The sequence below is a fragment of the Pelophylax lessonae genome (genome assembly GCF_965119305.1).
Source record: "Pelophylax lessonae genome assembly, chromosome: 4".
NCBI classification, from domain to species: domain Eukaryota; kingdom Metazoa; phylum Chordata; class Amphibia; order Anura; family Ranidae; genus Pelophylax; species Pelophylax lessonae.
This window is the reverse complement of record NC_138771.1, coordinates 152,255,688-152,377,583: the sequence shown is the minus strand read 5'-3', so window position 1 is coordinate 152,377,583 and position 121,896 is coordinate 152,255,688. Positions and strand designations below refer to the sequence as shown.

General features: G+C 44.8%; 1 protein-coding gene across 1 annotated transcript; it reads right to left on the bottom strand.

Moving 5' to 3' along the window:
* Positions 1-24,489: 24,489 nt before the first annotated feature.
* Positions 24,490-106,132, bottom strand: PRRT4 (proline rich transmembrane protein 4). Its single transcript, XM_082253195.1, has 3 exons — positions 106,039-106,132; positions 77,422-78,389; positions 24,490-26,685 (listed from the first exon to the last, which is right to left on the bottom strand). The coding sequence occupies exons 2-3, from the start codon at positions 78,311-78,313 to the stop codon at positions 24,767-24,769; spliced, it is 2,811 nt and encodes a 936-aa protein (XP_082109321.1). The 5' UTR covers positions 78,314-78,389; positions 106,039-106,132; the 3' UTR covers positions 24,490-24,766.
* Between the last annotated feature and the right edge of the window lie 15,764 nt (positions 106,133-121,896).

The window sequence follows — 121,896 nt, the reverse complement described above, 5'->3', positions numbered from 1 at the left end:
TGACATACAAGAAGACAAAGGCCGAGCTGTTGCCAGAAAGACTGATTGCTACTAACACACAGTCTGTTTTTTCTTTTTTTTTTTTTTTTTTTGACGGAATCATTGCATGGACACTTACAGTGTCTTAAAGTATTCATACCCCCTTGAAATTTTCCACATTTTGTCATGTTTCAACCAAAACCGTAAATGTATTTTAATGGGATTTTATGTGATATAGACCAACACAAAGAGGCACATCATTTTGAAATGGAAGGAAAATGATAAACGGGTTTCAACATTTTTTTTTACAAATATGTGAAGTGTGGAATACATTTGTGTTCAGCCTCCCTGAGTCAATACCTTGTAGAACCATCTTTCACTGCAATTACAGCTGAAAGTCTTTTTGGGTATGTCTCTACTAGCTTTGCACACCTAGAGAGAGAAATTTTTGCCCATTCTTTGCAAAATAGCTCAAGCTCTGTCACATTGGATGGAGAGCATCTGTGAACAGCAATTTTCAATTTTTGCCAAAGATTCTCAATTGGATTTAGGTCTGGAATTTGACTGGGCTATTCTAATACATGAATATGCTTTGATCTAAACCATTCCATTGTAGCTCTGGCTGTATGTTTAACAAACAGAATGGTAGTTTATTAAATAAAGCAGCATGATACAAGTACACAAATGACAGAGTGTGAGATGATAACCATAAACATACTGATACGGGTATGGTGCAACCAAGGACACATTAAGTGCGTAGAGATAGGAGCATCATACATAAAGAATAAAAAAGTGCAGGTGCCAGTACAATCCCATATAAGAACCCACTTCGATCTGGTAGTTCAGGTCAACAAGACAAATGGAGCAATCCACCCCTCACCTCGTCCAGGCAGCCAAACTATCAAATTTCTTCGGGCATTTCCTATTTATATAGGTTTAACTTGAGTACATCGGCAGTACAGCATTGATTGAGTTTTCCCAGGAAACCAACAATGGGGGGGGGGGGGGGTGGTAGCATTCCACTTACATAAGATTGCTTTCTTAGCACAGTAGAGCAGGTACGATAGTAAGAGTTTGGTGCAGTGAGTCCTCTAATCATCCTGTATACACAAAAGCACCAGTTCAGGAGAGACGGTTGTAGACAGGCATTCATTTCCTTTAAAGACCTTCGTCCAGAACTATGTCACCCGAGGACATTTATGGCAAACCTTGGCACCCCAGCTGTTTTGGAACTACATTTCCCATTATGCTCAACTACACAGCAGAGTGCATGAGCATCATGGGAAATGTAGTTCCAACACATCTGGGGTGCCAAGGTTCGCCCTCACTGCCCTAGGACAACTCCAGAACATGGAAGTAGGTCCCAGTATTAATGCACACAGACAGGGTCCTGTTGTGGATTAAGTCTGTACAATCTCTGGGGGGTGTAATACACCCTCTGAAGGAACCAAGTTTAAATGAGCTTGTCTCTGGAGGAAATGACCAATTTAGAACTATTCTCAAAGCAATCTTTCCTATTCAAGGATTACCTTCCATGCCTCCCATAACCTCCACATTTTCGGGGAATCATGACTTAGCAGTGCAAGGTAGAGTGAGGAAAGGGGCTTGGACAGAGATTCCTGCTCTAAAAGCTCCTCAATGGAATCAATGGCCAGCATGGGGGGTTGTGAGAATGGGGCGCGGGCCATATGAAACAGCTGAAGGTAGTGAAACTACATCCACCTGGGCAGCCAAAATTTACTGGAGAGGTTCCTGAAAAACAGCAACCTGCCTGTGGGCATAATATCCCATAGCATTTAATGTCAAATCTCACCCATAATTGTGGGTCAGGGATTTATGTGAAATGTACAAGGTTAGGATTGCCCCACAACGGTTGATAAGGGAACCATTGCCCTGGTTTCTGAAAACACTCCCTAGCAGACATCCACACCCTGAGTGTTTTCCTGGTCGGATGCGGAAGGTCAGTATACGCTTTAAGGCCGCTATACACCGCAAGTAAGCAGCCTCCAGGCACACCGCTGCATCGGTTCGAGACTGGCTGTATGTTCTACTGCGGGAAAGTGAACCCACATTCTCCCCACATTCTCAAGTCTTCTCAAGACTCTAACTGGTTTTCTTCTAAGATTGCCCTGTATTTGGCTCCATCTGTCTTCCCTTCATCACTGACCAGCTTCCCTCTCCCCGCTGAAGAAAATCATTCCCACAACATGATGCTGCCACCACCATGTTTCATGGTGGGGATGGTTTGTTCAGGGTGATGTGCAGTGTTAGTGTTCTGCTACACATAGCGTTTTGCTTTAAAGCCCCGTACACACACGCAGATCGTCGTCATACAAATGTTCGTCTTTTCTCCACAAGAATTTTGTCTGCAGACTTCAGCTGACTGCAGAAGTGATGTCATGTAATGGTTAACTTTCCCTGTGTTTTTTATTTTCTGAGCATGCCCAGTCTTGCAAATCTGCGGTCTGTCGGCCGAATTCTGTACTGACAGGCGAACAATCGTCCGTTCTGATGTCCGCAGACAAAAATTTTCATGTTTGCAAGAAAGACTTTTGTCCGCGGATTGTGCGCAGACAGCTGTCGGAGGCACCATACTAACACGCGTACAATCGGCAGATCTTTCGTCCGCCGACGTTTGTATGCCGACGATCGGTACGTGTGTACGGGCCTTTAGAACAAAAAGTTACATTTTGGTCTCATCTGACCAGAGCACCTTCTTCCACATGTTTGCGGTGTTCCCCACGTGGCTTCTCGCAAACAGCAAACGGGACTTCTTATGGCTTTCTTTCAACAATGGCTTTGTTCTTGCCACTCTTCCATAGAGAGCAGATTTGTGGAGTGCACAACTAATAGTTGTCCTGTGAACAAATTCTCCCACCTGAGCTGTGGATCTCTGCAGCTCCTCCAGAGTTACCATGGGCCTCTTGGCTTCTTCTCTAATAATACTCTCCTTGCCTGGCCTGTCAGTTTAGGTGGACAGCCATGTCCTGGTAGGTTTGCAGTTGTGCCATAGTCTTTCCATTTTCAGATGATGGATTGTTCAGTGCTCCGTGAGATGTATTCCTGACCTGTCTGGGGTGTTCCTTGGCCTTCATTATGCCGTTTGTTCACTTAAGGCCCGTACACACACGCAGATCGTCGTCATACAAACGTCGGCGGACGAAAGATCTGCCGATTGTATGCGTGTTAGTATGGTGCCTCCGACAGATGTCTGCACACAATCTGCGGACAAGAGTCTTTCTTGCAAACATGAAAATTTTTGTCTGCAGACACCAGAACGGACAATTGTTTGCCTGTCAGTACAGAAATCAGCCGACAGACCGCAGATTTGCAAGACTGGGCATGCTCAGAAAATAAAAAACACAGGGAAAGTTAACCATTACATGACATCACTTCTGCAGTCAGCTGAAGTCTGCGGACAAAATTCTTGTGCTGTCCTTGTGCTGTCTTTGCACTTTTCAACAGACACCGACATCCCGGGGAGAAAAGACGAACATTTGTATGACGACGATCTGCGTGTGTGTATGGGGCTTAAGGGTCTCTAACAAACCTCTGAGGGCTTCACAGAACGGCTGTTTTTTTATACTAAGATTTAATTACACTCTATTTATTAATAAGGTGACTTCTGAAGGCAGTTGGTTCCACTAGAGGGAGCGCGCAGGGAGCCTGTCACTGTGAGGCCGTTTAAAGACGGCCTCCCAGAAATTAGAGCCCGCGCTGTAGTCGTCTTTCCGCTATAGCGCGGGCGGGAGGTGGTTAAGGAATACACAGCTGACCGAGACCAAGAAAGTTTACAAGTGGCCAAGCTTTTGAAACAGACCATGAAAGATTCTCTTTCTGAACTGGCTGCCATGATGCCTGCTCAGGCAATACCTCAGGACCCGCAGGCAATGGATATTGATCCATAGGTGCCAGGCCCCTCTATGGCCAGCATGCTAATTGCCCCTTCAGGGCACATGGCCAGAACCCCTTCTCAGGAAAAAGAGGAGATTGAGGAGGAGTGGAAGAAGACGGAAAATACGTTTTCACTCGCAAAGTTTGGGAAACGTTACCCTCTAATTCCAGCTGATTCAGAGCCCCTGGATTCGATGCCAGTGGTGGATGCAGCAGTGACCCCACTAGTAAAGAATGTTACTCTTCCTATGGAAGATTCAGCATCCTTTAAAGATCCTTTAGAGAGGTGTATGGATCTGGATCTCAAAAGGAGCTATCTAGCTTCAGGTGCAGCATCAGTGTCCACAGCAATAAAAGCCTGGACAGAAAACATAAGAGTCGGCTATCAGATGAGATGTGCCAAAGCAAGACATCATAAAGGCACTGGACGAGCTGAATATGTCGGCCGATTTAGTCGGAGAAGCAGCAATTAACACCATTCGCTGCTCAGCCAGAGCAATTCAGTCATGGCCAAAAGGGCCTTATGGCTAAAGCCGCGGGCAGCGGATATTGCTTCAAAACAGAACTGGTGCAGGATTCCCTTTGATGAGAAGGCACTGTTTGAAGATTGCTTTGTCCAATCACTCCCCAGAGTGACTGGTGGCAAGTCAGGCTCACTTCCACAAGAAAGACGGGCCAGGAGATCCAGAAACTTCTCTTCTAGATTTCAACAATCCAGGTCAAGAAATTTCAGAAAGTCTCGCCAAAATAGAGATGGCCGGAAAACCTGGAGGGGATACCCAGTCTTCCTTTCTGGGGAAAAGAAATGTAAACCTTTCTCCGCCCCCCAGGATAAAACAAAATCCTTTTGACATAGGGCAGGCCCAAACACTCCTGGTGGGAGCCAGGCTCAAACATTTTGTGCCAGTTTGGGCAAACAGATGCCAGAACCCTTGGGTCCTATCTACAATAAAACACGGACACTACTAGACTTTCTCTCCTCAGCCTCCTCAAGATTACTTCAAGAGGACAGAGATCCCAACATCACTACAAAAAGCGGAAGTTCTTCTGCAGTTTATAACGTCTCTCCAAGTACAGAGCGCAGTGGTTCCAGTGCCCCCTTCGGAGCAATAAACAGATTTTTTCTCCACTTCTATTCCTCGTTCAAAAGAAAACTGGGGGATGGAGACCAGTAATAGACCCGAGAAAGCTGAATCGACATATCGATCTAAAAAGTTGCAAAATGAAATCTCTGCAGATGATAATCCAAGCAGTACAACCAAAGGATTGGTTACTCTCAATAGATCTTCAGGATGCCTATCTGCACATTCCAATTCTTCTGTCCTTTCAGAGATAAATGAGGTTTGCAGTGGGGCATCTACATCTTCAGTTTCAGTGCCTTCCATTCGGCCTATGCACTTCTCCTCTGGTCTTCACGAAGGTCCTGGTCTCTACCATAGCCCTTCTCAGGGAAAAGGGCCTACGTGTATATCATTACCTGGACGATATCCTCTTGCTCGCGGACAGTCAGAGTCACCTTCTTGCACAGAGGGACATCTTGTTACAGTCTTTGACCCAGGCAGGGTGGTTATTAAACTATCAGAAGAGCCATCTCATGCCTACCCAGCAGATGATCTATCTTGGAGCATTATTCAACACCAGTCAAGGTACAGTGTCATTACCCATACAGAAGGCGAAGATCATCATTCAGAGAGTTTCCAAGATTTTGCGCAACCCCCGCCTGGCAGCTTCTCTCTGTTTGAGCCTCATGGGTTCAATGTCAGCATGCATTCTGATGGTGCCATGGTCACGTTGGCATCTGAGGTACTTTCAGACCGGCTTCCTAAAACAGTGGAAGAAACAACGTCTCTCACAGCCCATCCTCTTAACACCATGCATGCGCAGAAGTCTTCATTGGTGGATGAAGCTTCAGAACCTCTCCAAACGGCGATAGTTGGGTTCCCTCTCCTGGACCACAATTACTTCAGATGCCAGCGGAAAAGGGTGGGGAGCCCATTGTGAGGAAATCGAGCTCCAGGGAAGATGGTCCTTTCAAGCCGAGAGCCTAGTCTCGAACATCCTGGAGTTGATAGGAGCATTCCTAGCCTTAAGCTCTCTAGCTCCCCCTATCAGAGGTAAGAGAGTCCTTCTACGACTGAACAGGGCAGCAGTCTCCTATATTCAAAAACAGGGCGGGACTCGCAGCAAGTCGCTTCTGTCAGAAGTAGAACCGATCATGCTCTGGGCAGAGAGGAATCTCCTAGACCTAAGAGCAGTGTATCTCCCGGACACGCTAAACAATCAAGCGGACATTCTCTCCAGATCTTGTCTGGACAAAAACGAATGGGCCCTGCATACACACGTATTTCACCAGATCTCCAATCACTGTAAATATCCTCAGGTGGATCTGTTCGCTACACCACGGAACACCAAGCTTCCCAGATTTATCTCCCGTTTCCACACCCCCAGGTGGAAACAGTGGACGCTCTGACATGCACCTGGGACTTCGACACAGGGTATGCCTTCCCACCTCGCCCTCTTATTCTAAAATTCTTCCTGAGGCTCCTGAAGGAACTCATCCTGGCAATTCTCCCTTATTGGCCCAAGAGACCTTGGTTTCCACTAGCCATGCGGCTGTCTGTGAGCACACCTCTGACACTTCCCCTGTTCCCTCAACTTCTACAGCAGGGCAGAGTCTCTCATCCAAACCCACACAGACTGGATCTACGGGTGTGGAAATTGAGTGTTGGAGATTTGAAGCTTAGGCTGTTCCCCGGAAGTCATTTTGACTTTCCTTCAAACAAGGAAACCATCCACAAACTCCGTCTACTCAAGAGTCTGGGAAAAGTTCCAAACCTTTGCGGCTGGAAAAAATTTTTGATCAATTCTCACCTTCAGTCTTCAATATTTTGAGGTTCCTACAGACCGGACTTGGCCTAGATCTCAGTTCATTAAAGGTCCAGGTGGCCGCATTATCAGCGGAAACAAATTCAAGATGGGTGGTCAACCCTCTTGTAACTACATTCCTTAGAGGGGTGTTAAAGTCACGCCCTTCCGGTCAGACCCACCTTTCCAAAATGGGACCTAACTCTAATCCTGGAAGCCTTGGCGGAACATCCTTTTGCTCCTATGGAACAAATATAAATTTGGAACTTATCCTTAAAAATGGCCTTTCTTCTAACCATTCCATCTGGCAGGAGGATATCGGACTTGCAAGCCCTGGGAATCAGAGAGGATCACGTTTCTTTCCAGACAGTGGAGTGGAACTGCGACCTATTCAAGGTTTCACCCCTAAAGTCGCTACCGCAAGTCACCTCAGGGACCCATGGGCCTTGCCAGTTTTTTCCCCAGTCAGAAATAGACCCAAGCTTGGACATAGCAAAAGTCCTCAAGAAGTATCTCAAGGCTACAGAAACATTTAGAACATCTAACAGGCTGTTCTTTATCCCATGGGGAAAAAACAGAGGGAATGAAGCCTCTAGCAGGACTCTCACATCCTGGATTGTCAAACTAATATGCAAAATGTACAGGGCTAAAGACTTGGTTCCTCCGGAGCAGGTGAAGGTTCATTCAACGAGAAGGTTCATTCAACGAGATCAATTTCTGCCTCATGGGCAGCCAGAGCGAACGTCTCCCTGGATACCATCTGCAGGGCTGCCACATGGTCGTCTCAGCACACATTTATAAAACATTATACCATGGCCATACATCCTCAACTACTGATATTGTCAGAATCCTGCTATATGCCTAAGTTGCCTGTTGGTGGCATTGTGCTTCCATGGCTGGTGATGACCTGTATTTCCTATATTCACCACTGGGTGTCTCTGAGCAGTCAGCAGAATTGTGCTGTTGGTTTGCTGCTTTTTTACACTTGTTTATTATAATACACAGTATTTCACCACCATTTCTTTCACTTTTTCACAACACACCCTAATGCGTGCTGGTGTACATGGTGTAAGGACAGAGAGGTGCAATGTTAACAAAATAACACTCAGCTCTATGCATTGCAGTGCATTGCTTAAAAACTGCAGCATATCTGCATTGTTATGTAACCTGCTGTAACCCACCTCAACTCTGCGTCATGGGGTTGGGGTGAACAGGCTACACAGAAAGCAACATTTTTTGCATTGATCTTCATAGATCAACACAGTGCAACTAACGTGGTATGAATGAACCTTTCTCTGGGCTCCAGAGTTCCTCTGTGCAGATTACTGGTCTGAATAAGAAGCCCCCCCAACTGCCCACCTAAAACAGATCAATGGGACTGTACACATGCGGCATCCATAATGCTTTGCGTTGTGGCCTCAGCAAATTGAATGCAGCTTGTTGAGTTGACAGGTGGCACAGCCACTTTCAAACTCACTCATTTAAGTCAGTTGTACTGTGCCGCAATTGCAAGTCTAATGTTTGGCTCGTTAGTTGCATTCAAAACTGCCGTTTGCCAAAGAGGAAAAAAAAAAGGAATTCAGGAGGAAGCAGGATTGCCTAGGAGCTGGCCTCTGAAAAGCGATCCACCACAAATCACTTTTCATAGACATCTCTAGTGTGAACTTAGCCTTAATTCCCCATGCAAAGGGGAAAAAAAGCGATAGAGCACCACCCCAGGCTATGGTCAAGTCTTATTTATCATATTGTATGAAGAAAAACGTTTTGGCTTACAACAATCAGTACTACACTAGAAGACAGAGCATAATCAATTAAGTTTTTTTTCTTTTGCCTAATTACTAAACATGGCCTATGCTGCTGTGAAGTCTGGAAAAAATATTTAAATTCATAACCACCTTTGCAAACAAGTGCAAAAACAGCAACTAAAGCCCCGTACACACGTAGCGATCGTCTGCCGAACGATCGGCCGTCTTTTGTCCAGGGCTGTCGTGTCTGTTGAAAACTGCAAAAGACTGCACACGAATTTTGTCAGCCAACAACAGCCGACTGCAGAAGTGATGTCATGTGATGGTTAACTTTCCTTGTCTTTTTTCTTTTCTGAGCATGCCCAGTCTTGCTATTCTGCTGTCTGTCGGCCGAAATCTGTACTGACTGGCGAACAATCGGCCATTCTGGTGACGGCCAACAAATATTTTAAAGTCTGCATGACAGATTCTGTTCGGCCGAAAATGCGCTGTCGGCTGTCGGAAGCATCATACTAAAGCCCCGTACACATGTACCGATTGTCGGCCGTAAATTTTCGGCCGCCGACCGATCGGCCGATTGTAGGCTTGTTAGTATGATGCTGCCGACAGCGCATTTTCGGCCGAACAGAATCGGGTGTGCAGGCATTAAAATTTTTGTTGGCCAACACCAGAACGGCCGATTGTTCGCCAGTCAGTACAGATTTCGGCCGACAGCAAATTAGCAAGACTGGGCATGCTCAGAAAAGAAAAAAGACAAGGAAAGTTAACCATCACATGACATCACTTCTGCAGTCGGCTGTTGTTGGCCGACAAAATTCGTGTGCAGTCTTTTGCAGTTTTCAACAGACACGACAGCCCTGGACAAAAGACGGCCGAACGTTCGGCCGACGATCAGTAGTGTACGGGGCTTAACAAGCCTACAATCGGCCGAATATTTACGGCCGACAATCGGTACGTGTGTACGGGGCTTTAGTTAAAAGCTAAGTCCATGGTTATATATATCTTTAGGGTGTAACATGGTTGTTTACAACATACCCAAAACTGCCCCCCCCCCCCCCATCCTTACCTGAATCTTGGGGAGCTTCCTGCTGCAGCATTTTGTCTTTACCTGAATTTAGTGTTGCTGGGTGGACTCTGCCTGAATAGCCATGGCATCCAGTTCTGGCACATTCAAATTCCTACAACATCACACCTATTTGTAATCTGTGCATTTTGTAAAAACACAATGATCGTTAGATCAATGTTGCTGCATTTACTACTTTTTTGCAAAAAGTGGGGTAAGCCTTCCCCATCACACCAGCAGATCGATCGAGTCCACCTGTCCGTTATTCAGGTGCACCTGATCAGACCACCTATTGCTCTCTATGGAGCGGCGGATGTCAGCAGACGTGTCCGCTAACACCCACCGGCATCTAATCCGACTAAAAACAGATGGATGGGGATCGTCTGGACCAGAGCGGAGAAGACCTGATGAAGATTTTTAATAAACTTTTCAAAACGTCTGCTGTCATTATTTACATACACTGCCTTTTACGGGGTGAATGGGTAGGGGTACAATGTACCCCTACCCATTCACATAGGGAGGGGATCCGGGATCTGGGGGGGCTCCCTTGTTAAAGGGGGCTTCCAGATTCTGATAAGCCCCCTGCCCGCAGACCCCCACAACCACCGGGCAGGGTTGTTGGGAAGAGGCCCTTGTCCTCATCAACATGGGGGCAAGGTGCTTTGGGGTGGGGGGGTGCAGAGCCCCCCCTGCCCCTAAGCACCCAACCCCCCCATGTTTAGGGCGTGTGGCCTGGTATGGCCCGGGGGGGGGGCGCTCGCTCGTCCCCTCCCCTTTCCTGGCCTGCCAGGCTGCATGCTCGGATAAGGGTCTCGTATGGATCTTGGGGGGGCCCCACACTGTTTTTTCGGCGTGGGGCTACCCTCAAAATTCATACCAGACCCGAAGTGTTGGTCTGCTGATCAGACTTCAAAGAAGGCCTTGACTGATCTACCTTTTCAAGGAGATCGCCTGTTTGGGGCTACCATGGATGACATTATCAAAGGTCTCAAATGGGGTAAGAGTACCTCTCTCCCGCAGGCTAACAACGGTAAGGATCCACGTCCCAGACTGGGTCCCTCCTTTTCAGCTCACAAAGTTTTTTTTCTCCCTCAGGGTCAGTCGATAAGGCAAAGCCCTTCAAGACTCCCTCGGGTGGGTCTAAGCGGCCCTGGTCTGGCAAACACAAATCTAGTTTCTCCAGACCTGAGGACAAGGCCCCTTCAGCCTGAAGGTGCGCCCTCACCCGTATCTGAGGTGGGGGGACGTCTTTGCCTGTTTCCAGACCTGTGGCTCTCCTGGATACCAGACAAATGGGTTCAAGAGGTCATACGGTCTGGTTACAAGATCGAGTTTCAATCCATCCTGCCCGCGAGGTCTTTCCTTTCAACGTGCGACTGTCCCCGGATTGCTTGCAGGCTTTCTTTGGGTCCAGGACCTGGTACAACAGGGAGTAATAGTTTTGGTTCCGTGTGCGGAAAGTTTTCAGGGCTTTTATTCAAACCTGTTTACGGTGCCCAGGAACGAGGGCAAGGGGCGTCCAATCCTGGACCTGAAGGCACTGAATTGCTTTGTGCGAGTTCAAAAATTCAAGATGGAATCAGTTCGCACAGTGGTGGCTTCCCTACAGCAGGGGGATTTCCTTGCCTCCATAGACATCAAAGATGCCTACCTTCACGTCCCAATATGTGCAGGTCACCAACGTTTTCTCAGTTTTGCCGTGGGAGAGGATCACTATCAGTTTGTGGCGTTACCCTTTGGTGTCGCCTCTGCTCCTCGGGACTTCACAAAAGGTGTTGGCTCGAGTCCTGGCGCTGTTGTGACAGTGGGGGATATCAGTCCTGGGTTACCTGAACTATCTGCTTTTCCATGCGGAGTCTCCCTCGGTGCTGGTGACAAATTTGGAGTTCACCATGAGGACTTTGGAGGAGTTTTGGTGGATTCTGAACCATCAGAAGTCGTCCCTGGTTCCTTCAATGAGACTGGACTATCTGGGCCTGATGCTGGACTCGTCCTCTGCCAGGGTATTTCTTCCTCCGGAAAAACTCCAGCCTGCGGTTCAGCTTTTGCTGTCCAGCAAATGGTTGTCCCTTCGGACCTGTTTGAGAGTTCTGGGACTGATAGTGTCGTCCTACGAGGCAGTCCCCTTCGCTCAATTCCACACGAGGATCCTCCGGAAGGAAATCCTTCTCAAATGGAACAAGAATCCAACTTCCCTGGACAATCAGATCCAGCTGAGCCAGGTGACCAGGGGGTCCCTGATTTGGTGGCTTTGGTCCCTAATGCTCAAGCAAGGGAAATCCTTCCTCCCTGTATATTGGACAATTGTCACCACGGATGTCAGTCTGTCCGGATGGGGAGGGGTTCTCGGCGTGTTTTCTGCTCAAGGAGCCTGGTCTATGGAAGAATTTAGGTTACCGATCAAAGTTCTGGAGCGGAGAGCGTCAGGCTTTGCCTAGTCCACTGAACCGAGCACCTGCAGGGTTTTCCAGGTTGCATTCAATCAGACAATGCTACGGCCATGGCTTATGTAAATCACCAAGGGGGCACCAAAAGTGTCCTTGTGGCCTTGGAGGTGGCAGGCATCCTTCGATGGGTGGAGCGCTTTGTTCCAGCTCTCTCTGCTGTTCACATTCTAGGAGTGGAAAATTGGCAGGCGGATTACCTCAGTCGACAGACCTTGGATGCAGGGGACTGGTCTCTCCATCTGTAGGTGTTCCAGCAGTTGTGCATTCGTTGTGGCATTCCAAATGTAGATCTGTTGGCGTATCGGATCAACAGGAAAATGCAGAGGTTTGTGGCCCGCTCCCGGGACCCTCTTGCGGACGCCGCAGATGCGCTGGTGGCCCCGTGGGGGTCAGTATCAGCTGATGTATGCCTTTTCTCCTCTCAAGTTGCTGCCAAGACTTCTTCACAGGGTTGAGGTGGAAGGGACTGGCCACTTCACAGGGTCATTCTTGTGGCTCCGGACTGGCCACGCCAAGCTTGGTACGCTGACCTGGTCAGGCTAGTCACGGACGCTCCTTGGAGACTTCTTCTCAGGGAGAATCTACTGTCTCAGGGGCCAATCTTCCATCCTGCTTTACGGTCGCTGGCTTTGACGGCTTGGCTGTTGAAAGCCAGGTGCTGAAGGACAGGGGGTTGTCTGCTTCAGTGATTTCCACTTTGCTAAAAGAGAGGAAAGCAACTTCTAGGAAGATCTATCATTGTAGGTGGAAAGCGTATATATTGCCTGGTGTGAGTCTCTTGGGGCTCCCCCTCGCTCTTACTCTGTGGCTCGGATCTTGGCCTTCCTGCAACGGGGAGTTGATCAAAGGTTGGCCTTGAGTACTATTAAGGGTCAGGTCTCCGCCTTGGCAATTTTCTTCCAAAGGCCATTGGCTACCCATTCCTTGGTGCGTAACTTTATCCAGGGGGTCCGACACTTCGTACCTCCGGTGCGACCTCCGTTGCCACCTTGGGACTTTAATTTGGTGATGTCGGTTCTCCAGAAGCCTCGTTTTGAAAGTATTAGGGAGATTCCCCCGCTTACCTTATCCCAGAAGGTGGCCTTCCTGGTGTCTATTACTTCTGCGTGCAGGGTGTCAGAAATGGCAGCATTGTCCTGTCGTTCTCCCTATCTTGGTGGTTCACAGGGATAAAGTGGTACTTCGTCCGGATCCATCCTTCCTTCCGAAGGTGGTTTTTTCATTTGAATGAGGACATCGCGTTACCCTCTTTGTGTCCTAAGCCGAAACATCCTAAGGAATTTGCACTGCATACTCTGGATGTGGTTCGGGTAATCAGGGTGTACTTGGCGACTACTGAGTCTTTTCGGAAGTCAGATTCGCTCTTTGTACTCACGGATGGCCCTAAGAAAGGGCTGCCTGCGTCTGCTGTGACTATTTCCAGATGGATCAGACAGACGGTGGTGCAGGATTATTCAATTAAGGATCAGGCTCCACCTTTCCCTGTTACTAAAAGAGAAACGAGAAGTTGGGACTTTAAATGGAGCACAGAAAAATGTGCCCCTATCCCTTATAACTTGAATATAGGAAAGGATTGGGACTTTAAATGAGGTGGAAACCAGAACGCTGGGAAATATGAGCAATGGAAACATTTTATTGCTAGACACCAACAATTAATAAAGTACAACATATGAAATGTCAATTCATGTATAGTCAACACAATTAAAACACTTGGGTCAGTCTGATATATTTGCAGGTACACCAATTATATGTATCAGGGACTGATGCCACACAGTCCATAATTATTCCATTGTTGCCATATTTTAGATAGTTTGCAGGGTACAACATGACAATGAATGCTGAATCATCAACTTGCTGCAGCAGTCATGGACCTAGTTTGTATAGTGTATATAAAAATACACAAGAATACAGTAAACGTACAAAAGGTAAGTAAGCATTAAAAAATGATTGGGTAATGATGGAGTACTGTATGGTTGAAAAATGTATGACATCCTTGTAGCTTGACGCGTTTCGTGATTTAATACCACTCTTCAGGAGCAGATGCCAAAAACTCTGTAAAAAAGTATAAATGTTCCAATAATCTATTGGTTGACTAAAATCGCATATATTTAAGTTAAAGGGAGGAAATTGTTGTCCAACCCTATTGTTACTTACAAAATGACTGTCATTGACAATGTGCGGTCCTGTGGACACAGGGCATCGCATGTGCCTCCCCGGGAGCTGTGGTGGTAATCCCTGCAGTCTTGCAAAATGCACCACACATATCCCCATATAAGAACGAATTGCGATGATGAAAGAAAGTAAGTGGTCACTGTTGCTGTGAAAAAGCAAAAAACTGTTCTGAGTGTCTGAAAAATAATTGGTGTGCCTGCACATATATCAAACTGACCCAAATGTTTTGATTGTGTTGACTATACATGAATTGACATTTCATATGTTGTACTATGTTAATTGTTGGTGTCTAGCAATAAAATGTTTCCATTGCTCACATTTCCCAGCGTTCTGGTTTCCACCTCATTTAAAGTCCCAATCCTTTCCTGTATTCAACTCCTTTCCCTGTTAAGGCGCATTCTACTCGGGCGCTTAGCGCTTCCTGGGCTTTTTGCCATCAGGCATCTCTGCTTCAGGTTTGCAAGGCGGCTACCTGGTCGTCTGTTCATACCTTCACAAAATTTTATAAGGTGGATGTGCTGGCATCTCTGCAGATGCCTATTTTGGCTGCAAAGTTTTGCAGGCTGCTGTTTTAAGGGGGTTTCTTAGTCTCCCTTGAGGGTGTTTAATGTTTTTTTCAGGTGGGTCTCATCTTGTTGTTCTGATGAGTCCTATGTTGCCTGGTTGGTTATGTTGAGCCTTGGGGACTTATTTTTCTGCTGTTCCCATCCCTCATTTTATGGCCCTGCTTTGGGATGTCCCTACTGATATGAAGATCAGAGACTGCGTCCGTCAATGAACGATAGAGAAAATTGGATTTTTGTCTTACCGTAAAATCCTTTTCTCTGGAGATCATTGACAGACGCAGTATCCGCCCCTCTATTTTGAGTTGGGTTGGTATTATTTTCTCTAACACTGCTTTGATACAAAACTGACATCCTATAGCAGGAAAAGATAGGATATACCCCCTGGGACTGCCCATAGGTGTAGCCAGAACTTTTTTCTGCCTATTGTCCCACTCCTGTAGGGGGCAGCATAACCCTACTGATCTGAAGATCAGAGACTGCGTCCGTCAATGAACTCCAGAGAAAAGGATTTTACAGTAAGACGAAAATCCAATTTTTCGGAACTCTCAGACAAATATAGGACAACATAGGACTCATCAGAACAACAAGATGAGACCCACCTGAAAAAAACATTAAACACCCTCAAGGGAGACTAAGAAGCCCCCTTAAAACAGCAGCCTGCAAAACTTTGCAGCCAAAATAGGCATCTGCAGAGATGCCAGCACATCCACCTTATAAAATTTTGTGAAGGTGTGAACAGACGATCAGGTAGCCGCCTTGCAAACCTGAAGCACAGATGCCTGATGGCGAAAAGACCAGGAAGCACTAAGCCTGTAAATTCAATTGAATAGAAGCAGAGAGGAGAATACTGCAGATAAACAGGTACAACATATGTAGGAGAATTTGTTTCAACTCTGTGTATCACCTGGGGATAGTCCCTTCACTTGGTATATGTAATGGTTTTACAACCACTTTAAATCGATGGGTTTAGTTCTGCTTTAAGAAGGGTCTTGAAGTAGATGTCAGTATTTGTAGATGTGTGTTGATGTTGACTGAAGTAGAAGTGTTCCATCCATCAGAAAATGTGAAATTAAAATAAGAATTACCTGTATTTAAACCAACCTTTTTCTTACATTCTCCAACTGTCATTTTCCAGAAAAGGAAAAGTGAATCTGGCAGTTATAGTATAGGGCAGTTATTTTAAAAGCTTTAATAATTTTTAGCGCAAATGTTTTATTTATGAAAGTTGAACTTTAGTCAAAAAATTAAGTCCTGCTGGATCACTTCAGAGTAGCCCCTTTTGCAGGTATAGCTACAGTATGTAAAACATTATAAATAAGCGCCTATACTGTTTAAAACCCAGTAAGACACTATCTCACCCTGCTCTGCACATGCTCAGTTGTTCACCATTTTTAGGCACTGCTGAGTTTGTAGAGGTCGATACCCTTAAAACTGAATTAAACCCTACTATCCCTTACAGCCAAGGAAGCTACTTCTGTTTGATCTGCAACTGCCATGGTGTTGCACTTGTGATTGACACCAGCCATTTAATGGTTTGAGAGTTTGGTTGAGGAAACAAGCAAATGTGACAGTTAGCATTCCCAGCATTCCAGGAATGTAACAGTTTTTTGAAACTGTTAAATCGATGGGTTTAGTTCTGCTTTATGATTTACTGCTGTTCAGGGGGTCTGGGCTTCAGCAAAATGGCAGCCTCCAGCAAAAAGGAACAGGAGCAATTCACAGCACACTAATTTTGATAGCATAATTATTAATGTGAGATGTATGTTCCTAGCTAAAGAACATTCTTTTTTTTTTAATCAAGTAATGCGTAAAGTTCCGCTTTAATGTTTAAAAACCATCCACAGCCACCAATAAAATTCAGGATTTTAAAATTTAACTGAAACAGAATGATCTGATTAAAGCGGAACAAATTCTGGACTTTGAATGGCTGTAGAGAAGAGAAAACAAACAGGTACAACATATGTATGAGGCTTTGTTTTATCTCTGTGTGTCACCTGAGGCCAGTCACTTCACTGGATAGCTTCATTTTAAATTAAGAACCTGAAAGTGGTTGTAAATGCAAAAAGGTTTTCTACTTTAATGCATTCTCTGCATTAAAGTAAAAAACTTTATAATAGCAACTCCCCCTCCCTAAACACTTACCTGAGTCCATTTTTGATCCAACACTGCCCCGTATACAGAAGCTCTTCTCCCCTCTCTCACAGGCTTGGCTGAGGGCAGCAGAAGTCATTGGCTCCTGCTGCTGTCTATCAAATGCTGTAAGCAGGGGGTGGGGCTGAGCTGCGCTATGTGTGTCTATGGACACACAGCCTGGCTTAGGATCAAGCCCGCACGTGTGCCCCTATAGGAGGGGGCACACTTATAGGAGGTTCAGGGCCGTTTTGTGCAAAACCAGAGCGGCCATATGCAATAACCATATGCACACTGTTGATATGAACAGTGAGAGGGACACCCAGCCCCCGCCAACCCTGACCAGCTGTGTTGTTTGCAGACTCAAACTATAGTTGCTTTTTCTCTATGTGTGCATATAGTTATTGATACTGTGAATCAGAGAGTTATCGCTTGGAGTACCTGGAAGGAGTTACGATGGAGGGTTTTTTTGTTATGCCAGTCAGGACCGCTGTGTAATCGGGAGGTCATAACCTTCTCTTTTATAGCCTTTTTCTTTTTAGAAATTGGACCATGGCTCACTGGGAGATATGAAGATCTTGATCATCTTCTGGCCTTTTAGAGATCTCCACTGGGATGTGGACTTCATTTTGGCACTCTTATAATAAATGCACGGTTGGGATTTTTCTTAGTCACCTTTTGATGTATTCACGTCTTTGCACATTTAATGATTTGTGGTATTCTTATCCACTTTTTATGGTTTACACAAGCATTGACTGTTGCATTAAGATTATACATGCGTTATGACATACTGTACATATGATGGAACGTTTGACTGTTTATATATCACATTTAGATTTTATATGTTTTTATTTATTTTAATGTTTGATTCACATACAAGATATATATTAAGAGACTTAGTGCTGCGCTTTTGTTTTATAAAGTCCTACAATCCCTTTAAACTTGCTCATTAAATCCCTATCGTCTTCATAAAATGCATGCCACCCTTTCCTCGGAGTGCTGGAGGTGTGACCAGGACCTAGGTGACTTCCTTCACATTTTCAGGACTTGCTTGGATCTTGCCACATACTGGTTGCAGGTAATTTCAGTGATTAATATTTTACAGATCTCCATTGACCCATCTCCCAGACTTTGCCTTTTGGGTCTGGTGGATGACTTGGTGCCTGACTTGGTGCCTAGGGTGGCTGAACGCACTCTCTTGGGTCTGCTATTGTTTTTCGCTAGGAAAAATATTACGCTACACTGGAAGCAGCGGGCTCCTCCCACGCTCTCCCAGTGGAAGAAACTGGCAAATTCTGTGATACCTCTTTACAGGGATACTTATCTTCACAGAGGTTGCCCCAAGAAACATGATAGCGTTTGGGCCGGGTGGCTGGCAGACTCCTCTAAAGCTGCGATTGATTAGAACCTGGCCCCTCCCCCTGCCCTGGATCCACAGTTCCGGGAACATGCAGTAATTTGGTCTTGATGCCTTTTGCCTTACAGCTACTTTTTTGGCGCTTTTCCACTGCATGGAACCGAACGGTTCGGCTCGCTTTTGTGCATTTCCACTGCTGGTACCGCATGGTACTGTGTAGGAACGGTTCGGTTCGGTACGGTACGGCAGCGCTTTTCCACTGCATGGAACCGAACGGTACGGCTCTCAAAAACAGTACCACCTCGATTGTGGTTCCAAGAGGTACCATACCCGGTACCATATCCCACAATCCTTTGCATGCAGTCACTACTAGCCACTGATTGGTCAGAGAATCCCACCCACCCCGTTTTTATCCCACCCACTTAAACTTTAGTACTACTTTAGTGGAAAAGCAAACCATACCGTACTGAACCATTCCAACACCGTACCATGCGGTACCAGCAGTGGAAAAGCAAACCGGGCCAAGCAGGGCCAAGTAGAGCCAAGTAGAGCCGAGCCCGTACTTGCAGTGGAAAAGTGACATTTTTGCAGTCCTAGATCTTTTATGCCTTGTTTTGTTGGCAGTTTGCCGTATGATGGTTTCCTTGACCCCTGTGTGGGGTTGTATGGGTTTTGTTGTATGGGTTTAAAACAAATAAAAAGATTTTGAAAAAAAAAAAAAACTTGCTCATTCAAGTTAATGTGGCTGCATCGCAACTGCAAGCCAAATGCTTGGCTCATGGTTGTGGTGCATTAATCCCCCAAAAAAACAGACAGATATTCAGGAGGTGGTAGGCTGGCCTCCAAAATTGCTTGACAGAGGGTACTTAGCCACACTCTGAAAAGCCATCTACTGCACATTGCTTTTAGAGAATGGGCTATTGTGAACATAGCCTAAGGCCAGCCATAAATTGTTCGACTCTCGGCCCGGTTAAGCAGGAACTGCCGGAGATTCAAACCATGTACAGTATGGGCAGGCTGAATGTACCAAGTTAATCAATTGATCAACTTGGGTACAACCAGCCTGTTGGATTTTGCATGCAATTATCGCTAGCAGCTAGTATAGCTGCTAGCAATAATCACTGACTTCTCTTGGCGGGGGGGGGGTGGCTTCTCCTGACAGGAGAAAACAAGGGCTCATGGGAGGGATTCCTCTGTCAACACTGTCTGTTGCAGGAAAGAAATTCCCTCTGTGCATGGCCTGCTTAAGAAGGCTATTTAAAATGGACAGTGGATATCTCGGTTTACTCCACATTGTACCATTTTACAAGTTATAAATAAAATGCAGGCCATGAAACAGAGCCAGCGTCCTATGGAGTGGTTCTCTGCTTGAGTTGGGCTTCACTTGCTTGGGGTCCCGAAGTACTAAGTACCTCATGCACATTGGGTGTCTGTCCCCTGTGCCCCAGATTCCAACATTTTCATGCAGGTGGAAGACACAGGTGCACCATCCAGCCTTGCTGCCATCAGCCTGTAAAAGTCTGAGAAAGCTGTTAGATGCTGTACAGAGTAGTACCAGCATTTAGGGCCATTTGCGTCCAAGGATGAATGCTCCAAATTCAAACTTCTTGTGTTTCAGGCATTCACCTCTGGGTGCATTCAACCTTAAACATTAAAAAGGGACTTTACCCTAAAATGAAAGTTCCCATTTAACACTTCCTTCCACCTTCCTCTTCCAATTTTGGAGGTTTATTTTTTAAGGGCTGGAGCAGGTACCTAGTTTTAGCAGGTACCCACTCGGCCGCCTAGGCAATCTAAGTGGAAGTTCTCCACCCCTAAACACAACCTTCATGTCCCAGGAGGCTGCAAGACCATTCATACACAGTAGGAAGCCAGCTGTAAAGCCACAGATGTCACAGCCATCTTCCCTTAGTAAACATGCTGGTGCCAGGGACCCGAAGACTAGCAAAGAACCAGTCCAGGTGAGGACAGCACCGGATCCCTGGACAGGTAAGGTTTACAAGTGTGTCATAATTTTTTATTTTTCTTAAAGCAGCAGTATGGCTGTGGTAGTCATACTGCTGCTTTAAAAAAAAATGGGCCTCTTATTGTTTTGGGGGTCCAAAAGCCCCTAAGAAACAGAAAAATGCAAGCATGCTATATGTCATACAAAGAAAAGATGACATTTGGCTTTCCTTACTTCTGTTCAGGCAGTAAATGGTAGTATGTGATCGGAAAGACCACGAGGGATTATTCTACAGACGCTGATGTTCACATTAATATCCCCATACACGACTTGAATTTTGGCAGGCTCCTTCCTAAAAAGCTAAAATATAAACCGGCCATGTGTGGCCTGCAAGCACCACCTGGCTCAACGAAAGTAAATTTAAAAATTGACTGAACTGTGTAGAAAATTATCGGCTAAATCAGATGCCTCAATACAATGGCTGGACTATAATTTAGATGGTTGAATACAATAGCTGGCAGTGGAGATCCTTTCATCTGCACTTTTGGCATGGATGGGGGAATCAATTGATTTTCTCTTGTTGAGCCTTTGAACCAAACCTCAGAAAATCAAACCATGGTGGCTTAACTCATTTGACTGTGCCATGGCTTGTATGACTACAACTAATTATTCTGTCTGTCAGATGTCCTGAGGATCTCCCTTGTATATTAATCAAATTTTTGCGAAATATCATGCAAAGTGTTTTTTTCCCTTTGTATTCTGTGAATCTAGAATTCTTTTTAAACTCCACATGGCCCGTGACTCTAACAAGGTCCCTTCGGTGATCTACAGCCAGATCACGATCTATGGGTTGGCTACCAGCTTTAAAATGTATCTAAACTCAAAAACAAAAATGTGAAGCCTATTAACCACTTAAGCCCCGGAGGATTTTCCTGCTAAAAGACCAGGGGGTATTTTGCGATTCGGCACTGCGTGACTTTAACGGACAATTGCGCGGTCGTGCGACGCTGTACCTAAACGAATTTGGCGTCCTTTTTTTCCCACAAACAGGGCTTTCTTTTGGTGGTATTTGATCACCTGTGCGATTTTTTGATCACGCGCTATAAACAAAAAAAGCGACAATTTTGCAAAAATAGCAATATTTTTCACATTTTTTTATATGAAATTCCCCCCAAAAAAAATTTAAAAATCAAAATTTTTTAACATTTTCGGCCAATTTGTTTTATCCTACCTATGTTTGGTAAAAAAAAATCGTAAAAAGCGTATTTTTATTGGTTTGCGCAAAAGTTATCGCGTTTACTAACAAAGGGAAAGATTTTAGTTTTTTTTTTTTAACGCGTAATGGCGGCGATCTGCGGTTTTTTTTTGCGGTACTGCGACATTGTGGCGGACAGATCGGACCCTTGACTGACATTTTTGGGGTTACCAGTGACATTTCTACAGTAATCAGTGCTATACATATGCACTGTTACTGTAAAAATACACTGGTAGTGAAGGGATTAACTTTATTTGGGAGGGAGGGGCTGTGTGTGTCCCTAGGGGCGTGCTTTCTACTGTGATTGGCTGTGGCTTGAGCTGTAAGGACACTGATCAACGGATCTACATAGTAGATCCGTGTGATCAGTGTCTTTACAGCGAGGAGAATGACAGGTGGCTTGTTTACACAAGCTGCCTGACATTCTCCCTCTCCCCCGACGATCGCCAAATGACCGGCGGACATCGGGTCCGCTGGTCACACGCGCGGGGGGGGGGGTCCGTGACCGCGCGGGCACGCGCTCGCTCCCCAGACCCTCCCAGGCTAGTGACGTTATTTACGTCACTCTGCCTGGCAGGGGCTGACCGCCGCAGTAAATCTACTTGTGGCGGTCGGCAGGCGGTTAAAACCCCAACACACTAATTTTATATTTTGCAGCTTAGAGGGGTTGATTTACTGCACTTTTGCAAGTTCTGTTACACTCTGCCAGTGCAGTTGTTCCAGAGCTTTGTAAATAAGCTAAAGTTTCACTTTACAAAGAATACCCAATTATATGCGAGGAAAATAAAAAAAAAAAACATTTTTGCTTGCACTTGATTGGATGATGGAAATCAGCAGAGCTCCCCCTCAAAAGTACACAGTCTATTCAACCCCATAGGTCCTTAGATGTGGTGGCTGCATTCGTTTTACATTTTTAGTCTTTTTTCCTTTTTTTCACCTAGTAATCTTGCAAATACCATGCTTCCTGGTTCTTCATGTCTATACTTTTTGCCCATTGTATCGAATAGCAAAGTCATAGTTGTTACACAGGCTGAACTCTAACCACTAAAAAATATTTCCATTATATTGTGGATTGATGGTACCTGTAGTTTACAGAAAAAAATATTTTCTAGTGGTTATAAAGGCAAAAGTTTTTTTTTTCACCTTAAAACGGTTGTATCCCCCCCAAAAAAAAACAAAAGAAGAAAAAAAAAAACCATGCCGGACAATGGCATAATGTGCTAGTATGCATCGCATACTAGCACATTATGAAATACTTCCCTTAGAACAAAGCCCCCATAAGATCACCCAGACACCGCTGAGGGAGCTGACATGTTCCCTCTGCGTCTCTTCTGGGTTCGGCGGATCTGGCACTGTGAGTGGCCGGAGCCGCGATAACGTCACTCCCGCGCATGCTCACAGAAGTTCACTTTCTGGCAAGGAGCCGGCAAGGAGCTCTGAAGGTCCGGCAAGACACTCTGGACCTTCAGAGCACATGCGCCGCTTGTGTCAGCGGCTGCATGCAGGGTGAGATATTAATGTTACCTTTAGGTAAGCCTTATTATAGTATACTACCGCTTTAGCGTATTCTCTGCATTAAGGTAAAAAAAAAAAACACTTTCAAAAGTTGCTCCTCCCGCCGCCCCTTAAACCCTTCTTGATCCATTGCTGTGCCCGTCTGCAGCATCTCTTCTCTTCTCTCCATGGAGACTCAGAAGCAGTGGAAGCAACTGGCTTTTGCTGCTGTCAGTCAAATCCTGCGAGGAAGAAGGTGGGGATGGGGGGGGGGGGGGCAAACTGTGCTACGTGTGTCTATGGATGCACAAAGCCCAGTTTGGGATTGAGCCTGCATGAGTGCCCACGTTGCAAGTGGCTTGCTATGGGGGAACTCGGAGAAAAGGAGGAGCCAAGATCACCGGCAGGGGACACCAAAAGAGGAGGTTCGGGGTTTCTCTGTGCAAAGCCATTGCACAGAACAGGTATGCAGAACATATTTAAGAAAAAAAGAAGAAGCTTTACAACTACTTTCAGGATGTTTCTGCTTTCTTTCAAGCTCACAGAAAGCAACAAAATGCATTTCTGACTTAGTGCTGTATCACATTTGTGCGATGCGGGAACGCTGCGAATATGCAGCGTGATCCCGCATCGCATCTGCACCTCTGGCAGTTCACACTGCCATATGCGATACGCAGGGGGTGTCAATTAAAAGTTAACGACACCCCCAGTTGCGATCGCATATCGCAGTGCGATCTGCAAGTTCGCACAGAATCGGATCGCACTAGTGGGAACCGCTATGCAATCTGATTCTGCTGCGGACCAAAAAAAAGCCTCATGTGCGAGTTTATTGCGGATGCGGTGCGAATTCAGCTATACAAAGTGTATGGCTGAAATTCGCACCGCATATGAGATCGTATGTAATTTAGGAGCAGTGCGCTCCGAATTACATGCGATCTCCGCAATCGCACAAATGTGAATCGGGGCTAAATCAACAGGTATTTTCTGTATTTGCTTAAAAAAAAAAGTTTCTTAGCCAAAAAAAAAAAAAAGAAAGAAAAATAATGCAATCACCACAGCTAAGGACAGGTTAGCTGCAAAATAAGGTATATCATTTTTATATTTAGATTTAGATAGACTTTAAGGGTATACAGCCACATGTTTTCAGTGAAAGACAAACATATTAAAAAGGTTTGTGAATGTGACTTTATCCTGGAACTGACACCAGGCAGTATGCTGTAAGAGCTTCACTCCAATTCCCAATTTCCCTAGGCCAAAGAGAACTGGAAGTGAAATAAACAGATGCTCTGCATAACACCTGTGTACACTTGGCCATAAGACGGCAAGCTGTTGCTATATTTATCAGCAGAGGGATGGAGGACTGCTACATAAAAAAAAAAATCTAAATCTTTAACTGGCACTTGTTTTCTACCTGCATGCTGATCCCCAAAGGTTCCCTTTAGTAACCACATGCATGCCAGCCAGATATGTGTCAAACATTCACAAAATTCACCAGATTGCAAGAATATTGCTTTGCTTTTATCCAGTTTCAGATTTCATACCTAGGTAATAAAGAAGTTACTTAAGGTTTACTACTATTATAAAGGAAAGATGGTAGATTTTAATGATAGAATATATATATATATATATATAAAATATGCAGAGTTCAATCTAAATACATTTTCATATTTAATCACTAGCATCAATAATACTCTGTATTTTAATTCAATGATAACCACGTCTGCCCAATATATGTGCGTCATATGTGAGATGTCCAAATGGAGAGTCCCAGCAAGCACCCATGGGGCACTTTAAAGTCTAATTTTTGTAGCTCTCATCTCTAATAATAATAATAAACTTTTTTTAAAATGTAATTTACAAATCAATAGTTTCACTGCAAACGCTCAGAGCATCTATTGGTCCAAAAACGTCTATTAAGTCATCTCTCAAAGTACTTCCGTGTTGAGAAGCAACTTCCAGCGACTCCTGTGAAGGGGGAGTCAGTGTATGATATTCGGCTTTTGACTGCCAGCCGGTTTCTTGCTTTTCTTTATAGCAAGAAGTGGAGAACACAGCAGCTTCTGGACTGGAACAAAGCACTAAAGATGATCCATCCATTGACATTTTACAAAGAGAACTAGCAGTGCTCTGCTCTCCCCTCCATACACCTGGTGAAGATGAAGTTGGAGTGTCTTGTCTGGTGGCGGTGGGAATGGCCTGAATAATAGGCAGACCTGTCTCTATTTCCACACAGGACGAAGTTCGATAGAGACCTCTGTCAGCGGCCTTCTCTTTAAATACACAGTCTTCCATTTGTGTGGCACTTTTGACAGTAAGAGACAAGCTACTAGACAGTGCAGTACCATGGAAGAGACTTTTGGGTATCAGAGATTCGCTGAAGAGTGCTTCATCAATGCTGCGTCGTAGATTTATTGGAGATGGAGGCCGAAAATCAACAGTAGAGTCACTGTCTACTTGTACACTGATAAATGAAGGGGTTTTGGAACCCTGAAGACTTATACCTTGAACCTCAAGGCTTTTGCTGCTGTGGTAAATTAAGCTCAGGTCTTCTCCGTTACTTAAGCGTTTCTCCACCAGTGTGTAGAGTGGAAAGAATTCAGACTCGCTCCTAACAATGGTGTCACATATCAGCAATTTTTCATGTTGGGAAGATGCCCATTTGGAGTTCTGTAATATAGGTGCCTTCATTGTCACATGGCCAGGGGAAAGATGAAATAGCTGTGTCCAACAGTTTGTCCTCCCTATTTCATTGGCACAAAAAATTGGGTATCCACCTATAAGTGCAAGGGGTAAACAGATGCCCACTTCACAGAGACTTGAGCTTAACTGAAATGCCCACCAAGGCCAAGGGCCAAAAACAATACCTCCACCATAACCCATGGCATAAAGTATTGCGTACAGCTGAAGACCAGCATTCAAAATACCAAAACAGGCAGAGAAGAGAACAATATAAGTTGCTCGGCTCCAGTCTTTCAAATTTGCGAAAGGACATCCACTAGAATACTCTGCAGGAGGTGCAGAACTCTTGAGGTCATAGATTTGGGTGTTTTGGGTTCTTGCAATGCAACTAAAGATAAAGAAAGATAAGGACAGAAGTACTGTTAAGACTACATAGACTCCTCGAGAAACCAAAAAAAGAAATTGGTATTGCTGGAACACATCAACTACTACAACTGCTCCTCCAGCAGTGATAAAGTGGAGAAAAGCTGCTGAGGCAAAAATACAGAGTCGGGGAAAGACTGGCGAGGAGTGTTGGAGGCGACATCTTGAACACAGCAACAAGAAGACTATACTAAAACTTGACGTCATGCAGGGAAAAGCCAGTTCATGTAAAAGCAACGCAGTGAATGTTGGAAGACGATCTTGGTGGCCATAAGCATCATAAAAGAGAGAAAATGCACGGCTGGTGCCTAAGGATATCAACAATAGGTGCAACACTGCAAAATAAAAGCCACCAGACGGACATCTAAACACAAGACAAATGATGGAGAGCAGAGCAAGCAGTGCCACTGTCCCGTAGAGTCCAACAGACCCATATACCAAGGCTTCCCAAGCAATGCCCCATTCAGTTACAGATGTATTCCAATCAGCATGCAAGGTAATAAAAATTGGAGGTGAAGAAAGAAGCAAATATCCATGGAAAGTAGGGTCTGGCTCATGAGCGCTTGGTCTCTGTGTCATGCCAAAATCACATTTTTCAGAACTAGAATGGTAACAGTCCCAAGAGGAGGTGTCTGCTTGTGATGTTGGGCCAAGTGAAATCGAGTTCAAATCTGAAAAACAAAAAACAAAGAAGTTAAGTCAGAAATTCCAAAGGGAAGATATTTACATGTCATGTACATTTTTGATTTTCATTCCTGTGTGCATAACCTCTTCTAGACATAATTAAAGTGACATTAAAAACTCTGCTTTTAAAAAAATCTGTTTAGTATATATTCTTGACTCAAAAAAGAACCTTCTGTTGCTCTCAGCCTGCTCCAAATTCTTTTTTTTTTTGCTGTTGCGATCAGATTTCCCATCAGGAGTGGCTACACTACATTCATTCCCCATGGTCCCACTGTATGTAGGAACATAGCCATCCTCTCTTTGCTCTCTCCCAAGATGGACCAGGGACCATTGACTTTGGGGTGTGTAGTGTGTGTGAACATGACCGTAACTAATGTGCACTACTTGTTCCAAACGAATGAAAGTGAAGGGAAAAGGGGAGGTTCAGATGCTCACAGGGGATGTTACAAAGAGGCAGAAAAACAGTAAAAAACAATTTCATGATAAATAGAAAAAAAGGAAAAACTTATGGGAAAAAAAAAAAAAAAAAGAAAAGAAAAAAGGGCCATTATTATAGTGGATGTTTATTGATTATGTTTGGAGAATAAGGATATTGTTTAGTTATCGTTTACTGAGAGACGCATAGGCTGCCATTGCTGACCTCCCCTGCCAATGCTAGTACTGTAGTCGGCATTCAGATCCAATGTCATTGGTACTTTATGACTTAAAAGTGTGAGTTCCCCTTTTCAAAATAAATGAAAAGATGAACTAAGACCACTCTCTCCCAGTCCCTGCTGTACCAACCTCTATGTGCGAAGAGCTGTCAGTGCCCATGCAGCCAATGTAGCAGTCTGGGGATATGAAATCCCTGCTCTTTTTCCCCTTTTTCCTGTAGGGCTTCAGGGGTGGATCAGAGCGATTTTGATTCATCACTGCTGGCACGTGACCTTTTTGATTAATTGGAATTGCTCTGATCGGTCTTAGAAGCCCTACAGCAGGGGTGTCCAAACTATGGCCCTCCAGCTGTTCAGAAACTACAATTCCCATCATGCCTAGTTATGTCTGTGAATGTCAGAGATTTACAATGCCTCATGGGAATTGTAGTTCCTGAACAGCTGGAGGGCCATAGTTTGGACACCCCTGCCCTACAGCAATGAGAAAAAAAGAGAAAGGTTTTTGAATACCCAGACCACCACGCTGGCTACATGGACACTGACAGCTCATCACCCACGGAAATCAGTACAGTGGAGATGGAGGTCGTGTACGTTTACCTTTACATTTTTTTTTATAAAAAAAAGGTGAACTAACCCTTAAATGACCAAGAATTAGTAGGAGATAAAAGAGCTTTGCTTTTACTCTGACTTCCCTCATCTGCATGGTGGCGTCAATGCCTGGTACACACGAGCCAAATATTGGCCTGTATCAGCCAGTTCAACAGAAACCGGCCAACATTTGGCCTGTGTGTACACCAGCCAGTCCGACAGAAGCCAGCTGAATGGACATGCTGCAAAACCAACATCCGATTGCCATCTGATCAGCACTGGCAGCCAATGGCTGTGAGTGCTGACCGGTGTGTTCTGGTAGGGGGGCCTTCAACCTGTCAGAACACAATAGCTCAGTGGGGGGATTGCTGTGCTACCATTGGATAGTTAGTACACCGAGCTCCTCTCAAGCTCCTCCAAAACAAATGGATAGTGTGTACCAGGCTTAAATTAGTGACCAGCAACAGCCAAGCAAACAGCATTTTAAGAAGAGGGTCAGCAATGGCAGCCTCCACATTTCTCTCAGCAAAGGTTTCCTTTATCTTTGCTAATATATCAAGCTCTGTAAAGGTAAAGGCTTTCTATGCAGGCGGCTTGGGACCTGGGATTTGTTCTGTACTCAGTTTTATTGCAAGGTAACATCAATTGTCTTTGAACTGAGGATCAGTTGACTTTTGGTGCACAGTACAAAGCTTTGATGGGATCACCAAAGTCTGAAACAAAACCCAATAAATGTCAAACAGTTGTACTTCCAAGTACATGATGCCTACTAATATTTTTCCTTTTAATTCCTACTAGAATGACTGAAATATTCATTAACGATTGGGTCTTATTGTGGCTATAGTTCTCATAAGGTTAAAAGAGTGGGATGCTTGGCTCTAGAGATAAATCCACATTTTTCCTGAGCAAACACTCTGACTAATGAAGACTTAAGGGAAAGCCTCCTGGTTTTCGAGCAGTTTGTACCAAACATTAAAAAGATCCCAGAGGGTCTTTACTGACAATCCTCCCCCATTCTGCCACGTTTTATATTAAAACTGCTGTTTACGTTCTAAGATACTGCTGAATTGTCTGGATTTCCCACACAAAGACTGCTCTTCTTACTAAATGCTCCTACCACCTAGTAATTCTAATTTTATATGTCAGGCAAAGCAAAATGTTCCAGTTCCAAACAGACAAAAAATCAGATTGAAAAACTGACATCTGCAGTTAAAATGTATTTCACGTCTGTGCACGGGAGTCGAAGAAAAGGTGTAAGTACATAGGCAGCCCAGGTGGTAGCAGATGGAGATCTGTCATTCAAGCCTCAAGTGACAACTCTGACAGATCTCACCTCCCCCACCTCTTCAAACCAAAACCACGAAGACATGAATACACCCTGTACTACTTTTACCAGTCACCAGGTATTCCATCATGTACAATGCATCAGCGAAAGACAGGACAGTACTAATTCAATTTTCTTCCAGTGAGAGTAGGAAAATCTTATTATCAAATAAGACAATGTCCAATTTCCGGGCACAGATAAAATCGGTAAATGTTATGAATGTGCCTGGTTATGCTCTAATTAACTCACTGTGTTTTACTAGTAGCAAATGTTCATATGATGCTGTTAAATATAAGCTACAATAGTTTGGGCAAATTTGTTTACATGTTTTTAATACTGTATTCTATTAAACCAATGTATTCAATTTCTTTTTTACTATTTATATACAATCTGTGTTTTATAAATAAACATTTAATGCATGACAAAGGATTCACAGAGTACCATAGGCTAACTAAAGAAACAGCAAGAAGCCGTATGGAGGGAGGAGGAGAAGTGGGATGTAATTTTTCTGACTCCTTCACTTGTCTTTCAACATTAACTACCAGTCTGTAAGAAGAAACTGTAGAAGACACATGAAAAGGTTCCTAAAGCTCCATTTTCTAGCTGTGTATAACATCACATAATAATCATACGCAAAATGTTATAGTTTTTTTAACATATTAACAGATGAACATAGCATAAACATTTTGGCCCTGACTAGGAAGACATAAGATGTAAAAAATGACTATACATTCCCTTTAAATTCCTGGGAAAAGTGAAGTGGTTCTGAAAGGCAATTTTTTTTTTTCTTAAAATAAAAGGATGTTATACTTATTCGGTCTGTATTACACAGAGCAGCCCCTTACCTCCTCTTCTGGTGATCCTTGGCAGTGCTCTTCGCTCTTTCTCTTCTCTGAGTACCTTCTCAGCAAACTGTGTGCTGAGGGGGCACCCATGCAGACGCACTCCTGAGCCACACCACAGCTCCCTCCGCACAGGATTTGACTGACAGCAGCAGGAGCCTATGGCTCCCAGTGCTTTCAGTGTGTCCTGTGAGACAAGGAAGAAGGTGGAGTGGGGCTACAGATGAGACATCGCTGGATTGAGAGGGGACTCACGGAAGTATCTGGGGGGGCAAGCAATGGGGTATTTTTTACCCTAACGCAGGGAATGCATAGAAACCTGGGTGGGACCCATTGTGAGGGGCCCATAGTTCTAGTCTTGCATATTTATTAACTGTCAACCAGTAGAAGGCTTGAAAACCATTGCAGTGCATGTCAAATTACTGACAGACATAACTTATACATAAATATTCGCCAACACACCAAGGATCTTGCACAGCAGTCCGAAGAAAGGTTTTAATGCAAAAGGGTCACATCAGGATAGGTGCAATGTTTCGGAGTCACGCAGGACCCCTTCGTCAGGCATGTGACATAACTTAGTCACATACTGTATATGGATTGGAAATCAAGGACTAATAAGTACTACCACACAGTGGCAATGTGAGGGCTTGGGAGAAAGGGGAATTTAATGGTACCCAATAATTGGTTTAGACCACCAAGTAAAAGCTAAATACAAACTTTATTCTATATTATTACATTAATCAATTGTACACAAAGCCTTTGTTTGTGACATCTCTATGTTTTTTTACTGTTTCTCAAATTGACCTCAAGTGATCAGCCAAAATGGCTAGATACAACAGATAATACCCGACATGTTTCACTGTCGCTTCTTCAGGGGCACATAGCTGTAATGAGATGATCTCTAACATACTGTATATGTTAGAATATAATCTGTGGCTGCACACTAGAACATCCGGAGTTTGTTTGATCTCTAAAGCTGATCTCCAGCTTTAGATTTAGTTTAGTTTGCTTGGACCAAGCTGGCCCAAACAAACTATTTCCCTCACTAACATGTACTGTTGTTGGATGTGCTGTACAGGTGAGGTTACTTACAGTATACAGCACAGGTGCGAGAGGAGACCTTCCTGTCACTGTAACAAAGCAGTGTCAGTCTGAGCGGCGCTCAGCCATTCACAGAAAGCTTTGTATTCCATCAATGAGTCGGAGATTGTGACATCGTCAGCTCACCTCTCGGACAATCAGAGGAAGCTTTGTATTTATTGATAGAATACAAGGCTTTCTATGAGCGGCTGAGTGTCGCTCAGTCCGACGCTATTTTGTTGTAGGAGTGAGACGGAAAAGTCTGGTCTCACACCCAGAACACAGCGCTGTGTATACTGTTTATACAGCACATCCAGCGGCTTCACATGTTAAAAATCAGGAAAACAGTTTGGACCAACTTGGCCCAAACAAACTATTTAAACTGAAATTAAAGCTGGAGATCAGCTTTTAACCACTTCCAGCTCCGGAAGGTTTTACCCCCTTAAAGAACAGCCCATTTTTTCCGATATGGCATCAGTGACACCAATACAGTGAACAATGCTAAATAAAATGCACTGTTACTGTATAAATGACACTGGCAGGGAAGAGGTTAACACTAGGGGCAATCAAGGGGTTAAGTGTGCTCCTAGGGAGTGCTTTCTAATTGTGGAGGGAGTGGATGCACTAGAGGAAAAACAAGATCTGTGTTGCAGCTTAGCATAAACACAAGATCTCTCTTTTCTTCCCTGAGCCCCCGTTCACACTGGGGCGACCTGGTCGCCTGACAGGTCGCCGTAGGTCGCCTTCCATAGAGAAGCTGCGGACCTGTTCTAATAGGAGCGACACAAGTCGCTCCGACTTAGAAAAAGGGTCCGGAGCTTCTTTGGGGCGACCCGGAGCGACCTGCATAGACTTCAATGTTATGAAGTCCGTGCCGGCCGCTCCGAGGTCGTGGTGCGAGCAGCGCGCCGCGACCTATGAGGTCGCCCCAGCAAGTAGCGTCGCCCCAGTGTGAACGGGGCCTGACAGAACTTGTTTACATAGGCAGACCGCCGTTCTATCATTTCGCCAAACGATCGGTGGGTCCCAGCGGCAATCGCGGACGCTGGACCCGCCGATCAGCTCCCGCTGTGTTCAATCACAGCAGGAGCGGTGCTCCGGCGGCACACGCGTGTCCCCAAAAACCCCTGCACAAAAATCACGTACATAGACTGCGGCAGGCGGTCCGGAAGCAGCTAAGATGTGCACATGAAACAAAATGCACCAATCAACCGAAAAAAGAGAAAAAAAAAAAACACATGCTAATCAGTTAAAGCACAGAGCAGTGTGCACTTCATTAGCACCAGGCTGAAGAAAATATTCTCAAATATCACACTTCTGTGTGGACCATCAAAAGCACAAAAAAGGCTCAGCTGAATATTTAGCTAGGTTTGCCCTGGGTAAAAAAAAAAAAAAAAAAAAAAGAAGAAAATGAGCTCAAGTGTATCCCTAATCAAAATGTAAACTTATATATACATTTCCACCGTGTATTTTAGCTATTGTAGTCTACTCCTAATAATCTCATCAATCTTAAAGTTTGTTACTTACTTTGTGGAGCTCACCACACATTTACTTTCTTGAATTCTGTGATAAATATTCACTATGCCCTGTGAGAAGGCACTGCTGTCAAACATTTCACAGAGCCTGCCTTCTAAACTACAGAGGTGCTGGAAGGAGGAGTTTCAGGAGGCGGAGTCAGTACAGGAAACAATGCATGCAGGCAGCAAGGTACCATGGGATATGTAGTCCTTAGAAATTGATATTAAATAGCAGAGGAAAAGCTGCAAAGCATGTAGGGAATCCAGGAAGATGTGGAAAGAGATGGCCAGAAGACAGGCAGCACTCACAACATGAGAGGAGATTTTTCAAGTGAGCTTTTATTGAGTTGTAAAATATAACTATTCATTCATTGTATTGATATTATAATGCTGAGGTTATGAAATGAAAGTGACCACAAAACTCCTTTAATGTGAAGTACATGGGAATCACTTGATCAATTTAGAAATAAACCCAAGCAGCAGTCAAGACCTAAACTTTAAAAAGCCCTATAATTATGCTGTGTATTTGCTACTGGGGAAAGCGGTCCACAATTCTATCACAAAAAGCAGGTAAGTTACATAGTTAGCCTGGCTGAAAAAAGACACAAGTCAATCCAGTTTAAAGGGGTTGTAAAGGCAGAAGGTTTTTTATCCCAATGCATTCTATGCATTGGGATAAAAAGCCTTCTGTGTGCAGCAGCCCCCTAAAACCTACTGGAGCCCCATCTCTATCCAGTGATGTCCATGAGTGCCTTAGCCATCCGATCCGGGACTCTCTCTCCTGATTGGCTAACTGTGTTTGACAGCAGCGTGTCAGCCAATCAGGAGAGAGGGCGGAGCCGAACAGCAGCTCTGTATCTGACTAGATACACAGAGCTGCAGTTCGGCTCGGGTGCCCCCTTAGCAAGCTGCTTGCTGTGGGGGCACTCAATTGGAGGGAGGGGCCAGGAGCTCCAGCCAGGGACCAGAGAAAAGGAGGATCCGGGCTGCTCTGTGCAAAACCAACTGCACAGAGGAGGTAAGTATAACATGTTTGGTATTTTAATGGAAAAAAAAAAAAGGACTTTACAATCACTTTAATCAACTGTGTCTACAGTTGATAATTTCTTTATTTATTTTAGGATTATTCCTTTGACCAGCCATTTGCTAAGAAGTCCTTTCTCCTATTGAATAGATTACCTGCATAGAATCCCCAGTAGACATAGTCTGAAGTCTTATTACTTGCGCTCTAATGAAGCAGATTCTACAAGCAAACATTGAAGTGGAACTAAACTTTCCCAATCAACATTACCTAATTTATTCCTTAAGCTGTTAGCACTAGTAAATAGTTAGAAAGGTATATTATATTATATTTACTTGTTTTAATCTTTGTTTTTTTTACACTTCTTCAGTTGCTTTGTGGTTCCTGGCCTAGGCCAAAATGATTCATAGATCCCAGGGGTCTTTATAGGCATTTTCTTTTGTCTGGCAGAGGAGCTTTATCAGCTAAGCACGCCCTCCTGTGTGCATGCCTGAGACCAGGGCTGATGGATTCCAGGAAGTAAATGCCACATGAATCACCTGCATTCACTCAGGATGGCCACAGCTAGAAATGTTAGGGGCAGTGTTTTTCAAAGTTATTTCTCAACCAAATAAAAGCATGGAGACGTAGCTGGATTGGGGGGTTTGCTTTGAATTTTAAAAATAAATAAACTGTATTTTTAGTTTGTGGTGATCGGAGACAGTTTAGTTCTGCTTTGACCAGCTATACAGCCATCCTCCCTCATTGCTTTTTTCATTTCCTGTGGATTTTCTTTTCATCTTGTAGTCTTATAGGTAGAACAATGAACGTACAAAGCTGCTTCTCCCACAATGAGCCAGTGACTAGCACCCCACCCTAAAATCTACAATATAGTTTTTCCTTATATTGTTACCTCTTTTGACTCTGAATATTGGCTTAATTCACCATAGTAACTGATAGGATAAGTAGGTGCAGGGGATGTTGAAAGGAGTCAGAAAGTTCATTACAGTTTAATAATTATGAAACCATCTCTCCTGATTGTACAACTGAAATGTAGGTCTACATATAATGCAAACTCTGTGCTGCTTCCAGTTGCTCATACTACCAATTTTACTTAAACTTAAAGCGGTTGTATCCTCACAAAAAAAAAAAAACCCTGCAGGACAAAGGCATAATGAGCTAGTATGCATCGCATACTAGCACATTATGAAATACTTAAATTAGAACGAAGCCCCGACACGGTCGCCCGGACACTGCTGAGGGAGCTGTCATGTTCCCTTGGCGTCTCTTCCGGGTTTGGTGGCTGAGTGGCCGGAGCCACGATGATGTCACTCCCGCACATGCGCGTGGGAGGTCACTTTCCGGCAAGGAGCTCTGAAGGTCCGCCGGACCTTCAGAGCGCATGCGCCGCTGGTGTCAGCGGCTGCATGCCGAGCGAATATCTCCTAAACCGTGCAGGTTTAGGAGCTATTCATTTTACTTACAGGTAAGCCTTATTATAGGCTACCTGTAGGTAACAGTTAAGTATACTCCGATACTACCGCTTTAAAGAGGAGTTCCAGCCTGTCAAAAATAAAAATGAAAAGTCAGCAGCTACAAATACTGTAGCTGCTGGCTTTTAATACAAGGACACTTACCTATCTAGGGATCCTATGAAGTCGGCACCCCTAGATGATTCGTCCATCGGCTGTGGATGCAGGCACTGGCACCTTCACTAAGGAAAATAGGAAGTAAAGCCTTGTGGGACCTGTGTGTCTCCCAGAAGGCAGCGGGAGGGGGGGGAGGAACCAAAAATTTTGTAGGTGGCCACAATCGTTGTGTGGCAACCCTACCCAGAAGTGGGTACCTGGTTTTGACAGGTATCCGCTCTCCCCCAAAAAGTGCCAAATGTGGCAGTAGAGGGGGGGGGGGGGGTGTGCAAACAAGTGGAGCTTCCCCTTTTGGGTGGAGCTCCACTTCAAAGTGTTACTAAACCCACAACAGTAAAATCAGTCTGTATATGCAGTAAAGCATGCTTGTTCTACTCACTGTGGAACCTAAGGGGTTAATCCTCTGCATTGTGTAAAAAAAAAATGTTTGATTCTGTCTTCTCTGATCCATCTCCTGATACAGAGCCTTGGAGGCACTCTGCACATGCTCAGTTTAGTGTGCATTGCTAGAGAGCCGTTTTGCATGTGAGCAGCACAGGGCCAATCAGCACTGTCCAGACAGAAAGTCAGGGGTCATGCAGCTTCATAGGACAGTCGAGGAGAATGAAAACTACTCCTACAAGCTTTAACCAGACACTGATCAAAGTCACAAGAGAAAAGGTATTTAGCAGTTTATATTTACTAAAATAATGACTTTTCCATGTTCTGTGTACTGTGGGAGACCAGATATAGTGAATGCAGGGCCCTGGGTTTAGTAACACTTTAACCGCTTGCCGACCGCCGCACGACTATTTAGTCGTGCGGCGGTCAGCCCCTCACTAGAGATGTCCCGAACTGTTCGCCGGCGAACTTCGCATGTTCGCGTTCGCCGCTGCGGGCGAACATATGCGATGTTCGGTCCGCCTCCTATACATCATCATTGAGGCAAACTTTGACCCTGAATCTCACAGTCAGCAGACACATTCCAGGCCAATCAGCATACCCTCCCTCCCACACCCTCCCACCTCCTATAAATAAGCAAGGGCAGCATCCATCTTAGATCATTTCTGTGTTACTGAGAGCAGGGAAAGTGCTGCTGCTGCTGCTGTTATAGCTAGGGACAGTTAGTCAGTGTTCCCGGTCTTGTTGTTAGCCAGTGTTCTTGGTACACTCCTGCTGTTAGGACAGCACCCCAAAATGCCCTTCCTAGGGCTGGTATTTGAGGTTTTTTTTGTGTATATATATATATATATATATATCTATCTATTGTCCCCAAAAGCCCTTTTGAGGGCTGGTATTTGAGTATTTTTTATATATATATATCTATTGTGCACTGCAGTTACCTGCCCGCTGTGTGTGAGAGGCCACAGACCCACCACAGACTGTACTGTGTGCACACCACACTCATTTCGGGTGGCACAGGCACAGTACCTTGCATTTTAAAAAATATTTTTTCTTTTCCTCTGTCATAATTGCAGTGAGTGCTGTGTCAGGTCCACAGAGTGTACTGTACCCACTGCAGTGCACTGCCCACCACTGATATATATACGGTGGCACAGCATCTTGTTGCAAATTGAAAAAAAATAATATTTTTTATTATTGCAGTTGCCTGGGATGCCAGTGACTGTCAGGTCCACAGAGTGTACTGTGCCCAGTGCAGTGCCACTGCCCACCCACCACTGATATATACGGTGGCAGGCATGACTTTTTTTGGATTAGTGTCTGGGGGGGGGGGGGTCTAAAAAGCGTACCTGTGAATTTTCAGCTCTGTAGCATGTCCAGAACCAGAAAAAAAGATCATATAGGTGTAAAAGGGGTTCCCACCATCCCTGCTCTACTGAAAAATTATCTTTTTTTCTGGTTCTGGACATGCTACAGAGCTGAAACTTCACAGGTACACTTTTTAGACCCCCTAGACACTAAATCACAAAAAAAGTTCTTAGAAATTGTCATTTTTGATAGAGAGCCAATTATTGGAAAACTTAAAAAAAAAAATGTCTTTGGATTTATTGTCTGGGGGGTCTAAAAAGTGTACCTGTGAAGTTTCAGCTCTGTAGCATGTCCAGAACCAGAAAAAAAAAATAGAATTAGGGTTAGGGTTAGGCTCAGGGCTAAGGTTAGGGTTATTTTTAGTGCTTAGGGTTAGAGGGTTAGGGCTAGAGGGGTAGGGGTAGGGCTACTAACTCTAACCCTAAGTATCTCACCGTAACCCTAACCCTAGCCCCTAACACTAAACCTAACCCTAACCCTCTAACCATAACCCTAACCCTCTAAGCCTAGCCATATAAATAACCCTAACCCTAACCCTAGCCCTAACCCTAATTCGTAATTTTTTCTGGTTCCGGACATGCTACAGAGCTGAAACTTCACAGGTACACTTTTTAGACCCCCCAGACGCTAAATCCAAAGACATTTTTGTTTTTTTAAATTTTTCCAATAATTGGCTCTCTATCAAAAAATTACAATTTTTAAGAACTTTTTTTTGTGTGATTCAGTGTCTGGGGGTCTAAAAAGTGTACCTGTGAAGTTTCAGCTCTGTAGCATGTCCAGAACCAGAAAAAAAATTAGAATTAGGGTTAGGGTTATTTTTAGTGCTTAGGGTTAGACGGTTAGGGTTAGAGGCATAGGGGTAGGGTTACTAACTCTAACCCTAAGTATCTCACCGTAACCCTAACCCTAGCCCCTAACACTAAACCTAACCCTAACCCTAACCCTTAAAGCCCAGTTCCTGTCCCATTTTGGTCGGTTCTGGTCTGTTTGCGGATGTTTGCGGTGCGTTAAACGGGGAGTTTGGTCTGTCAGAGTTTGGTCTGTCACTGTGAAGCGGGCGTAACCCTTACACTACCTGATCGATACAACATCATACCTGATTGTATACACACACTGGATGTTTTAAAGCACGTTATTCCAAACAATTTAGGAATGTTAGGTGATTTATGCCCTTTATGGAATAAAACCCGACTCTGCGTCAACTACGTAATTTTCCATGGGAGTTTTGCCATGGATCCCCCTCCGCCATGCCACAGTCCAGGTGTTTGTCCCCTTGAAACAACTTTTCCATTACTATTGTGGCCAGAAAGAGTCGCTGTGGGTTTTAAAATTCGCCTGCCTATTAAAGTCTATGGCGGTTCGCAATGTTCGCGAACATTCGCAGATGTTCGCGTTCGCCGTTCGCGAACGGTGAATTTTATGTTCGCGACATCACTACCCCTCACAGGCAGAGCGGCGTAGTACTACGTCTCTAGCCTGTGAGGGTCTAGGGAGCGAGCGCGCGCCGCAGGCGCGGTCACGGACCCCCCCCCCCCCCCGCGCGTGTGCCCGGCGGACCCGATGTCTGCCGGTCACTCGGCGATCGTCGGTGCAGAGGGAGAAAGGCAGGCGGCTGATGTAAACAAGCCGCCTGTCATTCTCCCCTGTGTAGGAATAGTAATCATACGGTTCTACTATGTAGGACCGTTGATCACTGTTCCTACACCTCAAGCCACAGCCAATCACAGTTAGAATCACGCCCCTAGGGACACACATAACCCCTCCCTCTCAAAAAAAGTTAACCCCTTCACTGCCAGTGTAATTTTACAGTAGCAGTGCATACGTATAGCACTGATTACTGTAGAAATGTCACTGGTAACCCCAAAAGTGTCAAAAATGTCAGTCAAGGGTCCGATCTGTCCGCCGCAATGTCGCAGTACCGAAAAAAAAAAAAATTGCAGATCGCCGCCATTACGCGTTAAAAAAAAAAAAAACAACAAAAATGACAAAAATCTTTCCCTTTGTTAGTAAACGCGATAACTTTTGCGCAAACCAATCAAAATACACTTTTTGCGATTTTTTTTACCAAACATATGTAGCATAAAACAAATTGGCCGAAAATGTTAAAAAATTTTGATTTTACATTTTTTTGGGGGGGGAATTTCATATAAAAAATTTTTGAAAAATATTGTAATTTTTGCAAAATTTACGCTCTTTTTTTGTTTATAGCGCATGATCAAAAAATCGCACAGGTGATGAAATACCACCAAAAGAAAGCTCTGTTTGTGGGGAAAAAAAGGACGTCAAATTTGTTTAGGTACAGCGTCGCACGACCGCGCAATTGTCCGTTAAAGTCACGCAGTGCCGAATCGCAAAATACCCCCTGGCCGGAATGGGGGCAAAATCTTCCGGAGCTTAAGTGGTTAAGAAAAGAGGCAGAGCTGCAAAAGAAGTCATTGTTTAGGTGTACCTAGTGCAATGTGAGGTCCGAATACAGCCCTGGGTATAGTGGAAGAAGAGCGATCTGTGACTTAAAATCTAAATATTTAGTATATTACATATACATTATTATGTGTTATAGTTCTAGTATTTATGGTGTAAGGAGTGGTTGAACTAATCTTAAACCCAATAATGACATTGATTGAGCCAGTGTATGTGATTTTCTTTGTGTCTGTAAGGTTGTGGAATAATGAATACATAAATCCAGTGTAGCCTAGCATGCTGCTGTTATTGCGCAGTAAGCTGGATGCATGAAGAATAAAACAATCTTGATTTAAACAGACAGCCTGTTTTATTTCCAGGCCACCCAGACAGCTGACAGCATCCCATAATACATGACAGTAACAGTTCATCTCATCTCTCACAGAGTGCTGTGATAAGCCAGACACAAAAAGTTCACCAAGGAGACCAACGGCTCGGCTCCTTCCTTCTTCCGATCAAGCAGCTTCATATAAATGAGCTGAATTTCAGATTGTCTTATTAAAATTCTGCTAAATCTTTGCGTATTAGTACTGCTGGGACCTTAGTGAAGGGGTTCATGCTGAAAGCTGGATGTTGGTACAACTAAACAAATATCACAGAGAGTACTCCATTGTTTAAGTGACATGTAAAGCACTCGCCGAACATACAAGGCAAAGGGCCCTCAGCAAGAATAGAAAATGTCATTTCTTACATAAAAGATAAAGGAGAGCAATATTGGCCTCATTACATTAAATAACTACTGAATCCTAAAAGCAGCTTCTGTTTATAGTGAACAATAGCAGGGTGAATCACCAGATGGCTTTTTAAGGGCTTGTTTAAATGTGTGGCCAAGGGGCGCCCAGAACAAGGACATACAGCAGCCACGGGCAGTACCACTGCCAAACGCAACTCATTCCAGTTAATGTAGTTATGCACTGATCCCATGGATTAACAAGAGTATCTACTGCAAAGGCTAGAGCACATGTGTCAAACACAAGGCCCGCATCCGAATCCAGCCCGCCAGTCCATTCGCACCAAGGTGCCCGCGAAAGAGCCAATGCCTGCACACTGTGCATAGCACACCCCTAAACGCTGCACTCTGTATGTATCCCACTCTGCAATACTGCACTCTGTGCACAGCACACCTCTGAACTCTGCACTATGTATGTAGCGCATCCCTAAACTCTGCGCACAGGACACCCCTAACTCTGCACTCTGTATGTAGCGCACTCTGCAATACTGCACACTGTGCACAGCACACCTCTGAACTCTGCACTATGTAGGTAGCGCATCCCTAAACTCTGCGCACAGGACACCCCTAAACTCTGCACTCTGTATGTAGCGCACTCTGCAATAATGCACTCTGTGCACAGCACACCTCTGAACTCTGCACTATGTATGTATGTAGCGCACCCCTAAACTCTGCGCACAGGACACCCCTGAACTCTGCATGTAGCGCACTCTGCAATACTGCACTCTGTGCACAGCACATCTCTGAACTCTGCACTATGTATGTAGCGCATCCCTAAACTCTGCGCACAGGACACCCCTGAACTCTGCACTCTGTATGTAGCGCACTCTGCAATACTGCACTCTGTGCACAGCACACCTCTGAACTCTGCACTATGTATGTATGTAGCGCACCCCTAAACTCTGCGCACAGGTCACCCCTGAACTCTGCACTCTGTATGTACAGTAGCGCACTCTGCAATACTGCACTCTGTGCACAGCACATCTCTGAACTCTGCACTATGTATGTAGCGCATCCCTAAACTCTGCGCACAGGACACCCCTGAACTCTGCACTCTGTGCATTTTATTCCGAAACTGCCGCTCGCCGTAGCCAATCTTAGTATGGATTTATACATGTGAAAGTCAATGCCGCTCCTGGGCTATGCCCCCTGATGGGGGTTTCCTGTTAAAATGTTCATTGCTCACTGGATGATTTTCTCTTAGGTTGGCATCCCTACTATCCTGAGTGCCAATGGGGCTCTATACCTTAGCCTTAAGCTGCACCAACTACTTACTGCACTCTGTACATAGCACATTAGTGAATTCTGCACATACTGCACTCCTGGTATTTATTGCTCCTTTAAGATCATCCCACTGTGCAATTTGGTCACACCCACCCTTTGATGCTGAGGGGGGGGGGGGGCTACGTGGATGAGTTCTTCCACCTATTCTCTGAAAAAAAAGCTCTGGATACATTTTTATAGTCTTACAGATGAGACCAGCCATTTGAGGAGAACCATAATGCTGATGTGGCCCGCGATTATATTGAGTTTGACACCCCTCAGCTAGAGGATCCCTGGTGTCCAACCTGCTTAGTTAGTTGTCGAACCTAGGAGACAGAAGGTCCCATTTAAGTGTACATTAAATGCAACATGAAACATTTTGATGTTCTGAAACACCTTAAGGGTGAAAATTTATCAAAGCTGGATCAGACAGAATCTAAAGCAGCTGTGGATGCCAGCCAATCAGCTTCTATGTTCAGCTTAATCAGTTAAGCTTTAAAAATGAAAGATAGAATGTGAAAGGGACAGGTGACCACACAGGATCACTAGGTATTATTTTTAAAGCTGACTTCCAGAAATTCAGCTCCTTTGTAAAAATTTAATGCACACGATGAGTGAAGTCCAATGAGGTGCATAAGAACTCCAGGGTTTAGCTCTTTTATTTATATTTGACAGCTTTATAGTACTCCCGGAAGCCAGGCACTGTATCTTCTGAGCTGTGCATCTTCAACAGGAGAGTTGCTGCAGCTGCTGTGTCCACTCCTCCTCTCCCCCTGCCCATTCACAGAAGCCTTGGTATTTTGTGAACATATTCAAAAAATACCTAGGCTTTTGTGAATGGGCAGCAGAGAGGAGAGGCAGGCATACCTGTTAAATGTAAATAGATGAGATTAGGAGAGTTTCTTGGATTTAACTCACAGTGTGCCTCACCATTATACAATGTGGCTGAATTCTTGGAATTCAGCTTTAAGAAAGCTGCAACTTTAAAAATACTTAAATGTTACTTTTGAAATTACATTAACAGGTTAAAGCTTATATGAGAATTTAGTGATTGGGCTTACATATATGTAAATTACTTCATTACTGTGCTATAGCCGAAATAGGCTACAGCGCGACTCTCTCACTCTGGGGGGGGCATCCATGGATGTCCGCATTCGCCATGCACTGTGATCACGCTAAAGGGCCAATCACAGCAGTCATTTACCATGTGATCAGCTGTGTCAAATTACAGCCGATCACATGTAAGCAAACTTGATGGTTATTGGCATTTCTTTCCTCACGCACGTCGAGACACAGTAACCGGCAAGTGTGACGAGGGACATTTAGAAAGATAATCAGGGCACTGATCATCAGTTCCCTGATTATCAGTGCATTCCCATCAGTGCTGCCTATCAGCGCCTCCTCATAAATGCCGCTTATCAATGCCCATTAATGCTGCCTATCAGTGCTGCATATCAGTGCAGCCTCATCAAAGCCTCCTCATCAGTGCCCATCAATGCAGCCTCATCAGTGCACATCAGTGAAGGAGAAAAATTATTTATATGCAACTTTTTAACAGAAACTAAGAAAAACTTTTTTTTTTCAAAATTTTCTGTCTTTTTTGTTTGTTTAGCAAAAATAAAAACGCAATGGTGATTAAATACTATGGATGACTGCACAATTGTCATTCAAAGTGAAACAGTGTGGGAGACGAGCGGCCTCCTTACCTTAGGAGGCAGATGCCCTGCCCGGGATGACTCCGATCTCCCCTCCTCCTCCGTCCCTTGTCCGAATTGGGGAGTGCTGGATGGCTGAGCCGCTGTGGGTGAGCCATCCCTGGAGACAGTGGCGACTGGGGAGTCGGTCTGACGGGCTTCTCCACTGGCTGTGCGTCTCCTCCTTGGCCAATTAGGATCTCTTCTCCTGTCGTTCAATCAGCAAACGGGTCTCACGACCTGCTTCCTGATAAGCTGGGAGAAGAATCAGTGTGACAATAGCGAATATTCAATATTCATGCAACTGGGTGGGCTCAGGGCGCAGTGCTCTGCACCCAGATCCCACCCTTTTTTCAGCCTATTAGAACCTCTGGCTCTAATCACGTGCTTCAGAAAAAAAAAATCCCCCTTTGGAACCCATGCTTCCGGCGCCCTGCATGTAGATTAGGGGTTCGGATACATAGAGGGGGGGGGGGGTGGCGCCCCTAATGGAGGGGCCGCCACTGGTTAATATCAGACAATATGTATCATGGAAGAAATGGGAGAAATTCAGGATAATTCCCTACAAGGAGAGATTGCCAGAAACTGCGCAGCTCCCACTTGTGTTGTCTGCTTAACATACTCGCTATTTGAGGGTGTGGAAAAGAAGTCTAATTGAATGTTTTCAAACTCAAGAAAACCACTATGTGTTCAAAGCATCATATATACTGCTATTGCTTAACTGTTGGATAATGTACAATTTGTAAATGTGCTCCTTTACTTGGCTCTTGCAGTGGAATCTATTAAATAACTTGGCATAGACATAAGGACGGAGTGCATAAGGGTGGAAGCAGAACAGCTGAACAGAAGGAAAGCAGACACAAAAGAAAGGGAAAAGCAGGGAATGAGACACTGCAGAGCAGGAAGAGAGGAGATATTTTTCAGATCTGCTATAGAGAAGGGAAATGAGACCCATATCCCTGTCTGATTCAGTAGGCTATAGTAAATACTAGATGCTTGAAGCACATCCCTTATCTTCCTAATGAGAGATCCACATTTCTCCAGGCGTAACTCACGTCACCACAGCCACAGCTGTGCGCTCCCGATTTCCATATTGATTTTCCACTGGTAATACCCAGGCCAATCCTGATTAAAGTTGCTGTTTGAATATCAATTCCACATAGGAAAAGAAACGTTTGCTAATAACTGCACATTACATTTAATAGGTGTTAATATGTTAAACATATGGACGTGCACGGTTTTTATATTTTGTTTTACTTTGAAATTTATTGGTTACTATAGTCCCTTTATATTTTCTCAAATAGCTCAACCAAATGGTATTATTCTGTCTAAACTGACCACATGACACAATCCTAGTGTCACGTAAAGCTGAATTCTGGGAAAATAAAAAACAATTTTCAGACATTTGCTGTGTAAAAATCAATGACCTCTAATGATGGGTGTTCCGAGTCTGCAGGGCCATGTTATTGCATGGGCGTCCAGGGGCCCCAGGTGCATGGGGGCCTCATGATAATCTTGCATAACATCATACTTGCCAACTGTCCTGGATTCGCTGGGAGAGTCTCACTTTTTACTAAGCTGTCCCAGGATGGCCGTGTCCAGGGCAGCACCCTGGAACCTGTATTATGCCCTCCTAATCCCAGTATTGTGCCCTCCTGACCCCCCGTACTGTGCCTTCCTGACCCCCCCGTACTTTGCCCTCCTGATCCCCCCGTGCCCTCCTGACCCCCCCCTGTACTGTGCCCTTTTGATCCGCCCTATACCGTGCCCTGCTGACCCCCCGTGCTGTGCCCTCCTGACCCCCGTACTGTGCCCACCAGACCTCCCCCCCCCTGTACTGTGCCCTTCTGATCCCCCCCATACTGTGCCCTCCTGACCCCCCTATACCGTGCCCTCCTGACCCCCCATACCCTGCCCTTCTGCTTCCCCCCTGTACTGTGCTCTTTGTGTTGATTAGTCTTTGATTTATGGCTCGTTTTCTTATTGTTTAAAATCGATTTTATTGAAAGTACTAATAAATATTTGTTTGTTTCTATTATTATTATTATAATACAGGATTTATATAGCGCCAACAGTTTGCGCAGCGTTTTACAATGTGAGGCAAGACAATACAGTTACAACACAATTAAAAACAGGAGGAACTAGAGGGCCCTGCTCGTTAGAGCTTACAATCTAGAAGGGAGGGTCAAGTGAAACAAAAAGGCAATAAACATGGGGGATGGGCTGAGGGAGAAAATGGAGGTATATTTGTTACGTGTGGGTAGGATAGGCTTCTCTGAAAAGGAGGGTTTTCAGAGATCGCCTAAAAGCTAATAAAGTAGGAGATAATCGGACAGATAAGGGTAAGGAGTTCCATAAGATTGGAGAGGCTCTGGAAAAGTCTTGGAGGCGAGCATAGGAGGAGGTGATGAGGGAGCTAGAGAGCAGGTGGTTTTGAGAGGAACGAAGAGAGCGATTAGGTTGGTATTTTGAGACTAGGCTAGTGATGTAGCTGGGGGCTAAGCTGTGGATTGCTTTGTAAGATGTTGTAAGTATTTTGAATTTAATTCGTTGGGTGAGCGGAAGCCTGTGGAGGGCTTGACAGAGAGGAGCAGCGGACACTGAGCGATTGGTAAGGTGGATGAGTCTGGTGGCAGCATTCATGATGGATTGAAGGGGGGATAGCCTGTGTAGAGGTATGCCAATGAGAAGGGAATTGAAGTAGTCGAGGCGCGAGATGACCAAGCAGTTAACTAAGAGCTTTGTTGTGTCTTTGGTTAGAAAGGGGCGTATTTTGGAGATGTTGCGGAGGCTGAGGCGGCAAGATTTGGACAGCGATTGGATGTGGGGTTTGAAGGAGAGTTCAGAGTCCAGGACAACACCTAAGACCTTGGAATGCGGGGATGGGCTGATAGTAATGCCATCGATATTGACAGAGAAGTCAGGGGAAGGGCCACGTGGTGGAGGAAAAATTATAAGCTCGGTTTTGGATGGATTGAGTTTGAGGAAGTGGTGTGACACCCAGACCGATATATCTGATAGTAAATTAGTGATACGTGAGGAGACTGAAGGAGAGAGCTGAGGGGTGGATAAATAGATTTGGGTATCATCAAGGTAGAGATGGTATTGGAAGCCGTGGGAGGCTATCAACTGACCCAGAGAGGAGGTGTAGATTGAAAATAGGAGGGGTCCAAGAACAGAGCCTTGGGGGACCCCAACAGAGAAGGGAAGAGGAGAGGAGGAAGTAGAATTGTACATAACGCTAAAGGTGCGGTTGGATAAGTAGGAAGATAACCAGTGAAGAGTACAGTCATGGAGACCAAAGGCATGGAGTTTTTTGAGGAGGAGGGGATGGTCAACCGTATCAATGGCAGCAGAAAGGTCCAGAAGTAGGAGTACAGAATAGTGTCCATTGGTTTTGGCTGTTAGTAGATCGTTTGTCAGTTTTAGGAGAGCAGTTTCAGTGGAGTGTTGAGGCCGAAATCCAGACTGAAGGGGATCAAGGAGGCTATTCTCGGCAAGGTGGTCGCACAGTCGGTTGTAGACTAGACGTTCGAGGAGTTTGGATGAATCAACTATTTATACTTTAATTCTTCAGAGTAGGTGTAAAAATTGGGGCAGGCTGCTAATGGCCCCAGAGTATTACTTTGCCTAGGGGCCCATGATAATATTAAGATGGCCCTGCATGTGTGTCTGCTCCTGCATTGGTTGAAGCCCATCTCAGGGCTAGGAAAATATCCTCCCTTGCAGTGGCACTGCCCCTACAATGCGAGGGTTAAATTCTTGTTACAGCTCATGGAACTGGGAACAGCAGTTTTACTTTCCTGAGTCTATATTCTCCTGGCAGCTGGAGGTCTTCTCTTCTCCCCTACACATGGCAGTGTAATGTTCCATGGCATCCTTACATCCAATGCATGGCTCTGCATTGCTCTTTATGATGTCAGAGGATTTGCAAGTGCGGAAAGATAAGGAAGAAGAGGCTGTAGGGTCTAGTTCAGGGAGCCTGTGGGTGCACAGACTTGGGTAAGTAAAAGGTTTTTTTCGCCCCTGTTCACATAGGCACGATTTGGCATGCCAAATCGCAGCCTATTGCCGGCAACGGCATTGTCCCAACAGGTGCAACACCGACTTTGTGGTGCAGCACCGATTTCCAGAAGTAGTTCCTGCAATACTCTTGGTGACGATTTAAATAGACATCTGTGCATGAACCCGCACAGATGTCTTTCAAATCGCCCCAGAACTTGCACTAAAATGCAGGTTTGAAATTGTGTTAGTCCTGCGTTCAATGTGAACGAAAGCTTCAACCCACTTATATCCACTTCAACCTAAATGAGCATTTAACCCTTGCAGTGCAGAGGCAGCCCCAACGCAGGACAGCATTTTTACCTTCCTTAGAGTTCAGCTTAGTTTCTTTTATATAGTGCACTACTTTTATGTGCAGTGTAATGCATTGCATTTGCATGCGTTTACATGCATTTTTGCACAATTGTGGTGCAGAATATTGCAGCTTGCTGTACGTTTTTTGTTACTGCACTGTAATAGTGTGAACTATGCCCATTGGATGACCAGGATTTTGGACTGTCTATGCAGTGGGAATGCAGTAAAAAATGCACCCAACTGCATCTGGTGTGACTGCGGCTTGTAACTTTTACATAAAAATGAGTGGCTATGCTCAAGAACTCAGCAGCTTGATGAAGAGCCATTTAGTGGGCGTTGTGATCATTGTTTCGTTTTTGCAAAACTCCAGCGTATACAAAAGGGCAGGAAATGATCACGATCACATGAAAGTCCTGGGATTTCAAGTAAAAGTAAACAAATTAAATCATTTTAAGGATGCGGATCAGTAGCAGAGTGCAGGAACACCCACATAACTTCACCGGCTTTCACATCTATGTACATTATAATTAGCACACACCCTTAATCCCACCACATTCACAGGTCTGCTTCTCCCTCTTCCTCCTGTTTATTTATTCTTCTGCTAGTAAATTCTTTTGTATTTGTTCTCAGGTAATGGAGTTTCATTCTTTGAACTGCCATCAGGAAACCATTCAGACAATTCCTAGCTGGCCCTACAGGGCAGAATTCCACCTAGGCATTGAGGACATCCCTGAGCCCTTCACCCCAGACTGCAAACTATTGAAGTCCTTTCATCTCAGCTTACATATTACCTATGTGCAGAGAACTTAGTCCACATTACCTGTGGGAACATTTCCAAAGCATGCAATGAGGTCCCTTGTGCCTGTGTCATGACCCTTCGATTTGCCAGCTGACAATAGGTCTTTATGGGGTGTGTCATGGTGTCACACTGTGGTGACAGTGACAGATGAACAAAGATTTGGTCCATTCTGTTACTAAATCACTGAATCAAGCTCTGCTAAAGATCTGAAAATCTAATTAAAAAAATTATATTTGGGTTTCCAACCATCTAATTTAATGGTAAGACTATATTAAAGGTACTATAAATAGCCGACAATAACTTTAATTCAATCTGCCATATTAAGCAAACAGTGCTGCATTACCTGGACCCTTTCCCAGCAATCATTGTCAGAGTGGGCCAGGTGTATGCGGTTTTCAATGGAAATCTCACTGTTTACCATGGGCAACACTTCAAGTTTACCTTCTTCCACCTTTTAGAAGTCAGCTCTGATAGGAGAACAATATTCATTGTTCATTGTATGTGTTGCACTGCCCCCGTAGGAACTGCTGAATATTCACTCTAAGTCCCCCCTGGTTACCAGCACCCCACCATAAGCAGGGCCGGACTGGGAATAAAATTCAGCCCTGGAAAAAATTTCATACCAGCCCCATAGCTTTATTATACCGGCGTAACAGCATAACGTCATTATTTTCTTGTTCATAAAAGGGAAAACCATGCATTTTAAAGCAAATTTGAAGAGTGTACTATCATAGATAATATAGATATGAAAGCATATAGGGCTTTATATATAAAAGAGCAAATTCTAGTTAAAAGTGGTAAAAGTGCGGACATGGTACAGGAGATGTCGGGCTGTGCGGACATGGTACAGGAGATGTCAGAGGCTGTGCGGACATGGTACAGGAGATGTCAGAGGCTGTGCGGACATGGCGCAGGAGATGTCAGAGGCTGTGCGGACATGGTACAGGAGATGTCAGGGGCTGTGTGGACATGGTACAGGAGATGTCGGGCTGTGCGGACATGGTACAGGAGATGTCAGAGGCTGTGTGGACATGGCGCAGGAGATGTCAGAGGCTGTGGGGACATGGTAAAGGAGATGTCAGAGGCTGTGCGGACATGGTAAAGGAGATGTCAGAGGCTGTGCGGTCATGGTACAGGAGATGTCAGAGGCTGTGCGGTCATGGTACAGGAGATGTCAGGGGCTGTGCGGACATTATACAGGACATGTCACAGGCTGTGCGGACATGGTACAGGAGATGTCAGGGGCTGTGCGGACATGGTACAGGAGATGTCACAGGCTGTGCGGACATGGTACAGGAGATGTCAGAGGATGTGCGGACATGGTACAGGAGATGTCAGAGGATGTGCGGACATGGTACAGGAGATGTCAGAGGCTGTGCGGACATGGTACAGGAGATGTCAGAGGCTGTGCGGACATGGTACAGGAGATGTCAGAGGATGTGCGGACATGGTACAGGAGATGTCAGAGGCTGTGCGGACATGGCGCAGGAGATGTCAGAGGCTGTGCGGACATGGCGCAGGAGATGTCAGAGGCTGTGGGGACATGGCGCAGGAGATGTCAGAGGCTGTGGGGACATGGTAAAGGAGATGTCAGAGGCTGTGCGGACATGGTAAAGGAGACGTCAGGGGCTGTGCGGTCATGGTACAGGAGATGTCAGGGGCTGTGCGGACATTATACAGGACATGTCACAGGCTGTGCGGACATGGTACAGGAGATGTCAGGGGCTGTGCGGACATGGTACAGGAGATGTCACAGGCTGTGCGGACATGGTACAGGAGATGTCAGAGGATGTGCGGACATGGTACAGGAGATGTCAGAGGATGTGCGGACATGGTACAGGAGATGTCAGAGGCTGTGTGGACATGGTACAGGAGATGTCAGAGGATGTGCGGACATGGTACAGGAGATGTCAGAGGATGTGCGGACATGGTACAGGAGATGTCAGGGGCTGTGCAGACATGGTACAGGACATGTCACAGGCTGTGCGGACATGGTACAGGACATGTCACAGGCTGTGCGGACATGGTACAGGACATGTCACAGGCTGTGCGGACATGGTACAGGACATGTCACAGGCTGTGCGGACATGGTACAGGAGATGTCAGGGGCTATGCGGACATGGTACAGGAGATATCAGAGGCTGTGCGGACATGGTACAGGAGATATCAGAGGCTGGGGACATGGTACAGGAGATGTCAGGGGCTATGCGGACATGGTACAGGAGATATCAGAGGCTGTGCGGACATGGTACAGGAGATATCAGAGGCTGTGCGGACATGGTACAGGAAATGTCAGAGGCTGGGGACATGGTACAGGAGATGTCAGGGGCTGTGCGGACATGGTACAGGAGATGGTCATATAGGAGGTCTGTCACATTATATGTTCAGATTGTACAATCTTCTTTAGATTTCCCATAAATGTAACAGGAGACCCCCCCCCACCTAAGCAATTGATCGCATTTGTACCCAATCAAGCAATCCCTTGTAGTGCGAAGAGATTGTACAATCAGATTGTACAGTGCATGGCCACCATTGTCAGAATGTAATGTGTATGGCGATCTTTAAATGATGACAAATAGCAACCAACCAATCTGCAATCTTATACAGAATATCATTATTCTGTCAGCTGTAAGTGGCAGGTATCTGACATGTGATTGGCTGTGTGGGCTGCCCTGTACAATGGAGCGGGTACACCTTGCAGGTACCGAGTCCTCCTGGATCTGTCATTGGCAATGCAGTCAAAACAAACAATAGTAGAGGAGGCAGCATGAGGATCCTTAACAAGCATGGGACACTCTAAACTCGAGTCGACTCTGCCAGCATGAAACTGGACTGCACACTCAGACACTCTCAGTCATGAGACTCTAACTGACCTCGGCTCAGGCTAACCTGCGATCACATCATTCACATGTCGTCTGTGTGGCAGACTGGGAGGGGGAGGGATCATCGGCGCCGTGACAGAGACAGAGACCCGCCAGCCAGTTCGCCTCAGTTGAAATGAGATGCACCAGCCAGCACTGCCGTGACGTCATGCCGCTCACAGCGGCTGACATAGAAAGAGACGGACGCCGGTCGGTCACGGACCGTTCCGTCACTCTGAGTCTGGAGCGCAGCGGGGGCCGGGGGCGGGGCAGTGCACGCAGCCTGCACAGCGGCCAATCAGCGGCAAACGCGAGCGGCCGCAATCAATGCAGCGGCCGGTGTACTGTGGCAATACAGCGCGAGTGGCCCCATTAAAGCGGCCCCAGGGCCGGCGGCCCACCGGGCAATCTCCCGGTATCCCGATAGGCCAGTCCGGCCCTGACCATAAGTAAAGACTAGTCCTTGATTTTCCTTGGCTCACGCTCCAATAATCAATCCAGGGGTATTTGGTTGTTTATTTTAGAATGAGGTTAGGAGAAGAAAATAGTGGGATACTCCAACTAACTATTCACAGTGATTGAGGACTCCTATCTTCTCTGCTTCTCTATAGGTGTGAAACAGCCAGGCTGTTGAATCATTCTGCTACTTGGATGAATGTAGATTAAGTCTCTTATTCTCAAGACTACTTGACGAACACCAATTCTCCTCAAGATACTCTCCCCAGTATGCTCTCTCTCTTCCTCTGCTGACACCCGTCCACTGACTGTCCTACTAGCAGGGGTGGCCCCCCTCAGGTCAGGCCCCTTGACACGAGTCCCTGTACTCACGATACTGCAGTCCCAGGGTCTCCAGTGTTTCCCCTCTCAGTCAGCTTCCCTGGAACTCTGCGTTCAGCTCCTCTTCTCTGCTCCTCTGGCCCTCAGGATGACCTCCTGCGACCACGTCACCTCTACAGAGGAGGAGGCAGCCGTCCCCTCCCTCCGGGACTCCGCTCTCCAGCCAAAGACCCCGCAGGACATGGGCTCCTGGCTTTTATACAGTATCCCAGCATGCACCGAGGTGACCTGACCTCTCCCAATTATCAGGACTGTATCAAAAGCCTATGCACCCATTCGTCAGGTTTCCTCCCACTGTCCAACATGCCTCCCTATTGGACCAGCTTGAAACACTCAGACTGAATGAATCGCATACTGAGCAAAATGAGCAGACCTCACTAACAGATCCTGCTCCCTGGTAGGCAGAAAGCAATATAGATTTACCTGCAGCCCCTCTGGTAAGCAGACAGAGCTCAAAACTTATACTTCTCTCACTAGCACCTACATAGGAGGGTGCTACATATGCATATTACTTTTTCTTTTTTTTTTTGCTTCCTATGAAAATTATAATATACACAAGAAAATGGGAGATTTTTACTATATTTCCCATTTTCTTTAATTTTGAACTTTGTCCCAAGGTGGCAGAAATGACAACTCCTAGACAATGGGGTGCTGTTGTAATAGGAGATGAGTGGGTTATCTGAATGACAGTTTTTCTGGAGGTTGAATCAGTTGGAAACATCCAGTTGAAAAATTCCACACACGCACAATTTAGTAAGGTTAAAAGAAAAAAAAGGTTTTGTTTTTTTTTTAAATCCTACTTACCTAGATGGATGCAGGATCGATCCGAGGCTCTAAGACTGAGAACCGTACGATCAAACACCCCTGACCACTTGGTTCTCAGAGCTCCGTGAGCAGAGAGCTGCTTGACTGTTAGTCACCGGCTCTCGGCCTCCACCCCCCTCCTTCCATGCTCACTGGAGCGCTGGGCTGTGAAGGAGGCAGGAGAGGCTGGTTCAGAATCTCAGCGGCTCGTTAAGAGGCTGAGCCGGGTGCTGGTCCAGGGTTGTGGGCAGGACCTGACTTTATTGTCATGATCTTGCCCCAGCCTGGACTGGCTCTGTGACATCAGCCGATGGGGGGATTCAGCCTGCGGTCATGGGACGACAGGAGTGCAGAACGAACTGCACTCCTGTGATGCACGGGAGAGGTACAGCCAAACGAGCTTTGGCTGTACTTCTCCTTTAATACTACTTAAAGCGAATCTTCGTGCATTCTAATGACTTGACTGACCTCCCTCTGCTGCACATTTATCAGGTCTTTTTTAATTTTTTACTGTTTTATTTATTTTCAGCCCCACATTCTGTGTCATTTACCTAGGCAAATGAGATCAGTGCCCCTGGAGCCCCATCGGATATGTAATGTTCATACCCCAGGAGGCACTGGGAGCTCTGCACCTCACCCCATTTACCAACAGAGGAGGGGGGCAGGCCTAACGGTACATCATCAGTAGGCTCGTTCTGGAAGAGCCAGCGCATCCTCCCAATGACGTCACAGATGAACATAGTGCCGGCGGCTGCAAAGAAGAGATCAAAAGGACAATGCTGGATCCTCTGTGCGGGTGAGTTTTTAAAGTGTAACCAGCTCAGCATCAGGTAAGCAGGAGAAAAAAAAAAGGAGGGGGGTAGAAATTCCCCTTTGGGGCTTGGTTCACACCTAGGCGTCTGGCTGCGGGTGTGTGAATCACAGCTATACCCTGACCCACACACGAAAATGAAAGTGAAAATGTGCTAGTGTGTGAAAATGTGCGGGGCTACGCATGTAAAAATCACAGTGAGTGTGCAGGAACCGCTGGGAAATCGCATGGTCAAAATGACCATGTAATATCCCTGCGGGCCCCATTTTGAAAAAAGTACATGCACCTTTTTCTGCGGGAAACTCAGGCACAGCAGCCCAACGTGGTCTGCAAAAACTCTATAATGTGAACCTAGGCTAAATACACATATACTCAATGGGCCATTTAGAGTTCCTGCACACAAGGCTTAAAAAATGCTGCTTCGACAGGAGTGTTGCGTTTTTTCTCCTGCCTGTAGAAGCCGATTGATATTATCCTACAGGTCAATGAACAATTGGGCATTTAGAGGCATATTTCAAGAGGAGAGTTTAGAGACAGAAAAAAAAAACATCACAAGTGCAGTTTTAGAGAGGAGTTTTCAGGCAGGAAAACGCTTAATCTTCATAAAACGCCCCCAAATGTGGCGTTTAGGAGCATTTAGCATTTTCAAGTGTACATTGATTATAGTGAAAAATGTGCAGAGGAGAATGTTTTGAAAAAAAAAGCTTAGAAAAAGTGCATGCCAATAAACTCTCCTAAACTCTTGTTCAATAGGAGCTACCATGAGCATTTTTTATTGTCGCTTTTTCTGCCAGAGGTTCTGGCATTTTTTTCTGCTCCTAGTGTGCATGGACCCTCAGAGTGATGCAGTTAGTTCCATTCTCTCTAGCTCCTTTACTGATGTTTAAAAAGAAAGAAGATGCACTAAAGCAAGCTAGAAGAAAAAAAAATGGAGTCATGTACAGTGACTGCATTCACCATACTGCAGCTGGAACTTACAATCGTTCCTGAATGGCTCCTTCATGTGTCTACACGGGGCCACAAGAATAAACCTAGAATTGCAGACAGACACAAGGGCTGATTTACTAAAGGCTGTACTTTGCAAGGGAATTTCCCCCGGAACTTAGTAAATGAGGTGAAACTTCACTTCTCAAAGAATGTAAGGAAAATGGGCATAAATATGCCCCCATTTTCCTCATGGGGCTGTGACAGGGCAAGGTAGTGTAGATAGGTATAGTTATTAGTTGAGGTAAGGTATAGGTTATGAAAGGTCAATTGAACTTTTGACCCAGCTCTCCAGGGCCTTCTCTTTCCCGCTCAAAAAAGGCTTGTATCTGGGGAGATTTTGAAATTCCCTGGTCTTCCCGCCCAAACTTTCCCCTGTATCTGGGGAGATTTTGGTCCTCTACCCGCTTCCCGCTCAAATTTGCCGCCCAAAAGCTAGGAGCCGGTCGGTTCTGGTTCCTAGTGAGGGCTACTTAACCACTTAAGCCCCGGAGGATTTGGCTGCTTAAAGACCAGGGGTTTTTTTGCGATTTTTTACTGCGTGACTTTAACAGACAATTGCGCGGTCGTGCGACGCTGTACCTAAACAAATTTGACGTCCTTTTTTTCCCACAAACAGAGCTTTCTTTTGGTGGTATTTGATCACCTGTGCGATTTTTACTTTTTGCGCTATAAACAAAAAAAAAAGAGCGTAAATTTTGCAAAAATAACAATATTTTTCACATTTTTTTATATGAAATTCCCCCCCAAAAAAAATGTAAAAATCAAAATTTTTTAACATTTTTGGCCAATTTGTTTTCTGCTACCTATGTTTGGTAAAAAAAAAATCGTAAAAAGCTTATTTTGATTGGTTTGCGCAAAAGTTATTGCGTTTACTAACTAAGGGAAAGATTTATGTCATTTTTGGTGTTTTTTTTTTAACGCGTAATGGTGGCGATCTGCGATTTTTTTTGCGATACTGCGACATTGTTGCGGACAGATCGGACCCTTGACTGACATTTTTGACACTTTTGGGGTTACCAGTGACATTACTACAGTAATCAGTGCTATACATATGCAATGTTACTGCAAAATGACACTGGCGGGGAAGGGGTTAACTTTATTGGGGAGGGAGGGGTTAGGTGTGTCCCTAGGGGCGTGCTTTCTACTGTGATTGGCTGTGGCTACTAGTGTAGAAACAGTGATCAACGGTCCTACATAGTAGAACCGTCTGAACACTGTTTCTACACAGGGGAGAATGACAGGCGGCTTGTTTACATCAGCCGCCTGACTTTCTCCCTCTGTACCGACGATCGGCGAGTGACCGGCGGACATCGGGTCCGCCGGTCACACGCACCAACTTCCCTGCGAACGAGCCGCGGTGGGCGGGCCCGCCCGCTATTGGCTCACAAGGAAGTGACAGGCAAGTGACGTACCGATACGTCACTCTGCCTGGCCGGGGCTGACCGCCGCAGTATATAGTCGTGCGGCGGTCGGCAACCGGTTAAGGGGCTCCTTGCCGCCCGTTCCCTCAGTCATCTCAGGAAGACAAGAAGATTTCAGCTTTCCCATCCCCCCCTCCCCTGGCTGTCGCGGCCAAATTTATTATTGGAGGGTCACCTTTGGCTTGATGCAAAGGGGGACAATATGTGTGTGAATGTTTAAATTTTGTACGGATAAATAATTTATGATGTTGTTATTTATTTACCGCCTGGATCGTGGTGATCGGGTGGGTTACAGTGTTGAACATATTGTTGTATTTTAATTATTTATATTTTAATACAAATAATAAACGGCCGCGGCCTATAAATTTTTATTCCAACAGATGGTGTGGTGTCAATTATTTAAGGTATTTTATTAATTTATAAGTAAGGGTGATCCTGGATGCTGCCCCATACCCATTTACATGCAATTAAAAAAAACATTGTTGCTTGCAAATTATTGGATTCACTAAGCTTTCTGGTAAATTCCCATTTGCAAAGTGAATATTATATTTCCTTTAGTAGATCAACCCCAATGACTTGAGATGGTAATGGCTTTGAAGGACCATTTCAATGATCTTTCTTTAAAATAATGGAATCTGTCACATTTACATGCACGCTCCAAATGCTCAAGCATGCATGTTAATGTATTTGGAAGAGCACAGTAGGGAAGCAGACAGACACTGCACAACCTGACCCTATTATGTGGAAATAATATCATCCAAATAGAAAAAAAAAACCCATCCCGTCCAATTGATTGTTCTACCAGAATGAGGAGCTGGAGATGTCTGTTGCAGGGGCAGACTGGAAACTTTCGGCCCACGGGGCAAGTACAAACCAGAGGCCCATGGTGCAGCGATTCGGTCCCCCCCCCACTCTCCCTCTTCCCCTCCTCCTCCTGACCCCCATTCCAAGATGAAGCCCTGCTCCATGTACTCTCTACTTACTGGTTGAATCCTGGTTCCCAACCTGGCCAGCAGGGTTTGGGGGAGATGGGACAGGCCAGGGGAGGAGAGTCTCCAGTGGGGCATGGAACTGGCCTCTTCTCAGACACAGTTTACACCATCCATGCTGGGGAGGGAGGCCTGTCTTCAACCCGCACTCAGTAGGTCAGTGGCAGGGACTATTTACTTCTCTTCACCAGGAATCCTTTAGGTATGTCTGTGGCAGAAGCAGTGCAGCCTTTTTAACCAATTAAGCCCCGGAGGATTTGGCTGCTAAACGACCAGGGGGTATTTTGCGATTCGGCACTGCGTGACTTTAACGGACAATTGCGCGGTCGTGCGACGCTGTACCTAAACGAATTTGGCGTCCTTTTTTTCCCACAAACAGAGCTTTCTTTTGGCGGTATTTGATCACCTGTGCGATTTTTTGATCACGCGCTATAAACAAAAAAAGAGCGTCAATTTTGCAAAAATAGCAATATTTTTCACATTTTTTTATATGAAATTCCCCCAAAAAAAAATGTAAAAATCAAAATTTTTTAACATTTTCGGCCAATTTGTTTTATGCTACCTATGTTTGGTAAAAAAAAAAAAAAAAAAAAAAAAAAAAAAAAAAATCGCAAAAAGCGTATTTTGATTGGTTTGCGCAAAAGTTATTGCGTTTACTGACTAAGGGAAAGATTTTTGTCATTTTTGTTGTTTTTTTTTTTAACGCGTAATGGCGGCGATCTGCGATTTTTTTGCGGTACTGCGACATTGCGGCGGACAGATCGGACCCTTGACTGACATTTTTGACACTTTTGGGGTTACCAGTGACATTTCTACTGTAATCAGTGCTATACATATGCACTGTTACTGTAAAAATACACTGGTAGTGAAGGGGTTAACTTTATTTGAGAGGGAGGGGCTGTGTGTGTCCCTAGGAGCGTGATTCTTACTGTGATTGGCTGTGGCTTCAGCTGTATGCAGAGTGATCAACGGATCTACATAGTAGATCCATATGATCAGCTCTCATACAGAGGGGAGAATGACAGGCAGCTTGTTTACACAAGCTGCCTGACTTTCTCCCTCTCCCCCGCCGATCGCAGAGTGGCCGGCGGACATCGGGTCCGCCGGTCACACGTGCGGGGGGGTCCGTGACCACGCGGGAGCGCGCCTCCGGCGGCGCGCGCTCGCTCCCTAGACCCTCACAAGCTAGTGACGTAGCCCTACGTCACTTTGCCTGTGAGGGGCTGACCGCCGACGTAGATCGGCGTGCGGCGGTCGGCAAGTGGTTAAAGGATTTCAGAGCGGCCAAGGGGGCAATTGCCCCCCTGCCACCAAGCCCAGTCCTCCCCTGGTCTTTTGCTACCCTTAGCAGCCTTCGGTACCTCAAGTTGTTTTCTCTCTAGGCAGCACAGAAAGTGAGCTATAAATGAGCTCTTATTGTGGACTACATGGCACCGGAATCGCGTTCAAAACGCATGTAAACTCTAAGGCAGTGTTTCTCAACTCCGGTCCTCAAGGCACACTAACAGGCCAGGCTGAAATACATCACAGGTGATATCCTTTGCTGCTCAGTGATTGCAGTATTCTAGTCTGCATCTCCCCAAGGTAATACTTAAAATCTGGCCTGTTAGTGTGCCCTGAGGACCGGAGTTGAGAAACACTACCCTGAGGAGTACAAGGCCTTGCTGAGCTGAATTGTCGGAATTGGAGGTCGTCCTGGTTGGTCTCCTGGTCCTGGAGGGATGGCAGAGTGATTGAAACCCCTCTCTTTACTCCTTCCTCCCTACTTTTTTTTCATTTTTCTTCTCTCTCTTTCCTCTTTTTAATCTTCTTCCCTTTGTGCTACCTTCTTTGTTTGCTTCTTTAGACTTTGTATACCGTGTAAAATGCCACATGGGGTACAAAGGCTTCCTAGTGCCTGGTTTTCCGGGACACCTTCTCATATGTCTACCCGTTATTAAAGGAGTTGTAAAGTCAGGAAGGTTTTTTTATCTTAATGCATTCTATGCATTAAAATATAAAGCCTTCTGTGTGTAGCAGGCCCCCCAGCACCCCCTAATACTTACGTGAGCCCCCTCTCTGTCGAGTTATGTCCACGAGTCCCTTATGGCGCTTTTCCACTGCATGGAACCGAACGGTTCGGCTCGCTTTTGAGCTTTCCCCCTGCATGGTACGGTGTTGGAACGGTTCGGTACAGTACGGTACGGTGGCGCTTTTCCACTACATGGAACCGAACGGTACGGCTCGCTTAAACAGTACCACCTCAGTTGTGGTTCCAAGAGGGCCGTACCGGTACCATATCACACAATCCTTTGCATGCAGCCTTGACTGTTTGTCACTACTAGCCACTGATTGGTCAGAGAATCGTTGTTATCCCACCCACTTTACTTTAGTGGAAAAGCAAACCGTACCATGCAGTATCATGCAGTGGAAAACCAAACAGAGCCAAGCAGGGCTGAGTGGAGCCGAGCCGGTACTTGCAGTGGAAAAGTGCCATTAGGCCGTCCTGGGACTCTCCCTCCTGATTGACTAAGATACAGCTGTGGCCATTGGCTCTCGCGTCTCTCAGTCAAAGTCAGTGAGCCAATCAGGAGAGAGAGAGGGGGTGGGGGTGAACGGCAGCTCTGTGTCAGAATGGACACACGGAGCTGCAGCTCGGCTTGGGTGCCCCCATAGCAAGCTGCTTGCTATGGGGACACTTGATAGGAGGAAGGAGCAGGAGCAGCAACAAGGGACCAGAGTAGAGGAGGATCTGGGCTGCTCTGTGCAAAACCAAATGCACAGGGCAGGTAAGTATAACATGTTTGTTACTTTAAAAAAAAAAAAAAAAAAACACCAAAAGACTTTACAAATCACTTTAATGCCTGCAATTGATTTCCATGTGAGATGTGGGTTTGCTCTGAGTCCATGTTGGCATGTGAGCCTTTCAAGAGTCTCTTTATGAACATATTATTTTTGACATGTGTGTTTTACAGTTTCTGTACTTGTCGTGTGGTGATTAAAAATAAAAGTATTGAAAAAAAAAAGTCACACCACAATTGTGTTGCATTGATGTGAACAGGCACTACTGAAATTAATGCAACTTCCATTGTCATGCCATTCTGTGTGAGCCAATCAAACCAGTGTGAACGAGGCCTTAGTGCCAAACCACTTATGCCTCGTACACACGCATCGATAGTTGGCCGTGAATTTTCGGCCAACGTCCGATCGGCCGATTTTCGGCTTGTTAGTATGATGCTTTCGACAACCGACTCCGACTTTTCGGCCGAATAAACTCTGGTGTGCAGGCTATAAAATTTTTGTTGGCCGTCACCAGAACAGCCGATTTTCCATCAGTCAGTACAGATTTCGGCAGACAAAAATCTCATGAGCAAGACTGGGCATGCTCGGAGATGAAAAAAAACACACGGAAAGTAAACCAGCACATGACATCACTTCTGAAGTAGATTTTTGTTGGCCGAGAAAATTCGTGTGCAGTCTAGGCACATTCCAACCAACACAACAACACTGGACAAAAGTCGGCCGATCGGTCGGCCGATAATCGTTGCGTGTGTACGAGGCTTTAGGCTCCAGTCACACCTGAGCGTATTATTTTCAGGTGTTTAGAGGCAGGCATTGATATCTAACAAAAACACTTGTAATCTGCCAAAAAAAAGCTCATGTACTTTTTGAGCTTCAGGCGATAAAATGCTCAGATGTGAACAGGGGCCCATGAAATAAATAGGATTTTGCTTGTTGGGTGTTTTGAGACTTCAGAGATGAGCGTTTTATGAGCTGAAAAATGCTCAGGTGTGAACGGGGCCTTAGTGAGTTCTCAATTCAACACATAAAAACACCAGTAAAAGAAAAAGTGTAAATATTGCTGTCACAACATATAAATGTATAAATACCTAGTTCTAGCTCACACATATGTGATGTCAGACATGTGATTCGGAGTGCACTGCTCTACAAATCACATGTGATGTCTGTGCATTGCGAATTCAGCCATACAGACTGTATGGCTGAATTTGCATCGCATTCGGTTGAAAGTTGCACAGGACCCTTTTTTTGGTCTGCACCACAATCGGATTAATTCGTGTTCACACCTATGCAATCCGATTGATGTCCGAACTGACAGTTCACACTGCAATATGCAAACTGATCTGGGGGTGTCGTTAACTTTGTATTGACACCCCAAGCGATTTGCATATGGCAGTGTGAACTGCCTGCGAGTAGGGTGCGATGCGGGAACTCGCAGTGGATTTGCAGGGTTCCCGCATCGCATATGTGTGAACCGACACTCAAACACAGAAATATGGTTTTAAACTCAATAAATCAAAAGCTAAAATATACACTACACTAAAATATCTAAATGGAGCAAAACCAAAAGGCTGTGAAATATATAAAAAATCCTAAAATATCCAAAACTGTGTATTAGAGCACTCCAGGTAAATAGCCGACACCGTCTCCTCGAGGATAAGGACCATTTCACACAGGACAGACTCCCTTGAGATCAACAGGGATCTGTCCGCCAATCCCCTGCAGATCAGAGCAGAGCGGGCGGATGAGAGGTCCTTGTCTGCTCAGTTTTTGCAGAGTGGACAAGGACCAAGCCTGTTCTGCTCTATGGAACGGCGGGTATAAACGGACAGCAGAGACTCCGATCTAATCCGATCTGCCTATACCGAAGGAGACAGATCCTCTTCTGTTTGTTTTTAGTGGACATGATAAGATTGGAGGTAGGATGTAAATGGACACAAGTCGGTTTACACACACAGGTCTAGGGGTGAATGGAGGGTCGGATCAGGTCCCTGAAAAACTGACAGGCAGAACTGATCAAACCCTTTGTTTGAAAGAGGCCTTGCAAAGGTCAAAACACACACCTTTATTGTAATACTAGCCTAACTATGCCAGACAGCCTGTGTCATCAAAAGGTGCCACATCTCTAAGGCTCCGTTCACATCTAGGCGTTTTGGGGCGTTTTTGGGGCGTTTTTCTGCTCTAGGATCAGCTCTCAAAACGCCCAACAAGACAAATCCTATTCATTTCAATGGCCCCTGTTCACATCTGAGCGTTTTGACGCTGTATACAAAACGCCCAACGCTCAAAAAAGTACATGAGCTTCTTTTTGGGCAGATTACAGGCGTTTTCCATTGATCTCTATTCAATCTAAAAACGCCTGCACAAAAATCGCGGTAAAAATCGTGGTAAAAAACGCCGCAAAAATTGCGGTAAAATCGCGGTAAAAAACGCGCGAAAAACGCTACGCTCAGGTGTGAATGTAGCCTAATACTACTGTAGCATAAAGATCTATTATGGATAGGACTTTAACCACTTTAAGAGGTTGTAAACTCGTTTTAAAAAAATTTTTTTTTTTAAAACCTGCAAGAGAAAGACATAATGAGCTAGTATGCATCGCATACTAGCTCATTATGCAATACTTACCTTAGAACGAGCCCCCGCCGTGCCGCTCTCTTACCTGTATGACGGGCGACATAACATGTCGCCCGTCTTCCGGGATCGCGGCATCCGGCCATCTGATTGGCCGGAGCCGCGGTGACGTCACTCCCGCGCACGCGCGCGGGAGCCGACGGTCACGGCACGGGGCTCTGAAGGAACGGCACGATCAGCCGTTCCTTCAGAGCGCATGCGCCAGTGACGTCACTGGCTCCATTAAAGGTAAATATCTCCTAAACGGTGCAAGTTTAGGAGATATTTACAGTACCTATAGGTAAGCCTTATCATAGGCTTACCTATAGGTACAACTTCCTGAGGAGGGTTTACTTCCTCTTTACCCCCAGCCCTATTTCGGACACTTTTTGTTTACAAGTTAAAACCAGTATTTTTTCCTAGAAAACTACTTAGAACCCCCAATCATTATATATATTTTTTTAGCAAAGACTCTGGAGAATAAAATGTCGGTCATTGCAAAATTTTTTGTCACGCGGTATTTGCACAGCGGTCTTTAAAACGCCATTTTTTTGGAAAAAAATTGAAAAATCACATTTCCCTGCATTTAAAAAATACTAAACAGTAAAGTTAGCCCATTTTTTTTGTATATTGTGAAAGATGATGTCACGCCGAGTAAATAAATACCCAACATGTTACGGTTTAAAATTGCGCCCCCCCCCGTGGGATGGCGACAAACTACGGTCAATAGAGATCTCAATCTGCAACGCTTTAAATTTATTTAACGGTTACCAGTTTAGAGTTAGAGTGTAGCTCTTTTTTTTAAATGATTGCCCACGCTCTGGCGATCGCGGCAATACCTCACATGTGTGGTTTGAACAGCGATTTAATTCGCGGCTTGACTTGCGTATACATTTTTATTTGTGCGCGAGCTAACGGTGACGGGGGGGGCTAAATTTTTTTTTTTCCTATTTATTTTTTCTTTTTTTTTAACTTTATTACAGGTTTTTTTAAAAAAAAAAAAAAAAATTGATCACTTTTATTGCTGTCACAAGCAATGTAAACATCCCTTGTGACACCAATATGTAGTGACAGGTACACTTTATGGAGGGATCGAGGGTCTAAAAGACCCTAGACCCCTCCACTACACTTCCCTGTATGCATACAGCCGTTTTTTAAATCTGCCGCCTTTTGCAGCACAGTAACCCGGAAGTGACGTCATGGACGCCACCTCCGGGTTACGTCATCGGAGACCCGATCGATGCCATTTCCGGCATTCATCGGGACTCCATCCAGCCGGCGGACGGGTCGGCTGGGTGCTCGGGGCTCCCGGTGGGACGGGAGCCCCGAGCAAAGCCACGGAAGGCGGCGGGAGGGGGGGGGGGGGACGTCCCCTCCCGCCCCCCCCGGGTAACGATCGAGCGGCTCCCGAGCCGCATCGGTCATTACCGACGGAAAGCCAACCGTCGGCTTCAAACAACGGTACCGGGATGATGCCTCTAGCTAGAGGCATCATCCCGGTATAACCACTCAAAGTCAGCCGACGTAGATCTACGGCTGGTCGTTAAGTGGTTAAAGGCACCATGAAAAAAATAACCACACGTAAAATGTACAAAGTTTATTATATAAAAGGTTAAAAACAACAATAGACAATAGGATTACAATTTAGAGACCCCATAACAAACAACAATAACATATGGATATCCTTCAAACTACTAAAAAGGCGACCCATGAGGTCACTAATATATAGGGATAGAGCACCCACGTGTTTCAACTTATGTTTTCTTCTTAAGGGGGTTAATGCGATTAGGGTTGAGTGAACACGGACTGTATTGTTCGGGATCGTACCGGACTTTTGGGTATTCGGTACCCGGACACGAACATTTTACTGTATGTTCGGGATACAGTTAGTTGTTCGGTTATTTATTTCATGTTTTGGCACGGTTTTAATGGCGTGGTTTCAACAGCTGCAGGGCAGCCAATCAACAAGCGTTTAACTAGTGTGCCCTTAGAAGCCATCACAGCCATGCCTACTAATGGCATGGCTGTGATTGGCCAGTGCAGCATGTTCTCCCGAAGAGAGACCCCATGAGAGAGGGCGAACCAAGCCAGAAGGCCATATCCACCCCCTCCCAAGACTTTTAGTGACAGGCCCAAGGACCTACACCCTACTAATCACGCTGTGCAAAATAAAGTGTACCGCCACAATAAAAAACACAAAAACGTGAGACATACAACACCTAAAAGTGGGAAAAGGGATAGTGGAGAAGTGCAAGGTTAGTGACATGTTGCAATACTATGGCAGGCCCTTCAGCCAGGAATAAAAAATTCCTCTGGTCCTGACTCCTGACCAAAAGGCCCGGCCCTAGAAGCAGGTGTGAAAAACGTGTAGGAAGTGCAGTGTCCTTGGTACCATACTCAGTGTTGCCATCCATCGTGAATCATGGCACCCCTGGACTGCCACTCCAGGGGCACATACACCACAGGCTTTTCAGAATCCCAGTCCCTGGCAAGACCAGTGCAGCCCCGTCCCTACCAGAAGGCCTCAGAACTTAGACAGCTATGGGAGAGCCCGGCCCACAACCAGGGACACATACCTTTTCCAAGGCCAGACTCAACCCAGAGGGGGGAAAAAAACCCCTTGCCGCCATCAACGTTCCTTGCCATATACCATATACAGTTCCTTACCGTTCCTTACGTACTATACACGTACTGAATGACGGGTCTGCCCCCTTCAACTTCTGGGTCTCCAAATTGGGCACATGGCCTGAGCTTGCCCTTTACACCTTGGAGGTGCTGGCCTGCCCTGCAGCCAGTGTATTATCTGAATGTGTATTTAGCACGGCTGGGGCGTTATCACAGACAAGCGCAGCAGTCTGTCCAGAGTCAATGTGGACAAGCTCACGTTCATTAAAATGAACCAGGCATGGATCCCACAGGACTTGTCCGTACCTTGTGCAGAATAGACATGTATACCGGCCTTACCCAGCCATTGTTGTATTTTTGATCTTTCTCACTCTTTTGGGGTGTACCCTAATTTAAAAAGAAATGTAAAACTAAAAACAAAAACCAGTGTTGGCTACCTCGTCCTCCTCCACCGCCGCTTCCACCTACACATCCACCGCCACCTCAACCTCCTATTTTTATGTTATTTTAAGTTATTTCCCTATCCACATTTGTTTGCAAAGCACTTGCCATGCTCTTAAGAAGATTCTGCTGCCATTTGCAGCCCTCTAGCCCTTTCCATGTTTTTTTTAGAGCCATTTTAGTGCTCAAAGTACAGGTCACCATTTACTTCAATGGGGTTCGGGATCGGGGTAAAGTTTGGGTCACGAACCCGGACTTTTTTTCAAGTTTGGCCGAACCCGCCGAACCCGGACATCCAGGTGTTCGCTCAACTCTAAATACGATGGTTAATCTCTACACAAAAACAATACAGTAACCAAAAAAAAAAAAAAAAGGTACAAAAAAATACCCATTAGTACAAAAAAGTTTACAATATTCTAACATGACATATTACATACTATGGTAAAACACACTCGCAATGTTGGTGATAGGGACAAAGCCAAACAGCCAACCCACATCGGTCACCCAGGTGGACAGGAGAGGACACATTGTGTTCACATAGGCAGTACGCCTCATCTTGGGAGCTCGGCTGTTGTTCCTGCATTAGTAAGTTTTTTTTTTTTTTTTTATTCTACTACATAATCAGGAATATAATGTAGTCTCTTCTATACTCCAGTATATTATTATTAAAATTGTATTCTTTGTGTAGCAGTTTACTGTCCCTTGTGTCCTCTTGTCTGCCTGGGTGCCTGGTTTGGGTTGAAGGCATTTTTGTTTGGCTTTGTTCCTGTCACCAACATTGTGAGTTTGTTTTACTATAGTATCCGAATGCCATGTTCTATTAATTTGAAGTTTTGTGTACTATTTAGACAATGGTGTATACACTAGGTCGGTGATGGTGAACGTTGGCACCCCAGATGTTTTGGAACTACATTTGTCACGATGCTCATGCACTCTGCAGTGTAGTTGAGCATCATGGGAAATGTAGTTCCAAAACATCTGGGGTGCCAAGGTTCACCATCACTGCACTAGGTGATGAAGCGTGAAGCTACACCATAAATGACACACTAGCAGCGCTACTATATATCATTACATACAACGTGTCACACTTGATATATGCATATAACGAAGCTGAATATAAAATCTGTCTTAGGTAGAATAATCAATAAAGTTCATGCAATAAGTCCCAACATCCTCCAAAAGGTGACAGTCCAAGAAATGTGTGTATGGACCCTCAATCGTTCTCCACACCTGGAAAGAAGGAATCTTCACCACACCGCTGTCCACACCCCTTGGTTATAAACTCACCAGAAATGGCGATAATACAAGCCAAGATAATGCCATCATACATAGGAAGACTCCAGACCCTCCGATCTCCTCCAGATCCTGGATAGAGTGCTAGTAACCTGATGTATTTCAAGAGCCCAGCGACCATTGGATACAGTATTCACCTTGCATTGAGCCAATCAGTATGCCGTAGAGCATGAAAGAAATGATGAGATTACATAGCGTGATACTGCTTAATTAAAACTTTATTGCCCCAAGCCGCTAAAGTTCAGTTGAAGTCATTTGCTGACGTAACGCGTCAGCCGTGGTTACGCGATCACGAAGGTCACCTACGTCATACGCCAGACCCGGAAGTTCGGCCAGCTGGGTACCAAGCGGCGAGCTACAGGAACGGGGGACGGCTAAAAGACGCAGGTTTTACCTTCTATGCTACGCTATTATTGTACTTGATTTTTGTAAGTGCAACGGTTGAGGGGTTTTAGCTGCTTGGGGCAGCATTGGAGCTTAATCCATATATTAGTTACCTTATGGTTCTGGTTTTTAGTGGTTTGATTCTGTTTGTGTTTAGCAGATCGGATGTTTTTAATGAACCAGATAAGGATAAGGAGGTAGGGTTATTGTTATCTTTTTTTTTTATGGGGTCTCCACTTTGTAACCCTATTTTCTTTTGTTGTTTTTTACCTTTTTGTATAAATAATATATCATTTTTTGTCCGATATTTCGTCCGATTTTCGTCAAGTGTGTACGAGCCTTAAGCTTCTATTGAACCGGTTGATACTGCCCAACATTTGGCCTGTGTGCACTAGGCTTACCAGGGAGTTCACCATGCAGTCTTTCATCAGTCTTGGGATACAACACAAGGAAATGGTAAGGCACAAATTGGGACCGGGGACAAGAAGTTGCCTGTATCTTTAGTAAATAGGGACAAGCTAGGCAAATGAATACCTGAACATAGGGGACGTGATCAGCCATGACACTACAAATTGCAGCCACAACATGTGAGCCCATCATTGCAAAGCTAACAAACGACACAGGGTTATATAACTACAGTAATACTTAGTTAAAACAACAAAAACATTTAAAATAGAGATGCACCAAAATTTCAGCGGCCGAAAAACATATTAGCCAAAAATGGTGTTATCACCATTTTGCCGATAAGAAAAAAAGGTGCCGAAAATGGTGCTGAAAATTTTACCACGATTTTATTGTGCTTATGGTTTGTCCTTCATAGGTCATTTAACTCAAAGACCTGCATCTAAAGGATACATTTTTCTTAAGCTTTTCTTGTGCTAAATGTGTCAATAATGGCCGACAACTTCATATTCATTTAAATTGATGATATTAATTAAAAAGTCCAATATATTACAATTATATATAAAAATATGAATATTTTTTAAGAACTGTCATTTTTCGGTTTTCAGGTCAAGTGCATCCTGCATTTTCGGTTTTGACACCTACATTTCCATTTGGCGCACCTCTAATTTCAAAGTGAACAATGCCTTTAACCACTTGCCGACTGCCCACCGCAGATATACTGCGGCAGGCTGGCTCGGCTGAGCGAATCGCCCTACCCATTCGTCGCTCCTCGAGAATGAGCATGGGGGGGGGGGGGGGCGAACGCGGCGAATCACGAGAGGGGAAGCTGAACTGCGGGGCCAACGGCCGCAATTGCCGCTGGGCACCCGGGATCACTCCCGGGGAAGACAGAACAGCGGTCAGCCGTTGTAAACACGGCAGACCGTTGTTCTATCAGTTATCACAGGGCTCTTGTGTTCCTCCTATTTAAGAACACAGGTCCCTGTATTGATCCAATAAGCTCATCACCTTCACAGTTAGAAAACAGCCCCTAGGCTCACATTTAACCCTTTGATCGCCCCTGTGTTAACCCCTTCCCTGCCAGTGTCATTAATACAGTAACAGTGCATATTTTTTAGCACTGATTACTGTAGTAATGTCATGGTTCCCCCCAAAAATATCAAAAATGTCAGTTAGGGGTCCGATCTGTCCGTCACAATGTCGCAGTCCCGCTAAAAATCGCTGATCGCCGCCATTACTAGTAAAAATAAAATAAATAAAATAAATCTTTTCCCTAGTTTTTAGATGCGATAACTTTTGCGCAAACCAATCAACATACGCTTATTGGGAATTTCTTTACCAAAAATATGTAGCAGAATACAAATTGGCCTAAAACGATTAAGACTCGATTCACACTAGCGCGACTTGTCAGCCTGACAAGTCGCGCTCGCGCTCCCTTGCGGTCCATTGACTGCTACAGGACCCGTTCTAATAGGAGCGACACAAGTCGCTCCGACTTAGAAAAAGGGTCCTGTACTACTTCGGGGCGACCTCGGAGCGACTTGCATAGACTTCCATTATGTGAAGTCCCTGCAAGTCGCTCCAAAGTCGTGGTGCATGGGAATGCACAAGTCGCCCCCGAAGTAGTAAGGAGTCGTGCCGACCCAGTGTGAACCGAGCCTTAAAAACTTGATTTTTAAATATTGTTTTTTGGAATGTCAAAGCAGAAAGTGAAAAATATTGTTTGTTTTTTTTCATAACTGTCGTTCTTTTTGTTTACAGCGCAAAAAATAAATAAATAAAATTCGCACAGATGATCAAATACCACCAAAAAAAAAAAGCTCTATTTGTGGGGAAACAAAAAGGACATCAATTTTATTTGAGTACAGCGTCGCAATTGTCCGTTAAAGAAACGCAGTGCCAAATTGCAAAAAAAATGGCCTGGTCATTAAGGGGGGTAATGTGAATGGAAAGCAAGGTGCGCTAACCTGTGCAAATAAGTGTAAAAGCAGCACTGTGATGAATGTGAATTTTTTTTTTCTATTAAGGGGGGTAAAAACCTTCCGGTTCAGAAGTGGTCAAGAATTCTGATTTGGGTTGCAAATCCGGAGCTGCTAGCATTAAACAGAATAAAACAAGTAAATACAGGTCTCTATTGTGACGTAGGAGTAAAATGAAGGATCATTGTGACAGATCAGTTCACATGGCATCTCATTAATTTATTAGCATCTTGCATGCAGCTGATGATCGGATACTATTATGTGGCCCTGTATCAAATAGACCACATTTTTTCCAGCTAGTATAATGTCCGGATGTCTCTGCAATAAATTCTGAAGCCATCAAACCCCTAATATGCCTGCCGCATAAAAAACGAGGTTTAATATATAGATAGACTTGTGTCCTTTTTCAACCCATGTATCATTCATCCATTAAAGATATATCCCTGATCATTAGAAAAATAATGCAATAATCTACGATGCAGGTTACAGAGGTAAACAAGCATCTGCAGAATTCTCAGTGACGCAAGCGCTGTCAGCATGAGGGATTGTGGGTAATATGTCACTACCTGAGCAGAATAGCAATAAGAGAGCTTTTGCGTGTTTATGTTGTTTAACCACTACAAGGTAAGAGAACAGCAAACCTGGCATTGGGAGATCTTTTAATATCCCCACTGCGATAAACGTTCTGAACGAACAGATTTCTTTTTTTTTTTGCAATGTATGGACAAGTAACTATAATTAGTTACAGAAGAGCTATTTTTCCAGAGGTCATGCAAGGTTGACCCATCATCGAAAAAAAAATAAAAAAGGAAAGCCCTAGGAGTATGGTTGACTTTGCTCTCAGATAAACATCCCTCCTACAGTGAGCATGCATGGTGCAAAGGCACAAGTCCTATTGTATGAACGTGTATAGTCTATGTAATGCATAGCCATACATAAGGCAGAAGCCCTTTCCACATACATCAGTCTAGACTTGTGTTCTGCAGAGGTGAAGGGCCAGCATCCCCCACCGACAGAGCCTCTGTATACACCTGCAGAGGCTGTGTTTATATAAAATCCACATTTTGTAGCCTCCCCCACTCCTACATCGAAATCCACAGCCTCCCCCACTGAAACCCAGCAGCGTTAACCACCTCCATTCACACACTGCGCACAAAACCATCTGTGTGTGTAAAGCAAGCAGGTTGTGTAAATACAGCAAGGATTTCCTAGTAGGCACGTTGCCCAGGGGGACCCTGGAGTTATTGGGTCAACTAACCATCATTTGACGTGGCCAAAAAAAAAAAAAAAAACACTTTATTTAGGTTTTATCCTTTGGCTGGGAGTTTGTCATGTGACATGCTTGTGAAATGGTCTACAGTCTATATAAAAAGTTGGTTTACTGCCAAATCTGAACAGCAAGCTAGTGACATTTTTTTTAATCTGAAACAGAACCATAGTAAAAAAAGAAAAAAAAAAAAAAAAAAAACACAAAAAAAAGGTAGCAGAAGACATTAAAGTGGTTGTAAACCTCAGAGATGAAATATGAACAAAGCACATCCCTCTATAGTGTGTCTCAATCCAGAGCGCTAATGCTGGCAATACACAGAGCGAATTTCTTTGACCTCGTGGTTGCAGGGAAAAAAATTGCCCCATCAACACAGACATTGTGGATGTGGGAATCTGTCCTGCTGGGCCATGGTCTTTTCTCAGTGGGGTGAGCAGAGGAAGCTGTCCCGCTGGGAGAAGAGTGATTATTGCTAGTGGCTACAGCAGCCTGATAATCGCAAGTAAAACCCGGTGTAACATTAAAAAACCATACCTCGTGAAAATTCCCTACCTTCGTCACTTCCTGTCACCTACGTCATTGAACAGCTGAGCAGCTTAGCAGTGCGCATGCTCAGAGCTCCGGAGGGTAGGGAATTTTCAAGGTAGTGTGTTGTAACATTACACCGCATCAGCTGTTGCCGCGGTTACATTAAAACATCTCGGCTGCAACATGAAATCATCTCCGCTCCTACCCCTGGGACTTCCCTGATCTCCGCTACTAAACGTAAAATCGGTGGGTGTATGAAAATATAAATCACAGACATCTCGGCTCCATGATTTATATTTTCATAGACCCGCCGCTTTTACATTTAGTAGCGGAGATCAGGGAAGTGTCAGGGGTAGGAGCGGAGATGATTTCATGTTGCAGCCGAGATGTTTTAATGTAACCGCGGCAACAGCTGATGCGGTGTAATGTTACAACACACTACCTTGAAAATTCCCTACCCTCCGGACCTCTGAGCATGCGCAATGCTAAGCTCCTCAGCTGTTCAATGACGTAGGTGCATTGGAAGTGACGAGGGTAGGGAATTTTCACGGGTATGGTTTTTTCAAGGAACACCGGCATGCTGGTTGGACCCAAGTTGATCGATCAACTTGGTACATTCAGCCTGACTATACACGGTTCAACAAGTTTTTCTGACACCAAGAGAAAAATTGTGACAGGGGAGGGACCTCCAACTGATTAATAGTCTCAGCTCTGTTCCTGTGCGCTGTGTGAAGAGAATTGTGTCTCTTCTCTCCAATCAGCTCTCAGAGCTCTCCTAACTGAGGTTTGCAGTGTCAAAGTTTAGCTTTCCACCCCTTTTTCTGACAGCTCAGACAAGCTTTATAAATTCTGGACTTTGAATGGATGTAAAGAGAATAATCCAGATAAACAGATACAACTTATGTAGGAGGAATTGTTTAATCGCTGTGTATCACCCGAAACCAGTCAATTCACTGGGTATGTGTAAGGGTATACAAACACTTAAATGCCCCTTTCATCACATGACGGTTCTGATAAGGTCCGCCTGGCAGTTTTTCAGACAGACATAATTGGACAGTCCATTCACCCCTATGGACTGTCACTTGTGTCCGTTTATACCCACCTATCTCCGATCCGGTCTGGACAAGAAGCCTCCCATTAGTGTGCGTAGAACTTTATAGGATGTAAAATGTCAAAGAGGCCACAAAGTAAAGTTCATATGTTAAACTCAAGTAAAGCTTTCTTACCAATGAATAAAAACAAGCATCAAGCCAAAATGACCACACAAGCTTTAAAAAATGTAACAATGTGCATATAAAGCAGTTGATGGTATGATTGATATACGTTGAGTAGAGAATTCTGGATATTAATTCCAGAGTTGATCTGCTTCCTCAGGGAATTTTGATATCCATCTAAACAGTCATCATTTCATGACATAGTAATTAGTATTTTACTCTAACAATGATACTCTCATTTACAAAAAATCTGAATGAGACAACACAAAAATCGAAAGAACAAAGAAAAATAGAATATGATCACCAACTGTATAAATACACTGAAAGTGATCAATTGCTGCAGCTCCAAAAGGAACATCACTGTCACGGATCTGCTATACCCCAGGCTGCTGGGGGTGGTCTGCCAGGCACTGGACCATTCAGGAAAGGTGGTCAGCCTTACACTTTTGTATCACGATCACAAAACTGATAATCAAATAAAATATGTATAATAATATAATAATGTGTTCTGTACCCAGAAACCAACCCACAATAATAGATGACATATAGGGGGCCGATGGCACTGGAACTAGATGTCCCATACCCACATACAATCGAACACACAACATGCAACGCACCAACCAACCAACCACCACGTCGACAAACCACAAGCACCCCATGCCACATTCACCCCCTACAAATAACCACCAGGTTCTCAACATCAGACATGAAAGACAGGCCAAAAACCCACAAAATGACCCCAAGCAGGCACAGGGGCACATAGCCCACCAACATGAGAGACCCAACCCCCCACCATTTCTCCCACCCACATACAACAGAATAGCACCCCCAAACACAGCAAGGACCATCCCCTGGAAGATGCCATGGCACTAAAGGGGGTGCTTTGGTGTGTGGAGATTGTGTGAGGCATCATTGGTATTTGTGAGATGCAAGTGTCTCTATGGTGGGATATTGTACGGATGTGGTGTGGGTTGTGACTTTATTCTGTTGTATGTGGGTGGGAGATATGATGGGGGGGTTGGGTCCCTCATGTTGGTGGGCTATGTACCACCGTGCCTGCTTGCAGTCCTTTGTAGGTTTTTGGCATGCTTTTCATGTCTGGTGTTGAGAGTCTGGTGGGGGGTTGTCGGTGGGAGTTTGTAGGAAGTGGATGTGGTATGGGGTGCTTGTGGTTTGTCTGTGTGGTTGTTGTTTGGTTGGTTTGTTGTGTGTTTGATTGTATGTGGGTATGGGACAATTTGTTTCAGTGCCATCGGCAGCCTGGGGTGTAGCAGATCCATGACCGTGATGTTCCTTTTGGAGCTGCAGCAATTGATCACTTTCAATGTAATTATACAGTTGGTGAGCATAAATGTTCTATTTTTCTTTGTTCTTTCAATTTTGTGTTGTCTCATTCTGATTTTTTGTGAATTATAGTATCATTGTAAGAGTGAAATACTAATCCCTATGTCATGAAATGATGACTCTTTAGATGGATATCAAAATTCCCTGAGGAAGCAGAATTCTCAACTTATCGTATTTTATACTATCAACTGTGTCGTGCTTTATATGCACATTGTTACATTTTATAAAGCTTGTATGGTCATTTTGGCCTGATGCTTGTTTTTATTCACTTGATTTGATTTTAATAAATGGACTTTACTTTGTTGCGTCTGACATTTTACATCCTATAAAGTTCTACACACACTAACGAGAGGCTTCTTGTCCCCCCATATGTCTCTTTTTTTTCCCTTTTCCGTAAACTATATTTGAATGTGGATGTAAACTGTCGCTTCCTCAGCTGGTATCATGTAATTTTTAAACAGAAGGAAATCTGTCCTCTTCCGTCTAGGTGGATCGGATCAGAGGGTAGTCCACTGTAAACGGAGAGTAGAGTCCGTTTACACCTGGCCACCCATAGAGAAGAATGGATCGGTCTGTGTCCACTCTGCAGAAACTGAGCAGACACAGACTTGTTATCTGCCCGGGGACAGATCCCCTGCTGGATTATTTTATTGCATCGGAGCCTGCAAAGCATTGCAACTGTGATCGGTGGGCTGCGAGTGCAATGCTCTGGCTCCTGCAGACTTTTTTCCCAGGTCAGGTCCATACCGAGGTACAGACTTTCAGCTATGGAGCTGGAGGAAGGATCAATAGACTACAGATGTGAAGTCAAAGTCATTTTTTTTTTTCACAGTTTCCTGTGAATGAATGATGCGACTTTGTGGATGGAGCCACGCACAGTCATACCAATTCCAGATTTCACAGAAGCCAGCAAGCGATAAGTACCCCCAGATTCTGAATGTGTGGGGCTTGTATGAGGGTGGAGAGCTGTGGACTCTGATCATGTTCCATGAATGTGGGTGTAAAAATGGAGCTGGCTTTTAAACCCACAGCAGCCAGTAAAGCCCCATACACACGATCAGATTATCGAACGATCTGTCGTCCGTTTTTTGTGGCATGCTAGTCTGATGTGGAAAGTGAAGAGGTTATTTTCATACGAATTTTCCCATACGACAGAATTCTACTTCAGAAGTGATGTCATGTGTTGGATTGCTTTGTATGCTTTCGTCTCTGAGCATGCCTAGTCTTGCTTTTAAGATTTTTTTCGTCAAAATCTGTACTAATGAGACGAAAATCGGACGTTGTATTACGGACAACAAACATTTCATAGCCTGCACATCAGGATTTTGTCAGCCGAAAAGTCGGAGTTGGCTGTCGAAAGCACCATACTAACAATCCGAAAATCGGCAGATCGGTCGTCCGACGAATTTTCCCTTCAGATTTTCTTATCTTGTGTACGGGCCTTAACACAACATCATACGGGGACACTGGTCACATGACATCTAACGAAGGGAAAGCCTAAACAAGAGACAGAGATCCTAACTGGCTGATTCCCATATCAGTAATGACTTGGGATTTGGTCATGTGACTGGCCACCATGGCATCCTAGAGCAGTGTTTTCTATGCTAAGTTAGTTTTATGCCTTCTGCTACCTTTTACAGTGAGTCAGTTGGGTAGGGTAGGGTAGTGGGAAGGTCTTATTGTGACCACAGGTCCACTTTAGGTCTATGTAGTGCTTTCTAGAATGATATTTTAGAGGATTTCAACAGGTCTTCTCCTTTAGTATAAAACAGACTGAACTTCAGACCCCTTGATGTAGCAATGTGGAGCAATCATTTCTACATCGTTCTGCATTGATATTGGCTGGTCAGGTGAAGTTTGGTGCATGTCACCCTACTGGAAGTCAGACAGGGAGGTGCAGCGTGGTGCAGCAGCAGAAAACACTCAGAGTCCAAATGCAGTAACAGAACTGCATTGTAATTGTAGTTCAAACAAGCTCAACTACCCAGAGGGAAGTCAACCTGACCGGGTGCACTCACAGAATGTTGCAGTGATCAATGTAGTAGCAGGTCTCGGATGCACCGACAGCATCTGTCTCGAGGAATTGACTGCCGCCTCTGGCTGGTCTGTGCCCAAACATAGAGGTTTCCAGGACAGTTGGAGTATCCCTGCTCTTTCCTTACTCATCTTGAACCTCTCCCTACTGCTAATACTGTCCCTGACAGACGGGAGACTTGTTCCTACATTACCCACATGCAAAATGCACACCAAGCCTGTGAGCCAGGATCTTAAATAGACTCTGCCTGACCTAAGATGGCCACCAGAGTCACATGGGGTGGCAGTATCCAATCAGATAGATCCCCCCGTGACCCAGGAACCAATAGAGGAACAATGTTTCTCCTGATATCCTCTCCCTATGCAATGCCGCCGTGGTCGAGCGCCACCTGCAGTGAAGAAAGTAGACTGCACCTGCCTACAGTCACCTCATATCTATGGGAAAAGTGGGAGAAAACCTGACATCTTTCAGTGTAGCAACAAAGATGTACCGCCTCTTCATTAGTGGACAACAATAACCTTTTCTGTAGTAATGATGCATACAGTATCTGATTTATTTTTGTAGATAAATGGGACTCTATCAGAGATATTACATCAGCATGAAAAATCAATCAAATATAAACAACCATGGGTAATGATTATATGCAGTTTACAGTTATATGATAGTGGGAAATGTGGGAATCAGCTAGATCAGGGGTCTCCAAACCTTCTAAACAAAAGGGCCAGTTTACTGTCCTTCAAAGTTTAAGGGGGCTGGACTGTGGCCATTGGAAGTTGAAATTGTCCTGGCCTCACTGAGGGTAAATAGTGCATTGTTGGCATTAGGAGGAGGAAAAGTGCCCCACCACTGGTGCTAGTGGGAAGAATAGTGCCCCATCATTGGTGTCAGTGGAAGAATAGTGCCCCATCATTGGTGTCAGTGAAAGAATAGTGCCCCATCATTGGTGTCAGTGAAAGAATAGTGCCCCATCATTGGTGTCAGTGAAAGAATAGTGCCCCATCATTGGTGTCAGTGGAAGAATAGTGCCCCATCATTGGTGTCAGTGGAAGAATAGTGCCCCATCATTGTTGTCAGTGGAAGAATAGTGCCCCATCATTGGTGTCAGTGGAAGAATAGTGCCCCATCATTGGTGTCAGTGGAAGAATAGTGCCCCATCATTGGTGTCAGTGGAAGAATTACCAAATTAAAACAAAGGATAAAAAGTATTAAAAAAAAAAAAAAAAAAAAAAAACACGAATGTAGCCTCCCCATCTAAGGACGGTAATCCAATAAATTTTAGTTCTTGGGTTTAGGTACACTTTGAGTTTTGAATTATTACACATTATACCTATTTATCCATCTTCTTCTAAATCACCCCTTTTTTCCTACTTGGTTATACGGTTTATATGTTCTACAGGTGCTCTTACCTGTGATGTTTTCAGCCATGGCTAAACCAAATATTTCTTCTTCATCTGTCTCTTTTCTGTGTTGTATTGTGGAATCTTCAATGATTTTCCTAGGAAAATCAGAGGTTACAAGTGGGGCATCTTCAGTGGCTGGAAATTCATCTTCGTCATCCTTTTTGTGCGTCACAAAATATTGTGTTTCTGTGGTCTTCTCCTCTTCATGTGTCTGTAGATCAATGTCAGTTTTTTCTGATATGTCCCAGATATATGGCTGTACAGGGACATCAGATATGACATCTGGAAAAGAGGAACTGCTTAAAGCTATTGTGGACAGAACATCCGATTCTTTTAGTAGATAGTGGGAACTTTCATCCAAGCTGGATTCTGGCTCATAAATAGGATCAAGGGGAAAGATAGAGGCCGTAGAAATGTCTGATGTAGAGAACGCAGAAGAGATTTCAGGCCAATGAGATGTTGATAATTGAGAGTCAATGACAAGTGGCACAGTTGGAGGTTCTTCAATTGCTACCTCTGTCAGACGCTCGTCTGTTAGATTATAAGTCGGAGTGATTGACTGTACGGTTTCATTTTCTATCCAAGTCTTGTTAAGTAATGAAATATCAGTGTATAGTTGCTCTGATCCTAAAATGGACTGCTCATGGTTTAGATCAGATGATAGATTCCTTTTAGCTTGACTTTGATCCAAAACTTGTACCTCATTATCTGGAAGCCACGCTGGTGTCTGAGTTGAAACATCCTCTTCCTCTGGCAAATGACCGATGGAGGATGCAGACTGTGGTACAAAAAACTCTTCAGTAAACCATGGGAGGATTTCAGTTGGTGTGGTCTCCTGGAGGCTCAAGCGTAAACATGCCAAAAAGATAATTATCGAAGTCCAATATGTTAAAACCATGATGGGTCTTGTTTTAATAACCTCTACCCGAAAAACAGCATGTCACCGAGCGCTCATTCTTTTCTGCCAATAAAAGCTGTAAGACACAATGGGAAAACATTATGATCCTCAGCAATATAGTGAAACTGAGGGTACGCCTTTCCATTTCTTAGTCATGTACACATAGTGGTACCAACATAATCTGCTAAACCAACTAAAAAATACTTCAAAATAATGTGCAAGTTCAGACTACCTGGTAAAAAAGTCAGTAGACAAGATCTACAACCACTCCCCTTAAGCTGGCCATACACAGATCGAAATTCAGCCAGTTCAACAAGGGCCGACCAAGATTCAAGCAATGTATGGGCAGGCTGACTGGATCGACTTGGGTACAACCAGCCTGTCGGAATTTTTACATGTGAATACTCCCGGCTTCTACAGCCACTAGCACACTAAGCACTGTGTTCTGCCGGCAGGGAAGGCTCCCCATACCTCCCGCTGGCAGAACACAATAGCTCAGCGGGAAGGATTCCCCCATTAACACAGTTTGTTCTGATGGAAAAATCGAGCAATCTTCTTTCCTTCCACCCGCGGTGGAAGAAAAAAAAAATTTAATCATCTATGGGTTGCATTAGGCTTCGTTTACATATATGCGGTCGTGGTTTCAGCGTAGGAGACTGATGCGGTTCTGTTCATGAGTTTAGGTGTGATTCAGGTGTGAATATTTATGCCCCGGTTCACACTTGTGCGTGTGCGGGGTTCGCATGTAATGTCAGAGCGCACTGCTCCGACATTACATGCGATCGGCTGTGCGGTGCGAGTTTAGCCATACAGTTTGTATGGCTAAATTCGCACCGCAGCCGCACCAAAAACGCACAGGGACCCTTTTTGGCAGCCGCATCAGATCGCACAGCAGTTCACACTTGTGCGATCCGATCCTGTGCGAACTGCACGATCGCACTGCGATATGCGATCAAACTGGGGGTGTCGTTAAGATTACATTGATACCCCCAGCGTATCGCATATGGCAGTGTGAACTGCCGGGGGTGCGTGTGCGATGCGGGAACAGGCTGCAGATTCGCAGCCTTCCCGCATCGCATTAATGTGAACCGAAGCGAAATCGCATCTGAGCAGGACTGAAAAACACACAGGACTCTTTTTAAAACTGCACCATGGCCACCCCACACGTGTGATACGGCTGCCTTGAGAAGGCTGCTGGTTCATATATTATGCAAATCGGATGCGGTTCAAAATCCATTCAATTCGCATATATGTGAACTGAGCCTTAGGCGCGGATGTATACAGCGAGCATGGACATAGGACTTTTACTGAGCTGGGCTGAGGTGTTTTTAAAGCGTGGGGCGTGAATAACAGTTAACTTTGGCTTTATCTTATGCTTAGAGGCAAGATGGTGACACCCAATGGATTCCCAACTGGGTCTCCGGAGACAGACTGGACCAGAGTTTTTGTTTGCCCGTTGTGCATCAGTAAATTGTTGTAAGCTGAAAAGTTCCTATTAGCCAACAATTGCTTTAGAAGTCCATATAAACATGGAGAATTAGATATTTACTGCTTATTTGCACTTGAAAACAGTAAGAAACTGGTTTTTGGAAGAGTATGCATGAAGAAAAAGTGTGCTCATTGGACGGTATAGCCCTCCAATAGTGCACCAAGTGGTTAACTACAGACAAGAAAAATAGGTAGGTAATATTGGGGTGCAATTTATCAATGCAAAATATTAAAAACACATTGTTAGTCGATAAAGCATGATAATCACAGCGTACCAAAGTAATTTTTCTTGTCTGTAGTGCTCCTATCGGAGGGCTATACCGTCCAATGAGCACACTTTTTCTTTATACATATGCTTTTTTGGTTACAAGGAATTAACTTACATTTGTGAGATGGTAGGATAATAATTCTTCGGACTAACTCCTCATAGGCTTCCAGGCAGTCATTGCCCTTTTATGGTTATTAGAAGACGTCTGCCACTGACTGGATGGGAAAATAATGTAAAGCCCTGGTGCCCAACCTGTGGCCCAAAGGCTGCCTGCACCACCTTGGCACCTATTGCATTGCCCTTGGGATCCTTTTAGTGTTTTGCTCCTAAATATACTTTAGTCTTGGTTCTAGTAGTAAAAATGTTTGGTATTTTTTTTATACTTACTAATTTGTGCCCTGTATCCCACTTTTTTCCCCCTCTGATGATTTAAAATGTTTTTTGCTGGGAGACATGTCAGATTGGGCACAAGTAATTTTAAAGTAGGGCATCGGAGTCACAAATATGGTAGAACTGGTTTGCAAAGAAGAAGTAACAGCTGTGATCATTAGCGATGTGTCCCCACTACAGTATATTACTGCTTTCTGAAGTCTCCAACAACTCTATACGTTCGCAGTCTCTGACCATCTCTTTTAGCATGCCTGCAGTCTCTGACCATCTCCTTATGCATATCTGCCATTTCTTACAGCTTTATGTAGCATTACATTCAGTGAATATTATGTGAAGCCCATTGGTTTGGTCAAGGGCCAGACCCGAGCCTCCCTTTATGAATAAATTCCAACTTCAGTAAAAGAAAAAGCCCTCCTTGAAGTAAGACTCGTTGTTTGTACAATTCATGCTTAATTGGTGGGGGTTAGCTATAAAGCTAGGAAAAGTCACTCCTTAGTAACAAAGTAATATGGCAGAGAGGGATTAGAAACCCTGTCAGGTTTTTATTGCTGTTTGTCCCCTGTTAGGGAGATCCCACATTTTGGGTTGTCCCCAGAAACATAATAGTGGGGGAATCTTCCAATGGGAACATTAGTTCTGGTGACCTGGGGGTCCCAAGAGGTTCCATTAATTTGCAGGGATTACCTCTCACTTTCTGTTTTGGGTAAGGGACAGGAAGTGAAGGTAAATCTCCACAATGGGACACCACAAAAATCTGACAGGGGTTATGACCCTTCCATACTATATCCAAAATGTAAAAAAAGGTTTGCCTATAGTTCTATAGTTCATTTTAACACAAGGAAAACTCATGAGTAGGGCTCTTAATCAATACCCTAAATCAGAGCCTGGATATCAGACATCAAATACCAGCATCATACTATGCAGTAAATATTGTACATTTCATATCTGAAGGGTCATTGTTCTCGATTAGGCTTAAACCCCATAATTGTTTGAGACATCTTTGGACCTAAAGTGCCATGCTAAGCAGTAAAGGTCCCAATGCCTAACAGCTACGTGAAGTTGGCCATAGACGGAGTGAATTTTGCTCTCATAATTATAAAAGGAATGTGTGCTTAAAAAGCTTCCCTGGTCAAGAAGCTCCATGTGCACTGGTCCTCACTGACCTGGATCATTTACTAGACCCTGGGACGCCATATCCTCGACAGTGAAGCTGAACAGATGATTCACTGCCACAGAGCCAATAGGCAGTTGCAGAATGGCAGCTTTCTAGAAGGCTTCTCTGACAGGTAAGTATTAGAAGGACAGATTATAATCCAAAAATTGCAGTGCTAAAAACTGAAACAGCAATGTATACCCAAAATACCACGTACGAACAAAATTCAGAGCACAACAGTGTCACATGGGCTGTCAGCTAACTTTGGAGGAGTGCATCTTGACTTGGTAGCTTGGGATCGTTCCCACAAGCGCATATGACCACTCGTTAGTTGAGGGTCAGAGTAGTCTGGTAAGCAGTATATGTGATCTGTTTGTGTCCTGATTGTTATCTAAAGGACTTATGGATCCCTGCATCTGACTACCAGGGTTGATAACACCTAATTTTCAACGTGTTCATACACTTAATTTCAGATTCTCCTGGGTGCACAGTGTGATTATCAAGAGCACACTGTGATTGTTCATAGATTGTCCTGTATACGTCATCAAATCACAATTGTCATTGTGCAGGTGCACTAAAAGGACACTTATTGCACACCGAGATCTTCACAGATTTATTTGCACGTTGTAATTTGCACATATTGTTTTTTTATACATTTATGCATATGATTATCTGCATTCATGGTTATGATGTACTTATGAGATTTTTTCTGCAAAAATACACACAGGAGGGCGCAAACGCTACCTGCATTACCACCATATGTGTTTATTAAATACCAATAATGAATGGACACTCATAAACATAGAAAACATCAAGCATATCAAACATCAACTCCAGCCATGGGCGATGTCCATAAATCGCATGTTTGGAAGGCTGACATGTTTCAGGGGACATGCCCCTTTCCTCAGAGCTACACCAACCTCAATGTCACAACTTTAATGAGATGTATGGGAATTTTTTTTTTTCTTGAATCATACTTGTTCCCAAGCGCCTCTAAGACTGAGAACCGAACGATCAAACACCGCAGATCGCTTGGTTCTCACAGCTCCCTGAGCAGAGAGCTGGTGACTGTCAGTCAGCAGCTCTTGGCTCTTCCCCCCCCCCCCGCGCGTTCATGGCTCTGCCCCCCCCCCTGCGCTCACTGGAGTGCTGGACTTTGAAGGGGTGGGAGCGGGCAACTCTGGCTCTCAGCAGCTCGCCGAGAGGCTGAGCCGGGTGCCGGTCCAGGCATGTGGGCGGATCCTGACGCAATTGGCACGATCTTGCATGAACCTGGCCTGGCTCTGTGACATCATACAGACTTCAGCCCGCTGTCTGCTGAAAACTGTTTACAGGAGTGCAGAACAAACTGCACTTCTATGATCCACACGAGAAGAACAAAGCTCGTTTGGCTGTATGTTTCCTTTAAATAGTCGCACATCAGAAGCAGCTCCCCTCCTAAATGAGCAAAAAGAGGAGCAAAAGGTTTTACAAAAGCAAAACCTAAGCCCCACCCACTAGCTTGTTGAGCAGGGGGCTGCTTCTGATGTGTGACCATTTAAGTTGTGACATTGTATGAGGTTGGTTTATCACTGAGGAAAGGGGCATGTCCCCCGAAACACGTTACCCTTCCATCCATGTGACGATGAATGACATTGCCTATGGCTCGAGTTGATATTTGATATGCCTGCTGTTTTCTATGTTAGAGAATATCCATCCATTCTTGGTATGGTGGTAACCCACAAGGCATTTGCACCCTCCTCTAGTTGTTTGAAGATTCCCTGATCTGAGGAAGGCTGAATCTGTTGAAGCATTATATGCTCTAGCACTACTGGGGGTACCTCTGAGTGCTGGAATGTTTTTGGACTTTTCAGTGAAGAGGAGAATTTTGGGTATAGATTGCCAATATTTTGGGTATACATTGCTGTTTTTAGGGCTGCACTTTTTGATATATTGTACGTTTAACATTTGTCATCAACAAAATTTTTGTGCTGGCTGTTTATAATTAAGGGGTCATTTATTAAACTAAAAGTCCTTCTAGAATATTTTTCAGTCTATATTTGCCTGTATACTATAAAACATATTATTATTATTACTATACAGGATTTATATAGCGCCAACAATTTGTACAGCACTTTACAACATGATGGCAAACAGTACAGTTACAATACAATTCAAATTCAGGCGGCCCTGCTCCTTAGAGCTTACAATCTAAAAGGGAATAGAAATCCATTTGTCATAACAACATTGGATATGAAGTCAGACATTGCTGTCCTTATCTAACTCTGCATACTTGTATTATTGCAGCAGTGGGCTGCAGGTGCTATCAGTGGACACCCTGGGGGGATCAGAGCAGAATTCCAATGTTATCGCACACAAGAGTCTGTGACCAGGTCACTGGATTTCTGCTAGGCTGGGATGCGTCTGAGCCGAATGTGCATTCTCTCTGCTGCACATATATCTACTGACATTTTTATTTCCTATATGCCTGTTATTAAGGACGTATTTTAGACAGACATCTTTACATAAGAGGTTTAATTCTTTACCTATCGTTTCATAAACAACAATGCAAAAGACAACATTTACGAGCATTTTGCAGTAATAAATGGTGCTTGTTTGATGTGTGAAGCCTGTTATTGTACTGCAGTTAATACTATAATTAATAGTTTTTTTGTTTTTTAAGTCAGCTTATTTGCTTTGTCTGGTGTAAGCGTGCTGTGCCAGCCAGTCCTACTTACCTCAAAACATACAACAATGTACTTCCTATTCTCTAATCATCAAAACAAGCAGCAATAAAATGCCGGCACATATTCATGGTACTCCGTAATCGCTGGCAGGGAGCAAAGACGATAAAGTAAAATGCCTCCGGATGTTTCCAACCAAAGCATTCCCTATTATGTGTGTTTGATTCTGAGCGTTTACAAACATGCATCTTTCCTTCCATCAAAATCGCTCTATTTTCCCCATCAAAACAGTCAGTGTTGATGGGGGAATGCCTCCTGCAGCATTATTGTGCTGACAGAACATACTGATTACTTCCACTCTACAAGACTCTGGTCCGGCCACATCTGGAGTATGCTGTCCAGTTCTGGGCACCGGTCCTCAGGAAGGATGTGCTGGAACTGGAAAGAGTCCAGAGAAGGGCAACAAAAATAATTAGGGGAATGGAGGACATCAGCTATGAGGAAAGACTACAAGCACTGAACCTATTCTCTCTGGAGAAGAGACGATTGAGGGGGGGATATGATATCAATGTACAAATACTGTACTGGCGACCCTAGCATAAGGAACAAACTTTTCAGAGAAAAGAGATATAATAAGACACGTGGCCATTCACTAAAACTAGAGGAAAAACGGTTTAACCTTAAAATACGTAGGGGGTTCTTCACTATAAGAGCGGTAAGGATGTGGAATTCCCTTCCACAAGCAGTCGTATCAGCAGGGAGCATCGATAGTTTCAAAAAACGATTAGATGGGCACCTTAAAGACCACAACATACAGGGGTATACTATGTACGGTTAACAGCAAACACACACACACATCATAGGTTGAACTGGATGGACTGATGTCTTTTTTCAACCTCACAAACTACGTAACTACGTAACTATGTAACCCTTTAATGCTGCACTACCACACCGAAATCACATGCATAGCAAGCAGTTGCAGTGCAGCACCATTAAACTCAACGTTGGCAAGTGGTACTGCCTGTCAAACTCTGCAGTCCGACCTAAAAAATGCAGGGCTGTAAAGCAAAGCATCGTGTTTGTGACACGATGAGGGAGTTTGGGGTGGAGGAACTTGACTGGCCTGCACAGACCTGAACCAGATAGAACACATTTTGGATGAATTAGAGTGGAAACTGCGAGCCAGGCCTTCTCATCCAATGTCAGTGCCTGACCTCACAGGAAGAATGAGGGAAAAGGGGAGCAGTATATAGCACCCCCTTTTCTCGTGGGTTGGTGGCAGGAATAGGTTTTAACATATTAACATTAATTTAGTTGAAGGGAATTGGGATGATTGACTCTGAGGTGAGGGTTATTTCACCTTTTCCTTAAGAGGTCAATTGTCCTCCTTCCCACTCAAAATTCCTGCCCAAACTTACCCTGTATCCAGGGAGAATTGGCTAGTTGACCCCTTCCCTTGGGTCAAGTGGCTCTTTCCCGCTCATTTATCCCGCCTAAATAGCCCGCTAGAACCCCATCTTAGGGTATTTAAGGGGCGCCTCAGCAGAGGATATTCAATTGCTTCAGAAACAGAGCTGTGGTGTTCCCTTCCCTCCATCCCCTTGTTCGTCGCGGCCAAATTATTACTTGGTGATGTCACCTTTGCTTATTGCATAGTGGGACCAAATTTGTTTACAATGTGTGGTTGTTGATTATTGTTGGAAAAATATTTTTGGATCAAATTTGTTAGTTATACAACCTGAGCCATAGTGGCTAGGTTGTTTTGAGTGTTATGAATGTTTTTTATTATTAAAGTTGTTTATTATTTGAAAACCAATAATAAACGGCCACGGCCTTACTTATTCCAACCCAATGTCTGGTTGTCTTTTATTTGATATACTCGAGTTATTATCTATGGTTATGTGTTTTAATGTTATATTGTTTTAATTCCTGCCTGCCATCCCATGGTCAAACATTCCCATAGACACACTCCTAAACCTTGTGGACAGACTTCCCAGAAGAGTTGAAGCGGTTATAGCTGCAAAGGGTGGGCCAACTCAATATTGAACCCTACGGACTAAGACTGGAATGCCAATAAAGTTCATGTGCGTGTAAAGGCAGGCGTCTCAATACTTTTGGTAATATAGTGTAGTTGGAACATTATGTGTGGCCCTTTGGTGATGTCAGGGGCCACATTTGAGGCCCCCTTTAGCCCATAAGTTGACAACCTATGCCCTAGACCAGGGGTCTCCAAACTTTCTAAACAAAGGGCCAGTTTAAAGTCCTTCAGACTTTAGGGGGGCCAGACTATGGTCATTGGGAGTAGAAGTTGTCTTGGCATCAGAGGGAGTAAGCAATGCATATTTGTTAATAGGGGGAGGAATATCACCCTATTGGTGTCAGTGGTAGAAATAGTGCCCCATCGTTGGTGTCAGTGGGAGGAATAGTGCCCCATCGTTGGTGTCAGTGGGAGGAATAGTGCCCCATCGTTGGTGTCAGTGGGAGGAATAGTGCCCCATCGTTGGTGTCAGTGGGAGGAATAGTGCCCCATCGTTGGTGTCAGTGGGAGGAATAGTGCCCCATCGTTGGTATCAGTGGGAGGAATAGTGCCCCATCGTTGGTGTCAGTGGGAGTAAGCAATGTATCTTTGTTATTAGGGGGAGGAATATCACCCTATTGTTGGTGTCAGTGGGAGGAATAGTTCCCCATCATTGGTGTCAGTGGGAGGAATACTGTCCCATCAATGGAGTCAGTGGGAGGAATACTGTCCCATCATTGGAGTCAGTGGGAGGAATAGTGCCTTATCATTGGCGTGTTTGAAGGAGTAGTACCCCATTGTTGATGTCAATGGAAGAAAATGTGCACCAAGGGCCAGATAAAGGCAAGCAAAGGGCCCTATCTGGCCCCCGGGCCGCAGTTTGGAGACCACTGCCCTAGACCTAAATGAGCAGCAAACCATTGCAGTGCAGGCACAATGAGGTATTTTTAGGTTTCCCAGGGTGCAGCTCTTGAGGGTAAAGCATGCGACATATACTGTAGCCTCCTCCCCGCCTGTCAAACACGGATCGCAATATAGATGCACGTGTGAAGAAGCCCTTACTTATGTACCTGTTTTGTGCATACTCACATCTCCTGCATGGGAATCTTCTGTGCCAAAGCCGAACCGTTACTGCTCTGCCAGAAGCTGCTGGAATCGATCGATTCATCCCTATGCTGTGCTGCAAGTCGTTCTCCTGCTACTTTGAATTGCCCCTCAGCGTAATCGTAATCATTTATTCTTGCTTGTAATAAAATTGAACCATGTGAAGGAATGATCTCAGCCCACCAATGACGGGTAAGAGCTTCAAGACAACTGCGTCGAACGTTTTAAATCATAAATAAAAAAACAAGCCCATTTGTTATGTACATGACATATGCTGCGCTGTGGGGGAAAGCATGCCTCATGTATGGTGTCATGCTGCCTACCTGTTACATGCAATCTAACACAAAACAAATGGCTGTGTGGGCTGCATTTCTCGCTCTGGGTTATGATTCATTCTCATTTCAATTCATTTTATGAAAAGCGCAAGGACAAAAAAAAAATAAAAGAAAAATCTAAAAGGTGTAGGGTTTTATTACAACAGCATTTAGAAATGTCTTTTTCTGAACGAGTAAAAAGCCCAAAGTCGTTCTGCACTGACGTTCTTCCTCAGCATACCTGCGTCTCCCAACCCTTGTAACCATTATGGGGCCGCTTTGCATCCATTAAGGTAATAAGCAGTTCTACATGTGTTTTCACATGCGTTAGCGTGCATTTTTTTTTTTTTTTCATCTAGTACGGATGAGCATTAACATACCGTTTGCTAAAAGGTCATCTGCCCCAGAACAAAAAAAATCCCCTCTGCATAAAAATATGCATGGAATGTCTGATCGCCCATAGCAACTAGCCGCATCCAAATGTCATTGCTTTAGTGCAGGGTTAAAAAAAAAGAAAAAAAAAAAGAAAAAAAAAAAGAATTCTGATTGGTTGTTATGGTAACAAGTGAGTTGCTAGCTAGGAAACCTTTCATGCCTGAGCCTCTACTCTTTTTGGGTGCACACAGCTCTGATGGCGGTCATACACGGTGCAAAAAAATCGAAACAGTCAATATCTGATTCAACAAAACGATCTAATTAAACGAGTGAGACCACAAAATGGCATATCTGAGCGATAGGCATCAGATAGTGATGGGTTCGATCAGCCAAAGTGGTTGTAGCAGAAGAAAATTGATTGCGCAGGGTCGATCGATGGGAGTTTTTTCACATCCTATAGGACATTTATATTGGCACGGCGCACCTGTGCGTCCACATGTGGGTAAACACGAGCCCTCGTACAAGTGTACGCTGTACTACACCCTCTGTGAACAAGGTCTAAGGCTACATTCACATGTGGGTGTAGCGGATCGCTGGCAGAATCACCGCGATTCTGCCCGCGATCCGGAAATCAATGCAAATCGCGGGATGCATGTGCGTTGCCCGTGATTTGCAATGGCACCCCAAACGCTGTGCGATGTTGCCACGATTTCCGCCTGCCGAATCACGGTAACATCGCGCAAAAAAAATTGTGGGACGCATGACGCCTCAAAGAAGCTCTTGTACCTTTTTTGGGCGTTATGCGTCCCGCGATTTTGTTTGCGCAGTTACCGCGATTCGGCAGGCGGAAATCACTGCAACATCGCACAGCGTTTGGGGTGCCATTGCAAATCACGGGCAACGCACATGCGTCCCGCGATTTGCATTGATTTCTGGATCACGGGCAGAATCGCTGCGATTCTGCCCGGAATCCGCTACGCCCACATGTGAACGTAGCCTTATTGTAAAGTTATTTATTTATTTTTAATAACAAACATGATATACTTACCTGCCCTGTGCAATAGAATTGCACAGAGCACCCCCAATCCTCCTCTTCTTGGCCCCCCTTGGCGTTCCTGGCTCCTCCTCTTTTTGCCCCCCCCCAGCGCTCCTGGCTCCTCCTCTTTTTGGTGTGCCACCATAGGAATCCTCTTTCGATGGTGGCACGCTGCAGGTTAAATCCCAAGCCGCACTGCCTGCGTCCATAGACACAGACAGTGCGGCTCAGCCCCACACCTTCCTCCCTCGTCACAGGATTTGATTGACAGCAGTGGGAGACAATGGCCTCAGTAAAGCCAGTGAGAGCGGAAAGAGTTGCTACAGAATGGCACAGCCCTGGATCAAGTGAGGGCTCAGGTAAGTATAGCAAAACATTTTTTATCCTAATAAAGAGGATGCATTAAAATGGTTGTAAACCTCAGACATGAAATCTGAACAAGGCACTCATTTTTATAGTGTTTATTTCCCTCTCTCCAAAGCACTAAGTGCCATTTCTCTCTGCTGCCTAGTTCCTCTGTTATCAGCATGAGTCACTTCTAACAAAGTTTTTATGACACCAAGCCAAAAAACGTGACAGGGGAGGGATCAATCTGTGATTGACAGTCTCAGCTCTGTTCTTGCGTGCTGTGTGAAGGGGGTGTGTCCATTCCCTCCAATCACCTCTCAGAGGTTTTGTACATTGTGTAACTGCAGCTCTCCACCCCCTGCTTTGTGAGTCTGTGAAAAAAACCTTTTCATCTCTTGGGTTTTACAAGGATGTGCAGAATTAATTGCTACAGATAAACAGGTACAACTTATGTGGGGGGATTTGTTTCACCTGTGTGTATCACCTGAGGTTTAATGTGAGTCCCCGTTCACACTAAGGCGACCTGTGAGGTGACCTGGTCGCCTCACAGGTCGCCGTAGGTCGCCTCCCATAGGGAAGCTGCGGACTTGTTCTAATAGGAGCGACACAAGTCGCTCCGACTTAGAAAAAGGGTCCGGAGCTTCTTTGGGGCGACCTGGAGGCGACCGCCATAGACTTCAATGTTATGAAGTCCATGGCGGCCGCTCCGAGGTCGCGGCGCGCTGCTCGCACCGCGACCTCGGAGGTCGCGGTGCGAAGTAGCGTCGCTTGTATGTGAACGGGGCCTAATACTAAAATCTTGTTGTTTTTTGTTTAAAAATAACAAACAGGTTATACTTCCCTCCTCTGTGCAGTTGGTTTGGACAGAAAAGCCTGGATCCTTCTCTTCTTGGGTCCCTTGCTGACACTTCTGGCCCCTCCCTCCTGCTGACTGCCCCCACAGCAAGCCGCTTACTATGGTGGCACCCGAGTCGAGCAGCTGCTCTGTGTGTCCTTTCAGACAAGGAGCCGCAAATCGAACCTGCCCTCTCTCTCTGTTGTTCCTCATTGGTTCACTGACTGACAGCAGGGGGAGCCAATGGCGCCCGCTGTGTGTCTCAGCTAAATTGGGACGAAGAGCCCTGGACAGCCGAGTCTCTCATGCAACATTGCTGGATCGAGATGGGGCTCAGGTAAGTATTAGGGGGGCTGCTGCACACAGAAGGTTTTTTTTTATATTAATGCATAAAATGCCTTAGCATAAAAAAAAAATAAAAACAAAAACCTTCTGCCTGTAGAACCACTTTAATCACTTTACTGGGTATAGGGAAGGGTTTACAACCACTTTAAAGTAAATAATGTTTAGGTTTTAGAGCATAAAAGTCGGCCCATTCATTGTAATAGGGCTGCCTTGTCTAACGCACCAAAAAACGTTCTTGTGCTATTTTTGGTAGCTGCAGTGCGACTGTGCCAACCTAGCCCGTCAACAGTCCATGACATGCAGGAAAAGTCAAACATGCAGGATTTCTGTGGGTCTCTGAAAACATAGCTGGAACCTGGCATTTTCTATAATGGGTAAACCTCACCAGTTATATCTTTACTACCAAATACTGGCACATATTTACATCAAAATCATAAAAAGATAATTGCATCTTCTGCCAGAATATTCCTTTTTAATGCAAGCCATTGTTTACTAAGCAAATGCAGCGCACTGAGCTTCTAAGGCTCGGTTCACACTGCTGCAATGCGATTTTTGTGATGCGACATTGCATATTCTATAGGGGCAAATTGCACTATAAATAGCACCAAGTAGCACAAGAACCTTTTCCAAACTCAAGGCACATTGATGAGAATGGACACCAATAAATGTAATGGCATCCCCCCTTGTCATGCAACTCTTAAAGGGGTTGTAAAGTCAGAAGGTTTTTTTTTTTTTTTTAAAGCTTAAAAGCGGTGTTCCAGCCTCTCCCTCCAAAAATTAAAAGTCAGCAGCTATACATACTGTACACATACTGTAGCTGCTGACTTTTAATATTAGGACACTTACCTGTCCTGAAGTCCAGCGATGTCGTCACCGCAGCTGATGTTTCCATTGGCTGTCGGGTGTTGCCGCCGCCATTGCCGGTAAGGGAACCCGGCAGTGAAGTCTTGCGGCTTCACGGGTGGGTCCCTACTGCGCATGCGCGAAGTGCGCTGTGCATTTGGATTGGCTCGGCAGCGGGGGAAGGAGGAGGGGGCTAAACTTCCAAGGGACGGAGCTGCGGCACCGTCTCCAGGAAGTGGGGAAGGTACCTGTCAAAAATAGGTACCCATTCCCCCCCGAAAGGTGCCAAATGTGGCATGGGACGGGACGGTTGGAGTAAGAAAATGAGAGGAAGTTCCACTTTTGGGTGGAACTCCACTTTAATCCATTATTTGCATTAGGATAAAAAGCCTTCTGTGTGCAGCAGCTCCCCTAATACCTGAGCCCCCTCTCTATCCAGCGATGTCCACGAATGCCTCAGCCGTCCGGGACTCGCTCTCCTGCTTGGGTGAGACACAGCAGCGGCGCCATTGGCTCCCACTGCTGTGAAACTCAGTTAGCCAATCAGAAGAGAGAGGGGGTGGGTGAACGGCAACTGTGTCTGTATGGATACACAGAGCTGCAGCTTGGCTCGGGTGCCCCCATAGCAAGCTACTTGCTGTGGGGGCACCCAGCAAGAGGAAGGGGCCAGCAGTGACAGCCAGGGACCCGAGAAGGAGGAGGATCTGGGCTGCTCTGTGCAAAACCATTACACAGGAGAGATAAGTATAACATGTTTGTTATTTTAATAGGAAATAAAAATAGACTTTACAATCACTTTAGGTTTTTCACTGCAACATATCGCAATGCAATGTGGTGATTAAACAGAAATGGAATGCAATTATGTGATAAAGTTGAGAAAAAAAAGAGTAAACAGTGCGATTCGCTGTAATCAGCATATCCGTACCGAGTACTCCACAGCACACACCAGCGGTTACATTACAACACTGGGGTGAATAGGCCCCCTGGGCTTCTGGGGTGAATAGGCCCCCCTGGAGAAATTCAACTAGGAGAGTAAAGCAGTGACACAGTTGAATGTGATATTCTATTTCAGCTCCCCCGGCTTAAAGCTGAATATCACATTGGATAAAAAAAAAAAAAATCATGTGGCTGATCACAGATTCGGAATGGCACAAGTAGTCTATGTTTAGCTGTCACCCTGCCAACATCACACATAATATAATTAGGACAAAAATAGTTGTCTCATGGCTAAAATGTCCTGTAGGGAGGAGTACTAATACAAACTTACTACCCTGACTATAAAGATACATTGTTTCTCTAGATTCAGCTTTAATAAATCCGATTCTTTGTTTCAGTTTATAGGATATTTACTAAAGGTCAACAGTCACTCTCAAGAAATTAGCAATCATTTGGCACAACATATTGTGATGGACATATACTTAAAGCAGTTGTTAAGGCAGTGCTACCAATCACTGCCAGCCCCTCCCCTAGGATAACATGTAGTATACACTATATGCCGTTTGGTAAAATTCATCTTCTAAATATCTTATTTCTTCTCCCCGATCAGCTGTCACGTGACCACCCATCGCTCTCTTTCTCCGATGTATGTACTACAGAGGGAGGGGCCAAGACCTCCCTCTGATATCTGCCTGGGGGGGGGGGGGGGGGGCTGGTCACGTAACCTCCCTCTGTCGTGCATACATCGGAGGAAGAGAGCGACGGGCGGTCACGTGACCTCCCTCTGTCATGCATACATCCGAGGAAGAGAGCGACGGGCGGTCACGTGACCTCCCTCTGTCGTGCATACATCCGAGGAAGAGAGCGACGGGCGGTCACGTGACCTCCCTCTGTCGTGCATACATCCGAGGAAGAGAGCGACGGGCGGTCACGTGACCTCCCTCTGTCGTGCATACATCCGAGGAAGAGAGCGACGGGCGGTCACGTGACCTCCCTCTGTAGTGCATACATCGGAGGAAGAGAGCGACGGGCGGTCACGTGACCTCCCTCTGTAGTGCATACATCGGAGGAAGAGAGCGACGGGCGGTCACGTGACCTCCCTCTGTAGTGCATACATCGGAGGAAGAGAGCGACGGGAGGTCACATGACCTCCCTCTGTAGTGCATACATCGGAGGAAGAGAGCGACGGGCGGTCACGTGACCTCCCTCTGTAGTGCATACATCGGAGGAAGAGAGCGATGGGAGGTCACATGACCTCCCTCTGTAGTGCATACATCAGAGGAAGAGAGCAACGGGCGGTCACGTGACCGCTGACCGGGGTGAAGAAATAAGAGCATACAGTGTATACTGCATGTTATTCTAGCAGAGGGGCTGGCAGTGATTGGAAACAGTAATGTTTGCACTGCTCAGAATAGTGCTAGAAGTAGGGTGGGAAAGGGAAGGGGGGGGGGGGGCGGCTCACACAAAGAGCTGCCAGACAAGGAGGTAGGAGGACACAGGAGAGCAGAGAGGAGAGCTGCAGATGATGGAGGCACATAAACTGACCACGGTGTCAGGGCTCAGCAGCCCTGATAAACTGTGGTTAGTTTACAGGGGGGCAGGGCAGAACCAGGCAGGATCAGCCAGGTATTTCAGGTGATAGAAGGGGTCAATTGACACAGAACAAGCACTGTGCAGTTATTAATGCTTTAAAGGAACAGGATCCTTTTTTTTTTTTTTTTTTTTTTTTTTTTTTTTTTTTTAGGGTAACAAACGCTTTAAAGGGGTTGTAAAGTCAGAAGTTTTTTTTATCCTAATGCATTTTATGCATTAAGATAAAAACTTGTGTGTAGCAGCCCCCCTCCAGCACCCCCTTGTACTTACCTGAGCCCCATCTTTCTCCAGCGATGTCTACGAGTTTCTCGGTTCTCCGGGACTCTCCTCCTGATTGGCTGAGACACAGCAGTGGCGCAATTGGCTCCCGCTGCTGTCAATCAAAGTCAGTTAGCCAATCAGGAGAGAGGGGGCAGGCCCATATCTGAATGAACACAGGGAGCTGTGACTTAGCTCGGGTACCCCCATAACAAGCAACTTGCTATGGGGGCACTTGACAGGAGGGAGGGGCCAGGAGAGCCGAAGAGGGACCCAAGCAGATGAGGATCCGGACTACCCTGTGCAAAACCAACTGCACAGAGGAGGTAAGTATAATAGGTTTGCTTTTTTAAGAGAGAAAAAAACTATTACTTTAAAGTGATACTAAACCCAGGAGCCTGCATTCACTATATCTGGTCTCACACAGTACACAGAACATGGACGTGCAATTATTTTAGTAAATATAAACTGCTAAATACATTTTCTCATCAGTAGTACGGTATATAGCAAGCAGTCTTGTGACTTCTATCAGTATCCAGCCAAGCACTGGTTAAAGCTTTTAGGAGGAGTTTTCTGACTGACCTATGAGACTGCAAGACCCCTGACCCTCTGTCTGGACAGTGCTTATTGGCCCTGTGGTGATCACATGCATCCTCCAAGAAAAAAAAAAAAAACCTGTCTAGCAATACACACCAAACTGAGCATGTGCAGCCGGACTCTATAGACTGTGTTATCAGGAAATTATCAGGGGACAGTGGAAAAAGGGGAGGATCAGAGAAGAGAGGATCAAACAGCCATTTTACACAATACAGAGGATTAACCCCTTAGGTTAAATAGATAGGAAAGTATATAATATTTACTTGTTTTAAACGTTTCTTCAGTTACTTCCTGATTTCTGACCTAGGCAAATTACATCATACATCCCAGGAGTCTCCAGGAGAGGGGGCAGGGTTTTTTCCGCTACGCACACTATCCTGTCTGAGCTAAGGGCAGATGGATTCCAGGAAGTAAACACTACATGAATCGTCTGCCCTTACTCAAGATGGTGACAGTCAGAAATGCTAGGGGGTATTTTTCAAAGTTATTGGTCAGCAAAATATAACATGCAGACATGAATAGATGGTTCAGTTTGCTTTAAATATTACGAATGAATTAAATAGGGCTTTTGGTGCTCAGATGCAGTGAAGTTCAGCTTTAAAGCTAAACTTAGGGGAAACAAAAATCCCCCCTTGCAGTGGGGCTGCCCCCACACTGGAGGGGCTAAATGCTTGTTTATTTTTTCAGTTTTAGAGAACTGGTAAAAGCACTTTTACTTATCCAATCCTCCTCTCCCGCAGGCTCCTAACGCACTGCTAGACCAGTCTCAGCTCCCTCTACAACCCCCCCCCCGGGTCTCATGCACACTGGACATTTTTACAGCTGCTGTTTTTGGCTTCAGGTGCTTTTTTCTACAGACAGTAAACTCCCCAGCATGTTCTCCTATGTGTATGGACACACAGGCTTTTATCAGCAGTTTTTGGCAGGGGCGTTTTGAAGAGGAGTTTTTCTGCTGGAAAAATGCTCTAACTCTGAAAAACATTAAAAAAAAAAAAAAAAAAAAAAAAAAAAAAAAAAAAGCTGAAAACGCATTTATGCAGTTTTTTTGAGCCATAAACTTTTGTGGGAGTATAGTTTTGCTAACAAAAGCAAACGCTGAAAAACGCTAAAAACTGCGAATGCAAAAACGCTGCAAAACACTAAGGCCCCATGCACACGGGGCGTTAGAAAAAACGTACGTCAAAGTTAGTTCTGACGCCGGAAAAAGCAGCTGTAAAAACGTGCTTTCAGTAGCTTTTTCCATTGGCGTTATTGCACGTTTTGCCACGTTGCTTTTAGCAGCGTTTTTTTTTCCTCCATTCAAAATCAATGGTTCCCTATGGGAGCCTATTGATTTGAATGGAGGTCGCACCGCAACACCGCAAGTCGGATCCGACTTGCGGGGCGACTTGCGCTGTGAGAATCTTGAGGGGGAACTCCACGCCAAAATGGGAAAAAAACGGCGTGGGGGTCCCCCCCAGGGTTCCAAACCAGGCCCTTCGGGTCTGTTATGGAATTTGAGGGTAGCCCCATGCCGAAAAAACGGCATGGGGTCCCCCCCAAAATCCATACCAAACCCTTATCCGAGCATGCAGCCCGGCAGGCCAGGAAAGGGGAGGGGACGAGCGAGCGGCCCCACCCCCCCTGGACCACACCAGGCCACATGCCCTCAACATGGGGGGGTGTTGGTGCTTTGGGGCAGGGGGAGCTCTGCACCCCCCACCTCAAAGCACCTTGCCCCCATGTTGATGAGGACAAGGGCCTCATCCCCACAACCCTGGCCGGTGGTTGTGGGGGTCTGCGGGCAGGGGGCTCATCGGAATCTGGAAGCCCCCTTTAACAAGGGGGCACCCCAGATCCCGGACCCCCTCCCTATGTGAATGGGTATGGGGTACACTGTACCCCTACCCATTCACCCCATAAAAGGCAGTGTATGGAAATAACGACAAGAGACGTTTTGGAAAGTTTATTAAAAATCTTCATCCGACTCTTCTTGTCTTCTCCTCTCCGGGGTCTTCTCCGGGGTCTTCTCCGGGGTCTTCTGCTGTCCGCCCTTCTTGTCTTCTCCTCTCCGGGGTCTTCTGCTCTTTTGCTGTCCCCCTCTTCTTGTCTTCTCCTCTCCGGGGTCTTCTGCTGTCCCCTCTTCTGCTGTCCTCTCTTCTTTTCTTCTCCTCTCCGGTCTTCTGCTCTTTTGCTGTCGGTTGTCGGCTGTCGGCTGTCTTCTTCCTCCGGTCCTCCTCCGACGACGTCTCCGCTGATTATGCCTATCTCCGGTCTCTTCAGATTATTATATAGCCATTAGGGGCGTGGCCCCGATGACGTCATCTGGAGGCCCCGCCCCCTCATGTCACATATGACGTCATCTGTGACATGACGAATAGCTGCAGCCGCCAAGCCCCTACAATCCAATGACGGGTCGTCGATGGCCACATACAATGCGCCCCAGTGTAAGATTCTGGTACCTTCGGTACCCTTCCAGCCCATTTCTTCCGCATTGCGTCCCACCTTTTCAGCTAGGTGGAACGCATATACCTGCCTATCTCTTTAAGCCGCATGACGTCATCACTAGGCGCCGCTCTGAGCGGCTATTTCAATCGCCGGCTTTCACTCACAAGGTGTTCGTGCAAACCGCTTTTTATACAGCCTTGTCTGACGCTGCTGAAGCCTCCAGCTATTTCCCCAGTATCTGGATAGACCGGAGTCTCGCTACTTGATCCTGTATCTCGCTACTGATCCTTATCTCATTACCGGACCCCTCATCTCTCTAAACCAACTAGTGATAAGTACCCCACAGGGGATTCCTTCCTATCAACTTACACTATCTACTCTTGCATACTAAAGACTGTTGCTATCTATGCATTACTATTTCAATCATCTGCACTGTTACATAGATTGCTAGCTCTTGAGTCTACTACCATCTATATCCTTGCACTGAGTTAGCAATTCCTGTACACTTCATCTGCTGTCCCCTACCACCTGTTATTTGTACATGATTGCTAACCTATCTGCATACTATCTATCACCATCTGCTAACACTCCTGAACATTACTATTGAGTGCCTATCATTGCTATCACTACTCACGCCTGTCCTTTCAGCACATCGCCTCTATACTATCGTATACAACCTATCACTCCAGGAACATCTTATCCGAGTGTCTGTATATTTGCATGCTGAGGCAGGCTGGGCCACAATGATGAGTCTGGAGAGTTGGATATGGTGATTCAACACATCTCTACACGACTACTGAGTGGAAATTCTGCAGCTGCAAATCCAGTTCACGAAACAAACGCCGGAGCGTTACATCCAGCAACAATCAGCCCAGCTAATCGCTGGCTGTGCGAACAGTCATGTACAACTGCGGCCACCGACAGCCCATCATTGCATTGTACAGGCTCAGTGGCCGCAGATACTTTCCACTAGAAATCGCAGCAGTCGGCTGTGCAAATGGACCCGAACGGTCTCTACATGGCAGATACATAAACGCTGGACAGCTGACCAAAAGCACAGCAATTCCCAGGAGTCTGCAGTGATTTCAGGCAGATTCAGCCAAATCTGGAGCCCTTTTTGGGATTGTGGCGAAAGCACAGCTTCATTCGCTTTCTTCCAGAAAAAAAAAAAAAAAGAGAAGCGAGCTGTGGAAAAATGTATCTAAAGATGAAACTTTCTTTATGGCTGGGATAAATGAATTGGAACACTGGTGGAAAATGTGCGCCGACTCCAGTGTAGACTATATAATATATCACCGGCTTCCTGACAGGAATCTTTCCTCTGTAACCACCTCAGGCCCTCACACACTCTCCACACACCACCACTAGATTCTTTCCCCAAAAGATAAGGCTTATGTAAGCAGAACTGGATGCATATATATTAACAAGAAATTGGTAAAAGTAAAAAAATTCTGTACTTTTTCCAAAACTAGCACAATCCCAGATATTTACCCCAAGAAACAACTAAAAAGGCCTTCTGACTACACGGATACCACAGAAGTGCGATATTCTGTATTTCAGAATGTCAAAGCTCACCATTCAGTTTAGAATGAAAGGAAAAGGGAAGACAGTAATAAGCCCCCTTTTCCTCATGGGAGAGTGGCTGGGGTAGGAAAATAGGTTCATGAGGTAATAATTCCCTCCTTTTTTCCCTCAGGTAAAAAAGGAGGGATTTTCAAGGTATCCTGAGGGAACAGCTATAGTGGGCGTGATGTTGCAGGGGTCAGAGCACCTATAGGAAAAGGTTTAGTGTAGAAGCTTCTAGAGCTCTCTGAGGCCCCTATATAAAGTGGAGCTCCCCTCAGAGGGGCTCATTCGCCTCAGAAGATTCAGCGCTGTGAGTTCCCCATCTCCCCCCTCCCTTGTTGCGGCTGTATATTATGTGGTGGGTCACCTTTGCTATAGCAAAGGGGGACGGTTTTCGTATATTTGAGTGGAAGTTTATGGTTTTAAATGTGATATTATTTATCCGGCCTGAGCCGTGGTGGCTAGGCTGTTTAGAGTGTTAATGTTTTATTATATATTTATTGAAAGTTTTAAAACCAGTAATAAACAGCCACAGCCAATAATTTTCCAAAGAACACAGGTGTCTGCTTTTTATTTAAGTTAAGTGTTAATAATATTTTGGATCCTGCCTACTGTCCCATAGCTTTTCCCCTGTTGTCATCACACACAGGAAGCATGAATCTGTCTTTATATACTGTACATATAGTATATTGTTAGTGTAACATTAAAATAAGTTACATTTGTGTGGAAAGGAATGACTACCACAGCACCATCGGTACAGATCTGCATTTGCATACCACCGTGCAAGCTTGCAGGAGCGTTTGGTCCTATAGAAATCAGCACGTGTCATCCAATGCGTTTGATATATTTGATGGGACCTGGATATTCATGGGGAGGGAAGTTAATTTTACTTTTACTATTTTTCACCAGCAGCTGCATAAGAACACAGTGACCAGTGTGCGCCATGATGACAGCGCTGCCGATATGCACACTATTTACTTTATTATTTTTTTACTTTTTGTGCAAACCTTATTGAAATGTCACAAATAGGAATTTCCTTAAAAGGGATCGTTCACCTTTACCAACTGCCTATGCAGGTAAAGGATAATGTAAAAAAAAACGGGAAGCTTTGATCAAAGGTAACGAACACCCCTGTTATAGGTGTAAGCCATTTATGTACCACCTGAAGCTTGGCCAAAAAACTCTCAGAGATGGCATCATCCTATTTTGCCTTGTTGCTAGGATGTTGCTATGAAACTCCTAGTTGTTGTTGCCCCCAATCATCACATGAACAAGTCCTCAAACCAATGCACATGAGTGGTCCACCATATCCTCCTGAGCTCAGAGCTACAGCGATAGGGGAGAGAGAGTGAATGGGAGGGGGCTCAAATTGGCTGAGAGTGATTTAGCATTGTCCTAGCAACAAGGCAGGCCCATTGGGATAAGGGCATTTCTGGGAGTTTTTTAGCCAGGCTTCAGGAGGTAATTTTTGGATATTTATCCAATTCCCAAACTGGCTTGACATTTGTTGATTTAAAAATCTACTGAGCCAGGTGGTAAATTATTGGGTGAATCACGCTGCTACGTCACCCGCAGCTGCTGGTGTTGCCGAAAAGTGACCGTGTCTCTATATTAAGATTCCACCATCTGCGTGATTAGAGTAGGATGAAATTGAGCTGTCCATACCTGTCTTTACCCCAGCCATGCACCTTTGCAACTTCAGAAAATCTATAATAATGATTTACTAGTCACCACTGCAGTGACCTGTTGCTACCAGGAAAGGCATTATTGGACAATCTCAAAGACAATCACCAAAGTTCACAGGATTGTATATGATGGGAAAGATAATGTCACTGATTTTCATGTCATTGTGGTGTCACTGTTACAAAGAACACCCTGCAAAAGTGCATTGTAGCAGATCACGAGCCCAGGAGATGACAGCCAGCAGTTCCAGCAATAAACCCCACCACACCCATGTGCATTCAATGAAAGATGCTGTTTTTCACAGCTGGGGCTGAAAATTGCAATTGTAAGTAGACTAATTGAGATTTCTAAAGGTCATTGACACAATACACATGGTTATTTGCCAAAAAGGAGTACACAGAAAACTAAAACACATCAAAGTGACACTGTCACAAGCTTGCAATGTGCCTTCAAATCTGCTAGAAAAATGACTACTCCAGAAAGAGTCAATTCCCTAACAGTCACCTCCTCTTCATTGGGTATCTAACAACCGCCTGTGCTGGCCCAGATCGCTTTCTTATTTATACAATTGGCAGCATAACGTGTTAGGTGGTGATTCTAACTGGGAGGTTGGTAACTCTCCTACTTGCCCCATTCTGTTGCTTGAGGACCCATTTATCCTTACCAGATATGTTTTCCACTGAAGACAAAAGGGTGAAAGGGCCCTGAACATCCTGGTCCAAGACACTTCCACTGACCTGAACATCCTGATCCAAGACACTTCCACTGACCTGAACATCCTGGGTCAAGACAATTCCACTGACCTGAATGTCCTGGTCCAAGACACTTCCACTGACCTGTGATCCAAGACACTTCCACTGACCTGAATGTCCTGGTCCAAGACACTTCCACTGACCTGAATGTCCTGGTCCAAGACACTTCCACTGACCGGAACGTCCTGGGCCAAGACACTTCCACTGACCGGAACATCCTGGGCCAAGACACTTCCACTGACCGGAACATCCTGGGCCAAGACACTTCCACTGACCGGAACGTCCTGGGCCAAGACACTTCCACTGACCTGCTCCTTCCTTCACCTAAAGGGGGGGGGGGGGTGACCTCCCATCAAATTGTAGAGGAAAATCACAGAGCCCCAGCTACATAGAAGCAGGTGTTGATGGTTGCTAGTTTAGATCTCTTTATCAGATTAAAGATTTGTTCAATATACACAATAAACACATCTGTCCCTTGCATGTCTGTAGTTTACTCATAGTGCTGACAAGTTGTACAGCAGAGAGAAATGTGACTTTTCAATCCCTGCCCCTGAATAACGAATGTTACTTCCACACACCCAAAAGTGGCAAATAGGACAGATTATAATTATTGTACCAAAATGTTTTTGGATTGGGAGGTAAACATACAAAAGCCAACAATGGGAGAAATTACAAACTCCATGCAGATAGTGTCCTTGCTGGGAGTCAGGATGGAAGCACTGCAAGGCAAGATTGCTAAATGACATAGCCCAAACACTTTGTACATGGACTTGGCTTGACACTTGGTTCAAGTATGTGGATAAGTGCTTCTCCTGGAGATGACACATGGATGCTGTAGAGAAATTATAGCAGTTGAGGTGGTAAATCTGGAACACTGGGTATGGGTTATAAAGCTTGGGGGCTTAAATTCATATCTTACTCCTATGTGAATTATTAGCAGTATTCTCTCCAGATTAGGAGAAATAGGACAGGGTTGGATTTCCATGACTTGATCTATAGAAATGAGTTGCAAATCTATTTACCATGGAGACATTGTTGCACTGCTAGTTATATTTGGGCAGATTTCTGGTGCAATTTATAAAAAAAAAAAAAAAAAGAAAAAACAAGGAAACAATCTTCGGTTCTCCAAACCAGCCTTTATCAACTTTTACCCCACAGGAACCCCTAAAATAATTGTCATGTATTGAGGAACCTTCATTAAAGCCAATCCATCAAGGGTCAATGGGACTAAAGCCCCGTACACACGTACCGATTGTCGGCCGTAAATATTCGGCCGTCGACCGATCGGCCGATTGTAGGCTTGTTAGTATGATGCTTCCGACAGCCGACAGCGCATTTTCGGCCGAACAGAATCTGTCTTGCAGACTTTAAAATATTTGTTGTCCGTCACCAGAACGGCCGATTGTTCGCCAGTCAGTACAGATTTCGGCCGACAGACAGCAGATTAGCAAGACTGGGCATGCTCAAAGAAGAAAAAACACACGGAAAGTTAACCATCACATGACATCACTTCTGCAGTCGGCTGTTGTTGGCCGACAAAATTCGTGTGCAGTCTTTTGCAGTTTTCAACCGACAGGACAGCCCTGGACAAAAGACAGCCGATCGTTCGGCCGACGATCAGTACGTGTGTACGAGGCTTTATACCGGTTACATTGGTGGTCAGTGAGAAGAATGCCCTCTTCACATGTGGTTGGAATGCCACCCTTGCAAACTGCTAAAAAGATCATTGGTGTCATGCTGATGGCTTTGCCAAGTAGAGCTGGAACTATGCAGGCACCATCAGATGGAAAGTCAATTAGCCACAACTCAAGGAACCCCTAGAAACCTTTAGAGGAACCCCGACGTTCCATAGAACACTGGTTGTGAATGGCTGCTCTAAACACTACATAAGCACCAGCTAAATCTAGCCATACACTATTGGATTTTTTCATTCTATTGGTCAAAGATATTCTGCCCACAGCTGCTGTCAGGGTGTTGGGCAGGAGGAGGCCGACACTCAGTGAAAGTTGGATAGTGTATGGCCAGTTTACCCTACAATAATTATTTCACTGTCAATCACAAATGTCATATTTCCCACCATGCTGGTAAACACAGGTAATCAAAGCCAGACATTTCCATTCCTCAGAAGCACACTTCCCTAGTTATGTTCACTCATTTTACCAAAACTAATCTTTGTCATAGTAAGAAACAAGTCCTCCTCTGGCCAGCAGGGCATTCAGACAAGCCGCACTGCCAATACTGTATCATTATTATCCCTTATGATTACCCAATACTTAGTGATCTGAAAGGGTAAATAGCAGTTTACTGTCTCTTCTAATAGCACTGAGGATGCTGGGATCTGTGTTGTAGCATTTCACACCAGCAATTTCCATGATTATACCATACAATTGTGTCAAGCGTATGATCATGCTCCAAGGACTCCCGCATGAGTGTTCTGCTATGCAGCTGCAGTTCACAAATGTATCCAACACACATAATAAAAAGGACTGACAGTAATGACAGCAGCTGGGGTGAATGCGCCCAATAATAGCAGAGCTGGCACAGGAAGGGTTAATGAGAAACAGCTAGCATTCACCCCCTAAAGGGTAGCACAGTGTGCAGTAGAAGTATGGACCCACCACTCACATATATACATTACATACATACAGAATCAGCACAGTGTGCGATAGAAGTATGGACACACCACTCACATATATACATTACATACATACAGAATCAGTACAGTGTGCGATAGAAGTATGGACACACCACTCACATATATACATCACATACATACAGAATCAGTACAGTGTATAGTAGAAGTATGGACCCACCACTCACATACATACAGAATCAGTACAGTGTGCAATAGAAGTATGGACACACCACTCACATATATACAGCATCAGTACAGTGTGCAATAGCACATACCGATCACAGGCATTCATATTATAGACATTACAAAGCACATCAGTACAGTGTGCAATGGCAAATAGCACATACCAATCACAGGCATTCATATTATAGACGCTACAAAGCACATCAGCACAGTGTGCAGTAGAAGTATGGACACACCACTCGCATATATACATTACATACATACAGCATCAATACAGGGTGCAATAGCACATACAGATCGCAGGCATTCATATTACAAAACACATTGGCACAGTGTGCACTAGAAGTATGGTACAGACTGATCATATATATATTACAGACATAAGAGCATCATCACAGTGTGCAGTGACACATAGCACATGCATTCATATTGTATACATTACATAGCGCATCGACATAGTGTGCAGTAGAGTAATGACACACACCAATCACATACATTATTATATACAAAGCATCGTACACACACCCATATATACTCTATTTATACACACATACAGCATCTGGCACAGTGTGCTTCAGAAGAATAGCACACAGCATGTCCTGATCACATACATATATATATATATATATATATATATATATATATATATATATATATATATATATATATTGTATACATAGGACACATCTGCACAGTGTGTAGTAGAAGTACCACACACAGCACAGCCTAATAAATATGATACATCCATAGAGTATATTGCAGTGTGTAGTAGAGGTATAGCACATTTTTGAGATTATATATATATATATATATATATATACATAAGAGTATAATGCAGTGGTAGTAGAGGTGTAGCATACACACACACACACACATATATATATTCTATACATGAAACACATCTGCAGAGTGTGTAGTAGAAGTATAGCACAATCACATACATATACACAGAGCATCCTGCAGTGGGTCATAGAAGTTGTACACAGCATGTCCTGATCATTATATATATATATATATATATATATACACATACACACACATATACATACATACACACACACACATTCTATATTTAGATCATATACACATGCATCTATATTCTATAAATACATCTCTAGTATCTTGCAGTGTGTAGTAGAAGTATAGCACACACATGTATATATTGCATGCATACGTCACATACACACATATATAGCATACATACATCACACACGTGTATATTTTGCATGCATACATCACACACAGGTATATATTGCATACATCACACACACACACACACATGTATAGCATACATACATATCACACACACACGTATATGCATGCATACATTACACACACGTAAATAATACATGCATACATCACACGCACACATATATATTGAATACATACATCACACACACACACACATGTATATATTACATGCATCACACACACGTATATACATACATCACACACACACACACACATGTATATATTACATGCATCACACACACGTATATACATACATCACACACACACACACATGTATATATTGCATGCATACATCACACACACACACACACATGTATATATATTGCATGCATACATCACACACACACATGTATATACATACATCACACACATGTATATATTACATGCATACATTACACACACATGTATATATTTGCATACATCACACACACACATGTATATATTGCATGCATACATACATCACACACACGTATATACATACATCACACACACGTATATTGCATGCATACATCACACACACATGTATATACATACATCACACACATGTATATGGTTTCCATAGCAGACATGATCAGAGAGTATTGGAGGATGGAGCTGGCATTGCAGTGCAGCGGGCGATGGTGTCAGTGTAGATCCCCTCCCCTCCCCCCTCCTCGGTGACATACCGGTCCATGGTGGCGGTAGGTGCTCGGTGTCCTCTCTGTGTCTCCGGGCTCAGCGCTCAGCGGCAATGATTTCCATCAGTGAAGCCGTCCGCTGTCCCCTCCCCCATACTCCCCCCACCCCGGGCTCTGTCTCACTCTCAGCCTATGGGGTTGCAGATTGTGTATCTATGGCGGAGTTTTCAGTTCCCCGGTGTGTGAACCGATCGGGTGAGATCTTAGCAGTGAGATCGGTGTTTGTATGGTGATATGGAGGACACCTAACCTGCACCGACTATCCCTGAACAGTGTTCAGCACCGACCATCTCTTCCCCCATATTAATCATTAATCAGCCCAGCTGTCATTAATCAGAAGTCAGAAAAATGATTTTAGAATAAAAATCATCAAATGATTCTGCAATGGAGATGAATATCGGTGTACTGTCTGTGTATGCTGATGTCATACGATTTTCATTGATCCTGACCATGTTCAGGTTTATGTAATCAATATCTGGAAGGACGTTTTCTACTTCGCTCTCCTTTTCCCATCAGGCCTCATTCACAGACAGATTGGACAATCAGCGTCAAATCGCATGATGTACATCGGGTCAGAACCTATGGCAGAGGGAGATCCTGACATTTGAACACATCTGGACGCTGCATGAGCGCTCGTCACCTTTAGGACCATGTGTGCTCCGAACATCGGACGCTCCAATCATTGGATACCGGAATTCTGGACACACAACTCCCAATCAGCACCGCATCCAACCGCAGTCATAGACTTTTATAGACCGCTGAACCTATGCCCAGGTGCTCAAAAACATCTGGATTGGCGCTGTTTTTGGCCCACGTAAACCCTACTTAAGAGAACGGAAGACAGGTATTTAAAAAATTCAAATCCCCAGCAAATGGTTGGGGATTCGGATTTTACCACCCCAAAAAATAGGCAAAAAATCCCATGCCCTCAGATCCATGGGGATAAAAGCAGAGTAAATGAAATCTCTATAAAATATACTATATAAGCCCAAAGGTTACCAATCTAGTATCAATCAGGTGATTAGGACACAGGTAGCCCCAGAAGAGAACCACAGTAAGGTCCTTTCACACTACCAAGTGCTTGTGATTCACATGCAGTGCGATTTCCCTGCACCGCACCAAATGTAGTGCATGCACAGCAATCAGGTCACATGGTATTTTTGTGCCATGAGATCTGTTGCAGGCAAATGATACTGCGTTTGCACCCTTCATTTGGGGTGACTTTAACTTTGCACTGACACCCGCAGCAGATCACATGGGCTGTGCAGCTGGAATGCGGTGCAGGAAGCCGCATGGGAACATAGCTTTCCTGCACCACATTCTAGTGTGAATGACCCTAAAACTAGATAGCAGCCATATGAAGGCTGAATCTCTCAGGATCGCGTTCCCTGAGCATTTCTTGCACTGCCCTTGGGATCTGCAGCAGGTGTCGATGCAAAATTCAGGACACCCCAAATGCAGGTCGCAATTGCAGTACGTTTGCCCGCATCGGATCACAAAATACAGAAGTACCATGCAGTACTTTTGGCGTGGTGCGATGTGGGCCGAGATTGCACTGCACCCAGATCACATGTGAATCATACAGGAACACAGCACATTTCTGTGTGAATCATAGTGTGAATGGGCCCTTAAGTTGTGAAAAATAAACAAAGAACCCAGTGTAAAAAGAGCCTCTAATTGTGACATAAAACATATAATTTCTCACAATCAGCCATTAACCAGTTCCCGGGAAGCCTATAGCAGATTGACAGCCAGGTGGGCCTTTCGCCCCCCCCCCCCCTTCTTACAGCGCATGCGTGCCTTCAGTAGCACATGGCAATGAGTGGTGAGCAGTGCCCCTCGGACACAGCACATCACTGATCAGGGTAAAGAGCCAATGACATTGGTTCTTTACCATGTGATCAGCTGTGTCCAATTCCAGCTGATCACATGTAAACAAATGCTGGTTATCTTTCCTTTCCTTAGCACTGTGACTGTCTGAGGAAAGGAAAGCCGATATATTAGCCGATGCAGCCTCATCAGTGCAGCCTCATCAGTGCCTATCAGTGTAGCCTCATCAGTGCCTATCAGTGAAACCTCATCAGTGCCCATCAGTGCAGCCTCATCAGTGCCTATCAGTGCAGCCTCATCAGTGCCTATCAGTGAAGCCTCATCAGTGCCCATCAGCGCAGCCTCATCAGCAGGGCTGCTGTTAGAAATCGCGGGGCCCCGTACAGACTACCTGGCAGGGCCCCCCCAAGAAAATATTAAAGATATATTCAGCTAAAATTACAACAAACTCACTATTAGCAGACACAAATATAACATAACTCGCATAATTCCTGCTAAATCTAAAAAAAAACTATGTTAAATAAAAAAGAAGACGAGATGAGAAAAATATACAGGCTGGGCAGTTGGAGCTCAGTGATCAGAGAGACAGAGAGAGAGAAACAAAGTTACAATTTACAAATAAACTCCTGAGCAGAGATAAGTGCTGGGAGGGGGGCCCACACAAGGGAGGGGGATTAGTGAGGGACGACTGTCTCTTTCTCAAAAGATAAAAGCTGATAGCAGGGAGAGGGACAAATCAGATTCAGGTGCTGGAGGAAGATTTCTGTATTTGTTGTCCATCACTAATCCCCCTCTCTGTGTGGGTCCCCCTGTGTGCTCGGGCCCCCTACAAGAGGGCTGGTGGTCCCCCCCTATCAGCGGCCCTGCTCATCAGCGTGCAGCCTGGTCAGTGCCCATCAGTGAAGAAGAAAATTAATTATAGAAATTAAGGTGAGGGAAGATGAAAGCACTGCACAGGGATCACAGGAAAGAATCACCATGTGATCAACTGTGTCCAATTCCAGCTGATCACATGTAAACAAATGCTGGTTATCTTTCCTTTCCTCAGTGCTGTCACTGTCTGTGGAAAGGAAAGCCAATATTTGGTTTTCCTGTGACAGGGGACATTTACACTAATAATAAGGGCACTAGCTAGTAGATACAATAAGTTACGTGAAAAAAAATATTCTACAAAAAAGGGGGGAGTTTTGGGACTTTAAATGAAACACGGGGGGGGGGGGGTTGCCATGTGTTTCCATCCCTAATATGCAGAAAAATAAAAGAGGATTTGGGACTTTGAATGAGAGGCAGGACAAAGCTGGCAGGGATATATATTGACATTTATTGGTGTGCAAATTGGTAAATACCTAATAAGTTACAGAATAAAATAATTCAGTAGACATAAGAGCTGGTAAGTGGTACCCAAGTCCACGTTAATGAAAACCAACATATAAACATTCCATGTAGTATACAAGTAGTAGACACTTAATATTGAAGTCATAGCATCAATGAGCTCGATGCGTATCGTGGACAAAAAATCGCTACTTCATCAGGAGCAAAAAAAGTGATGCATATCTGCAAAGAATATAAAAATATGTGTGGGAAAATACCAACATGGAGAGGGGAGGGAGGGGAGACACAGACCACCCAAAATCCCACACTTACAAACAGCTCGGCTTGTATATGGTGTTGAAGGTAAAGCTGAAAACGCAGGTATCCCCACCGGCAGCTGAGGGAGCACAGGTCAGGCGGGTATGGCGGAGCGTGGCACCAACAGGTGGGGTGAGTGTGGGAGGCAATGAGATGAGAAGAGTCTTTGCTATTGCAGCATACAAGAGTATCTGTCCAAAAATATATAGAGTGTATATATATATATATATATATATATATATACACAGTGTCTTGCGAAAGTATTCGGCCCCCTTGTACTTTGCGACCTTTTGCCACAGTTCAGGCTTCAAACATAAAGATATAAAACTGTCATTTTTTGTGAAGAATCAACAACAAGTGGGACACAATCATGAAGTGGAACGAAATGTATTGGATATTTCAAACTTTGTTAACAAATACAAAACTAAAAAATTGGGCGTGCAAAATTATTCAGCCCCTTTACTTTCATTGCAGCAAACTCTCTCCAGAAGTTCAGTGAGGATCTCTGAATGATCCAATGTTGACCTAAATGACTAATGATGATAAATAAAATCCACCTGTGTGTAATCAAGTCTCCGTATAAATGCACCTGCACTGTGATAGTCTCAGAGGTCCGTTTAAAGCGCAGAGAGCATCATGAAGAACAAGGAACACACCAGGCAGGTCCGAGATACTGTTGTGGAGAAGTTTAAAGCTGGATTTGGATACAAAAAGATTTCCCAAGCTTTAAACATCCCAAGGAGCACTGTGCAAGCGATAATATTGAAATGGAAGGAGTATCAGACCACTGCAAATCTACGAAGACCTGGCCGTCCCTCTAAACTTTCAGCTCATACAAGGAGAAGACTGATCAGAGATGCAGCCAAGAGGCCCATGATCACTCTGGATGAACTGCAGAGATCTACAGCTGAGGTGGGAGACTCTGTCCATAGGACAACAATCAGTCGTATACTGCACAAATCTGGCCTTTATGGAAGAGTGGCAAGAAGAAAGTAATTTCTTAAAGATATCCATAACAAGTGTCATTTAAAGTTTGCCACAAGCCACCTGGGAGACACACCAAACATGTGGAAGAAGGTGCTCTGGTCAGGTGAAACCAAAATCGAACTTTTTGGCAACAATGCAAAACTTTATGTTTGGCGTAAAAGCAACACAGCTCATCACCCTGAACACACCATCCCCACTGTCAAACATGGTGGTGGCAGCATCATGGTTTGGGCCTGCTTTTCTTCAGCAGGGACAGGGAAGATGGTTAAAATTGATGGGAAGGATGGATGGAGCCAAATACAGGACCATTCTGGAAGAAAACCTGATGGAGTCTGCAAAAGACCTGAGACTGGGACGGAGATTTGTCTTCCAACAAGACAATGATCCAAAAAAAAAAAGCAAAATCTACAATGGAATGGTTCACAAATAAACATATCCAGGTGTTAGAATGGCCAAGTCAAAGTCCAGACCTGAATCCAATCGAGAATCTGTGGAAAGAACTGAAAACTGCTGTTCACAAACGCTCTCCATCCAACCTCACTGAGCTCGAGCTGTTTTGCAAGGAGGAATGGGCAAAAATTTCAGTCTCTCGATGTGCAAAACTGATAGAGACATACCCCAAGCTACTTACAGCTGTAATCGCAGCAAAAGGTGGCGCTACAAAGTATTAACTTAAGGGGGCTGAATAATTTTGCACGCACAAACATTGGAAAACATGTGACCAAGAGTATGGTGAGTGATGACAGATGAGTGAGTGGAAAACGAGGATGGCCCAAGTGGGTAAATTACAAAAAGAATTGCTGGACAGAGCAAAAAGGACAAGGAAATGGAGCTAGAATAGCCATGATGCAGGTGAAAGAGATGGAAAAGAAACAAGGGAGTAATGAAAGATAAGAAAGGTACCAAGAAACAAACCTCCATATCCCAACGTGTGCATGCCATGGCCGCCAAAGAACCGCCAAACATGGTGCTCCCAGCGTCACGCTAGTGTGCTGGGAAGATCTCCAGAGTGGTGGTGAACACAGGAGGTGAAACCACCCAGTGGGATGCCTGAAGCACACTAGGCATGGAACACACAGCCAGCTGAGCTGTTTGTAAGTGTGGGATTTTGGGTGGTCTGTGTCCCCCCCCCCCTCCCTCCCCTCTCCATGTTGGTATTTTACCACACATATTTTTATATTCTTTGCAGATATGCATCACTTTTTTTCTCCTGATGAAGTGGCGATTTTTGGTCCACGATACGCGTCAAGCTCATTGATGCTATGACTTCAATATCAGTGTCTACTATTTGTATACTCCATGGAACGTTTATATGTTGGTTTTTATTAACCTGGACTTGGGGTACCACTTACCAGCTCTTATGTCTACTGAGTTATTTTATTCTGTAACATATTATGTTTTTACCAATTTGCACACCAATAAATGTCAATATATATCCCTGCCAGCTTTGTCCTGCCTCTCATTCAAAGTCCCAAACCCTCTTTTATTTTCGTGAAAAAATATAGACATCTGCTGTACAAAATTTACAAATTAAAAGAGTTTCACCAAGTGCATTCTATTAATGCACCCCCCACCAAACAAAAATCTGTCTGACAGGAAGAGGTTAGACATCCTGACTAACTATGCTACAAATAACATTTGTACATATATACATAAAATAGACAATAGGTAACCTCTCAAAGACACGAAGATTCCCCTACAAGCCTGTGAAGAAAAAGGGGTGAGCATGTAATAACTCTACATCCTATATACTCACAGTGAGACCATCCTCTCCACACAGGCGACCTTCTCACCTGCAGAATCTCTAGCACTAATGTTCCCTTATAGACTTCTGATGCATTCGGCCCCCTAATTGCGTGCTTGACTCGTCGTCCTGTTGTGTTCCTGTAATAGACAAACAGAACAATCTGCCAATCTATCTAACTAAACATTTCTGTACTTGTTCCATTGGGAACCATATGACTAGCAATAGACACAGTCTCTCTCAATAACTAGGGCACTGACTCTTTCCTATCCTAGTCAGACCCACCAGTTAGGATGAAAAAGTGCGGAGTCCGCCCAAATGGTGTTCACAGTGTCCTTCTCTCTGTAACACTGAGGCAACAAATCTTCTCCTGGCGGCAGGCTATTATTTCTGGAGCAGGGATCCTTCACTCTGGCATCCCTCTCTCTGAAGAGACAATGAGCCACTACCCTTCACTCATAAGGTAGCAACTCGCACAAAGTTTCCTCCAACATTACTCTGGCCCACTGGCCCAAAGGAATCTTTGCAAATTGTCCCTTGTCAATACATCTTTTAGCAACAGTAATGGCCCATGACCCAAAAGATTGTCACAAAAGGCCCTGTAGCAAGGTGTCTCTGTGAACTAGGGGTTTAACCCCCTCCAGGTAGCAGCCCCTGGCTTTAACAGGAGAAGTCCTTTGTGGCAGAAGTTCTTTCTCCCAGGTGATGAAACCATGGCAGTTTAGATGATCCCCATCTTCTTTTGCAAGGATAGAAGGGAAAGGGGATCTGGGAAGTGGGCTCCTAGCCCTAACAGCAACATTGTAACAAAGAACTCTTCAGGCGCACTAGCCCCTTTGTAATTAAAACTCTCTCAGCAGCAACAACAGAATTCTCCGGGCTCGCTAGCCCCTTTGTAATTGGGATTCTTTTAGCTGAATCAAGAACTCGGCACACCTTAGTAGGAGTGGTCAGGATGAGGTATGCGGACAATCTTGCCTTCAGGACTCAGGATACTGATGGCCCAGGCTTGGCCTTTTCCATCTGGGCGGTTGATCTCCACTCAGTCAATGTATATTGACCGCCCCAGATTCCAGTTTAATTTATTTATTTATTTAAAGGAAAAAAATGTTTGCTGTAACTGATTTTAAAGCGCTAGCTGGAGTTTGGCTTTAATTTAATTAATTAATTAACTTTGGCTTCCATCTAAATCTGCTAATACATTTAACACTCCCCTCCCCCCAGACTGACAGGGATACTGTCTGCTGTGCCTTCTGTACTCATTCCTCCAGAGTTGTGTCTTATTTATACAGGATGTGTGTTACTGGCCAGATCACCAGGTGAAAACAGAGGGGAAATAAAAGCCTAAAAAAAAGAAAACAAATGCAGCCACCACATAAAATAATTGGTAAGAATTGGTAAAAATCAGCTGAGAAGAAAATGACTGGCCAAAAAGTGGCTGCATCACATGGGATGCTAAGCCTGCCATCTGGGTTGATAAGTTTGGCTAAACGAAAAAAGATGAAGGGATTTCTCCATCCACAAAGATAGAGGAATCTTCCCCATTGATACATTGTATTCTGACAGTGGGGACTTTCTGTTGTCAAAATACATTGATCAGTGGCTGCAGCCGCTGATCAATGTTCATCTGCCCTTACTCAAGATGGCTGTGGCTAAAAATGCTAGTCGGGAGTTTTCAAAGCGATTTGCAAAATAAAGCATGGAAACATGGATGGATGGATGGATGGATGGATGGGAGAATTTGTTTTGAATAATAAAAAATTTTAAATTTGGTTTGTGTTGCTTGGATATATCTTGCCACTTTAAAGAGGAAGTAAACCCTTCTAAAAAAAATGTGAAAAATAAAAACCTGTAAAGACAAAGGCATAATGAGCTAGTATGCATTGCATACTAGCTCATTATGAAATACTTACCTTAAAACAAATCCACCACAGTGCTGCCCGCTCAGCAACAGGACGGCCGACATGTTCGGCCGTCCTGCTTCCTGGTTGGCGTCCTCCGGCCATCTGATTGGCCGGAGGCGTGATTACATCACTACTGCGCATGCGTGTGGGAGCCGCCGTCCACTGCACTGGGCTCTGAAGGAACGGCACGGGTGGCCGTTCCTTCAGAGCGCATGCGCCGAGGACGGTGCACGTTTAGGAGATATTTATAGCACATATAGGTAAGCCTTAATATAGGTAATATAGGGTATGGTTCTTGCGCTAACACAGAGGGAGGTAAATGTACACCCCAATGCTGCATATACTGGAGCTGGTGCTAAGTAAAACAGCTATTCAAGGTATTGTGTAGGGGGGTTGTAATGCGCTTTAAGATGTACTAAAACCAGTATATCTAAATACGTATATAAGTATAGAAACAAATCATATACACATCCTATATCATTTTGTGAATATAAATAATAAAGTGCTCATGTGCTTTAAGTATTGGTGCTGCAAGTAAACTTAAAATCCAGGGCCACTGTGCATATCATAAATTATCATTAATCCGTGCTAATATAACATTGATGAAATAAGGTGCCTTTTATCCAAATACATATATAAAGTGCTTCATTAAAAAAGTGACCAAGTGCGCCAATAAAAGACCATAACATAAAAAGTGCTTATATATAGATCTATAAAACAATTTGCTTCTTCCGGTGTTGAATGATGAATAATGGCGCTTTTCCACTGCATGGAACTGTACCGGTTCGGCACGCTTTTGTGCTTTTCCACTGCTGGTACCACATGGTATAGGGTCGGAACGGTTCGGTACGGTACGGTATAGGTTTGCTTTTCCACTGCATGGAACCGAACGGTACGGCTCTGAAAAAACAGTACCTACTCGATTGTGGTTCCAACAGGTACAAACTGGTACCATATCCCACAATCCTTTGCATGCAGTCACTACTAGCCACTGATTGGTCAGAGAATCCCACCCACCCCGTTGTTATCCCACCCACTTAACTTAGTACTACTTTAGTGGAAAAGCAAACCTATACCATACCGTACCGAACCGTTCCGACACTATACCATGCGGTACCAGCAGTGGAAAAGCAAACCGGGCCAAGCAGGGCCGAGTAGAGCCGACCCGGTACAAGCCGGTACTTGCAGTGGAAAAGTGCCATAAGTGTCCAAAAGGGTTAAAATCCAAAATAATAAAATATAAAGTGATCCGTAGTGCTTTATTTACCCGTATCTTGGGTATCTTCAGTGCATACACTTCTAGGTGCCCTAAATGCTCACCTTAATCAGGTACTGTAAGTAATACGCCTGTATCACTTAACCAGTAGTGCCTCTGGTTCCTATTGATTCCTCTCAGCATTGTCCGTCTCCTTCTGGGATGGTTCCTTAACTCCTGAGTGGTGTTAGGTGCCTTCTCCTATGTAACTTTCTCTCTCTTATGGGGGTTTCCTATATCCTTCCCATTTGCGACTCTTTACTGCATTTCTTAATCCTTCTCAATAATGCGGATGACACCAGGGATCATCGAATCTTGATCATTCTGTCTTTTAGCACTGGTATGTAAGAACAAGCCTTGTTTCTCAAATGCCACCTTGTAAGCCTTAGAACCTTAAGGCTTACAAGGTGCCATTTGAGAAACAAAATAGCACTTGTGGGTTTAACCAGTCATTTTTTTTGTAAATTAATATCCTTTAAGGGGGCGTGGCAAAGGGTGTGTCATATGCCTACATAATTTTGCTAATAGGTGTCCCTCATTCCTATCTCATAAAGTTGGAAGATATGTCTCAGGTACTTTGATGACATCCATCAGAATGCTGCTTGATAGCACAGGAACTGATTGGCTCCTGGTCCTGCTTCTTCCTTTTACACTCCAGCTCTGCTGTAGAGGGGCAGCAGAAGGATGTTACCAAGTTACATTCAGGTATAAATTTGTATCTTTTTTTAATTGCTTAGTGTTTAGCTTTAGGCTATGTTCACATGTTAGCGTAGCGGATCGCGGGCAGAACACCGGGATTCTGCCCGCCATACGGAAATCATTGCAAATCCTGGGACGCCTGTGTGTTGCCGTTGATTTGCAATGGCACCCTAAAAGCTGTGCGATGTTGCCGCAATTTCCGTCTGCCGAATCGCGGTAACATAGCGCAAACAAAATCGCGGGTCGCATTATGCCCAAAAAAGGTACAATCGGAAACCGGAAATCGCGGCAACATCGCACAGCGTTTGGGGTGCCATTGCAAATCAACGGCAACACACAGGCGTCCCGCGATTTGCAATGATTTCCGGATCGCGGTGTTCTGCCCGTAATCCGCTACGCTAACATGTGAACGTAGCCTTAAGTTTTGTTCTTGAGTTTAGGTATACTTCACAAGGCATTCAATTGATCATTGTAATTTCTGAATCTTGCAAATAAGCAGATGAAAAGCAGAATTAAATGATAAGTTCACCTTTATAAACAAATAATGCACATCTTTTTTGCAGGTAAAAAAATGTGCATTTATTTTTTTTTCCCTTTAGGAGCCAGCAAAGCATTTTACCCATGAGCAGCAGATCACAGGTGCAATCTCATGCTCCTGCTGACTGTCAGTGTAGCTGTCTCATACCTCATACAGGCAGGCAGTTACTGAATGACAGGAAGGGTCAATAAACTACCTAGAGTGCTCATCAGCGACTTGGTAGATCATTGAGAACCACAAGCCATCAGCTGCAATGCTGAAGGTAGTTGTAGTTCTCCCATTCACAGAACTCTGTGAATGAATAATGAGGCCGGATGCGTTTTAAAAAAAAAAAAATTGTGACAGTGGGTGCAGGGAGAATATCCCTGGCCCGTTGTCACAACAGGGACATTGGAAGGGTGGGGGGTGCTGTGCTGTGCAGCTGCTGGTCAGCTAGTAACATGTTGCAGGTTACCCTAAATATGTTACTAAAGGTGAACTTATCCTTTAAATATTTTGCACACAGAAAGCTAAATATTACCCAAATCTTGTAGTGCAACCTTTTTTTTTTTTTTTGAAAATTCTTTTTTATTTGGTTTCAAATTTTAAGGTACAAAACAGAGCCTATTGGCCATACCCAGGCTCGACACACATACATCACAATAAAAAAAGCATACAGACCAAAACATCATCACAAGAGCCTCTATTGGCACAAAACTAAACAACGTGCCTCAATAACATTCGAGGACGCTGGTATGTTGAACGTATCAGCTACTTAGGGTAGTAATGAGCAAAGCTAAAGTAAGATGGAAGTCACAACTCTATGGAATGCTGATTAGACATGGTTCTCAACCATACATTTATATTCATCCAGTGTTTTGTAAAATAATCTACTAACTGGGAGGTTCATGGTCGGTATTAGTAAAAGGGCCCTCAACCCAAATTTCCCAAACTTTGTGGAATTTCCACTAGGGGAGAATAGTTTTCCTTGCATAGAACAATAATACAGTAAACCCCCGCTTCATCGCGGTTCCGTTTTTGCAGTCCCGGTATATTGCGGTTTTTTTTGTAATGTTATTTTACTATATAAATCATTAAAAATGAAATATTTTTGTGTTTTCCATAGCTCTTGCTATGTCTCTCAGTATCTTTTATGTGTTTAAATGAGTTTCTATTGTTTTAAAAGTGTGTTTAAAGACCTTAAAATGCTTTTACACGTACAGTGACAGTAAAATAAACATGCCTACAATGCATTTTAATAGGGTTTTTCTATTTTGCGGATTTTCAGTTTTCGCGGCTGGGTCCGGATCGTAACCCCCGCAATGGAGGGGGGTTTACTGTATTCCTATCAGAGTCCTGGAGACCCGTAGTGGGACCTTTAAGCCTGATACATACTTTTGCACCGCTGTTACTTGCATTAACTGTTGGGGTGCCATTCATTTTGACATAACGCAGTTCCTATGCACATGCGCTGCAGCCCACCTTTACGCACTGCAACAAACTACCTTGCATCAAGAATTGCTGCATGTACTATTTTTGTCTGCTCTTGTGCATTGGCAGCCCATTCAAAATAAAATAAGTCTATATTTAGTCATGGCTATTCCTGTTATAGATTTGCGCCTAAAATATTTAAGGCCTCACTCACAGAATGATTAGAGCCAGTCTGCGAATTGAACGGATTCTTGCAGCCAGGATGACAGATGTTTAGTTTTAGCTGCTACCATTCTGCTTGTAGGAATGAATGACATGCTGACGTCAGCCGTGTTATGGACTGATGATAGCAGGGCCGGGACAAGGGATGGGCAGGAGGGACGTTTGCCCTGGGCACAATCGTTTATTGCAGGGATGGGGGGTGCCTTGACCCTAACCATAGGCGTGCATAGGGTGTGTGCCGGGTGTGCCTGGGCACACCCTAATCACCCTGTGCGGTGCAGATCCCCCCTGCTGATATCTCACCAAAGCCCCCCAACGGGGCTCCTAAAAAAATTGTACGAAAATAAAAAACTACTAACACTGTCCACTGCCCTACTGACACCAACCTCTGCCCTACTGACAATTCCCCTGCCCTACTGACACCAACCTCTGTCCTACTGACAACTCCACTGCCCTACTGATGCCAACCTCTGCCCTACTGACAAGTCCACTGCCCTACTGATGCCAACCTCTGCCCTACTGACAAGTCCACTGCCCTACTGATGCCAACCTCTGCCCTACTGACAAGTCCACTGCCCTGCTGACACCAACCTCTGCCCTACTGACACCAACCTCTGCCCTACTGACAAGTCCACTGCCCTACTGATGCCAACCTCTGCCCTACTGACAAGTCCACTGCCCTACTGATGCCAACCTCTGCCCTACTGACAAGTCCACTGCCCTGCTGACACCAACCTCTGTCCTACTGACACCAACCTCTGCCCTACTGACACCAACCTCTGTCCTACTGACAACTCCACTGCCCTACTGATGCCAACCTCTGCCCTACTGACGAGTCCACTGCCCTACTGATGCCAACCTCTGCCCTACTGACAAGTCCACTGCCCTACTGATGCCAACCTCTGCCCTACTGACAAGTCCACTGCCCTGCTGACACCAACCTCTGCCCTACTGACAGGTCCACTGCCCTTGCATGCATAAAGAAAGGGATGTATTCCAGAGATAAGACTATAATCCTTCCACTTTATAAAACTCTGGTCCGACCGCATCTGGAGTATTCTGTCCAGTTCTGGTCGCCAGTCCTCAGGAGGGATGTGTTGGAGCTGGAGAGAGTCCAGAGAAGGGCAACTAAACTGATTAGGGGGTTGGAGGACCTTAACTATGAAGAGCGGCTGCAATCGCTCAATTTATTCTCCCTGGAAAAGAGACGTCTGAGGGGGGACATGATAGCAATTTATAAATATCTTAATGGGGATCTCAGCTTAGAAAAAAAGCTGTTCATTTGAAGTAATTGCATGAGGACTCGAGGACATACAATGCGAATAGAGGAGAAGCGTTTTAACCTCAGGCAACGAGGAGGATTCTTTACTGTTAGGGCTACAAGATTGTGGAATTGTCTACCACAAGAGGTGGTTTCTGCGGGTAGTATGATGGCTTTCAAAAGACTCTTAGATTTACATCTCAAGGATCAGGACATTAAGGGCTATGTGAGATGATTACAGCCACACACACCTACACAGGTTGAACTGGATGGACTATTGTCTTTATTCAACCTCACCTACTATGTAACTATATATAATGTACTGATGCCAACCTCTGCCCTACTGACAAGTCCACTGCTGACACCATCCACTGCCCTACTAACACCATCCATGTTTTAATACATTTGGGGTGCACACCCTAATGCAATAGGCTGCGCACACCTATGACCCTAACCCTAAGAGAAGGGGGGGGGGCGCAGTTTGGCATCCTTGCCCTTGGTGCTGAATGACCTTGTCCCGGCACTGGATGATAGCTGCTGGATGCAGGAAAATGTGTCCAGAAAACCACGGCTTGTGTGGATACATGCAAAGAGTGATTGCTCCTTTCAGCCTGTCATTACTTTATACAGGGTGAGTGGCTGTCACTGTTCACATACAGTACACCTGTCAGTCCAGCCACAAGAATCTGCTAATACTTGGGCTGGAATTCAGTGTATGTATGTAATCACCTGCATGAAGGAGGCCTAACAGTAACCTCCTATAGACTATTAGACTTGGTCTTTGATGCATGTGACCTCTGTCTACCAGTGACATCCCCCTGGATGGGTGAATCCTGCTTTGTGTTTACAGGTATTTGCTGCCTGGGGCTTAGGGGAAAATACAATAGGTGTAAAATGCATGGAATGTAAAAAATGGACAGTAATAAAGTTAAAACCTTAATGTGTTTGTGCATATCCAGTGACACCTAGAAACCCATAGAGTTAAAGTGTTTTTCCACTTTTGCGGCCAGATTGGGATAGCACCATCTTTATATCGGTTACATGTTCCCATTCACATAGCATAACCAAAAACAAATGTAAAATTTGCTGCTTTTCCTTGTGTACATGTCCTGCCTAGCTTTCCTCTTCTATTTAACGTTACGGAAGGGACTGAAGAATTACATTATTTTTACCATAATTAACTCTGTCTGTACTGTGCTGGGAGATTTTCATTATCAGTTGTATTATTATTATACAGGATTTACATACCGCCAACAGTTTACGCAGCACTTTACCATATAAAAGGGAGACAACACAGATACAATAAAATACAAGAGGATTAGGAGGGCCCTTCTCAAAAGAGCTTACAATCTATAGGGTGGGGCAGGTGTTACAAGAGGTTGTAACTGTTGGGAATGAGCTGATGGAGGAGGTAAAAGATTAGAGGAGTGATAGGCTTCCCTGAAGAGAGGAGTTTTCAGGGATTGCCTGAAGGCAGCTAGAGATGGAGATAGCCAGACAGGTTGAGCCTTCCAGAGGATGGGAGTGGCTCTGGAGAAATCCTGGAGACAAAGTAGCTTGAGAGTAGGAGGTCTTGAGAAGAGCGGAGAGGACGGTTTGGGTGATATTTAGAGACAAGGTTGGTGATGTAGCTAGGGGCAGAGTCAGAGGCGTAACTAGAACCTTCAGGGCCCCGATGCAAGAAACCATGAAGGGCCCCCCAGACCCCTGGTCGGGGCCCTTCCCTTCAAGCCCGGGGCTCTTCCCACTAATCCTGGGGCTCTTTACTCTCGTTGCATGGCCTTTTATTATGGTCCCGCAGCAGGATCCTTTCACAAGTTCTGCAGTGGGCCCCCTTCCTGCAATCTTGGGGCCTCCCCACAGTGGTGCAATGCCAGGGCCCGGTCGCAAGTGTGACCTTTGAGATCCTGGAAGTTCACCCACTGGTTTGCTACCGGGCCCCCTGGAGCATGGGGCCCGGTAGCAATTGCAACCCCTGCAACCCCTGTAATTACGCCCCTGGGCAGAGTTGTGAATGGCCTTGTATGTTGTGGTTAGTATTTTGAATTTAATTCGCTGGGCAATCGGGAGCCAGTGTAGGGATTGGTGGAGAGGGGTGGCAGACACTGAGTGGTTGATAAGGTGGATAAGCCTGGTAGCAGCATTCATGATGGACTGAAGAGGGGATAGCCTATGGAGAGGTAGGCCTATGAGAAGGGAGTTGCAATAGTCGAGGCGAGAGATAACAAGGGAGTGAATGAGTAGCTTGATGGTTTTAGTTGTTAAAATGGGGTGAATTTTAGAGATGTTACGGAGGTGAAGTCTACAAGCTTTTGACAACAATTGGATTTGGGGCTGAACGGACAGGTCAGAGTCTAGTTAGGTTTG

What these genes read in the sequence shown, in the direction of transcription:
- PRRT4 (XM_082253195.1), bottom strand. Translation starts at nt 78,313, where the DNA reads ATGGTTTTAACATATTGGACTTCGATAATTATCTTTTTGGCATGTTTA. An exon ending in CATGGCTGAAAACATCACAG is followed by an intron (nt 26,686 to 77,421) that starts GTAAGAGCACCT and finishes TTTGTTTTTCAG; the next exon opens with ATTTGAACTCGATTTCACTT.